The sequence below is a fragment of the Chiloscyllium punctatum genome, chromosome 21 (genome assembly GCF_047496795.1).
Source record: "Chiloscyllium punctatum isolate Juve2018m chromosome 21, sChiPun1.3, whole genome shotgun sequence".
Lineage (NCBI taxonomy): Eukaryota > Metazoa > Chordata > Chondrichthyes > Orectolobiformes > Hemiscylliidae > Chiloscyllium > Chiloscyllium punctatum.
Window position 1 is genome coordinate 16,678,109 of NC_092759.1, and position 144,179 is coordinate 16,822,287.

A 144,179-nucleotide genomic window follows, 5' to 3' on the forward strand; every position below is an offset into this window, starting at 1 on the left:
GGAGGGGGATTATAACCAGGGTGGGGGGGGGATTATAACCAGAGTGGTAGGGGGATTATAACCGGGGTGGGAGTGGACTATAACCGGGGTGGGAGGGGACTATAACCGGGGTGGGAGCGGACTATAACTGGGGTGGGAGGGGATTATAACTGGGGTGGGAGGGGACTATAACCGGGGTGGGAGAGGACTATAACCGGGGTGGGAGAGGACTATAACCGGGGTGGGAGAGGGATTATAACTGGGGTGGGAGGGGACTATAACCGGGGTGGGAGGGGATTATAACCGGGGTGGGAGAGGGATTATAACCGGGGTGGGAGAGGGATTATAACCGGGGTGGGAGGGGTCTTTGATGATGTTGGTTGGGACAGTGGGAAGTGTAGACAGAGTCAGTGGATGGGAGCCTGGGGATGGACTGGGCTGTGTTCACTACTCTCTTGCAGTCCAGGGCAGAGTCTGATGCTGGGTGACTTGGACTGATCGGTCCATTTTGGAAGGTTGAACCTCATTTTATTCCATGGGTAACTGAAGAGGAGGAGACAATGGTCGATCTGTGAAAAGGAACAGAGCCCGTTGCTGGAGATCCTCTCCGTAGCATCAAGGGAACTGAAGATTACCGATCTCTACAGAATGCCTCATGAGGGACCTTTCCCCTTTAACATTTTGAAAAATGAGACGAGATTTGTTGAAACTTACTGGATCCTGAGGGACTAGACACAGGACAGATGCTGAAATGACGTGCCTTCCTAGAACAAGGAGGCAATATTTCAAAATAAAGACTTTGAGACGGAGATGAGGAGGAATTTCAGCCAACAGCTCCCACGTACTTTTAACAAATGAGGGAGTATTGACCCAGCAACACTGAATAATTGGCTGATATATTTCCAAGTCAGGATGGTGAGGGGATTGGGGGTGGCGTTCCCATGTATCTGCTGCCCCTTGTCCTTCTAGATTGAAATGGTTGTGGGTTTGGAAGGTGCTGTCTCAGGATTTCTGGTGAATCTCTGTTGATGGTACACACCGCTGCTACTGAGCGTCAGTGGTGGGGGGAGTAGGTGTTTGTGGGTGTGGTGCCAATCAAGTGGGGAGCTGCTTGGTCCCAGGATGGTGTCGAGCTTCTTGAGTGTTGTTGGGGCTGCCCCCATCCAGGGGCAAGTGGGGAGTATTCCCTCACCCTGCTGACTTGTGGATAGTGGGTCAGGCTTTGGGGGGAGTCAGGAGGGGAGTCACTTGCCACAGTTTCTGACCTGTGACACAATATTCACCAGCTTCCACCCTGAAAATACTCAATACAGAGTTCGCTGGAAAATCTCAGCAGGTCTGGCAACATCTGTGCAGAGAAACAGAGTTAACGTTTCGAGTCCAAAAGTCTTTCTTCAGAATCATTTAAATAGGCTGCAGGAGCAGGTCAGAGGCTGTGAATCCTGCAGCGAGTGACTTCCCTCCTGTCACCCCAAAGCCTGTCCCACCAGCAACAAGGCACAAGTCAGGAGGGTGAGGGAATACTCCCCAATTGCCCCTGGATGGGGAGGGGGGCAGCTCCAACAACACTCGAGAAGCTCAACACTATCCAGGGACAAAGCAGCCCCCCCGCTTGATTGGCACCACATCCACTCCCTCCACCACTGACATACAGAATCCCCAGACCCAACTACAACAACTGAGTTATGTACAGGGATGTTTGGGGACAAATGGGATAGGAGAAATTTCCGCCTGTACTCTGAACCCAGAATTGAAAGTTAGAGATTGGAGACAGTCCAGACAAAGGAATACTTTGCTAGCAACCCTGGAAATTCCCCTCAATCTCAAACTGCCTGGAAATCTTGATTGGATTAGATTTGGATTTGATTTAAATTGGATTTAATTTTGATTTGATTGGATTGGATTATCATTTATTTTGATTCATTTGACTGGATTTGATTTCATTTTGACTTGATTTTGATTTATTTGATGGGATTTGATTTTGATTTATTTGATTTTGATTTTGATTTGATTTGATTTATTACACATTTGTCACACATACAGAGATACAGTGAAAAGTATTGTTCTGCATGCTATCCAGACCCCAGACACACTCCCACACTCACACATGCACCCCCTCATAGACTTAAGACACTCTACACTCACTTGGACACACATATACACTCTCTCACACTCACAACCCCCCAACCCAGACACACACACACATATGCACTCTCTCTCACACTCACAACCCCCCAACCCAGACACACACACACACACACACATATGCACTCTCTCTCACACTCACAACCCCCCAACCCAGACACACACACACATACATACACACATACACATATGCACTCTCTCTCACACTCACAATCCCCAACCCAGACACACACACACATACACACATATACACTCTCTCTCACACTCACAACCCCCAACACACACACACACAAACACACACACACACACAGACAAAGACCCACATGCACACATATATTTTGTGGGGTGAATTTGTACTTTCAGGGTTACATTGTACTTTGCTCAAAAACTGCATGCATTTATGTAAAACTCCGTTATCTCACTTTTTAGATTAGAATTAACCCACACGATTCCATTCTCGTCCATCTGCCTATCCAATGACGACTTAAATGCCCTTAAAGTTGGCGAATCCACTACTGATGCAGGCTGTGCGTTCCAAGTCCCTACAAGTCTCTGAGTAAATCTGTGATCCTCACTTTCTCCTGCTCCCACATTCCTGAAACCACGCCGATCTACCACACTATCGTTGAAATTTTCACTGATGTCCCTTTGACTCACAATTGACAACTGCACATGACATGAAATTAGCACAGACACATTTGATAATCACGGTCACACTTACATATGTCCATAGACCGAGAGATATCCTCAGACGAGCAATAAACCCGATAGCACCGAATGTATTCATGGCCACAAGGTTGAACTGTTTTGATCAACTGCAGCTTTAATGTGACATAAATACATATACAACCCGCATCCAAAAATCACAGCTAAAATCAAACTATTGAGGCTGACAATAGCTGGTAGTTTGTTGACTCAGAACACCAGGAGAAAGTGAGGAGTGCAGATGTTGGAGATCAGAGCTGAAAAATGTGTTGCTGGAAAAGCGCAGCAGGTCAGGCAGCATCCAAGGAGCAGGAGAATCGACGTTTCGGGCATCAGCCCTTCTTCTTCTGAAGAAACGTCGATTCTCCTGCTCCTTGGATGCTGCCTGACCTGCTGCGCTTTTCCAGCAACACATTTTTGACTCAGAACACCAGGCAGATACAAAAGATAACACAAATTGTGCACAAATTTCTCAGAATTGAGGGAGTTCCTAATTTCTATTTTTCTGATTCCTGCTCAGGTACACAGAGGCATAGAGAAACCGACCCTTCAAGCCAACTCCTCCATGCTGACCATAGAGGTGTTGGGGTGTACAGCCAGCTCATTCCATACATAGATATCCTAAATTCATCTAGTCCCATTTGCCAGCTCTTGGCCCATATCCTTCCAAATCCTTCCTATTCAGACACCCATCCAGATGCCTTCTCAGTGTTAAAAATCACACAACACCAGGTTATAGTCCAACAGGTTTAATTGGAAGCACTAGCTTTCGGAGCGACGCTCCTTCATCAGGTGGTAGCGTCGCTCCGAAAGCTAGTGTGCTTCCAATTAAACCTGTTGGACTATAACCTGGTGTTGTGTGATTTTTAACTTTGTACACCCCAGTCCAACACCGGCATCTCCAAACCTTTTCAATGCTGTTATTGTACCAGCCTCCACCACTTCCTCTGGCAGCTCATTCCATACACACACCACCCTCTGCGTGAAAAAAGTTGCCTCTTAGGTCCCTTTTATATCTTTCCCCTCTCACCCTAAAGCTATGCCCTCTAGCTCTGGGCTCCCCCAACAATGGGGGGAAAGACCTTGGCTATTCACCTTATCTATGCTCCTCATGACTTGATAAGCCGATTGAACCCCCAACTTTAAGCCTCGTGAGAACTACTCACCGATCAACAGCTAAGATTGTACGTGTATTTGGGATAACATTATGGCAGAAGTTAGAGTCATAGAACTGTACAGCACGGAAACAGACCCTTCGATCCAACTCATCCATGCTGACCCTTGCTGTTTGACACTGTCTCTACACCATACTGGACTGCACTCCCCCAGGAAGGCAGCTCACCCCCACCTTCTCTGGGGCAATCAGGGACAGGGCGATAAATGCTAGACCCCACCAGCGACGTCCAAGCCCTACAAGTGAATTAAAAAAGAAACAGCGGAAGGAGTTGGCCATTCGGCCCCTCAAGCCAGCTCCGCCATTCAATGGATAATGGCTGATTCCACACTCCTCACGTCTACCTTTCTGCCCCTTCCTGGTTTGATCAAGAATCTGTCTCAGCCTTCAAAACCCACAAGGACCCCACAGTTCTCTGTGGCAAGGAGTTCCAAAGACTCACGACCCTCCGAGCGGGACTGGGTTAGAAGATTTCTTGTGAGCAAATCTCCTTTTGCACCCAGCCCGCCACACCTCCCCCAACCCCTCCCGCCCCCCCCCCACCCCCGCTCCCCACCTCCGAAGTTCAAATGTCATTCCCGGCACATTTTTCAAAGTTGTTCGACCTTGTAAAAGCTGTTGTGGAATGTCAGGGATCAAGTATACATCTAACTGAGAAGAGAATATAGAACATCGAACATTCCAGCACAATACAGGCCCTTCGGCCCCCGATGTTGCGCTGACCTGTGGAACCGATCTGAAGCCCATCTAACCCACACTATTCCATTCTCGTCCATATGTCTATCCAATGACCATTTCAATGCCCTTGAAGTTGACGAGTCTGCTACTGTTGCAGGCAGGGCGTTCCACGCCCCCTACTACTCTCAGAGTAAAGAAACTACCTCTGACGTCTGTCCTGTATCTATCACCCCTCAATTTAAAGCTATGTCCCCTTGTGCTAGCCATCACTATCCAAGGTAAAAGGCTCTCCCTGTCCACCCTATCTAACCCTCTGATTATCTTGTATGTCTCAATTAAGTCACTTCTCAACCTTCTTCTCTTTAATGAAAACAGCCTCAAGTCCTTCCCTCCATACCAGGCAACATCTTGGTAAATCTCCTCTGCACCCTTTCCAAAGCTTCCACATCCTTCCTATAATGCGGCGACCAGAACTGTACACAATACTCCAAGTGCGGCCACACCAGAGTTTTGTACAGCTGCAGCATGACCTCATGGCTCCGAAACTCAATCCCTCTACCAATAAAACCTAACACACATATATCTTTTTAACAACCCTGTCAACCTGGGTGGCAACCGTAAGGTCTGCACACTGGGGCCAGGGTAAGGCTTGGATGTGCTTCAGAGGTGACAGGGGAGTGAGGGACACTCTCGATAACTCCAGGACAGACCAGCAATGATCCCATCCACTCAACGGACGTTTGTGTCTGTATTGACACAGAAGCTGGAAAGGGGGGGACAATGGGGGCTTGAGAGGGGAGTGATGGGCCAAACCCAAGCAAGATTAGAGTGGTGCTGGAAAAGCACAGCAGGTCAGGCAGCTTCCGAGGAGCAGAAAAATCAACTTTTTGAACAAAAGCCCATCATCAGGAATGGAGGCAAGTCGGGTCCAATGAAACAATGCTTTCCTGCGATATTCATTGGCTTTGCACAGGAGCCAGGTCCTCAGATCCATCTTCTATGCTGTTTATTTTTAAAAATTAATTAACAGGACGTGGGTGTAAACTGGTACATGCCAGCCTGTCCCTAATTCCCCAAAGAGCAATTAAGAATCAATGAGATTGCTGTGGGCCTGGAGGGAATTGGAAAGTGGAAAGACTTGTGGTTCGTTTGTATGTTCCATAGTGTCCCAAAGGATTTCACAGTTAATTAGCTACGTGTGAAGTGGAATCATTAACACATCAGCCAATTTGCACAGTTAAGTACGCTGTGATTAATGACCCGATAATTCATTGTCAGTGAAAATAAATATTTTGATATGAATTCCCGGAAATATCGATGCATAGGGGATTTTAAAAAAAAGCCATTTTGGTTCTGATCCACTTGGCTTCATTCCATTTTGACCTATCAGGATGTAGGAGCAGAATTAAGTGTCATGGACTAGATCAGACCCCCCCATAAATATTCTGTATTCATAAGACAGCCAAGAGCTCACCTCCTTGGGCAGCACGGTGGCACAGTGGTTAGCACTGCTGCCTCACAGCGCCAGAGACCCGGGTTCAATTCCCGCCTCAGGCGACTGGCTGTGTGGAGTTTGCACGTTCTCCCCGTGTCTGCGTGGGTTTCCTCCGGGTGCTCCGGTTTCCTCCCACAGTCCAAAGATGTGCAAGCCAGGTGAATTGGCCATGCTAAATTGCCCGTAGTGTTAGGTAAGGGGTAGATGTAGGGGTGTGGGTGGGTTGCGCTTCGGCGGGGTGGTGTGGACTTGTTGGGCCGAAGGGCCTGTTTCCACACTGTAAGTAATCTAATCTAATCCTTCTTATACTGGAGTCAAGCACCAGGTGCTAAGTTCCAGATGCAATTCATTTGGTCAAACTACCAGGCTTGAAGCAAAAACTCATTTTAATCTGATGCTTCAGGTAAAATACAACAAAAGAAAGAAAAAATTGGAATAATTTTACTCTATTGGCAAATTCAATAGAATAATAGACAACTAAACTTCAACTGTTCTAATACAGTAACATGCCATAAACACACCCTTGGCAAAGGCAAGTTCAGTAAAATAGTTTAGATTAGATTCTCTACAGTGTGGAAATAGGCCCTTCAGCCCAACAAGCCCACACCAACCCTCCAAAGAGCAACCCATCTCCCTCTGACTAATGCACCTAACACTACGGGCAATTTAACATGGCCACTTCACCTGACCTGCACACCTTTGGATTGTGGGAGGAAACTGGAGCAAACCCACACAGACACGGGGAGAATGTGCAAACTCCACACAGACAGTCACCCAAGGCTGGAATCAAACCTGGAACCCTGGCGTTGTGAGGCAGCAGTGCTAACCACTGAGCCGCTGTGCCGCCCCAGATTGCCACACATCCAATTCTCTAGGCAAGGAGGGAAAAAAAATTCAGAGAAACTTCTGAGAGAAAGGGGAGCAGGGAGAGGTGTCCTGCAGCTTTCAAACTCAGGTTTAAGACCCCAGAAACAGCTACTGAAAAACACTAAAACTAAACATCTAGGTTCTGGGAGAACTTGACCCCACCCGTTCAGGCTGCGTCTATTGTTCCAGCTTCTAAAAACAAAATCCCAAGACCTCACAAGCCGTTTGCTTTATTGGCTCCTCTGTCTCAATCTTGTTCCCAAAAGAAATGACAAAATACAATTCTTAAGGCCATAATATTGTCACAAAGGCTATTCGACCTATTGGGTCTGTTCCACCGTTCGATTACCCCATGCTCCTGCCTTCTCCCTGTAACCTTTGACCCCCTTTCTCAACAACCCTGTAGCATGTGGCATTAGAGATGCAGCTCCAGAAATGAATCGCAGGTTTCTAATTCCCTGTCAGACAGTGGGATGCAAAACCCCACTGCCCTCAAGTGAAAAGATATTTCCTTATCACCACTGATCATTTTAAATCCATGCCCCTCATGGTCTCATAAACCTCCATAAGTCACCCCTCAGCCTCTGACATTCTTGGACAATAGCCCAGCCTCTCCCTATGGCTCAAATCCTCTAACCCAGGCAACATCCTTGTAAATCTTTTCTGAACCCTTTCAGATTTCACAACATCCTATAGCAGAGAGACTAGAATTGCATGCAATATTCCAAAAATGGCTTATCCAATGTCGTGTAGAGTCAAAAAATGACCTCCCAACTCCTGTACTCAATACTTTGACCAATAAAAGAAAGCATACCAAGCACCTTCTTTACTATCCTGTCTACCCATGACTTCAGTTTCAAGGAGCAATGAACCTGCACTCCAAAGTCTCTTTGTTCAGCAACACTCCCTAGGACCTCATCATTAAGTGTATACGTCCTGCTAAGATTTGCTTTTCCAAAATGCAGCACCTCACATTTATCTGAATTAAACTCCATCTGCCCCTTCTCAGCCCATTGGCTCATCTGACCAAGATCTGGTGCACTCTGAGGTAACCCTCTTCGCTGTCCACTACACCTCCAATTTTGGTGTAGTGCAAACTTACTAACTATACCTCCTATGTTCACATCTAAATCATTTACATAAATGATGAAAAGTAGAGGACCCAGCACTTGTGGCACTCCACTGGTCACAGGCCTCCAGTCTGAAAAACAACCCTCCACCACCACCCCCTGTCTTCTACCTTTGAGCCAGTTCTGTCTCCAAATGGCTAATTCTCCCTGTATTCCATGAGATCTAACCTTGCTAATCAGTCTCCCATGGGGAACCTTGTCGAACGCCTGACTGAAGTTCATATAGATCACATCTACTGCCCTGCCCTCATCAATCCTCTTTGTTACTTCTTCAAAAAACTCAATCAAGTTTGTGAGACATGATTTCCCATGCACAAAGCCATGTTGACTATCCCGAATCAGTCCTGCCTTTCCAAATGTGTGTAAATCCTGTCCCTCAGGATTCCCTCCAACAACTTGCCCACCACCGACATCAGGCTCACTGGTCTATAGTTCCCTGGCTTGTCCTTACCACCCTTCTTGAACAGTGACACCACGTTAGCCAACCTCCAGTACCTCACCTGTGACTATCAATAATACAAATATCTCAGCAAGAGGCCCAGCAATCACTTCCCTAGCTTCCCACAGAGTTCTCGGGTACACCTGATCAGGTCCTGGACATCTATTCACTTTTTAAGACATCCAGCACCTCCTCCTCTTTAATAGGGACATTTTTTGAAATGTTGTTATTTATTCCTCTACATTCTTTATCTTCCATGACCTTTTCCACAGTAAATAATGATGCAGATTTGTCGTTTAGTATCTCCCTCATTTTCCACACAAAGGCCACTTTGAGGGGCCCTATTCACTTCACAATTACCTTTTTGTCAGCAATGCATTCAAGAAAACCCTTGAGATTCACCTTCACCCTATTTGCCAAAGTTATCTCATGTCCCCTGTTGTGGACTAGGCCAGACCACTCAAAACATTCTTAAGCAGGCAATCCAGACCATGCCTTTGCAATTTCTTTTGGTAAGTGTGCAGTGAAAATTACCGGGAGCAAGTTAGCTAGGTTGGCTACCAGGTTTTAAAACAGACAAAAATTTATTCCCAAAATTACACAATGAAACACAAACAGAATAAAGAACCTCTACAGAACTCAGTCTATCCAAAATATACTTAATTATGGGGTTCCAAATACACACAACACTCCCAATAAGCAAACCCTCTTAAAGACCAGTAAAAAATGGAACAAATGCTTACAGGTTGAAGTTAGAAGGACAGAAGGAGAGAGATAGAGAGAGAGAGCATGTTTCAATACAGCTGAACTCCTAACTAGTTCTGGACTGAACTGCTCAGCTGGAGAGCTGACCACTCCCCTTTCATTATACAGGTCACTTCTAAAACGTGACCACTTTGGCCTGAAGTTTCATCTGTTAACATATCAACAAAAGGCCTCTCAGTACCATTTCATCTCTGCACCAAACCAGGCTGATTGGAGCCCGGCCTGGTTTATGACCCCTCTGAAAAAAAATCAAGGACATGCTATCTTTGAGAAAAGGAACAGCTTTGAGGAAAAAGGAACCCTTTTTTGAGTCTGTGTCAATTCTGCAGCTCTTTCTTTCCCAAATATTGGCACCACATCCCCTTGAATTAAAACAGAATTCACCAACACTACTGCCTCGACTCTCTCATCGAATTTTCCCTCCTGCATGGCTGAAGGAGTGGCCCAGAGTTCATTATCTTCGAGACTCTGCCCAACCAGTCCATGCCGTCCGTGTTCCCAAACTAAACTAGTCCCATCTGCCTGCTCCTGGCCCATATCGCTCCAAACCTTTCCTATTCATGGACTTGCCCAAATGCCTTTTAAACATTGTAACTCGACCTGCATCCACCACTTCCTCAGGAAGTTCATTCCACATGCAAACCATCCTCTGTGTAAAAGAGTTGTTCCTCATGTCTTTTTTAAAATCTTTCTCCTCTCACCTTAAAAACGTGCCCCTAGTCTTCAAATCCCCCATCCCAGGGAAAAGACACTTATCATTCACTTTATTTATACCCCTTATGGTTCTATAAACCCCAATGAGGTCACCCCTCAACCTCCTACACTCCAGGGAAAAAAAGTCCCAGCCTCTCCTTATAACCCAAACCCTCCATTCCCAGCAACATCCTGATAAATTTCTTCTGAACCCTCTCCAGCTTAATAATATCCAGAACTGGACACAGTTCTCCAGAAGAGGCCTCACCAATGTCCTGTACAACCTCAACATGACGCCCCAACTCCTGTACTCAAAGGGCTGAGCAATGAAGACAAGCGTGACAAGTGTCCTCTTAACCACCCCGTTTATATGTGACACAAATGTCAAAGAATTATGTACCTGAACGCCTCGGTCTTTCCCTGTGCTACAACTGGGCCGTCCCATTAACTGCGTAAGTCATTCGTTTTCAGACTTTTTCTGTTGATCCTGTGCTTTTCCCTTCTGCCACCACCTCACTTTTCTTTTCAACTTCAGCTTCTTTTTCGTGGGAGCTGACATCCTACGAACCTTTCAATAGTAATTCGCTGTCAGACAACACAGGGTTTCAGAGCTCACCGCGTTCCCCGCTCTGCGCGTGTCAAAGATATTTTTGGTTTCTGACACCGTTTTCCCTCTGGTGTTTGACAAACTTCCGGATATGTGGCACGACTGTTCCTAATCTCGATACCTCATTCCACGTGGTTTTCAAGGCTGTGTAATAGCATCCTGTGTTCTTGAAATGAATTGAATTGAATTTATTGTCCCATGTACCGAGGCACAGCGAAAAGCTCTGCCTTGAGAGCAATACAGGCAGATCATAGAGTTAAGTCGCATAGATAATAAATAATAGGTAAACAGCGGGAAAAACAAAACACAGGTACAGGGGAATGTTAAGAGGTTGCGAATCCATTCAGTATTCTAACAGTAGGGTAGAAACTGTTTCGAAACCGGCTTGTGTGTGTGTGTGTGTGTATGTATGTATATTGAGGCTTCTGTACCTTCTCCCCGATGGTAGAGGTTGTAGAAAAACGTTGCCAGGGTGGGATGGATCTTTGAGAATACTGGAGGCCTTTCCTTGACTGCGGGCCTGGTAGATGGATTCTATAGATGGGAGGTTGGTCTTTGTAATTGTCCAGGCCGAGTTCACCACTCTCTGTAACCGTCTCCGATCTTGAATGGTACAGTTGCCGTACCAAGTAGTGATACATCCAGACAGAATGCTCTCATTGGGGCACCTATAAAAGTTGGCAAGGGTATTTGTCGTCATGCCAAATTTCCCCAGCTGCCTGAGGAAGAAGAGACGTTGTTGGGCCTTTGTAATCAGTGCGTCCACATGAAGAGTCCAAGAAAGCTTGTTGTGGATGACCACTCCCAGGAGCTTGACACTCTCCACTCATTCCACCTCTGTGCTGTTAATGTGTAGGGGTGGGCATGAGGAACATCCCACCGAAAGTCAATAACAAATTCTTTGGCATTTTCTCCTTAGACGACAACAATCGCAGCTCTACGCAGAATAACAATAAGGTCTCTGCAGACCAGAGGGACCCCCCCCCCCCCTCTCGTTAGAGAGCCAACTGGTGGTCATTTAACTTGAGCATTGCCACGCCCACAGCTGTGGGGAAAGGTTGAGAAGGGGAGCCCTCCATGCTCAGCTGAGCTGGGAATCGAACCCATGCTGTTGGGGTCACTCTGCATCGCAGTCCAGCCTTCCAAGTCCCGACTTGATGTGAATATCTTGCAGCAGAAACGGATAGGCTCAGCATGTCTGAGAACATCAGTGCGAAGGGGAGTCAGAGTCAATGCCTCGGGTGCAGTCACCCCTTCCACAGAACTGGCTTCCGCATTCCTCAGAGAGAGAGCATGTTTCAATACAGCTGAACTCCTAACTAGTTCTGGACTGAACTGCTCAGCTGGAGAGCTGACCATTCCCCTTTCATTATACAGGTCACTTCTAAAACGTGACCACTTTGGCCTGAAGTCTCATCTGTTAACATATCAACAAAAGGCCTCTCAGTACCATTTAATCTCTGCATCAAACCAGTCTAATCGGAGCCAGCCCGTTTACGACCCCTCTGAGAAAAACCAAGGACACGGTATCCTTAAGAAAAGGAACAGCTTTTAGGAGAAATGAGACCAGCTTTGTGACAGCCTACCCATTGGCGGCCTTGTCTTCAGCTGCCTGGTTTGCCCTCCCTAGAAGTCTCTCCACCTTCTCTCATCTTTGGTGGCATTCCTTCAAACCCATTCTTTCGGGGCCAATCACCTCTTGTAAATTTCCTCAAAGCCCTTCACAGGATCCATCTAGGTCAGGCAGGGGTCAAAGAGCAGTGATGATTGTGAGCCAACATGAGCTGGGCTGGGGAGACAGCAAATACTCCCTCCTACCCCTCAAAAAAAAAGATGCATTTCTATAGCACCTGTAATGTAGCAAAACAGGCTGAGGCGAGGGAGTCAGTTCACTCAGTTGGCCAGATGGCCGGTTTGTGATGTGATGCCAACAGCATGGGTTCAATCCTCACCATCAGCTGAGGTTACCATTAAGATCCCACCTTCCTGATCTCTCCCTCCACCTGAGGTAGGGTGACCCTCAGGTTAAACCATCACCAGTCACCTCTCTCTCTCTTTTCCCTAGTGGGGTGGGGGAACTTCAAGACCAGGTGACAAATTTTTAAGGTGAGAGAAGAGAGATTTACATAGACACACGGGACAACCTCTTTACACAGAGGCTGATTCATATGTGGGATGAAGGAAGTGGTGGATGTGGGTACAGTTGCAACATTTAAAAGGATAAATTCATGAATAGGAAAGGTTTGGAGAGATATGGGGCCAGGAGCAGGCAGGTGGGGGCTAGTTCAGTTTGGGATTATGGTCGGCATGGACTGTTTCGTGCTGTAGGACTCTATGAAATGAAGCAGGCAAGTCATGAACCCAGAGCTTCTAGTCCAGTGATACGGACAGTACCATTGTGATGCAAGACTCCTTGATAGCTTTTCGTGTGGTGACTCAGTGTTGCTCAGCAATAAACGTGGTTCCCCAAATATGGTGGCGATTGCAAATTGTGATGTTGAATTTCTGATTATTCACAACAGTCCAAATCTGGCACCTGGTACCTGTGCCCTCCTGTCTCCCCACGGTTAGACAGTTAGTCTGAACCATTCACCAGTTTCAGTGGGGCTGGCTGCTTTACCAGCCCCTCTCATGGCAACGGGGTCTTTGGGCGACCAATGCTGTACCCTCTGTTATGCCTCCGTCCAAACCCCATCAAAACACATCAAGCAGACAGCCGACCTTTCACCTCAATTAAAGGCAATTATAAGTGCTGCATTCCAGATGCGATTCGATTGGTCACACTTTAAGACAACTTTTCGCTTTAAGCAAAACACACTTTTATTCTTACAGCGCAGTTAAAACACAAACAAACATAAGAGAATTGGAATAACTTTAACTCAACTGAAATACTTAACAAAATGATTTAACTATACCTCATCAACTGTTCCAATATGGCAGCATCCCATAAACACATCCTTGGCAAAGGCAAATTCAGCAAAACAGTTTCACTCACGCGCTGTCTCCAGTCCAGGAGAAGGTAAAAGCGAACGAATGAGTCTAGCAGCAGAGACAGAACGAGAGAGGGAAAAGGAGAGAGAAAAAGAGAGAAAGAGAGAGAGAGACAAAGAGAGACAGAGAGGGAGAGAGAGAGACCGAGAGAAAGACAGACAGAGAGACAGAGAGAGAGAGAGAGAGAGACCGAGAGGGCGACAGACAGAGAGACTGAGGGAGAGAGAGAGAGAGACAGACAGAGAGAGAGACAGAGACAGAGAGACTGAGAGAGTCAGAGAGACAGCGAGAGAGATGTATCTAGCGGCTCCAACTCCAAAGAAACTGCAATGAAAACGAAAACCAAAAGCCTGGCTCTGTGAGAGCCTGACCCCACCTCCTTTTGTCTTCATTTTTTTTTAAAGAAAAGGACCCAAAGCTTGTTGCTTTCCCTGGAGCTGACGCCTCAGCACAAGGTTCACAACACCTGCTCTCAGGAGAAACGGGCCAGACTCTGGTTGGGGGGGGGGGGGGGAGGGAATGAGTCCACCCACAGTGTCTTAGATAGTTCTGCTAAACACTGCCATGTCATATAGCCTGCTCACAACAGTGTGGACTGGAGCACATTTTCCACACACAGGTCACAAACTTTGCTAAAAACAATGGCTTTATTAACGGTGAGAGTACCGAAAGGTAAATATTTTACGCGGCACTCGGAGCTACGGCACAAGTGCCAGTTCAATCAGCAAGTGCGCCAGCCCTCGGTGGAGATTGCCCACCTTTTTGTTTTCCTGGATAAGAGCCTCAGAATTGTTTCTCCTTTATGCCGTGTCGGCGGCGCAATGGGAATGCAGGTTATTGTTGCACCTTTGACCGCTGCTCTTGGCCACAGAATGAGGGCACACGCAGCTTCACAACTGACGCAAATGTAGAAACTGCTTTTATTTATGAAGCATGTCAGCCCCTGACCATTGGGTAGCGAGCGCTTCCTCGCGCGCTCTCTCTCATTGGGGCCTGGAAGTTGTGGGGTCAAGGCCTCCAATCCAGAGACCAGAATAACAGCATTCAGGCTGACATCCATCCCCGGTGTGTGACTGAGGGGGTGCAGCACAGCTGAGAGTGCCCTCTTTCAAGCAAGGGGGCAGAGAGAGAAACCCTCGTCATCCTGGGGCCAATATTTATTCTCCAGGCGACATTGTGAGCTTGGAATATTTGATGGCGCTCACGGAGCTGTTTTGTGGGAGCTTGCTGTGCATGTATTTCTTGGCCCTGTTTCCGGCAATACCACAATCGAAAAGTACTTGAAAATGCTTTGAGGTGGACAAGCCAGTAACGAGTGGGCAAGCCAGTAACGAGGAAGCATCCACTTGAAGTGGCATCACAATTCCCAAGCCAGCTGTCATCATGACGGCCTCTCCCCTGAGAGGCACAGTTCCTGGGTCCAATCCTTGCTCCAGATGTTTGAGTGCAGAGGGAATGCTGCGTTGCCCAGGGATGCCACCTTCCAGACGAACTACCCTCCCTAGGTAGTGGGGAGCAGAAGAGGGTCATAGACCGACGCACGGCCTGACTTCAAAGTCATTTGGGAGGGCAGGGATATGTGCTCCCTGGTGCCCTGGGGACCTGGATTTATCACTCCATTCACATTATGTTTTTGTCCAAAATAAACAGACAACCTGGTCGCCCTAATCGCATTGTCGCTTCCTGTGTGCCAACTAACCACCACATCTCCAACCACACAAGAGCAACTCCACTTCCACTCAAAAAAAGCGCGTCGTCATTGGCTGCGAAGCGTCTGTGGCATCCTTGGGCCGTGAAAGGCGCTACAGAAATGCAAGGCCGCCTTTTGGTGCCTGGGAGCAGGTGCATCGTTCTTGGCCCCCCTGGTCTGCGTTTGTGACAAGCTGGAGAAAAATAAAAGGGAAACAGGAAAAAAAAACAAGGCGCACATCTCAATCGAGGATCTGGTTTTACCGCTACCCTCAACTCCATCAGTTTAACTCCATCGGCCCGAACCATCCTCACATTTACCTGAGGGAAGAGACACTGAACTGCGTGCACTCTGGTATCATGGCAACAAGCCCATGCCTCATCTGAGAGCCGAGCTGATGATGATTGCCAGCAGGACATATGGGGGAGCTGGGGTTGAGTGGGATTCGTAGCTAAATGCAAACTGTCACATGGTAGTACAGAAATTGAAAATAGCTGTAAAATAGAGTACGCTGCTAAACATTTTGCTTCGCATTAATCAGGACCAGTGCAAGAGTGTCAAATTTCAAACAATCACAACAATGCCATCTACTGCATCTGTTGCACCCAGTGTGGTCCCTTCTACATCGGTGAGACAGGACGCTTGCGGATCGTTTCAGAGAACATCTCTGGGACATCCACACGCACCAACCCCACTGCCCTGTGTCTGAACACTTCAACTCCCTCTCCAATTCTGTCAAGAACATGCAGGTCCTGGGCCTCCTCCACCGCCAAACCGTTACCACCCGACGCCTGGAGGAGGAACGCCTCATATTCCACCTTGGGACCCCACAACAACACGGGATCCATGTGGATTTCAGCAGCTTCCTCATTTCCCCTCTCCCCCACAGTATCCCAGTCCCAAGCCTCCAACTCAGCACCGCCCTCCAGACCCATCCATCACTGACCTATCACCCTCTCCCTCACCTTCATCCACCTATCACTTTCCCAGCTACCTCCCTCCAACCAGGACCCCCCCTCCCATTTATCTCTCAGGCTTGACCCACAAGCCTCATTCCTGATGAAGGGCTTATGCCTGAAACGTCAATTTTCCTGCTCCTCAGATGCTGCCTGACCTGCTGAGATTTTCCAGCAACACACTCTCCACTCTGATCTCCAGCATCTGCAGAACTCACCTTCTCCTACAACAATTTTTACTACAGGAAAACGGGGTGCTGAATGGAAGCTGGAGTTGGCCTGCAAACTGGTGTACGCCAATGCCCCAAGTTATACATTCGAATCTTGTTCAATTCCCTCCCAGCTCCTTAACCCTCGTTAGCTCGACAACCTTCAGATCTCTGTTTTTCCTCCATTACAAACCTCTTGCATGTCTTTGATTTTAATCATCGCAGCCATTTGGAGCCTGTGTCTCCAGCTGCCTGGACCCTGAGCTCTGTAACTCCCTTCTTGATACCTCTCCAGTTCTCTCTTTCTCTCCCCTCCCCCACCCCGCACCGCCCCCACCCCGGTTAAGATACTCCTTAAAACTGATCACTTTAACCAAGCATTTGGTCACTGGACCCTAGCATCTCCTCATGCGGGAGAAAGTAAAGACTGCAGAGGCTGGAGATAAGAGTCGAGAGTGCGGTGCTGGAAAAGCACAGCTGTCAGGCAGTGTCCGAGGAGCAGGAGAGTCAATGTGTCAGACATCAGCCCCCAATCCCGATGAAGGGCTTTCGCCTGAAACATCGAATCTCCTGCTCCTCAGATGCTTTTCCATCTCCTCATGCAGCTCAGTGTCAGATTTGAGTCTCGGTTAATTTTGCCCTGGGGATGTTTTACTGCAATGGAGGTGCTTCATAAATGCAGGTTGTTGTTTTCAACGTCATCACTCTCGACTCCTGAGAACTAATGGCGAGAAAGGGCTGGGCAAGTGGGGTTGAAGGGCGGGGGTGGGGGAGGGGAATGATTACCTCTTTCAAAAGGGCTGGCACGGGCATGCTGGGCTGAAAGGCCTCATCTGTATCCCACCATTCTAAGGTGGCACCGAAATAGAGAAGAGGGCAACAAACGTTGGGCATTCTTGGCAGTTTGAGAAACGGCAGATGACAAACAAGGATCAGAAATGAAAACAGAAATTATCAGAGAAACTCAGCACATCTGGCAGCACATGTACGGAGGGGTTGCAGAGTCAACATTTCTTCAACATTCAAAAAGAGACTCATTCAAAAAGAGACCAAAATATCGGCTCTGTTCCCTCTTTCCCCAATAAAACAAGAGAAAGATAAATAAGGTTCATTATTCCGTACCTATTTCATATTGCGTGCTTTCATCAGCTTCTGCCTTCTGTCTAGGGGTACCTCCTCCAAATTAAGGCCATGGTTACTGGCTCTGACAATGAGACAGAGAGAGAGAGAGCAAGTTATTTTGCTTAAATGAGGGGCCAACATATTATATAAGGAACGTAGAGGCTTGGGAAAGAAAAAAGATTTATGAAGGTAGATGATGGTGAAATTGGTAATATCACTGGACCAGGAATCCAGAAGCTAATGGGTTCAAATCCCACTGTGGCAACTGGGGGAATGTGAATCCAACGAACAAATCTCATCTCAGACAATGTCAGCCACAAAGAAATCCAATGAGGATCCGGGAGACATTTCCCTGCGCAAAGCGTGGTGAGAATATGGAATCTGTGAGCAGAGGGGAGTGACTGCTGTAGATTTATTGAAGGGGAAGCTGGATGGGCACGAGTGAGAAAGGAAGGTTGCAGAGTTATGCAGCACGGAAACAGACCCTTCGGTCCAACTCGTCCGTGCTGATCAGATATCCTCATTTAATCTAGTCCCATTTGCCAGCACATGGCCCATATCCCGTGAAACCTTTTCTATTCATATACCTGTCTAGATGCTTGTTAAATGCTGAAATCTTATCAGCCTCCACCACTTCCTCAGGCAGCTCATTCCATACACTCACCACCCTCTGTGTGAAAAAATTTCCCCTTCGGTCCTGTTTAGATCTTACCTCTCTCACCTTAAACCTATGCCCTCTAGTTTTGGACTCCCCCATGCTGAGCTATTCATCCTATCTCCATAACATCTGTACAGTGTGGAAACAGCCACTTGGCCCAACAAATCCTTTCCCTGTAACCCTGCATTTCCCATGGCTAATCCACCAAACCTGCACATCCCTGGATACAATGGGCAATCTCCCATGGCCAATCCACTCTGGCTAATCCACCAAACCTGCACATCCCTGGATACAATGGGCAATGGCCAATCCACCCTAACCTGCACATCTTTGGACTGTGGGAGGAAACCGGAGCACCCAGAGGAAACCCACGCAGACACTGGGAGAATGTGCAAACTCCACACAGACTGTCGCCCGAGGCCGGAACTGAACCAAGATCACTGGCGTTATGAGGCAGCAGTGTTAACCACTGAGCCACCGTGCCGCCCCTCATAAGTTATACGCCTCTATAAGGTCACCCCTCAGCCTTACTCTTGCCCCTATTTCTTGTGTTCAGGTACATGGTGAATTAATGGAGGAACAGGAGAAGACCATTCAGCCCATCAAGCCTTTAGACCAACCAATTTGATCATGGCTGATCTTCTATCTCAACTCCCCCCCACCTCCCCCCCACCCCACCATTCTTATAAACTCATACAGTAATATAGCATGGAAACAGGCCCTTCAGCCCAAACTGATCCGTGTTGACTATGGTGCCCACTCAGCAAGTTTCAATTGTCTCTACTTGGTCCGTATGTCTCTAAACCCTTCCCACCGACGTACCTATCCAAATTTTTTTAAAATGTTGATATTGTACTTGCCTCAACCACTTTCTCTGGCAGCCCATTCCATAGATGCACCACTGTCTGTGTGAAGAAGTTGCATCTCAGGTCCTTCTTCAATCCTTCCCCTCTCACCTCAAACCTACGCCCTTGAGTTTTCAAATCCCCGCCCCGGGGAAAAATCTACATAAGATCATAAGACATTGGAGTGGAAATAAGGCCATTCAGCCCATCGAGTCCACTCCGCCATTTAATCATGGCTGATGGGCATTTCAACTCCATTTACCCGCACTCTCCCCATACCCTTTAATTGCTTGCAAGATCAACAATTTATCAATCTCTGCCTTGAAGACATTTAATGTCCTGGCCTCCACTGTTCTCCGTGGCAATGAATTTCACAGGCCCACCACTCTCTGGCTGAAGAAATATCTCCCTCATTTCTGTTCTAAATTGTAAGTTTCTATTAGATCTTCCCTCAACCTTCTAAACTTTAATGAATACAATCCCAGGATCCTCAGCTGTTCATTGTATGTTAGACCTCCCATTCCAGGGATCATCCATGTGAATCTGCGCTGGACACGCTCCTGGGCCAGTATGTCCTTCCTGAGGTAGATGCATGCATTTATCCTATCTATCTCCCTCAGGGTTTTATACACCTCAATAAGGTCACTCCTCATTCTCCAATAACCCAAGGAATTAGGTCCTATCCTGGCCAACCTCTCCCTATTACTCAGGCCTTTCTTTACTCAGAGTGTAGTAGGGGCATGGAATGCACTGTCTGCAACAGTAGTAGAAGACTTGCCAACTTTAAGGGTATTTAAATGGTCATTGGATAGGCATATGGAATAGTGTAAGAGAGATGGGCTTCAGCCTGGTTTCACAGATGACATAACATCGAAGGCTGAAGGGCCTGTACAGCATTGTAATGTTCTATGTACCAATCCTGGCAACATCCTCATAAATCTTTTTTGTACTCTTTCCAGCTTAACTATGTCTTTCCTATAACAAGGTGACCAAAACTATACACAATACTCCAAGTGTGGCCTCACCAAAGTCTTAGACAACTGTAACAAAACGTCTGTGTGATCTCCATGTATGTGACATCATTAGTGTTGTGAAATTTGAGTGCCAAAGAATCATCAGCTACTGAGTGAAAGGTTTATCAACATCGTGAGTGGCCTACCCCTTATTCTGAGACTGTATCCCCTTATTCAGACTGTATCCAGTCAGCGTGAAGGGAAATAAAAACAGACATTGTGTCTATATCCACCCTGTAATACCCTGTAGAATTTTGTAAGTATCCATGCACTCGTCTCTCAGATGTTGAATACAGGCCCCTGTTTCCTCAGTCTTTCTTTCTGAGGGGAAATGGCCATCTCACCCATACTCTCACTATTACTCAAGGAAAAAAACAAAGAATAATGAACAAAGAAAATTTACAGCCCAGGAACAGCCCTCCAAGCCTGAACCGATCCAAATCCACTGTCTAAACCTATCGCCCAATTCCTAAGCATCTGTATCCCTCTGCTCTCCACCTACCCATGCATCTGTCCAGACACACCTTAAATGAATCTACCGTGTCTGCCTCTACCACCTCTGCTGGCAGTGCCTTCCAGGCACCTACCACCCTCTGTGTAAAATACTTTCTGCGTGTATCCCCCCTTGAACTTCTATCCTCTCACCTTGAACACGTGACCTCTCGTTATTGAATCCTTCACCCAGGGATGAGGGGTTCTTGCTCTATACATTCTGGACTAGTGGTGCTGGAAGAGCACAGCAGTTCAGGCAGCATCCAAGTAGCTTCAGTTGTACCTCAATTCCAACTGTCGCCCTCAACTCCAAATCCTTTCATTCCCTTTCTCAACAAAAGTCTAGCAACGGCAGTCTTCAAAGCTTCAGCCCCACCCCTCCCCGGAGAGTTTTTGTGTTAAATTTGGGGGTGGTTTGTGTGAATGCACCTGTTCTGACATCTTCCGCCACCCCCCACCCTGAGAAGCCAGCTCCACATTTTAAGGTTCCTCACCAATCTTTGCACCTCACTGTTCACCCCATTCCCTACCAGGGAATACAGTTCCTATCTATCCACCCGATCGATCATCTCAAACACCTCAGTGAGAGGAAACCTTGAGTGTAACGCAATAGCCATCAAAAGTTGACACCTACCCTGGTAAGAGATCTGGTGGCGTTGGCAATGGTTTATTAAAGCCCTCTCTTCCAACCAGCCAAAAGGTATCCTCAAAGCCTTTGCCCTTAAGGATGCAAGCACAATGAATGTTAAACACTTCACGAACTTATTCAAGCACTTTCTTCATGACAGTCACTTAGAACTCCTCTCTGCCCCCCCTCAAACAGCAGGCCGAAGGAAGACGTCGAGTGTGTGGTGCTGGAAAAGCACAGCAGGTCAGGCAGCATCCAAGGAGCAGGAGGATCGATGGATGAGGTGCACCTTCCTCCTTGAGACCCTCCAACCACATGGGATCAATGTGGATTTCACCAGTTTCCTCATTCCCCTCCCTCCCCCCCAACTTTATCCCAGATCCAACCCTCCAACCCGGCACCGCCCTCATGACCTGTCCCACCTGTCCATCTTCCTTCCCACCTATCCGCTCCATCCTCCTCTCCAACCTATCACCAATCCCCTCACCTCCATCCACCTATTACACTCTCATCTAGCTAACAGTGGGGAAGAAGCTGTTCTTGATCCTACTGCAGCTAAAAGGTGGGGCTGAGCTGCCTCCTAGAACCATCCACTGACCCACAGTGACATTAGCGAGGGAGGGAGTTCGAGAAGTTTGAAAGAATGGAGATATATTTCCAATTCTGGATGGACAGTGGCTCAGAGGGGAACTTATAGGGGCTGACGTTCCCACGGAGATGCTGTCTTTGTCTTTCTAGACGGTAACGATCGTGGGCTTGGCAGAGTCTGTCCAAGGAGCCTTGGTGAATTTCTGCAATGCATCTTTTGATGGTAAAGACTACTGCTACTGAGTGTCGGTGAGGGAGGGAGTGGATGTGATGTCAATCAAACGGGAGGCTCCTTTGCCCCTGGATGGAGTCGAGCTTCTTAAGCGTTGTTGGATTTGCCCCCACCCAGGGCAAGCGGGGAGTATTTCCTCACACTCCTGGCTTGGGCCTTGTCGATGGTGGGACAGGCTTTGGGGAGTCAGGAAGGGAGTTACTCACTGGAGTATTCCTAGCCTCTGATGTACTCTTCTATATGATGAGTCCAGTTGAGCTTTTGCTCATCGGTAAGCCCCCAGGAGAGGAAGATTCAGTGACGGTGACACCACTGGGAGTCAAGAAGCTATGTGCAGTTTCTCCCTTGTCGGAGATGGTCATTTCTGTCTTCCAGAGTGCCATCCAGTCTGTCTCTCACAAACTGCTATTGCACCACATTCCCGGAGGACTTTTCTCCTTTAGACTTTTTAAATCTAATTCCCTTTCGAAGGCCACGATTGAATCTGCCGCCACCACACGCACTCAGGCAGTACGCTCCAAGTTGCTCACACCTGCCTCACTAAAAAACACACTTGTCCTCCTGCCGCCTCTAGCTCCTTCGCCAATCACTGACAGACCGTGCCCCCAGTTGTGGAAGCAGTAAGAACTTGGCATAATGCTGTGTGATGGGATATTTGATCAAGGTAAAAGGTAGGGTTTTTGCCTGAAACGTCGATTTTTCTGCTCCTCGGATGCTGCCTGTCCTGCTGTGCTTTTCCAGTACTAATCTAATCTTGACTCTAATCTCCGGCATCTGCAGTACTTGCTTTCACCAAGGTAAAAGATGTATGGCTCTCACCTTTTGTGGAAAAATATTGCTGGAGACAAAGACTGAGGTTGTGTAATTATAATTTGACGAAATATAGGGAGCGTATCCTGAGCTTCTAATTTTCTCTGATTGAGCAACATCAAACAACAAAGGCATTAGGCACTGTGTTTATCTTAATCTTGAAATACTACATTCAAAATTAAAAATCACTCAACACCAGATTGTAGTCCAACAGATTTGTCTGGAAGCACTAGTTTTCTGGGAGCAGCTCCTTCATCAGGTGGTTGTCTGTCAGTCATTGACAACCACCTGATGAAGGTTAAAAATCACACAACACCAGGTTATAGTCCAACCAGGTTTAATTGGAAGCACCAACTTTCGGAGCGACGTTCCTTCATCAGGTGGTAGTGGCCACTACCACCTGATGAAGGAGCATCGCTCCGAAAGCTAGTGCTTCCATTTAAACCTGTTGGACTATAACCTGGTGTTGTGTGAATTTTAACTTTGTACACCCCAGTCCAACACCAGCACCACCAAATCCTGGCTACTGTATTCAAGATTACTCGAGTGCAGAATGTAAGCAAGGTTGTTCGTGATCATTGTATAAATTTCAGCCAACTATTCGGCTCAAGAGACAGTGCTGTTAGACTGTGGCAGCCTCTTCATGAATTCACAAAAAATAAAAGGTCCTTGAAACAAGACTCAAACTCTCAGACTCAGTAATTTCCTCAACGCCAGGTTATACTGCCGTCGGTCCTTGCAAGTCGCCTCCCCAACATTAACCTTCTGTGTGACCTTGACCACTTCAATCAGATCTCATCTTCACCTTTCCTGATCTAAAGAAACAATTCCGGCCCTTCCACATTAAAGTAGTCTTGGAACCATTCTGCTATATCTCTGCCAAACCCTCTCTAATGCGTTCACATCATTCTTAAAGTGTCACACCCAGAATTAAACACAGTAATTTAATAAGGGGCAAGACACTCTGGCTTCTGGACCCTGCCCCAATATTTATATGGCCCACAATTCTATATATTTCAGTAACCTGTCTTGCCACCTTCAATCGTCCGTCTAGAAAAGCTCTTGAACTTGGATTCCGCCAGTTCCAGTACCAGTACCGCCAGTTCCAGTACCAGTACCACCAGTTCCAGTACCAGTACCAGTACCACCAGTGATTCCGCCAGTGCCAGTACCAGTACCAGTACCGCCAGTTCCAGTACCAGTGCCGCCAGTGATTCCGCCAGTTCCAGTACCAGTACCGCCAGTTCCAGTACCAGTACCGCCAGTGATTCCGCCAGTTCCAGTACCAGTACCGCCAGTGATTCCGCCAGTTCCAGTACCAGTACCGCCAGTTCCAGTACCAGTACCGCCAGTGATTCCGCCAGTTCCAGTACCAGTACCGCCAGTGATTCCGCCAGTTCCAGTACCAGTACCACCAGTTCCAGTACCAGTACCGCCAGTGATTCCGCCAGTTCCAGTACCAGTACCACCAGTTCCAGTACCAGTACCTTCAATTCTGTCTTCCCTCGCAGTTCGACTTTGTAGCCCAGGTTGAGGTTCATTAAAATGGTGACTGTGCTTTCATTCAAGTGGATTCGATAGGCTGAAAACAGAGATATTTCGATTATACCTAAACAGATGCATAATTATTCCAAGCGTAGAAAACACCAGAGACTGAGTTACATCCTGGAATCTACTGAAAGTGCTTGGACAGATTATACAGAGAATAACAGATACCCCGGGAGTGACTTACAGAATGGAATCTAATTGAGGGGTTCAGGGTGGTTTATATACAGAATAACAGATACCCCGGGAGGGAGTTACAGACTGGAATCTAATCGAGGGGTTCAGGGTGGTTTATATACTGAATAACAGATACCCTGGGAGGGAGTTACAGACTGGAATCTAATTGAGGGGTTCAGGATGGTTTATATAAAGAATAGCAGATACCATGGAGTGAGTTACAGACTGGAATCTAATCAAAAGGTTTGAACAGTTTGCAAGTTATTACAGTAATTCTGTGAAATGATTAAATGATCATGGTGCTACTGGGGAGGCAGTTCCGGGATACTGACCCAGTGATGCTTAAGGAACAGCCTCATAAGATGAACTAAACGCCTCATAGGGAGTTTATGGCCATGACCATTTGATTCAGGGCATGAGATGGAGCTCTGCGGATGTGCTCTACAGGGCTCGCTCCTCCACCTTTCGGAAGTGTCTGTAAGGGATTAGTCCTATCTCAGTGAGATTCTCAGTGGTCGCTTTAGTGATTGGCAGTGGGTAGGTATTGTTTTGGACAGGTGTAGCACTCCTCCTGTAACCATAGCCACTCAACAACCCAACACAGAAAGCAACTAAAATTAAATAGTGAGTTCATTTTCAGAACCAGCCTAGGTAACAGGGTAACCATGGCAACCGATTCATTCATAACAAGATCTTATTATACTGCTCGTGGGAATGGCCACATCAATTGTTTATCTTCTGTGATGCTGGTCGAGTCAAGATGCCTGGGTGAGAACCCACCCCACCTCTTCGCCACCACCTTCCACTCCCCACTCAACACTCTCCTTCAAAATGGCGGTCATAGAGTCATAGAGATGTACAGCACGGAAACAGAATCTTCTATGCCCATGAGAAACCTCGCCTTCATCGAGCCCAATACTCACGCAAGCCGGTGGACTCCATCCGTGAAGCAGTGTTGACTGTGTCTCCGAAGAGGCAGTACCTTGGCATGGTCAGTCCTACCACCCCTGCTACACACGGACCTTGGGAAAAGAAACAGAGCTTAAAGATGTGCCCTTAATGCTCACCACTCCTTCCCTCTTTTAACCGAGAGCCGCCACCAGAAAGTCCTTTTCTTTCGTTTGTCCGTCGTTCAGCGAGAGAAGCAGGATGCTCACCCTCCGGCAACCAAACGCAAGAGCTGCTCCAACAACACCTTGCATTTGCGTAGTGCTTTTCACATGGCGAAGCATCACCGGAGCAAGATTCAACATCGACTACGTGTGGACTTGTAAGGGTAGGTTGCCAAAAACCTTATCAAACAGGGTAACTTTTTAAAACTAAAGATTTCCATTTCTATAGTGCCTTTCTTTGACCACCGGATATCCCAAAGAATTCTGGTCACTGCCGCACTGCTATTCATGGGAGTTTTGCTGTCTGCTAGCTAGAGGCCATACTTCCCATGTTCCAACAATGACTCCCCTAGATGTAGGTTTGCTCGCTGAGCTGGAAGGTTAATTTCCAGGCGTTTCGTCACCCTGCTAGGTAACATCTTCAGTCAGCCTCAGGCGAAGCACTGTACATGATTCCTGCTTTCTACTTATATGTTTGGGTTGGTGATGTCATTTCCTGTGGTAATGTCATTTCCTGTTCTTTTTCTCAGGGGATGGTAGATGGGGTCTAACTCGACATGTTAGACATCTACCACCCTCCTGAGAAAAAGAACAGGAAATGACATCACCAACCCAAAGAAACCCAAACATGCAGAAAGTAGGAATCATGTACAGTGCTTCGCCTGGAGGCCCACTGAAGATGTTACCTAGCAGGGTGACGAAACGTCTGGAAACGAACCTTCCAGCTCAGTGAGCAAACCTACATCCAGAACCTCAACCTGAGCTACAAATCTTCTCAAAACTTGCTAAGTGACTGCCCCTCGGAAAATGTATTTCACTAGCGGTAATGCATTTTGGGACATTCCAAAGATGTTAAAGGAACTCACTAAAATAAAACAAGGAACTGCCGATGCTGGAAATCTTAAACAGAAATAGAAATTGTTGGAGAAACTCAGCATGTCTGGCGGCATCAGTGGAGAGAGAAACAGAGTTAACATTGACTTAGAGGTGCCGGTGTTGGACTGGGGTGGACAAAGTTAGAAATCACACAACCCCAGGTTATAGTCCAACAGGTGTATTTGGAAGCACTAGCTTTCAGAGCGCTGCTTCTTCTACCTGATGAAGGAGCGACGCTCCGGAAGCTGGTGCTTCTAAATACACCTGTTGGACTATAACCTACTGTTGTGTAAGAGTTAACACTAACTGTGTTCTCAGTTAGTTCACAGACACTACCAATCCTGCTGAGTTTCTCCAGCAACTTCTGCTTTTGTCATTTTAGAAATGCAAGCTGTTTCTTGTTTTTAATTCACTCTTTTCGACTCGCTCCAGAATGTTAGTTTTTTTTTCCCCTCTGGAGTCACATGCAGGCCAGACCAGGTAAAGACATCTGATTTCCTTCCCTGCAGGAATCTGATGGGATTTCAACCCCTGACCTTTCTCTTTATTATTCACTTGTAGAACATAGAAGGCGACAGTGCAGTACAGGCCCTTCAGTCCTCGATGTTTGCGCCAACCTGTGGAACTAATCTGAAGCCCATCGAACCTACACTATTTAATCATTCATATGTTTATCCAATGACCATTTAAATGCCCTTAAAGTTGGCGAGTCTACTACTGTTGCAGATAAGGCGTTCCACACCCCCTATTACTCTCCGAGTAAAGAAACTACCTCTGACACCTGTCCAATATCTATCACCCCTCAATTTAAAACTCTGTCCCCTCGTGCTAGCCATCACTTGTATCACTGGTTGGGCCAGCATTCATTAGTTGTCCTTGAGAAGATGGGATGAGCTCCCTTCTTGAACCGCTGCAATCCACATGCTGTAGGTAGACCCACACAGTGCCGTTAACTGAAATTAAATCCCACCCAATGCTGTGGGGGGGATCCGAACCCGTGTCCCTACTGTATTAGCCTGGGCCTCTACATTACCAACGACATAAACAATGTACTGCCACCTCCTTTGAAGAAAAGACTTATTTGGAAGGCTAAACGTTGACAGCCAGGACGTACCTGAGTGCAATCCGATCCGGATCCGCACTGGAACGTCGGGCATGTGCCTCATCTTGAAGGTGCCGATGCTGCTGAGGATGTCCAGGGACATGTTAGCAATTTCTGCCGCATGCCGGTTGCCATTGCGAGCTGGAAGTCCGGATGCTACCATGTACGCGTCTCCAATCGTTTCAACCTGAAAACACAGACTGCAAGACTGACCCGGCACAGAAGGAGGCCGCTCACTCGGCCAGTCATGGCTCTTTCAGAAACATTGCTGACGGACCCCTGCTGTACCAAGGATGTTGTGGAACTTGGAAGGGTTCGGAAAAGATTTACAAGGATGTTGCCGGGTTTGGAGGGTTTGAGCTACAGGGAGAGGCTGAACAGGCTGGGGCTGTTTTCCCTGGAACGTCAGAGGCTGAGGGGTGACCTTATAGAGGTTTATAAAATCACGAGGGGCATGGATAGGGTAAATAGGCAAAGTCTTTTCCCTGGGATGGGGGGAGTCCAGAACTAGAGGGAATAGATTTCAGCTGAGAGGGGAAAGGCACCTGAGAGGGCAACGTTTTCACACAGCGGATGATGCGTGTATGGAATGAGCGTTTATAAAATCATGAGGAGCCTGGAAAGGATAAATAGACAAGGTCTTTTTCCCTGGGATGGGGGAGTCCAAAAATAGAGGACATAGGTTTAGGGTGAGAGGGGAAAGATATAAAAGAGATCTAAGGGGCAACTTTTTCACTCAGAGGGTGGTGCATGTATGGAATGAGCTGCCAGAGGGAGTGGTGGAGGCTGGTACAATTACAGCATTTAAAAGACATCTGGATGGGTATATGAATAGGAAGGGTTTGGAGGGATATGGGCCAAGTGCTGGCAAATGGGACTAGATTAATTTCAGATATCTGGTTGGCATGGACGAGCTGGACCGAAGGGTCTGTTTCCATGCTGTACAGCTCTATGACTCTCGATAGTAATGCTGGAAAGGAATAGTGAGTTTAACAATTTGCCATATGCTTGTCAGGACTCAACACAAGAAAACCACATTTCGAGAGGACAGTGTATACAACATGAGAAGAAGGTGCTGCTGGGTGGGACTATGGTTGGCACGGAGACACACCAGGAACAGTGAACAAATCCTGTTCTGAAGGGTTGCTGGACCCAAAAAGCCAACTCTGCTTTCCCCCTCCACAGATGCTGCCAGACCTGCTGAGTTTTTCTGGCAAGTTCGGCTTTTGTTTCTGTACAAATCTCCATTGCAACTGATGTGCGTGGAGCTTCCCAGCGCAACGTAGTGGGAACATTGACGATGGTAGTCATCGACGGAAACTGAAATCAATCATGGCTTAATCTGGAAAGTGGCCAGACTTTTCGCTGACAGAATTGAATAAAATGTTCCCGGTGTGTTTATTGTTCATCTCTAATTGCCCTCTTAAGATTTATAAGCATTCAGATGTGCACTTGCGATGTCAAGGATATGGGCCAAGGACTGGGAAATGGGATTAGAACAGTTAGGTACTGGAGGAGGGTCACTGGACCCGAAACATTCACTGATTACTCTCTCACAGATGCTGCCAGACCTGCTGAGCTTTTCCAGCAACTTCTGTTTTACAGCATCAGCAGTTCTTTCAGTTTTTATTCAGAGTAGTCAGGTGGTTGTTTATAACCAACACAGATTTGATGGGCCAAAGGGCCCTTTCTCAGTGTTTGGAGACCTCTATGACTCAAACTCAGTGGCTTGCTAGAGTTATAAGTGAGAGCAGGTAGGAATCAGCCATATCATTGTGGGTTTGGATAAGTGAATTAGTCCGATGACAATGCAAAGCTTCATGGTCATTATTTCAGTGTTTTCTTCCAAATACATTAATTAAATGAATTTCAAATTTAAGTATTGGGATTTGAACTTATGACTGCAGATGATCAGTCCAGGCCTCTGGGTTATTAATCCAGTGGCTTTACCACTGGGCTACTGTCCCAGTAAGAGTCTCAATGGACATAGAAAGGAGAAGGGGGTTTTAAGAGTCAGTGATACACAAACCACTTCTTTCCCCAGACAGCAGTGAGGGAATGGAATTGGCTCCTAAGGCTTTGTTATCAAGGTGAACATTGTCCATATATTTCAGGGCATGTTTGGTATGCTTTCCTTTATTGGTCAGAGTATTGAGTACAGGAGTTGGGAGGTCATGCTGCGGCTGTACAGGACATTGGTTAGGCCACTGTTGGAATGTTGCGTGCAATTCTGGTCTCCTTCCTATTGGAAAGATGTTGTCAAACTTGAAAAGGTTCAGAAAAGATTTACAAGGATATTGTCAGGGTTGGAGGGTTTGATCTACAGGGAGAAGCTGAACAGGCTGGGGCTGTTTTCCCTGGAGCATTGGAGGCTGAGGGGTGACCTTATAGAGGTTTACAAAATTATGAGGGGCATGGATAAGATAAATAGACAAAGCCTTTTCCCTGGGGTTGGGGAGTCCAGAACTAGAGGGCATAGGTTTAGGGTGAGAGGGGAAAGATATAAAAGAGACCTAAGGGGCAACTTTTTCACACAGAGGGTGGTACGCGTATGGAATGAGCTGCCAGAGGAAGTGGTGGAGGCTGATACAATTGCAACATTTAAAACGCATCTGGATGGGTATATGAATAGGAAGGGTTTGGAGGGATATTGGCCGGGTGCTGGCAGGTGAGACTAGATTGGGTTGGGATATCTGGTCGGCATGGATGGGTTGGGCCAAAGGGTCTGCTTCCATGCTGTACATCTCTATGACTCTAAACATGCAAGACAGAAAAGAACAGAAAGATGGGGGCGGGGGTTGGTGAAATGCTGAAGAGATGGAGAAGTTTCACATGAAGGGCCTAGAGTGAGTTTTTTAAAAAAGATTTATGCATTTTGTGGGGTGTGGGTATCTTTGGCTGGGCCCAGCATTTATTTCCCGTCCCTAGTTGCCCCTTGAGAAGGTGGTAGGCTGAGCTGCCTTCTTGAACCGCTGCAGTCCATCTGCTGAAGGTTGACCCACCCAGTGCCATCAAGGAGGGAATTCCTGGATTTTGAGTCAGTGACAGTGTTTTATTTGACGTCAAGGAACGACTTTCCAAGTCAGGATGACAAGTGGCTCAGAGGAGAACTTGAAGGTGGTGGTGTTCCCGTGTATCTGATTAGATTAGATTCCCCTTCAGTGTGGAAACAGACTCTTTGGCCCAACAAGCCCACACTGACCCTCTGAAGAGTAACCCATCCAGATCCATTTCCCTCTGACTAGTGCACCTAACACAGTGGGCAATTTGGCATGACCAATTTACATGACCTGCACTTCTTTGGACTGTGAGAGGGAACCAGAACACCCAGAGGAAACCCACGCAGACACGGGGAGAATGTGCAAACTCCACACAGACAGTTGCTTGAGGCTGGAATCGAACTGGGACCCTGGAGCTGTGAGGCAGCAGTGCTAACCACTGAGCCACCGTGCTGCCCCTGTTCTTGTAGATGGAAGTGGTTGTGGGTTTGGAAAGTGCTGTCTGAGGATCTTTGGTGAATTACATCCTGTAGATGGTACACACTGCTGCTACGGTGGAGGAGTGTGTGTGTGGTGTCAATCAAGCAGGTGCTGCTTTGTCCTGGATGGTGTCAAGTTTCTTGAGTGTTACTAGGGCTGCCCCCATCCAGGGGCAAGTGGGGAGTATTCCCTCACACTCCTGACTTGTGCCTTGTTGATGGTGGGACAGGCTTTGGGGAGTCAGGAGGGAAATTACTCACCTCAATATTCCTAGCCTCTGACCTGCTGTATGCTTTATACTTGCGTACAAAAGTTTGTATATAATTAGGACTGAGTAAGCCTCTGACACACAGCGAGATCGCCTCTGAGTGACCGTCTGAATTTGTCAAATACAGCCTGACCAAGCTTAGCTGTTCACTCCGAGCTAACTACCTTGTAGACATCGTGGGATCCGATGATGGCGTCGAACAAAGTGTAAAGGTCGTTGAGAAGGTCAACCACCTCGATGGGATCGCTCATGGCTGAGATGGTGGTGAAGCCAACAATGTCACTGAAGTAGATGGTCACCTGCTCGAAATGTTCAGGCTCCACCGGGTCCCCCGTCTTCAGTGCCTGGGCGACAGAGCTGGGCAAGTAAGGAAGGAACGGTGAGTCAGCAATCTCTGACTGGTAATCATACTGACACTATCAGGGAGAACAGCGCTTGACGCAGGGGCGTGGGTAGCACTGGGATGGCCATTATTTGATGCCCCTCCCTAACTGACCCTTGAGAAGGTGCTGGTAAGCCACTATCCTGAGGGCAGTTAAGAATCAACCAGATTGGCTATGGGTTTGGAGTCACATGTAGGTCAAACCCGACTAAGGGAGGCAGATTGCTGTCCCTAAGGAGCGTTAGTGAACCAGATGGATTTTTTTTTAAAAAGCAATTGGTGGCCAGGCATGTTGAAAGATGTGTTAGAGGATCATTGGGTTTGTAAATCGACGCAGAGAGTGTAAAAGCAAGGAAATGATGCCACACCTGTATAAATCATAGGTCGTTCCTCATTTGGAGTATTGTGTTCAATTCATACAATCCCTACCGTGTGGAAACTGTCCATTCGGCCCATCGAGTACACACTGACCCTCCGATGAGCATCCCACCCAGGCCCAATCTATCCCTGTATTTCCCATGGCTAACCCAATTAGCCTGCACATCCCTGGGCACTATGGGACAATTTAGCACGGCCAATCCACCCTAACCTGCACATCCCTGGGCACTATGGGACAATTTAGCATGGCCAATCCACCCTAACCTGCACATCCCTGGGCACTATGGGACAATTTAGCATGGCCAATCCAGCCTAACCTGCACATCTTTGGCCTGTGGGAGGAAACCAGAGCACGCGGAGGAAACTCACACAGACAAGGGAAAAATGTGCAAACTTCACACAGACAGTCATCCGAGTGTGGGATTGAACCCGGGGCCCTGGTGCTGTGAGGCAGCCGTGCTAACCACTAAGCCACTGTGCCACCCTAGTTCTGGGCACTTTTTTAAGGAAGGATGTTAAAGCCCTAGAGAGCGAGAGAATGATACCAGAAATGAGGGGTTTTAGATACAAGGAAGGATTAGAGAAATTGGGCTTATTGTCTTTGGTGTCATGGTAACCTTACTAAGGTGTCCAAAGTAATGAACAATTTTGACAGGGGAAACAAGGATGTTCTATCTCCAGTAGCAACTAGGGGGTCACAACTTCAAGATCGTCAGCAAGAGAGCTAGGAGTGAGACAAGGAGAACCATCTTTACTCAGAATTGTTCGGATTTGGAATGTGTTCCTGTGGGAGACTGATGGAGGCAGATTCCATTGGAGGTTTCAAAAGTGAGCCACATACACAGAGGGACCTTGATTATCTGAAGGACACAGGCGGGGAGTATTTCGTTCGGTTAATCAAATCCCAGATAATCGAATGCCGGATAGTTTAGCCAAGCAATGTTGCCAGATAACCCAATATTTGTATAATTGAGTGCAGGAATATCAAGGTTCCTCTGTATATTTGACAGTGATGAATTTAGAAGGCTAGAGAGGGGAACTAGCTGGGTATTGGAGGGAGAAATGTGAAGGAACATAGGGAAGCTGGGAGAGAGAGAATGAGAGAGCCTCAAGATCCTCCAGAACAGCCAATGAAGTAATTGAAGTGCAGTCACTATTGCCATTTAGGCACCATGGCAGCCAATTTGCACGTGTTCTCACATGCAATAATGCCCACATAATCGATTTTTAGTGATGTTGGATATCGGGAGGATGTCCCTGTGATTCTTTGCAAAGAGGGGCCGTGGGATTATTTTTATAATCGCCTGACAAGCTAGACTTTGGTTTGATGTGCTGTCTGAAAGTTGGGGTCTCAGACAGTGCAGTACTCCCTTAATACTGCACTGGGAGAACGGTAGATGGGATATCCACCCAGCTATGTCACCCACAGCCTCCTCTCCCTCAGCCCAATGCCTCTGTTCACAGGAAGACTAAAGGGGTAGGTGGGGTTTGTGGGTACGTTTGGCACTCACTATGGCAACATCTGCGTTAGGAGTTGATCGGTTTTCTGCTTCTCGATCTCCAGCTCCTCCGTCCTCTCCTTGATCAGGTCCTCCAGATTGCTGGAGTATTGCTCCAGCATCCGCAGCATCGAGTCAATAATGTTGGTCTTCTTGCCCTTGTTAATATTTTTAAACTACCAGCACAGGGAACAAACAACATGGAAGATCAGCTCTCCTGAATCTTGCCGAAAAGGCAAACGTGTGCATTTTTAATTAATTAGATGTTGGGATCACTGTCTCGACCAACGTTTATTGCTAACCACATAAAGAGTCAACCACATTGCTGTGGATCTGAAGTTACATGTAGGCCAGACCAGGTAAAGATGGCTGGTTCCTTGCCTAAAGGATATTAGTGAACCTTTTTCTGTCAATCAACATGGTCATCATTAGATTCTTATTTCTAGATTTTCATTTTACTGAAGTCAAATTCCATAATTTGGTACATTTGCCTTTATTGGTCAGAGTATTGAGTACAGGAGTTGGGAGATCATGTTGCAGCTTTACAGGACATTGGTTAGGCCACTTTTTGAATGCTGTGCATGCAATTCTGGTCTCCCTATTCCAGGAATGGTGTTGTGAAACTTGAAATGGCTCAGAAAAGATTTACAAGGATGTTGCCAGGGCTGGAGGGTTTGAGCTACAGGGAGAGGCTGAATCGGCTGGGGCTGTTTTTCCTGGAACATCGGAGACTGAGGGGGGGTAATCTTATAGAGGTTTATAAAATCATGAGGGGTATGGATAGACAAAGTTTTTTTTTCCTGGAGTCAGGGAATCCAGAACTAGAGGGGCATAGGTTTAGGATGAGAGGGGAAAGATATAAAATGGACCTAAGGGGCAACTTTTTCACCCAGAGGGTGGAACGTGTGTGGAATGAGCTGCCAGAGGATGTGGTGGAGGCTGGTACAATTGCAACATTTAAGAGGCATCTGGATGGGTATATGAATAGGAAGGGTTTGGAGGGAAATGGGCCAAATGGGACTAGATTAATTTAGGATATCTGGTCAGCAAGAACCAGGGTTCTTGGATTAACAGGGTTTATGCCAGAAACGTCAATGCTCCAGCTCCTCAGATGCTGCCTGACCTGCTGTGCTTTTCCAGCACCACACTCTTGACTTCCTGGTTTAACAGCCCAGAGACAATACCACGAGGCCATTGCCACGTCTTTTCACTTCAAAATCATCAAGACACAATGCAAGAATGCCATAATTTCAAACAATGCATACTGCAGGAGACAAGCGTGCAAAAAAATTTGTATACTTTTACACAGTCAATTTCGGAGCCTCTAACAGGTCCGAGAGTGTGCCTGGGTGGGAGAGGTGGTGCTGACCTGGTCAAAGATCTGGTCGAAGTTGGGTCGTCTCTCAGGCTGCTCACTCCAACATTGCTTCATGATCTGGATACACTCCATGGGAGCAAGATCTGGTGAGACGGAGGGCCGGCACAGGGGCGGAGGCTTCTGTACTTTCTTAACAATATCTGAAAAGGAACAGAAGCAGCTTTGTAGGCAACAGCACGTGAGCAGCCACCTCTGCACCGACCTTCACAGCCATCGGCAAGGTTGGTGTAAAAAGGAAGAAAAACAGAACAAAGCTCAGCCGGTGCCTCAGCATCTGTCGAGAGAAGTTGGAGTTAATGTTTCAGCTCCAGTCACCCTTCCTCTGAAGAAGGGTCACTCAATCCAAAACATCACTCTCCGATTTCTCTCCACAGATGCTGCCTGACCTGGTGAGCTTTTCCAGCAACTTCTGTTTCAGTTGAGCAAGGTTGATGTCACCAGTCCATAGCATCCCGGACAATCGATGACCATAAGTCATTTCTGACGAAGGGCTTATATGCCCGAAACTTCGATTCTCCTGCTCCTCGGATGCTGCCTGACCTGCTGTGCTTTTCCAGCACCACACTCTCGACTCTGATCTGCAGTTGCACTTTCTCCCAACCAATGACCTGCCTGGATGCCATTTCCTGATGAAGGGCTTTTGCCCAAAACGTCGATTCTCCTGCTCCTCGGATGCTGCCTGAACTGCTGTGCTTTTCCAGCAGCACTAATCCAGAATCTGGATAGCATTTCAGACAATTGACAATCGGCCTAGTTCCAATCTCTATCCCTTCTCTTTGAACTTGGCACAAGTGCCAAAATATGAAGGGAACTTGAATATCGTTGAAAAAGAGACGCGTGGCTGAAGCTTTGCAACTTGCTCTGGATCAGGAGTTTTAAGATGGCCAAGTTGTCACGTGAACATAATCCGCTCTCCTCATGGGAAGGTTCACAGAGTGGGCCGAGTGGACCGCAAACCTTTTAAGGTGGGAGGTAGAGATCTAACTTTCCAACATATAAACCATTCTCAGTTGGTGGCACTTCCAGTCTGGGGCAGAAGAATAATACCCACTCCAGGAGTCCTGAATGCAAAATCCAGGCGCATGCTCCCATTGCTGTGCTGCCAGAGATGCTATCTTTGGGATCAGATGCTAAACTGGGGGGGGTGTGTGTTGGGCAGGGGAGCCTTTCAAGTTGGCAGGAAAGAACCCTTAGCCACCAATTTGAAAACGAACACTGCAGTTCGCCCAAGCGTCCTGGAGCCAATATTTATCCCTCAACCAACAAAGCCAAAGAGAAAACAAACACTCCAGCTGTCGTCATGTTGCTATTTGTGGGATCATGCTGTGCAAATCGGGGAGGTGGGGAGGTGCAGATGCAACCTGGAAAGAAGCAAGTATAGAACTGATATGAGGGGAAACCTTCACTCAGGAACTGAGCAACTTTAAGTACATTTAAGTTGTCATTGGACATGCATATGGACGTACATGGAATAGTGTAGGTTAGATGGGCTTCAGTTTGGTATAACAGGTCAGTGCAACATCAAGGGCCGAAGGGCCTGTATTGTGCTGGAATGTTCTATGTTCTACGTTCTAACCCATGGATGGACAGATATTGGAGACTGCACAATTACAGTCAATGAAGGGGTGTTTGAACGGCTTGATGGGATCCTGCGGATGTTGAGTTTTTCTTTATTCGTTCATGGGATGAGGGCATTGCTGGCCAGGCCAGCATTTATTACCCATCCCTAATTGCCCAGAGGGCAGTTAAGAGCCAACCACTTTGCTGTTGGTCTGGAGTCACTAGGTGGGTTTTCCCAACAATCGATTCACGGTCATCATTGGATTCTTAATTCCAGATATTATCAAATTCCACCATCTTCCATGGAGGGATTTGAACCCAGGTCCCCAGAACATCCTCTGGATTAACAGTCCAGCGATAAGGCCACTAGGTCATCGCCTTCCCAGGCATGAGAATGATGTTGTTGTTGCTGTCCGAGAGACATTACCACATCAGAGGGTGGCCCATTGGAGTCCATGCTGTCTCTCTGGAGAGCAATCAGAGCAGACTCAATCTCCTCCCCGCATCCTGCTCTATCCAGGAGACCCCTGCAATTTTATTTCCCTCGAGTGTCCCTCCAGCTACATTTTGAAGACTTGCTCTCTCTCTCAACTACTTCCCCACCACTCCTCCTCTCCACCCCTCCTGCACCTTCCCCGCTGTGCCCTCCACCCCTTCCACACTCCTCCTCTTCTCCCCACACTCTCAAATCGGCACTGCTTTCCCACTCATTAATCTGTGCGCCGCCTCATTGCGCACACCATCAGCTAATGAGCTTTCTCCAGGTTAAGGGCACACGTCTAAGCAGCCAACACCATGACAGTGGGGGTACCATTGGGACTCAGGTCCAGCATGGAGAATGGAGGTCCTCGCACGATCACTTCCTGCATGATGATGGAGAAGCTGTAGACATCTCCGCAGAAAGTCCCCGCCTTCTCGAGGCTCGGATCTCGGAGAAGCTCCGGGGCCGTCCAAAACCGGTCTGGTGACGAGAGAGAAAAAAAACATGAATCGAGTGGGAAACTCCTTTCCGTGAAATTAAGACGCAACATAGAACTCTCCTGGTGCTCGTTTCTATACGGGTCTGTTAGGTTTGAATGCGTCGCCTCTTTGTATAAGTAGACCAGGATGAACAGCAACAACCAAATGCCAAACATGTCATCGAGTCGTAGAGCATGGAAACAGACCTTTCAGTCCAGCTTGTCCATGCTGACCAGATATCCCAGCCCAATCTAGTCCCATTTGCCAATGTTTGCCCCATATCCCTCCAAACCCTTCCTATTCATATACCCATCCAGATGCCTTTTAAATGTTATCATTGTACCAGCCTCCACCACTTCCTCTGGCGGCTCATTCCATACACGCACCACCCTCTGTGTGAAAAAGTTGCCCCTTAGGTCCCTTTTAAATCTTTCCCCTCTCACCTTAAGCCTATGCCCAAGGCAAAAGTGAGGACTGCAGATGCTGGAAACCAGAGTTTAGATTCGAGTGGTGCTGGAAAAGCACAGCAGGTCAGGTAGCATCCGAGGAGCAGGAAAATCGAAGTTTCGGGCAAAAGCCTTTCATCAGGAATGGCTGAAGAGCTTTTGTCCGAAACGTCGATTTTCCTGCTCCTCGGATGCTACCTGACCTGCTGTGCTTTTCCAGCCCCACTCGAATCTAAACCCTTAAACCTATGCCACTTTAGTTCTGGACTCCCCCATCCCAGGGAAAAGACCTTGTCTATTCATCCTATCCATGCCCCTCATGATTTTATAAACCTCTATAAAGTCACCCCTCAGCCTCCAACACTCCAGGGAAAACAGCCCCAGCCTATCCAGCCTCTCCCTGTAGATCAAACCCTCCAACCCTGGCAACATTCTTGTAAATCTTTTATGAACCTTTTCAAGTTTCACAACATCCTTCCTATAGCATGGAGACCAGAATTGCATGCAGTGTTCCAAAAGTGGCCTAACCAATGTCCTGTACAGCTGCAACACAACCTCCCAACTCCTGTACTCAATGCACTGACCAAGGAAAGTGTACCAAACACCTTCTTCACTAATGGGACTTACAGGCCGAGTCACTGAATAAAGCTGCAAATAACTTTACACAAACTTTAACAAACAATGGAGTCAAGAGTTGGAAGGTGGAATGGGGTAAGAAAATGGAGTAACAGACATAAACAGATTTTATTGGATAGTGGAGGTTGAGGGTAGTGAGGTCAGTGATAGGTTTACAAAGTCAGGAGAGGACACCAGCAATTAGGACATTGGTTTGAAATGTGCGTACTTCAATGCGAGCAGCATCCAGAATAAGGTGGGTGAAGAGTGAAGGCTCAGTTAGGGGGCTTGAGAGTTAGAAGATAGCCAGGAAGGACCTAAAGAGAGAGCTAAGAAGAGCCAGGAGGGGACGTGAGAAGTTGTTGGTGGATCGGATCAAGGAAAACCTTAAGGCCTTCTATCGGTATATCAGGAATAAAAGAATGACTAGAGTCAGATTAGGGCAAATCAAAGACAGTAGTGGAGAGTTGTGTGTGGAATCTGAGGACATAGGGGAAGCGCTTAATGAATACTTTTCCTCAGTATTCACATTGGAAAAGGGCAATGTTAGTGAGAATACAGAGACACAGGCTACAAGGCTAGATGAGATTGAGGTTTTAGCAATTTTGGAAGATCTGTAAATAGATAAGTCCCCTGGGCCACAAGGGATTTATCCTCAGATTCTCTGGGAAGGCAGGGAGGAGATTGCAGGGTCTTTGGCTTTGATCTTCATGTTGTCATTGTCAACAGGAGTAGTGCCAGAAGACTGGAAGATAGCAAATGTTGTTTCCTTGTTCAAGGAGGGGAGTTGGGACAACTCTGGTAATTATAGGCCAGTGAGCCTTACTTCAGTTGTGGGTAAGGTGTTGGGAAAGGTTATGAGAGACAGGATTTATAATCATCTGGAAAGGAATAATTTGATTACGGATAGTCAACACAGTTTTGTGAAGGATAGGTCGTGCCTCACTAACCTTATTGAGTTCTTCAAGATGGTGACCAAACAGGTGGATGAGGGTAAAGCAGTTGATGTGGTGTATATGGATTTCAGTAAGGCGTTTGATAAGGTTCACACAGTAGGCTATTGCACAAAATTGCACAGTAGGTTATTGGGCGGCACGGTGGTACAGTGGTTAGCACTGCTGCCTCACAGCGCCAGAGACCCGGGTTCAATTCCCAACTCAGGCGACTGACTGTGTGGAGTTTGCACATTCTCCCTGTGTCTGTGTGGGTTTCCTCCGGGTGCTCCGGTTTCCTCCCACAGTCCAAAGATGTGCAGGTCAGGTGAATTGGCCATGCTAAATTGCCCGTAGTGTTAGGTAAAAGGGGTAAATGTAGGGGAATGGGTGGGTTGCAGGTCGGTGTGGACTTGTTGGGCCGAAGGGCCTGTTTCCACACTGTAAGTAATCTTAAAAAAAATACAGAGTTTCAGGATTGAAGGTAATTTAATGGTTTGGATCAGAAACTGGCTAGTTGAAAAGACGACAGAGGGTGGTGGTTGATGGGAAATGTTCATCCTGGAGCTCAGTTACCAGTGCTGTGCCTCAAGGATCTGTTTTGGGGTCACTGCTGTTTGTCATTTTTATAAATTACCTGGATGTGGGCGTAAAAGGATGGTTGAGTAAATTTGCGGATGACACTATGGTAGTCACAGTTGGGGATAGTGACGAAGGATTACAGAGGGACATAGCTAAGATACAGAGTTGGGCTGAGAAGTGGCAAATGGAGTTTAATATGGAAAAGTGTGAGGTAGTTCACTTCGGAAGAAGTAACAGGGATGCAGAGTATTGGGCTAATGGTAAAATTCTTGGCAGTGTAGATGAACAGAGAGATCTTGGTCTCCTGGTGCATAAATCCCTGAAAGTTGCCACCAAGGTTGATAGGGTTGTTAAGAAGGCATATGATGTGTTGGCATTTATTGGTAGAGGGATTGAGCTTCATGCTTCAAGGTCATGCTTCAGCTGTACAAAACACTGGTAAGGCCGCACCTGGGGTATTGCGTACAGTTCTGGTCAATGCATTATAGGGAGGATGTAGAAACTTTGGAAAGGTTTCAGAAGAGATTTACTGGGATATTGCCTGATATGGAAGGAAGGTCTTATGAGGAAAGGCTGAGGGAACTGAGGCTGTTTTCATTGGAGAGAGGTTTGAGAGGTGACTTAATCGAGACATATAAGATAATCAGAAGGTTAGATAGGGTGGACAGTGACAGCCTTTTTCCTCGGATGGTGAAGGCTAACATGAGGGGACATAGCTTTAAATTGAGGGGTGATAGACTTAGAACAGATATCAGGGGTAGTTTCTTCACTCAGAGAGTAGTAGGGGCAAGGAATGGCCTGCCTGCAACAGTAGTAGAATCGCTGACGTTAAGGGCATTTAAATGGGCATTGGACATATATATGGATAAAAATGTAACAGTGTAGGTTGGATGGGCATCAGATTAATTTCACAGGTTGGTGCAACATTGAGGGTCCAAGGACCTGTACTCCGCTGTAACATTCTATAGAGCAGGATGGAGAGACCGATGGCCTAGTCTCACTCCCATACGTCAGGTTGTTATTTCCTTAAACCCCACCCTGGTAAACTTGGTAAGTTTAACTGCCTTTTTGAGGAAAATCCCAAGTGTGGCTCTTGGCTAACACTAAGCTAGCCATTGCAGAGCATCATTACCTTCTGGCTTCGGATCCATCCATGTAACACTTTGAACTTCCAGTAACTCATTATAACCATAGTCCGTCACCTTTAAGACGAATCTTCCATCTACCACACAGTTCCTGGATTTCAAGCGCCCATGGACCAGTTGTCGGTGGTGAAGAAACTTCATACCCTGTGAAATGCAGATGACAAAGGTGAACCCCACAGGATTTTGACTGTTGTTGCAAATCTGCTCCTGACCTCATTCCAGCCTTGGTCCAAACATGGACAAAAGAGCTGACTTCCAGAGGGGAGGGGAGAGTGACAGCCCTTGACATCAAGGCTGCATTCAACTGAATATGGCATCAAGATGCCCTGGCAAAACTGGAATCAATGGGTATCAGGTGGCAAACCTTCCAGTGGTTAGAGTCATATCTGGCACACGGGAAGGTGGGACTCAAAAAGTGTAGTGCTGGAAAAGCACAGCCGGTCAGGCTTCCTCTACATAGGAGGGTGGTCATGGTTGTTGGAGGTCAGTCATCTCTACAGGAGTTCCTCAGGGTAATGTCTGAGGCCCAACCATCTTCAGCTGTTTCGTCAATAACCTTCCCTCTGTCATAAGGTCAGAAGTGGAGATGTGCGCCAATGATTGCAGAACATTCAGCACCATTCGACACTCCTCAGATACTGAAGCAGTCCGTGTCCAAATGCAACAAGATCGGGACAATATCCAGACGTGGGCTGACAAACGGCAAGTTACAGTCCCACCACACAAAATGCCAGGCAATGACCACCTCTAACAAGAAGCAATCTAACCACTGCACCTTGACGTTCAATAATGCTGCCATCACTGAATTCTCCACTATCCACATCCTGGAAGTTACCACTGACCAGAAAGTCAACTGGACTCATCACATAAACACAATGGCTATAAAAACATGTCAGAGACTAAGAATCCTGTAGTGTGTAACACGCCTCGTGACTCTCCAAAGCCTGTCTAACATAGACAAGGCACAAGTCAGGAGTGTGAGGGAATACTCCCCACTTGCCCTGGATTGGGGCAGCTCCAACAACACTCAAGAAGCTTAACACCATCCAGGACAAAGCAGCCCCCGCTTGATTGGTACCACATCCTCAACCTTGCTAAATTGCCTGTAGTATTAGGTAAGGGGTAAATGTAGGGGTATGGGTGGGTTGCGCTTCGGCGAGTCGGTGCGGACTTGTTGGGCTGAAGGGCCTGTTTCCACACTGTAAGTAATCTAATCTAATCTAAAAAAAATGTCCACTCCATCCAGCACCGACGCTTAGGAGCAGCAGTTGTGCACCATCTACAAGATGCACTGCAGAAACTCACCAAAGATCCTCAGACAGCAACTTCCAAATCCATGACCACATCCATCTAGAAGGACAAGGGCAGTAGATACATGGGAACACCACCCCTTGCAAGTTGCCCTCCGAGCCCCTCACCATCCTGACTTGGAAATATATTGGCCGTTCCTTCAGTGTGGCTGGGTCAAAATCCTGAATTCCTTCCCTAAGGGACATTGTGGATCTACCTACAGCACACGGACTGCTGCAGTTCAAAAAGGCAGCTCACCACCACCTTCTCAAGGGGCAGCTAGGGACGGGCAATAAAATTTTGCCAGCCAACCATCTCACATGAAGAAGAAAAGCTCATCTCCGTTTCATGGAAAGAGATGACAAGAATTTACAACCTTCAGGGTTGAATGAGGTAAGTTTACATCCTGCCAGATCATTCAATCCTTATTTGGAACAATTCGGTCTTATCAACAGAGGTAGCTCTGTTATATTTATAACTGTGAGACCCTTTAGAATTTTATTCCTCACTTACATCCTCTATCCCTTAAGCCATGCAAAGCTTTCCCCCTTCAAGAAATTTTCCAATCTTGAAAACCTTGAAAAGCTTTCCAATCTGCCTCTACCACACTTGTGGACAGCACACTCCTAACCCCCTCCTGTACAAAATCACAGAACTATAGAAAATAGGAGTAGTCTGGGGGACTTGGATAAAATGCAGAATTGGGCTGAGAGGTGGCAAATGGCGTTCAATGCAACTAAATGTGAGGTGATTCGCTTTGGGAAGAATAACAGGATGGCAGAGTACTGGGTCAATGAAAAGATTCTTGGTAGTGTGGATGTACAGAGGGATCTTGGAGTCCATGTACATAGATCCCTGAAAATTGCCACCCAGGTTGATCGTGCTGTTAAGAAGGCATACGGTGTGTTAGGTTTTATTGGTAGAGGGATTGAGTTCCGGGGCCGTAATGTCATGCTGCAACAATACAAAATGCTAGTGCAGCTACACTTGGAATACTGTGTACAATTCTGGTCGCCCCATTACAGGAAGGATGTGGAAGCATTGGAAAAGATGCAGAGGAGATTTACCAGGATATTGCCTGGTCTGGAGGGAAGGTCTTATGAGGAAAGGCTGAGAGACTTGGGTCTGTTCTCATTGGAAAGAAGAAGGCTAACGGGGGATTTGATAGAGACGTACAAGATGATCAGAGGATTAGACAGGGTAGACAGTGAAAGTCTTTTTCCTAGGGTGATGATGTTAGTTTGTATGAGGAGGCATAACTACAAATTGAGGGGTGACAGATTTAAGACAGCCATTTGAGCCTGCTCCACCATTCAACATGATCACGACTAATTAGTGAACTCTGCCCTCTGTTCCTGCTTTCTCCCTGTACCCTTTGACCTCTTTAGCACTAAGAACTATACCCAAGTCCTTCCCGAAAATATTCAGTATTTTGGTCACAACCGCTTTCTATGGCAGGCTCACCGCTCCCTCAACTTCTGTTCACCTCAATCTTAAACAGCCTATATTGTATCCTTAAACGGTGACCTTTGGATCTGAACTCCTCTTATCCTCCAATTGCCTTCGATTCTTCGGTCATCCATCTTAAGTCGTATCTCCTGGTCCCCAACCCTTTGGAACTATTTTTCTCTCTCTTTCTATTCTGTCCAGAGCCGTCATGAATTTGAACACAACGCTAACTTTATAGGCCATCCAAAAGAGAGACTTTGCGGGTCTTCTAAAGTCTATTTACCATAATCAGGTCGAGAAGGAGGGAGGATTTGAACATCCAGTCGAGTTTCATGTCTTTATTCGCGATGAGGTCCTCCAGACTCCCCCTGGAGCAATGCTCAGTGACGATTGCGAGGATATCACAGTCATGAAAGAGCCCCAAGAATGGATTCACATTCTCATGTCTCAATTCCTGGATCTGGAAAGATCGCTTTGTTACAAAAGGATTTACTGAAATCGGCCATTCAGTCCTTGGCAGCCAGTTGCTCAGCATCATTGAAAAATCAAGTGCCAAATTGTGATGATAAAACAAATTAAACACGTTGCCATAATTCATAAAATACTGCAACCACTAAAGTAATAAAATAATTACACAATTTTGAAAATTTCAGCATATAAATGCAGAATTAAAATGGAACATTTACTGTATTTCACAGCAATTTCAGTTCACTAAATTCTCAATTATTGTTTGACTGTCACACCTCAGTATAGGAGGTCATGTTGAGGCTGTACATTGGTTAGGCCACTTCTGGAACACTGCGTGCAATTCTGGCCTCCCTGCTATAGGGAGGATGTTGTGAAACATCAAAGGGTTCAGAAAAGATTTACAAGGATGTTGCCAGGGTTGGAGGGTTTGAGCTACAGGGAGAGGCTGAACAGGCTGGGGCTGTTTTCCCTGGAACGTCGGAGGCTGAGGGGTGACCTTATAGAGGTTTGTAAAATCATGAAGGGCATGGAAAGGGTGATTAGCCAAGGTCTTTTTCCCCCAGGGTAGGGGAGTCCAAAACTAGAGGTCATAGGTTTAAGGTGAGAGGGGCAAGATTTAAAAGGGAACTGAGGGGACATCTTTTTCACAGAGAGGGTGGTGCGTGTATGGAATGAGTTGCCAGAGGAAGTGGTAGAGGCTGGTACAATGACAACATTTAAAAGGATGAGTATACAAATAGGAAGGGTTTAGAGGGATATTAGCCAAGTACTGGCAAATGGGACTAGATTAATTTGGGATATCTGGTCGGCATGGACAAGTTGGACTGAAGGGTCTGTTTCTGTGCTGCATGACTCTATATCCAATTGATGAGAATGGCAAAGGTAGTGACACATGAATACCATTAGAAACCAGGATGAAGCAACAGTTAAAAAGGCAGACAAATGAAACATCTTTACTGATAAACATTGAATTAAGGATTCTTTTAAGGTTGAAAAATAAGGGAGCTATGAAAGGAACACGAAATGTCGCAAACAAATCAACTAGATACAATTTTGTAAAGGAGGCTTTACTGAATAATGACAATTAAATGATACAATAACACATGAAATTAGGAGGAACACGTGCAATGCGGGGGGGGGAAATCCAAATATATATTTTAAAAACAGAAGATCCTTCCACTGAAAATTCAGAAATATTAGAAACCCTCAGATAGTACCCCTCACATGGTTAAAAAAAACCAATCCGACATCACCCTGCCCTGCACAGGCTACCAAGGCTCTGGGCTCAATCCGTCATCCCTACTTAGTGAAAGTGGAGGGACTCACACACTGCAGGGTTAAAGATGAAGGAATCAATGGGATGATGATGGAAAGGACCAATCAATCACTGACTTGTGACAGTGCAGAATGAGGCCATGTAGCCCATCGTGTCTACATCAGCTCTCTGAATGAGCGACTCATTTTGTGTCATCGTCCACCTTCTCCCAGTATTCCGATACATTCTTCCTTCTTGGGTAACTGTCTGGTTCCATCCTCAATACCTCCACTGAACCTGCCTACACCACAATCTCAGGCAGTACATTCCAGACCCTAACCATTCACTGGGTGAAAAGGCTTTGTCTCATTTTGCTATGGATTCTTTTGCTTAAAAACGTCAAATTAGCACCCTTTTTGATTCTTTCATGGTTGGGAAGGATTTCTCCCTGCATTCCCTCTGTAGAAGACAGCAGCAACTAAAAATATCGAAGATGGAGGTGGAGGGACTGATGCAATAAAGGGACAAGCAGACTAACTGAAGATGGAGTGAGTGCAAATGAGGGATTGAAGATGGAATGAAGGGCTAAAGATGGAGGGAGAGAGACTGAGGGATTGAAGGTGGAAGGGAAGAGGCTACTGGGAGATTGTAGATGGAGGGACAGAATCACTGAGGCATTGGAGATGGAAGAAGAGGCGGAGGAATTGAAAATAGAAGTACCAACACATCGCTGGTCTTGCAGACAAAGGATACAGTTGACAGACTTGGCAGTACTACATTATCTCACTTTGGACAAGTCAGAAATGGGGATTTTTCCCCTTCTGGTTCTGAAGCACATTTACTTTAGTTTAGGAATTAAAGAAGAATAGCTCACCTTAGAGAACAGAGTTTTGGTCAAAGGTTTGACCTCGGTAAATTTTCCATTCCTGATCTTCTTCAGCCATACCCAGTCTCCCTGTTCCATTAAGATTGCAGAATATATCAAGCATTAGGATAAAAAAAAGGACTGTCCCGTTGTGCATGTACCAAATCTTTGAAAGCCCTCTTACAATTTATGAAATAACTAACTCATAAATTAGTCTCACTCACTACAGCTTTGCAAATATTTTCTCTGCAAATATCTATCCAATTCCGTTTTGCTGATGTCATTCTATCCATGATCAGCCCTCCAAATGTATCTATCCCCCAAAAAGTGCGCGGTAGTCACCCAGTAAGACAGAAACGTATTGCAATGAACCAGTTCAGTGTCCTTCCCTCCCTACTACTTGACCCCACTCAAGAGTCCCTTCATTTGCAATTTGAATACATAAATACATTATTCCTACAAATTTAAATTAGATTAGGTTTCCTACAGTATGGAAACAGGCCATTTGGCCCAACAAGTCCATACCAACCCTCCACAGAGTTTCACACCCAGACCCATTCCCCTACCCTATATTTACCCCTGACTAATGCACCTAATGCTACTGGCAATTTAGCATGACCAATTCACTCTAACCTGCACATCTTTGGACTGTGGGAGGAAACCGGAGGAAACCCACACAGACACGGGGAGAATGTGCAACCTCCACACAGTCGCTTGAGAGGGGAATCGAACTCGGGTCCCTGGCGCTATGAGGCAGCAGTGCTAACCACTGAGCCCCTGTGCCACCCCAGTTATAACTTAGTGTGTTTTTGGAAATGACTAGGATAGTTCCATTTTGCAACAGATTTGGTACTGGATGGCATGCAGGATTCAAAATGTGCCAGACTTCACGCAAAACGCTTACTTATATAACGTGGAAGGTTTGAGTTATAAAGAAAGGCTGGATAGGCTGGGACTTCTTTTATCGGAGCATAGGAGGTTGGGAGGCGACCTGATAGAAGTTTATAAAACAATGAGGGGTACGGGTGGAGTTAATTTCTCTAGGTTGGGGGATTTCAACAGTAGGGGGCACATTTTTAAGTTGGTGAGAGGAGAGAGATTTAAAAAGGAGCTGAGAGTCAAATTATTTTTTAACATAGGCGGTGGTTTGCACGTGGAACGACCTTCTTGAGTAGTAAATGTAGGTACAACTGCAACGTTTCAAAGATATTTGGATAAGTCCGTGAATAGGAAACGTTTGGAGGGAGGAGCAGGCAGGTGGGACCAGTTTAGTTTGGGATTATGTTCGGCATGGGCTGGTTGGGCCGAAGGGTCTGTTTATGTGCTGTTTGACTCTTTGATTACAAAAGGGTGTTAAAGACAGTTCAGAATGTGATCAAGCAGAAAATAAATAAATCAATGATTTATTTAAGATGTATATATTGCATACAGTTCTGGCCACCATGTTATTAGAAGGATGTGGAGAGGCTACGGAAAAGGTTTACCTGGATGATGCCTGGTATGGGGGATTCTAGCTGTGAAGTAAAGTTGGATAGACTGGGTTTGTTTTCACTGGAACGCAGGAGGTGGAGGGGCGACCAGATAGAAGTTTATCAGCTTGTGAATGGTGTGGATAAAATATGAGACTTTTTCCCAGGGTGGAGGGGTCAGTTACTAGGGGACACAGGTTCAAGGTGTGTGAGGGGAGGTGGGGGTGCGCATGGGGAGTTCAACAGGGATGTGCGAGGCATGTTTTTCACACAAAGGGTGGGGAGTGCCTGGGAATGTGCTGCCAGAGGAGGTGGTAGAAGCAGACACGGTAGCAGCATTTCAGTAGCACCTGGTCAAATACAGGAGTAGGAAGGGAGTAGAGGGGTATGGATCCTGTAAGTGAAGACAGTTTTGGTGTGGAAGGGCAAAATGTGTTGGCACTGGCTCGGAGAGCTTGTTCCTATGTTGTATTGTTCTTTGTTCTAATGTCTCTTTGCATTCTGTTGGAACCAAGGAACAGGATCACTTATTTCCCAGGAGCAGAAGTTGCAGACTCTGGCAAAATGTGAAAGCACTAGTAACTCTGATGCCACAGCTGAGACAGAGTCAGTTATTGTTCTAAGGCACTGAGATATAGCACAGCATTTATTACTAAAGATCAGAGGTGCCATTACCTTTCACACAATGAGTAAAACCGAAGGTTAAAAAAAACCTGCTTTTATTCCAGCCGTACAAGAAATGTAAGAACATAAGAGATAGTAGGCCATTCAGCCCCTCAAATTTGATCCACCATTTAATGTGATCATGGATGATTTTCCATCTCAAATCCACCTATTGTTCCATGTTTCTTATAGTCTGGAGTACACTCAATAGTTGATTGTGATTAGCTTTCAAAAGACTGAGAATACCAATCATCTGTGTGAAGTAATTTCTCCTGTGCCCAGTCCTCAATGACTGACCCTTTATTCTAATACCTTAGCCCCTTAATTCCAGATGGGGGAAAACATACCCTCAGTATCTAAAGAGAGCTTGAAGAATTTGCAATGTTTCAGTGAGATAATTCCTCATTCTTCTTAGTTCCAGAGATTGTAGGCTCATTCGCCTCAATCTTTCCCTCTACGCCAACCATTTCAACTCAGGGATCAATCCAGTGAATGCTCCTTGCGTCTCCTCTCCAGCAAATAGACCTTTCTTACTTAAGTCCTTCCCAGCTCAGCCAGACTATAAAGACTGGCACAGGAATTATAGGATTTGCATTTCCGTAGCACCTTTTGTGGCATCTTCACACCTTGCAAAAACACTTCGCAATCAACAAAATCTGTTTCTTGAGAGGTAGTCACTACTATAACACAGGGGAGTTCAAAGATCCATCCCACCCTGGCAATGTTTTTCTACAACCTCTACCTTTGGGGAGAAGGTACAGAAGCCTGAACACATGCACCAGCCAGTTTCGAAACAGTTTCTACCCTACTGTTGTTAGAATACTGAATGGATTCACAAACTCTTAACATTCGCCTGTACCTGTGTTTTTGTTTTTGCCACTGTTTACCTACTATTTACTTATCTATGCGACTTAACTCTGTAACCTGCCTACACTGCTCGCATGACAAAGTTTTTCACTGTGCTTCGGTACAATAAATTCAATTCAATTCAGCTAAACATTTTGTTTTTCATTTCATCCACTTGTGAGATGGGAGTATTTCTTGCCCAGTAACTAACCCACTTCAGAACTGTGATGACTGGCAACCTGCTTATAGACCGCATAGTACAGGCACATACCGAGTTTGGTGTGCTTTGGTACAACTCAGTGGCATGCCACAACATTTCAAAGGCACTTAAGGATCGGTGCCTTTGAATCACACACAGATCAGACCAGGAGGAACAGCAGAAGTCCTCCCTGGTCACATCTTTCTTTCAGCGTTGCTGGCTCAAAATCCTGGAACTCCCTCCCCAACGGTGCTGTCTGGGACCCCTACACTACGCGGGTAATTAAGGATGGACAATAGACGCTGGTGCCCACCAGCAAAATGAATAAATAGAAATCTAATCGTTTTTCCCAGAGTTGAAGTGCTTAACAATAGGGGACGAGCATTTAAGGTGCCAGGGCAAGTTTTTTTTTTAACAGAGAGAGAGTGTGGTAGAAGTGTAGAACTTGCTGCTGGGATGGTGATGGAGGCAGATACAATAAGGCAGTTCAAAAGGCTTTTAGATAAGTGCATGACCACGCAAGAATGGAGGGATGTGGACCGAGGCCAGGGAGAAGGGATTAGTTTAATTTGGTGTCACGTTCAGCACAACATGGCGGGCCGAAGGGCCTGTTCCTGTGCTGTACTGTTCTATGTTCAGAAGCCTGAACACATGCACCAGACAGTTTCAAAACAGTTTCTACCCTATTGTTGTTAGAATACTGAATGGACTCTCAAACTCTTAACATTCTCCTGTACCTGTGTTTTGTTTTTGCCACTGTTTACCTATTATTTACTATCTATGCTACTTAACTCTGTGATCTGCCTGTAATTGCTCGCAAGTCAAAGCTTTTCACTGTGCCTCAGTACATGTAACAATCAATTCAATTCAATATGTCCTATCTCTTAGGATCATTATTAATTAGACTCGCGTTAATTCAGATTTATCGACCAATTTAATCTAAAGTCCACCAAGCCATGGTGGGGTTTTAACCCCAGTTCCCTGGTCGCAGGTCCAAACCTCTGGATTAACCTGGTAAAATAACCCCTAACTGCTGTCAGGTGACTGCAAATTATCATATACATCTTGTCATCACGGCCTGCTGCACATCTGAAAGAGAATGGGCACGTTACCTCATATATGGCAATGTTGCTGGTTTCGGGAGTGGCTGCCGCAAAACTTTTCCCCGATGTTGAATGTTTGGGTGTTTTCAAGTCCAAGACACTTCTCCCTAAAACAGATGTTTCATTCTCGCCGTTCAATCTCTGAAAGCAGACATCAGCAGAAAGACGTAAGGATCTCTCAGAGTAGCTCTGGGCTTGCACTTCATTGCCGCAATCTGCAAGTCGCCACGGTCCGACCAGACCAAAGGGTTTCTCTCTCATTCAAGAGGGTAGTGGTTAAACCTTAGGGTCACTGCAGCGATTGGAATGAGGTCAGCCAGGGGGACCTCACAGAACATGGAGATCCCTGATTGGGCCAGGTTAGCAGTCCCAACTAGGGAGCCCTGGCTGACAGATACAAACAGGAGTGGCTGGCTAAACTGGCCATAGACAAGTCCAGGCAGCAGGCCATGGAGGGGAGCGTTGGGGCCAATTGCTTGCCCCACGTCCGTGGTTACGTTAGGGCCCGGGTGTCTCTGGAGAAGGAGCACGCGGTGTCCACCAACACCCTTCAGCTGTTCAGAGAGAGGTGGGCACCACAGGGAGTGAAGTGATTTATTCCCCCCTCCAATTCTATTTTGATTAACACAGTTAATGATTTTAGTTAACGCAGCTATATTCGGGAAATTTAAACAATCCTTGGCTGAGCATATGGATGATGATGGGATAGTGTAGGGGGATGGGCTTAGATTAATTCACAGGTTGGCACAACATCAAGGGCCGAAGGGCCTGGTCTATGCTGTATTGTTCTATGTTCTATTTAATCCCTGCCTTCCTCTTCACTATTTGATCAGGCAGCATTGCCTTTTGTCAAGGAGGGCGCTGCTTGTCACTGGTCACTCGGGTGTGTCCTTTCTTCCTGGTGGTAGAACATAATTGAAGATATACACGCTTGTTCCTCACTGAGTCCTACACCTGCGCACACATAACTTGGGGGGGCGAGGGAAAAAATAAGCACCACCGCTGATAGGCGGTAGTGTGGGGGGGGGGGGGGGGGAGGAGAGGAAAAGAACAGAAAGAAACAAAAGGAATTTAAAAAAAATAAAAATAAATAAACAGAAGTGCCAGACCTCCTGTTCACTCTGAGAGCTAGCTCTGAGGGAGCTGGATAAGAGTCCCGGACTCTCCATTTTGTGTCAGGGAGGGGACTGACTCTGAACTGGCTGCCCACATCCAGTGTTGTACTGCTACTGATGGATTCTGTTTGTTTTTGGAAGAAACATGAATCCTGACCTGGCTGAATTATGGAAAAAAAAGAAAAAAGAGGAAACAAACAGGAACGTTGGAGGTTCTGTTCACTCAGTACTGGCTCCGAGAAAGCCAGACCATTGTCAAGTACTCCGCACGTGCAAATAAAGGATGACTTGGTGACAGAATACGAGCCTCTTTGGAGTTACTTCAGTCACCACACACCAGGCGAGGGGAGAAGTTTAAAAGGAGGGGACAGGTTCAGTGTTAGCACTGGCACCTCATAGCACTAGGGACCCAGGTTCGATTCCACCCCCGGGCGACTGACTGTGTGGAGTTTGCTCGTCCTCCCCGTGTCTGCGTGGGTTTCCTCCGGGTGCTCCGGTTTCCTCCCACAGTCCAAAGATGTGCAGGGTCAGGTGAATTGGCCGTGCTAAATTACCCGTAGTGTTAGGTAAGGGGCAAATGTAGGGGTATGGGTGGGTTGCGCTTCGGCGGGTCAGTGTGGACTTGTTGGGCCAAAGGGCCTGTTTCCACACTGTAATGTAATCTAATCTAATTCTCCCCGTGTCTGCGTGGGTTTTCTCTGGGTGCTCAGGTTTCCCCTCACAGTCTAAAGATGTGCAGGTTAGGGTGGATTGGCCGTGCTAAATTGCCCCATAGTGCCCAGGGATGTGCAGGTTGGGGTGGATTGGCCGTGCTAAATTGTCCCATAGTGCCCAGGGATGTGCAGGTTGGGGTGGATTGGCCGTGCTAAATTGCCCCATAGTGCCCAGGGGTGTGCAGGTTGGGGTGGATTGGCCGTGCTAAATTGCCCCATAGTGCCCAGGGATGTACAGGTTAGGGTGGATTGGCCGTGCTAAATTGCCCCATAGTGCCCAGGGATGTGCAGGTTAGGGTGGATTGGCCGTGCTAAATTGCCCCATAGTGCCCAGGGGTGTGCAGGTTGGGGTGGATTGGCCGTGCTAAATTGCCCCATAGTGCCCAGGGGTGTGCAGGTTGGGGTGGATTGGCCGTGCTAAATTGCCCCATAGTGCCCAGGGATGTACAGGTTAGGGTGGATTGGCCGTGCTAAATTGCCCCATAGTGCCCAGGGGTGTGCAGGTTGGGGTGGATTGGCCGTGCTAAATTGCCCCATAGTGCCCAGGGGTGTGCAGGTTGGGGTGGATTGGCCGTGCTAAATTGTCCCATGGTGTCCAGGGATGTGCACACTAGGTAGATTAGTCACGGTAAACACTTGGTTACAGGGATGGGGTAGGTCTGGGTAGGATGATCTTCAGTGGGTCGGTGTGGATTCGATGGGCCGAATGGTCTGCCCCCACACTGTGGGGCATCAAAGCAGAGCTCTTCATTGTAACCTCAGCCAGTGTGGGAATCAAACTCGTGCTGATGGCCTCGGAAACCAGTTTCTTACTGAGCTAACCCTACTGACATAAAACAAGGCAGCAGTGTTGTGACTGAAAGAAAAACAGACGATGATGTTGGAGAAACCCAGCAAGTCTGCTAGCGCCTGCGGAGGGAGAAAACAGAGTTAATGCTGAGTTTCTTCAACAGGTTCTGTTTGTGTTTCAGATCTTCAGCATTGCCTATTCTTTGCCTTTCGCATCTTGCTGGAGCTTGACAACAAGACAAAGTCAACAAGACCTACGTACCTTACGGCTGAGCTGTGCATTAATGAACACCAAATCATCCAGCCTGAGAATGATCTTGTTGGGTCCTGTTGACAGGTGCGGTTTCAGGAAGCGCTTCCTACAATACGTCAGCAAAACAGGTTACAGAGCTCTCCTGCCCACCACATTTCTTTCATCTCATTCCTGACCCCAGGGTTAACCCTAGCCCAGCTCTGCTGTCCCTCAAGCAATGCCTGGCTGCGTGGGGCTGACTTCCAAAGTGAAACACACCGGCCTGTTGCCTTACCCTCCCTTCCAACGTGGCAAAAAGTAACAATTCCTACACTGCATGGATTTTTCTTTTTTTAAAATTCATTCACAGGATGAGGGCGCCGCTGGCTAGGTCAGCATTAATTGCCCAGAGGGCAGTTAAGAGTCAACCACATTGCTGTAGGTGGGGAGTCACGTGTAGGCCTGACCAGGTAAGAATGGCAGTTTCCTTCCCTGAAGGACATTAGTCAACTAGTTGGGTTTCCCTGACAATCGATTCACGGTCACCCTTTGACTCTCAATGCCAGATATTTACGGAATGCCGTGGTGGGATCCGAACCCAGGCCCCCAGAATTACCCAGGAGTTATCAGTCCGGTGATAATACCACTAGGCCATCACTTCCCCTCAATGCCCAAAGCTTTGGGTCCACAAGCAATGACACACGATCTTTGAGACCCAGGAAAGGTTCTAGTTCAGGGTTAACATGGCATTCAAGAGGAGCATAGCAGAATCCTGTAAATAGCATTGAGACAGTGACCAAATAACCACACCTTGTGATGCTACTTGAAGAATGCCTGGGGACAAAAGGAATGGGAAAATGCCGCCTGCACTTACTTGGGAGATCATAGCAACTATTGGGGAAGGCAGATGTAGAAGACCTTAGTTAAACGTCACATTTGAACAACAACACCTCTGACATTGTGGCGCTAACCCACTAACTGTGCAGTGCTCCCTCAACACTGATCCTCTGAAAATTCCACGCTCCTTAAGCGCTGACCTTCTGACACTGCAGTGCTCCCTCAGTGTTGACCCTCCGACAGTGCAGCACTCCCTCAGCATTGGCCCTCCGACAGTGTGGCGCTCCCTCAGCCCTGACCCTCCGACAGTGCGGCACTCCCTCAGCGTTGACCTGCCGACAGTGCGGCGCTCCCTCAGCACTAACCCTCTGACTGCCCTGCACTCCCTTAGCGCTGATGCTCCAACAGTGCAGCACTCCCTCAATACTGACCTTCCGACAGTGCGGCACTCCCTCAGTACTGACCCTCCGACAGTGCGGCACACCCTCAGTACTGACCCTCCGACAGTGCAGCGCTTCCTTAGCACAGACCCTCCGACAGTGCGGCGCTCCCTCAGTACTGACCCTACGACAGTGCGGCACTCCCTCAGTACTGACCCTACAACTGTGCGGCACTCCCTCAGTACTGACCCTCCGACAGTGCGGCACTCCCTCAGTACTGACCCTACGACAGTGTGGCACTCCCTCAGTACTGACCCTCCGACAGTGCAGCACTCCCTCAGTACTGACCCTCCGACAGTGCAGCACTCCCTCAGTACTGACCCTCCGACAGTGCGGCACCCCGTCAGTACTGACCCTCCGACAGTGCGGCGCTCCCTCAGTACTGACCCGACAGTGCAGCACTCCCTCAGTACTGACCCTCCGACAGTGCAGCACTCCCTCAGTACTGACCCTCCGACAGTGCAGCACTCCCTCAGTACTGACCCTCCGACAGTGCAGCGCTCCCTCAGTACTGACCCTCCGACAGTGCAGCGCTCCCTCAGTACTGACCCTCCGACAGTGCAGCGCTCCTTCAGTACTGACCCTCCGACAGTGCAGCGCTCCCTCAGTACTGACCCTCCGACAGTGCAGCGCTCCTTCAGTACTGACCCTCCGACAGTGCGTCACCCCCTCAGTAATGACCCTCCGACAGTGCGGCGCTCCCTCAGTACTGACCCGACAATGCGGCACTCCCTCAGTACTGACCCTACGACAGTGCAGCACTCCCTCAGTACTGACCCTCCGACAGTGCAGCACTCCCTCAGTACTGACCCTCCGACAGTGCAGCGCTCCCTCAGTACTGACCCTCCGACAGTGCAGCGCTCCTTCAGTACTGACCCTCCGACAGTGCAGCGCTCCCTCAGTACTGACCCTCCGACAGTGCAGCGCTCCCTCAGTACTGACCCTCCGACAGTGCAGCGCTCCTTCAGTACTGACCCTCCGACAGTGCGGCACCCCCTCAGTACTGACCCTCCGACAGTGCGGTGCTCCCTCAGTACTGACCCTCCGACAGTGCAGCACTCCCTCAGTACTGACCCTCCGACAGTGCGGCACCCCGTCAGTACTGACCCTCCGACAGTGCGGCGCTCCCTCAGTACTGACCCGACAATGCGGCACTCCCTCAGTACTGACCCTCCGACAGTGCAGCACTCCCTCAGTACTGACCCTCCGACAGTGCAGTGCTCCCTCAGTACTGACCCTCCGACAGTGCAGCGCTCCCTCAGTACTGACCCTCCGACAGTGCAGCGCTCCCTCAGTACTGACCCTCCGACAGTGCAGCGCTCCCTCAGTACTGACCCTCCGACAGTGCAGCGCTCCCTCAGTACTGACCCTCCGACAGTGCAGCGCTCCCTCAGTACTGACCCTCCGACAGTGCAGCACTCCTTCAGTACTGACCCTCCGACAGTGTGGCACTCCCTCAGTACTGACCCTGTGACAGTGCGGCACTCCCTCAGTACTGACCCTGTGACAGTGCGGCACTCCCTCAGTACTGACCCTGTGACAGTGCGGCACTCTCTCAGTTCTGACCCTCCGACAGTGCGGTGCTCCCTCAGTACTGACCCTGTGACAGTGTGGCGCTCCCTCAGCGCTGACCCTGTGACTATGGCACACTGTCCTTAATACTGAAATAGGAATACTAGCCTAGATTTTCTGCTCAGGTCATAGAGTCATAGAGATGTACAGCATGGAAACAGCCCCTTCGGTCCAATTCATCCATGCCGACCAGATATCCCAAACCAATCTGGTCCCACCTGCCAACACCCGGCCCCTATCCCTCCAAACCCTTCCTATTCATATCCCCATCCAGATGCCTTTTAAATGTTGTAATTGTACCAGCCTCCACTACATCGTCTGGCAGTTCATTCCATACACGTACCACCCTCGGCGTGAAAAAGTTGCCCCTTAGGTCTCTTTTATATCTTTCCCCTCTCACCCTAAACTTATGCCCTCTAGTTCTGGACTCCCCGATCCCAAGGAAAAGACTTTGTCTATTTATCCTATTCATGCCCCTCATGATTTTATAAACCTCTATGAGGTCACCCCTCAGCCTCCAACGCTCCAGGGAAAACACCCCCAGCCTGTTCAGCCTCTCCCTACAACTCAAACCCTCCAACCCTGGCAACATCCTTGTAAATCTTTTCTGAACCCTTTCAAGTTTCACAACATCCTTCCGATAAGAAGGAGACCAGATTTGCACGCAACATTCCAAAAGTGGCCTAATCATTGTCTTGCACAGCCGCAACATGACCTTCCAACTCCTGTAAGGTGTGGGGAATTCTGCATAAGACTTTGTGGCTCAGAGTACAGAAAGAGAAAGATGATCTTAGCTCACTGTTAAGGCCATAGTTCATCACTGATGGAAGGAGAGTTAGGACAATGCAACCCATGTCCTCGTAATTGAATCAACATTGATATATATTATTAAGGGAAAGGAAAGTAATTAATTAATTAATTATGGGCAAAAGGACAAAAAGAAGAGCTAGACTGTAAAATTAGGCATGGGGAGTCAATACACAGCCAAATGGCCTCCTTCTGCCTGGGAGATTCTGTGCTTCCATTGAGAAAGAAATGAAAAATTGGTGGGATAATGCAAATGAAAATATCATAAAATGGGAGATGGCCAAACCTGAAGGAATAGATTGTGGCTCCACAGATCAGAATCATACAACAGACCATGGTAAACACCAACAGCACAAACATTGGGTCCAATCCTAGGCAAGAGAGAGACAATTCATTATCCCATGGGCTTCAAAGACATTTTCTCATCCAGTTTCAATCATTTACCAATAAATCCAGAGTCACATGTGGTAAACACGTGTGGGGGGTCTATCACAGCCTGCTGGTTCTCACTCCTTCAAGACAGGTGAATATCATTAGCGAGGCCAACACTAGTTGCCCCTTGAACCGAGTGGGCTGATCAGGCATTTCAGACTCCATTTCTTAACCCCATTACAGTTCAACGCCAACCACATTGGCTGTGGGTTTGGAGTCACATGTAGGCCAGAATGGGTAAGGGCAGCAGATTTCCCTCCCTAAGGGGCATGAAAGACGGGGTTTGGCACGCTTGCCTTCATTGCTCTGTCCTTTTGAGTATAGGAACTGTGGCGTCATGTTGAGGGTGTACAGGACATTAGTGAGGCCTCTCCTGGAATACTGTGTCCAGTTCTGGTCACCCTGTTATAGGAAGGATATTATTAATCCGGAGATGGTTCAGAAGAGATTTACCAGGATGTTGCCGGGTATGGAAGGTTTGAGTTATGGGGAGAGGCAGGATAGGCTGAGACTTTTTTTGCTGGAGCGTCAGAAGTTGACAGGTGACCTGAAAGAAGTTTATAAAATAATGAGGTAGGATTAAAGGTGGGAGTGTTTTCCCTCGGACAGGGGGATTTCAAGACTAGGGCGCATGTTTTTAAGGTGATAGGAGAGAGATTTAAAAAAGACATGAGGGAAAATTGTTCTCACAGAGGGTGATTTGCGTGTGGAATGAACTTCCTGAGGAAGTGGTGGATGTGGGTACAGTTACAATGTTTAAAAGATGATAGGATAGGTACATGAAGAGGAAAGGTTTGGAGGGATTTGGGCCAGGAGCAGGCAGGTGGGAACTAGTTTAGTTTGGGATTATGGATTGGATGGGCCAAAGAGTCTGTTTCCATGTTGTCGGACTCAGTGAGTGAACCAGATAGGCTTTTACAACAATCAATAATAGTTTCATGATCACCATCTCTGTAATGACCTATTAATTTTAGATTTATTTTAATGGATGGAATCCAAACTCCAACAGCTAATCCTCTGGATTATTAGTTCAGGGACATTACTATAACACCAACCTCTCTTCGCAACTGATTATCATTACATTATGGTCTGGAAAATACTGCCAAGAAACTATCTGACATTTCCTTCAGGTGAAGCAATTTGCAGATAGGTTGGAGGACGAGGAGAGGCATTGAGACCACCTGGGTTGGAGGCAGTCCTGAAGGAGGTTCACTGAGTTGATCCTGGAGGGTTGAAGAACTTAGGAGATCGAACAAACTTCTTAAAGGTGGAGATACGTTTAGGGAGGGAATTCCAGGGGGCTTAGAGCCCTGGCACGGCCGTCAATGTAGGACTGATTAAAAATGGGAGTGCTAAGAGGGAGGGGGTTGCAGGCCAGAGAGGGTCTCGAAGGGATGGGATACCAAGGGTGAGAATTTTTAACTAACAACTGATCTCACCTCCTGTACAGATTTCCTTGGAATCAAACCAGCAGTCAGCATCTGATCCAGGGACTGAGCCCTGTGGGAAATGGATGGTAGTGCCAAGGTATTTCAAGGTTCCTGTAGCCATGTTGACTAAGTGAGTTGCCTCCAGTCGGCTCCCTCTCCCGTCAGTGTCCAAAACCACGTAGTCAGCAATGACTGCTCCATCTTTGTCCATCTGCAAGACTTGGTTAAATCCTTCAAACTCCATCCCACTGGTGTGTTGGGCGTTGCTCGTCTCAGCCACCCCCCTGCTTCCCCGGTAGGCACTGTCCACTGCTTTGGCCAAGTAGTATATTGCATTGTAGATGGTGCCAAATAATGGGGAGACCTGTTGGAAGGAGCACAGGCTAACAGTGGGTAATTACCAAGAGAAATAGGGTACAGGACAGGCCATTCAGCCCAACTTGTCTGTTCTGCTTTTCTGAAAGAGCTGCCAGGCTTAGACATAGAATTATCATGCATAGCAGCAATCAGTCCACCATGTCTGTGTTGTCTCTCTCTAAGGGCAATTGAGCTACATCAGATCTTATCACCCCTTTCTCAATCGCTCTGCAAACTCTCCATCCCTTCAGGGGCATTAATCTCCAAAACTATTTCAAAGCCACGTTTGAATCTGCTTCCAACATTCCCTCAGACAATACATTGCTGACAACCCCGTGATAGGCTCATCCTCAACATGGACAATGTATCAATGTGAGGGGAGAGTACTGGGAGTAAGTCACAGTCTGAAACCCAGTGAAAGCATTCAGATGGGTTGCACAGAGTACAGTCTAGGCGCTGGGAAGGTGCCATACCCCCCACACAGTTGCAGTATGGAGTAACTGTCGTACAGTTCAACATGGTTAACGTCCTTCCTATCTCTCAGCTTTCCAACTTTATCAAAGAACAGGGAGCATTCACCTCAGTGTCCCAACCAACGTTCACTCCTTCCACTGCCGACGCAGTGTTGCAGCAATGTGTACCATCTATAAGACACTCTGCAGCAACTCACCTCCTTTGACAGCAAACCCCTGACCGCTACCACCTTGAATAGGGTAGATAGTGGATGATGATGTCAACTTGTACGAGGGGCCATAGCTATAAATTGAGGGGTAATAGATTTAAGACAGATGTCAGAGGCAGGTTCTTTACTCAGAGAGTGGTAAGGGTGTGGAATGCGCTGCCTGCTAATGTAGTTAACACAGCCACGTTAGAGGCATTTAAACAGTCCTTGGGTAAGCACATGGACAATGATGGGATAGTGTAGGGGGATGGGCTTAGATTAGTTCACAGGTCGGTGCAACATCGAGGGCTGAAGGGCCTGTTCTGCGCTGTATTGTTCTATGTTCTCCTCTGAGCCACTCACCACCCAGACTTAGAAATATATCGCCTCTCCTTCAGTGTCGCTGGGACAAGACCCTGGAACCCCCTCCCCAAGGGCATTGAGGTTCAACCCACAGTAGGTGGACTGTAACAGTTCAAGAAGGCAGCTCAGCCCCACCTTCTTGAGGATAGAGAGAGATGGGAATTAAAAGGTGGAACAGCCAGTGACTCAAAATACCCCATGAAGGAATAAATTAAATACTTACCCCTCAGCATAAATCATTAAAAACAAATGTTTGCATTATTATCACTACACATTCAGTGGGAGGTTGCTGTGCACAAATTGACTGCCCATTACAACAGTGATTATAATTTGAAAGTACTTAATTAGCTGTGAAGCACTTTGGGCCAAGCTTAGGTGGTTAAAGGCGCTACAAAAATTCCAAATTCCTTTCCCCCCAGGCAATAATATGTATTTTATTAGGCATACCCCATCACGAACAATAAACTTATAAAATCTTTAAATCCCATGATGCAGGAGGAGGCTATTCAGCCCATCCTGTTCATATCAGGCCTTTGAACAAGATATCCAATTCACCCAATCACTTTTCCAACACAGTCACAGAGTCATACAGAACTGAAACAGTCCAACCAGTCCATGCCGACCATAATCCCAAACTGAACTAGTCCCACCTGCCTGCTCCTGGCCCATATGCCTCCAAACCTTTCCTATTCATGTACTTATCTTTTAAACATTGTAACTGTACCCACATCCACCATTTCCCAGGAAGTTCATTCCACACGCGAACCACACTGTGTACAAAATTTGCCTCTTTTTAAAAAAATCTCTATCCTCTCACCTTAAAAGTGTGCCCACGAGTCTAGAAATCCCCATCCGAGGAAAAAGGCACCTACTATTAACTCTATCTGTACCCCTCAGTATTTTACAGACTTCTATCAGTCCACCCCAGACCTCCTATGCTCCTGCAAACTTCTCCCCTTCCAGTGTTTCTTAAACACCCTTTTTGCAAGTTCCTGGTGAATCGGCTTCCACTGCCTTTGCAAATCACAAAAAATCACTGTTTTAAGGGCAAACGTGCTAAAAATTATAGGTAGGTTATTTACCTTCCAGTCTGCCTAAGTAAAGCTGCATTAGTTAAAGAAGATTAAGCAGTGACCATCCTCAATGTAATCTGATTGTTTTGTATAAATGCCTTGGTTTAATTCAGCACAGAGCCTTTTAGACTTAATTCCACTGACTGAGCACTGCCTGATAATACTGAAACCAGAGAGGCAGGGAGTTGCCCAGATGGAAGATTCATCCAGAGGAGAGGCAGATTTTATTTTCACAAAGCCAGGCACGAGAATCCAGCCCAACGCTCCTGATGCAGCACCGAAGGAGTGCCGTATTATCATCTTTCAGGTGCAACTCAGCAGTGGCCCTCCTACATTCCACAGGTACAATGGGAGGACTGCCAAAACAAGTGTCCTTCTTGAAAAGAGTACCACAAGAATCTGAGCTAAATTAATGTAGGTGACATGGTGGCTCAGTGGTTAGCACTGCTGCTTCACAGCACCAGGGTACCAGGTGTGATCCCACCCTCGGGTGACTGTCTGTGTGGAGTTAGCACATTCTCCCTGTGTCTGTGAGGGCTTTCCCCGGGTGCTCAGGTTTCCTCCCAGAGTCCAGGAACGGGCAGGTTAGGCTGGATTGGCCGTGCTAAATTGTCCCATAGTGACCAGCGATGTGCAAGTTAGGGTGGATTGGCCATGCTAAATTGTCCCATAGTGCCCAGGGATGTGTAGGTTAGGGTGGATTGGCTGTGCTAAATTGTCCCATAGTGCCCAGGGATGTGTAGGTTAGGGTGGATTGGCCGTGCTAAATTGTCCCATAGTGCCCAGGGATGTGCAGGTTAGGCTGGATTGGCAAAGCTAAATTGTCCCATAGTGCCCAGGGATGTGCAAGTTAGGGTGGATTGGCTGTGCTAAATTGTTCCATTGTGTCCAGGGACATTCAGGCTAACTGGGTTACCCAGGGTTACAGGGATAGGTTATGGACGTAGGTCTCAGTGGGATACTGTTCGGAGGGATCGGTGTAGATTCGATGGGCTGAATGGCTGCTTCTCCACTGTGGGGATTCTATGAAAATCAGCTATGATGGATCAGACACAGTGTAAGAATGGGTGCAGAGCGTTTCTGTTTCCACAATCTTTTTCCTTGACTCTTTGGTATCGCCATGAAGAAAGAAAACTGCCTGATAATACTGAAACCAGAGAGGCAGGGAGTTGCCCAGATGGAAGATTCATCCAGAGGAGAGGCAGATGTTTTTTCACAAAGCCAGGCACGAGAATCTAGCCCAACGTTCCTGATGCAGCACCGAGGGAGTGCCGCATTATCAGAAGGCCATCTGTCAGATGCAACTCAGCAATGGCCTCTCCCACATTCCATGGATACAATGGGAGGACTGACAAAAACAAGTGTCCTTCTTAAAAACAGTACCACAAGAATCTGAGCTAAATTAATGTAGGCAACGTGGTGGCTCAGTGGTTAGCGCTGCTGCTTCACAACACCAGGGACCCGGGTTCAATCCCACACTCGGGCGACTGTCTTTGTGGATTTGCATATTCGCCCTGTGTCTGCGTGAGTTTCCTCCGGGTGCTTCAGTTTCTGCCCACAGTCCAAGTTTGCGCAGGTTACGATGGATTGGCCGTGCTAAATTGTCCCATAGTGCCCAGGGATGTGTAGGTTAGGGTGGATTGGCCGTGCTAAATTGTCCCATAGTGCCCAGGGGATGTGCAGGTTAGGGTGGATTGGCCGTGCTAAATTGTCGCATAGTGCCCAGGGATGTGTAGGTTAGGGTGGATTGGCCGTGCTAAATTGTCCCATAGTGCCCAGGGATGTACAGGTTAGTGTGGATTGGCCGTGCTAAATTGTCCCATAGTGCCCAGGGATGTGCAGATTAGAGTGAATTGGCAGTGCTAATTTATCCTATAGTGCCCAGGGATGTGCAGATTAGGGTGGAATTGGCCATGCTAAATTGTCCCATAGTGCCCAGGGATGTGCAGATTAGAGTGAATTGGCGGTGCTAATTTATCCTATAGTGCCCAGGGATGTGCAGATTAGGGTGGAATTGGCCATGCTAAATTGTCCCATAGTGCCCAGGGATGTGCAGGTTAGGGTGGATTGGCCATGCTAAATTGTCCCATAGTGCCCAAGGATGTGCAGGTTAAAGTGGATTGGCCGTGCTAAATTGTCCCATAGTGCCCAGGGATGTGCAGGTTAGGGTGGATTGGCCATGCTAAATTGTCCCATAGTGCCCAAGGATGTGCAGGTTAAAGTGGATTGGCCGTGCTAAATTGTCCCATAGTGCCCAGGGATGTGCAGGTTAGGGTGGATTGGCCGTGCTAAATTGTCCCATAGTGCCCAGGGATGTGCAGGTTAGGGTGGATTGGCCGTGCTAAATTGTCCCATAGTGCCCAGGGATGTGCAGGTTAGGGTGGATTGGCCGTGCTAAATTGTCCCATAGTGCCCAGGGATGTGCAGGTTAGGGTGGATTGGCCGTGCTAAATTGTCCCATAGTGCCCAGGGATGTGCAGGTTAGGGTGGATTGGCCGTGCTAAATTGTCCCATAGTGCCCAGGGATGTGCAGGTTAGGATGGATTGGCCGCGCTACATTGTCTCATAGTGTCTAGAGATGTGCAGGTCAGGGTGGATTGGCCGTGCTAAATCGTTTCATTGTGTCCAGGGACGTTCAGGCTAACTGGGTTACCCAGGGTTACAGGGATATGGACGCTGGTCTCAGTGGGATACTGTTCGGAGGGATCAGTGTGGATTCAATGGGCCGAATGGCTGCTTCCCCACTGTGGGGATTCTATGAAAATCAGCTATGATGGATCAGACACAGTGTAAGAATGGGTGCAAAGCGTTTCTGTTTCCGCAATCTTTTTCCTTGACTCTTTGGTATCGCCATGAAGAAAGAAAACTGCCTGATAATACTGAAGCTGGAGAGGCAGGGAGTTGCCCAGATGGAAGATTCATCCAGAGGAGAGGCAGATGTTTTTTCGCAAAGCCAGGCACGAGAATCTAGCCCAACGTTCCTGATGCAGCACCGAGGGAGTGCCACATCCTCAGAAGGCCATCTGTCAGATGCAACTCAGCAATGGCCTCTCCCACATTCTACACGTTCGATGGGAGGATAGCCAAAAAATAGTGTCCTTCTTGAAAACGATACCACAATAATCAGAGCCACATCAGAAATTAATGTAGGAGACGTGGTGGCTCAGTGGTTAGTGCCTCACAGCACCAGGGACCCAGGTTCAATCCCACACTCGGATGACTGTGTGGAGTTTGCACGTTCTCCCTGTGTGTGCATGGGTTTCCTCCGGTCCTCCGGTTCTCCAGTTTCCTCACACAGTCGAAGAATGTGCAGGTTAGGGTAGATTGGCCGTGGTAAATTGTCCCATAGGGCTGGGATGTGCTGGTTAGGGTGGACTGGCCATGCTAAATTTAGATTTTAGATTACTTACAGTGTGGAAATCGGCCCTTCGGCCCAACAAGTCCACACTGACCCTCCGCAGAGCAACCCACCCAGACCCATTCCCTTACATTTACCCCTTCACCTAACACCACGGGCAATTTAGCATGGCCGATTCACCTAACCTGCACATTTTTGGACTGTGGGAGGAAACCAGAGCACCCAGAGGAAACCCACGCAGACACGGGGAGAATGTGCAAACTCCACACAGAGTTGTCCCATGGTGTCCAGGGATGGGCAGGTTAGGGTGGATTGGCCGTGCTAAATTGCATCCATGCTGCAGAAGCATGAGCAGGAGATCCAGGGCCTTGGGGAGAGGCTGGAGGTGGTGGAGGGTCCAACTAAGGCCTCGGAAGCTGTGATGGGAGTCCTCATCCAGTCGAATCCAGGTGCTGGAGCGAGAGGTGCGGGCCTTGCGAGACCATATCGACGACCTCGAAGAGAGAGGTCAGAGGATAAATCTCCAAATTGTCGGGCCCCCTGAAGGTGAGGAAGGTGAGCAGCCGGTGAGCTTCTTTGAAAAGTGGCTGCCGAAGGTTTTGGGCCTTCACATCGAGTCCAGCAGGCTGCAGATTGAAAGGGGGTATCGGTTTACAGTGCACAGGTCAGGGCCGGTGCAGCACTCCCGCTCGGTCCTAGTGCACCTCCACTCATATAAGGACAAGCAAAAAGTCATAGAAGCTTCCAGCTCCCTGGGAAATGATCCGCAGGCTCTGCTGTACAAGGGATCAAAAATCATCTTTTTCCAGGATATCTCTGCAGCTGTAATTCGAAAGAGGAAGTTCTTCGATGAAGTTAAGAAGAGGCTGAGGAACCTGGGCATCCAGTACGCCATGAGATACCCCACAGTGCTTCGTTTCAGCCACGAGGACTCAGTTTATACACTTGACTCGGCGGATAAGGCTAAAAACTTTGTGGACACTTTAAAATAGATGGATTGGCCTGAAGAATACGGTTAATGTTTGTTCTCTTTTCTATCTTTCCCCATGTTTTCTCTTCCTTTTTTTTTATTCCTTTCTTTCTCCCTAATAATTTCCTTTTTGGAAAGGGGGGAGTAAGTTGGAATAAGTTGTTCCTTTTTTTGAATAACTTGATTTTCTGATGGGAGATTTTGTGAATGTTCTTTGTTTGTCTCTCCCCCATTTCTTTTTTTGTTTGTTCTGTTTCTCTTTCAGTCACATGTAGGGGTGACATGAATCCAGGGATGAGTGGAGTGTTCATCCTGACTTCGTCTTTTTTTCTGTTGATTTAAGGATCATCTCGGCTTTTTTTTTCTGGCCTAAGGCTGGGGCACAGTCTGGGTTTGAAGGAGCTGTGAAGGAGGGGATGGGGTGGGTGAGTGCCCCCTATGGGCAGGGGGAAGAGTCTTCCATTCAAGGTTTTATAGTTGGGTTTCTTTGTAGTTTTTTGGAGTAAGTTGTTTATAATTAGGATAGAGTAGTTTTTGTATATATAGCTTTTCGATTCTATGAGTCTTTATTTACTTATGCTCGGCAATTTGTAAGCAAGGTTCTCCCACCGAGGGGGTTCAAGGGTCTCTGAAAGGAGATATGGCTAAGTGTCTTATTAAATGGTGCACCTGGAACATTAAGGGAAGTAATTCACCTGTTAAAAGGAAAAAAAGTGCTTTCTGGCCTTAGGAGGGAAAGGGTTGATATCGCTTTGTTGCAGGAAACCTATCTTGATGATGGGGAACACCTGAAATTACAACAGGGGGTATTCTTTTCATCCTTTACTACTAAAAGTAGGGGAGTGGCGGTACTTATCCAGAAAAATCTGCCGTTCACATTATTAGTGCAGCTGAAAGATGAACAGGGATGGTTTGTGATACTTAAAGCCCTGATACATGGGGAGGAATATGGCATTTTAAATGTCTACTGTCCTCCAGCACATCTCCTCAAATTTTTGATTAGTGCTTTCTCGAAGTTGAGTGCTTTTGGAACACAGCACATTATTATAGGGAGGAGATTTTAATTATCTTTTGGATCTGACAGTGGACAGGATGCCTTGTGGGTCCCCAAATATTTCTTCGCAGGCCAAGCAGGTGGTTGACGTATGTGAGGAGTTGGGGCTGGTGGATATTTGGAGATGTCTTCACCCTACCGGCAGGGACCTCACCTTTTTTTCAAACCCACATGAATGTCACACACAAGGATTGACCTCTTTCTGGCTCCCTTGGCCCTTCTGGATTTGATTATGGGTTGTAAAATTGGGAATATAGCTATCTCTGATCACATGGCAGTATATTTGGAGGTTAAGGCCAAGAGTGAGGGGCTAGGTTGGAGGCACTGGCATTTGGACACTTTTCTCCTCAAGGATTCCAAATTTGTGGAATACTTTTTGAAGGAATTTCAGGAATTCTTGACTATCAATTCAGGCACGGCTAGTAGTCCATCAATGCTATGGGAGACTGCTAAGGTCTTTGCTAGGGGATTAGGTATTTCTTATTTGGCTAGCTGGAAACGACAGAAGGAGGAACAGCAGCGTCTACTGGAGACGCGGTTGAAAGCCGCCGAGGCGGCACATGTTGCGCAGCCTTCGGTGACTAAGTTACAGCGAATCACTGCCCTCTGGGCTGCCTTGAATTCAATACTGTCACAAAACGCAAAGAAAGAACTTGCTTTTGCTCGACAGAGGCTGTTCGAATATGGGGATAGGCCAGGGAAGTATTTAGCGTACCTGACTAGGAAAAAAAGCGTGCTCCCCAATCCATTACTGAAATCAGAGACAGCGCCGGGGTCCTTACATACGATGCTAAAAAGATTAATGAGGCTTTTTGGAGCTTTTACTCTGAATTGTATCGGTCTGAAGGTTGCGAAGACAGGGATGGCTAAAATGGACACCTTTTTTAAGACTCTGGACCTCCCAGGGGTAACCTTGGAACAGGCCTCTCTCCTTAATGCCCCCTTGACAGTTCAGGAAATACAGGAGAGGCAGCTAGGGAACTTCAGAGTGGGAAAGCGCATAGCCCTGATGGTCTCCCAGGTGAGTTTTATAAGGAGTTAATAGGGATTCTGTCAGGGCCAACTTTGAAGATGTACAATCACTGCTATGTGCATGAATGCCTACCACTAACTTTGAGAGAAGCTAATATTTCCTTTATTCTTAAGAAGGGGAAGGTTCCTGAGGATTGTGCCTCATACAGGCCCATCTCTCTATTAAATTCAGATTTCAAGACCTTGTCCAAGATCCTGGTGCTGAGATTGGACAGGGTGTTGCCCCATATTATTAAAGAGGACCAGACAGGCTTTATAAGGGGCTGTAGGTCCTCTAATAATATTTGAAGGTTGCTGAACGTGGTCCAAGTTTGTTAGCAACAATCGATTCAGGGGTTGGTGATTTCCTTAAATACAGAGAAAGCATTTGACCAGGTGGAATGGTCGTATCTTTTTTATGTCTTAGAACAGTTTAGGTTGGGTGGAGTCTTTGCTTGGTGGGTGGAGGTTTTATATCGCCACCCTCTGGCCGCGGTCATCACCAATGGGGTGAAGTCTGGGAATTTTAGGATTGGTAGGGAGTAGTCGGCAAGGCTGCCCCCTCTCACCGTTGTTTACGTTGGTGACAGAGCCGCTGGCAGAGGCCATTCGTCAGAACGTCCACATAACCGCTCCGGAAGTGGGATCGAGGGCACACAAGATTACACTGTACGCAGATGATGTCCTTCTGTTTTTATCAAACTTGATGACCTCTGTACCCCATTTGATACGATGTATTAATTCATTTGGGGCTATTTTAGGATATAAGATTAACTTTGCAAAATCGGAGGCTATGCCTTTGGGGAACTTTAAGGATGTGCCAGAAGTTGAAGGTGGCCCTAAGTTCCCTTTTAAGTGGTCACGGGCAGGGTTCCGGTACCTAGGCATTTTGATCTGTTATTTCAGACTAACTTTGCTCACTTACTTGACAAAGCCTGAAAGATTGGAGCGACTGGGCTTGTATATCCTTGAGTTTAGAAGACTGAGAGGGGATCTGATCGAGACATATAAGATTATTAAAGGATTGGACACTCTGGAGGCAGGAAACATGTTTCCGCTGATGGGTGAGTGCCGAACCAGAGGACACAGCTTAAAAATACGGGGTAGACCATTTAGGACAGAGATGAGGAGAAACTTCTTCACCCAGAGAGTGGTGGCTGTGTGGAATGCTCTGCCCCAGAGGGCAGTAGAGGCCCAGTCTCTGGATTCATTTAAGAAAGAGTTGGGTAGAGCTCTTAAGGATAGTGGAATCAAGGGTTATGGAGATAAGGCAGGAACAGGATACTGATTAAGGATGATCAGCCATGATCATAATGAATGGTGGTGCAGGCTTGAAGGGCAGAATGGCCTACTCCTGCACCTATTGTCTATTGACAATATTAGGCGTGATCTCCAGAGATGGGAGGCTCTTCCAATTTCATGTCTGGGAAAGATATCTCTCATTAAGATTAATATTTGCTTTATCCCATGTGTATGCTCCATGTAATGTTTGCCTATAATGTTCCGAAAAGACCACTCCCTCCGTGACTCCCTCATCAGGTCCACACCCCCCACCAACCCAACCTCCACTCCCGGCACCTTCCCCTGCAACTGCAAGAAATGCAAAACTTGCGCCCACACCTCCCCCCTTACCTCCCTCCAAGGGACACTTCCATATCCGCCACAAATTCACCTGCACCTCCACACACATTATCTATTGCATCTGCTCCACCCGATGTGGCCTCCTCAATATTGGGGAGACAGGCCGTCTACTTGTGAAACGTTTCAGAGAACACCTCTGGGACACCCGGCCCAACCAACCCAACCACCCCATAGCCCAACACTTCCAACTCCCCCTCCCACTCCACCAAGGACATGCAAGTCCTTGGACTCCTCCATCGCCAGACCATGGCAACACGATGTTTGGAGGAAGAGCGCTTCATCTTCCGCCTGGGAACCCTCCAACCACAAGGGATGAACTCAGATTTCTCCAGTTTCCTCATTTCCCCTCCCCCCCCTTGTCTCAGTCAAATCTCTCGAACTCAGCACCGCCTTCCTAACCTGCAATCTTCTTCCTGACCTCTCCGCCCCCACCCCACTCCAGCCTATCACCCTCACCTTGACCTCCCTCCACCTATTGCATTCCCAACGCCCCTCCCCCAAGTCCCTCCTCCCTACCTTTTATCTTATCCTGCTGGACACACTTTCTCATTCCTGAAGAAGGGCTGATGCCCGAAACTTCAATTCTCCTGTTCCTTGGATGCTGCCTGACCTGCTGCGCTTTTCCAGCAACACATTTTCAGCTCTGATCTCCAGCATCTGCAGTCCTCACTTTCTCCTTCCCTATAATGTTTCCCAGGTCAATGCTGCAGAAGCTTATGGGGTGGTTTGGTTCCTTTGTCTGGCATTATGGGCGGCCTCTCATCAAACTTACTAAATTGCAGTTGCCTCAACAAGGGGAGGAGTTCATTTCCCAGACATCAAGAGGTATCAATTGAGTTCCTTGCTATCCTTTGTCTGTGATTGGGTAGGTAACGATCCAAACTCAATATGGCTGGATATTGAGGCCTCCCAGGCAAAGTGCCCTCTTATTAACCTGCTGTTCATGGATAAGATGAGAACAGTAATGGACCACTGTCGGAACCCCATCGTCATTAGTACAGTCAAGGCTTGGAGGGTGATGCGTCAGAGTGAGGGTTGTTTATCCAAGACTTTGCCACTTACACCTATAGTCGGCATGTCAGGGTTCTGACCAGGGATGGACGGACTCAGGGTTCAAACTATGGGCAGCGGGAGGAATTTCTAGTTTGGGAGACTTGTTTGAGGGGGAGGTTATGATGTCGTTTGAGCAACTGAGCCGCAAATACGAGTTACCCAGCAGAGACCTTTTCCGTTTTTTTCAGGTTAGGGATTTCACCCAGAAGACGACTACGCTTCTCACTAAGCCCTATAAGCCCGATACAGAGAGGATGTTGCTACGTTCCACAAGCACCCTTTCGGTTAGTACCCTCTCTCGCCTGCTGGGTGGCAGGGCCTGGCAGGATATTAATCGGTTATGTGAGGTCTGGGAGCAAAAGCTGGGAGTGGAGATCTCTTCTGAAACATGGGAGAACGCTCGAAAGATCTCAATCTGTAATAGGACATGCGCTACGCAGTTAAAAGTTCTGCACAGGGCTCATCTGGCACCAGGCTATCTGGTGAAGTTTAAAAAAGGGACATCTTCAGTGTGCCCCAAATCTAAAATAAGTGTAGGTACTCTTACCCATTGCTTCTGGACATGCCACAGGCTCAGTGTTTATTGGAGCACTGTTAAGGGAGAGATAGGGAGCGTATTGAGGACTGAAGTCAAAGTAGACCCGATATCTCTCTTCTTAGGTCTACCGAATTTACCATCTTTAGATGGGCATGGGAAGAAACTATTTAATATTCTTGCACACGGTGCACGGAAGAATATTCTGATGAATTGTGTGTCTGAGAACCCGCTGGGCTTGCTGGGATGGCAGAAATTAGTTATGGAGCACATTCCCTTGGACCTTTTTACAAACACCACACAACAGACCATTTTTATAAGACACAGCAGCCCGACTTGAGTTATTTGGATATAGATTTGTCAGTTATCTTAACTAGGGCGTTTGTCTAACCAGGTGGTTAGATTTGTCTGGCCCTGGCCCCTGGAGGGGATCTCCTGAGTTAATACAGGTAAAAATACAATGCTCCCATTCCTTTGTTTGGGAGCTTTGTGCGGAGCATAGCTGTTCTGTATTTTGTGTTTTTAAAATTTTTTTTTTGCTTTGCTTTTTTTTGGTGTTGCTTTGCAGAGTGTTCAGGTTTGTTTTGTATTATAGGGTAGGTTAGTAGTTGGTAGACAGTATTTGTATTGTAATTTGTGGGTTTTTTTGTTTATATTATACTGATATTTGTTATTGATTGTACTTTATAATAATTTTACATATTTGTGAAGTTAAAAAAATTTGCAAATAAATATATTTACAAAAAAAACACTGGTCATTACACCCATTGTTTGCAGGAGCCAGCTGTGTGTAAATTGGCTGCTGCGCCTACATTACAACACTGGCAGCACTTATTTCACTTGCCAGGGAATGAGTTGGGATGGCCTGTGATACAAAAGGCGCATTTGCACCATACAAATGTGAAGCACCAGTCTTTAGAATTCACACACTCTCCTGGCGAGTGAAAATGGACAGTGATCAGTAACGGAACTGATTTTCCCCTTCTGTATCCCAGAGGATCTGAGTTTACCTGGCATAGCGCAATTGACTACAAATTGTGGGGAAGGAGTGGAACTAAAGTCTCTCAAAAGCCATTAATCCAAGCAAGACCATTCAGATAGCAGACTAAATTGAACTGACTCTCTTTTGTTAACGTCAGAAGTCACACTACACCAGGTTATAGTCCAACAGGTTTATGTGAAATCACAAGCTTTCAAAGCGCTACTCCTTTATTAGGTGAACCTTCATTAGCTGCGCTCCAAAAGCTTATGATTTCAAATAAACCTGCACATCCCTGGGCACTATGGGACAATTTAGCACGGCCAATCCACCCTAACCTGCATATCCCTGGGCACTATGGGACAATTTCGCACGGCCAATCCACCCTAACCTGCACATCTTTGGACACTACGGAACAACCCCCACTCCGGCCTATCACCCTCACCTTAACCTCCTTCCACCTATCGCATTCCCAACACCCCTCCCCCAAGTCCCTCCTCCCTACCTTTTATCTTAGCCTGCTTGGCATACCCTCCTCATTCCTGAAGAAGTGCTTATGCCCGAAACGTCGATTCTCCTGCTCCTTTGATGCTGCCTGACTTGCCACGCATTTCCAGCAACACATTTTTAAGCTCATGGCCAATCCACCCTAACCTGCACATCCCTGAGCACTATGGGACAGTTTAGCACGGCCAATCCACCCTAACCTGCACATCCCTGGACACTATGGGGCAATTTAGCACGGCCACTCCACCCTAACCTGCACATCCCTGGGCACTATGGGATAATTTAGCACAGCCATTCCACCCTAACCCCCACATTTTGGAGTGTGGGAGGAAACCGGAGCACCAGGCAGAAACACAAACACACACCCACACACTCACACTGATAATGTGCAAGCTCCACACAGACAAGGCTGGAATCAAACCCTGGTCCCCCAGGGTTATGAGGCAGTGGTGCTAAGCACTCAGCCACCACGCCACCCTTACATCAGCCACAATCGCACTGAGTGGAATAGCAGGCTCGAGGGGCTGAGTGGTTCAGATCTGCTCCTGTCTTAGCTGTTCATATCAAGTCCCTGTCTCCAGGCACCAAGTTTGAGACCCATCCCTGAGACTGGGATGTGACAGTCAGGGAAGAAGGTGCATCTACAATGTGGATGAACCAGTTAAGCCACTGTCTGTAAACTCTTCCCAAAACATGTCAATGGCAGGAGCCAGCTGTATCATGGAGCAAAAATTAGAACCTCTCCCATCATTACTTAGACTGCAACTGTGCACGTATAATGTGTGATCCAATAGCACTAGAGCTGTGATGAAATAGGGATGAGAAAAGGGAGCGAGGGTATGAATCAAATCATCCTTGATTTCACTGAATGGGACAGCAGGCTTGAGGGGCTGAACAGCCTCCTGTTCCTGCGTGACTGAGAAATGAGGGCAGCGAAACCAAAAATCAGCAAGGACAGTGCAGGGGAGAGAGAGAGAGAGAGAGAGAAAAAAAACCTGCACAGTTACTGCCTTTGCTGTTTAAATTCATGTATCGCTGGACATCGGAGGGCATCTGGGAAAATTAGCAAACAGTGAATTTCACAACTAATCTTGGAGGAACCGGTTTGGGCGAAGTTCACAGCACAGAATCAGAGAAGTTAATCATTGTTTTAAGTCTGTCCAAGAGAAAGGCTGCAGTAGTGAGTAGAGTGGGTTCTTTCTTGATTATATGTTTTTGGAGATAAGTCTCTTGATTAAACTTAAAATATAAGCCATAGGTATTAATTTAACCTGGGGCAGTGTTTGTAGAGGAATAAGACGGTGTTATTTTCTGGGTCTGCAGATTGCGAAGGAGCAAAAATGGCCTTTGCAGTGACATGTACTTCTTGTCAGTTGTGGGAGTTTAAAGAGAGTTTAAGGGTTGCTGCGGATTATATCTGCTATAAATGCTGTTGGATGCGAATCTTATCAGATCGAGTGGCTCGGTTGGAGAGACAGGTAGAAGCGATGAGGAATTTGCAACAGTATGTGATGGATGGCCGTTATAGGAAGGGGGGAAAGTCTCAGATTAGATTAGATTACTTACAGTGTGGAAACAGGCCCTTCGACCCAACAAGTCCACACCGCCCCACCGAAGCACAACCCACCCATACCCCTACATTTACCCCTTACCTAACACGTCAGGCAATTTAGCATGGCCAATTCACCTGACCTGCACATCTTTGGACTGTGGGAGGAAACCGGAGCACCCGGAGGAAACCCACGCAGACACGGGGAGAACGTGCAAACTCCACACAGTCAGTCGCCTGAGGCGGGAATTGAACCCGGGTCTCTGGCGCTGTGAGACAGCAGTGCTAACCACTGTGCCTCCGTGCCGCCCTCAGATACAGTCACATAGGTGGGTCAACTCCAGGAAGGGTAAGAGAGGTAGGCAGCTAATGCAGGAGTCTTTTGTGGATATACCCATTTCAAACAGGTATGCTGTTTTGGAAAATGTAGGGGGTGATGGATTCTCAGGGGAACGTAGCACGAACAGCCAAGTTTCTGGTATGGAGACTGGCTCTAATGCAACGAGGGGTACGTCGGGTTTCAAGAGATCAATTGTGTTAGGGGATTCTCTAGTCCGAGGTACAGACAGACGTTTCTGTGGCCAGCAGAGCAAAAACAGAATGGTGTGTTGCTTCCCTGGTGCCAGGATCAAGGATGTCTCAGAGATGGTGCAGAATGTTCTCACGGGGGAGAGGGGTCATTGTCCACATTGGAACCAACGACATTGGAAGGGAAAAGGTTGAGATTCTGAAGGGAGATTAGAGAGAGTTAGGCAGAAATTTAAAAAGGAGGTCTTCAAGGGTATTAATATCTGGATTACTCCCAGTGCTACGAGCTAGTGAGGGCAGGAATAGGAGGATAGAGCAGATGAATGCATGGCTGAGGAGCTGGTGTATGGGAGGAGGATTCACACTTTTGGATCATTGGAATCTCTTTTGGGGTAGAAGTGACCTGAACAAGAAGGACAGATTGCACCTAAATTGGAAGGGGACTAATATACTGGCAGGGAAATTTGCTAGAACTGCTTGGGAGGATTTAAACTAGTAAGGTGGGTGGATGGGACCCAGGGAGATAGTGAGGAAAGAGATCAATCTGAGATGGGCACAGCTGAGAACAGAAGTGAGTCAACCAGTCCGGGCAGGCAGGGACAAGGCAGGACTAATAAATTAAACTGCATTTATTTCAATGCAAGGGACCGAACAGGGAAGGCAGATGAACTCAGGGCATGGTTAGGAACATGGGACTGGGACGGGCAGGACTGGCAGCTTAATGCTTCAGGATACAAATGCTATAGGAAGGATAGAAAGGGAGGCAAGAGAGGAGGGGGAGTGGCATTTTTGATAAGGGATAGCATTATAGCTGTACTGAGGGAGGATATTCCCGGAAATACATCCAGGGAAGTTATTTGGGTGGAACTGAGAAATAAGAAAGGGATGATCACCTTATTGGGATTGTATTATAGACCCCCCCAATAGTCAGAGGGAAATTGAGAAACAAATTTGTAAGAGATCTCAGCTATCTGTAAGAATAATAGGGTAGTTATGGTAGGGGATTTTAACTTTCCAAACATCGACTGCCATAGTGTTGAAGGTTTAGATGGAGAGGAATTTCTTAAGTGTGTACAAGACAACTTTCTGATTCCGTATGTGGATGTACCTACTAGAGAAGGTGCAAAACTTGACCTACTCTTGGGAAATAAGGCAGGGTAGGTGACTGAGGTGTCAGTGGGGGAGCACTTTGGGGCCAGTGACCATAATTCTATTAGATTTGAAATAGTGATGGAAAAGGATAGACCAGATCTAAAAGCTGAAGTTCTAAACTGGAGAAAGGCCAATTTTGACGGTATTAGGCAAGAACTTTCGAAAGCTGATTGGAGGCAGATGTTTGAAGGTAAAGGGACAGCTGAAAAATGAGAAGGCTTCAGAAATAAGATAACAAGAATCCAGAGAAAGTATATTCCTGTCAGGGTGAAAGGGAAGGCTGGTAGGTATAGGGAATGCTGGATGACTAAAGAAATTGAGGGCTTGGTTAAGAAAAAGAAGGAAGCATATGTCAGGTACAGACAGGATAGATCGAGTGAATCCTTAGAAGAGTATAAAGGAAGTAGGAGTATACTAAAGAGGGAAATCAGGAGGGCAAAGCGGGGACATGAGATAGCTTTGGCAAATAGAATTAAGGAGAATTCAAAGGGTTTTTACAAATATATTAAGGACAAAAGGGTAACTAGGGAGAGAATAGGGCCCCTCAAAGATCAGCAAGGCGGCCACAGAAAATGGGGGAGATACTAAATTAATATTTTGCATCAGTATTTACTGTGGACAAGTCGGTGGTGGGCAAGTCGTTGGAGGGAATCCTGAGGGACAGGATGTACATGTATTTGGAAAGGCAAGGACTGATTAGGGATAGTCAACATGGCTTTGTGCGTGGGAAATCATGTCTCACAAACTTGATTGAGTTTTTTGAAGAAGTAATAAAGAAGATTGATGAGGGCAGAGCAGTAGATGTGATCTATGTGGACTTCAGTAAGGCGTTCGACAAGGTTCCCCATGGGAGACTGATTAGCAAGGTTAGATCTCATGGAATACAGGGAGAATTAGTCATTTGGATACAGAACTGGCTCAAAGGTAGAAGACAGAGGGTGGTGGTGGAGAGTTGTTTTTCAGACTGGAGGCCTGTGACCAGTGGAGTGGTACAAGGATCGGTGCTGGGCCCTCTACTTTTTGTCATTTACATAAACGATTTGGATACAAGCATAAGAGGTACAGTTAGTAAGTTTGCAGATGACACCAAAATTGGAGGTGTAGTGGACAGCGAAGTGGGTTATCTCAGATTACAACAGGATCTGGACCAGATGGGCCAATGGGCTGAGAAGTGGCAGATGGAGTTTAATTCAGATAAATGTGAGGTGCTGCATTTTGGGAAAGCAAATCTTAGCAGGACTTATACACTTAATGGTAAGGTCCTAGGGAGTGTTGCTGAACAAAGAGACCTTGGAGTGCAGGTTCATAGCTCCTTGGAAGTGGTGTCGCAGGTAGATAGGATAATGAAGAAGGCGTTTGGTATGCTTTCCTTTATCGGTCAGAGTATTGAGTACAGGAGTTGGGAGGTCATGTTGCGGCTTTACAGGATATTGGTTAGGCCACTGTTGGAATATTGCGTGCAATTCTGGTCTCCTTCCTATCGGAAAGATGTTGTGAAACTTGAAAGGGTTCAAAAAAGATTTACAAGGATGTTGCCAGGGTTGGAGGATCTGAGCTACAGGGAGAGGCTGAACAGGCTGGGGCTGTTTTCCCTGGAACGTCGGAGGCTGAGGGCATAATTTTAAAGTGAGAGGAGGAAGATTTAAAAACGACCAGAGGAGTAATTATTTCCACACAGAGGTTGGATTATGCAATGAGGAAGTGGAAGAGGTGCATACAATTACAATATTTAAAAGATATTTGTACATGGATAGCAAAGGTTTAAAGGGATATGGTCAAATGCAGTCACATGGAACTAGATCAGCTTAGAAAATCTGGTCAGCGTGGACAGGTTGGACCGAAGTCTGACTCTATCCAAGGAGGCCCTTAAGGATGAGCAAGTTGCAGGGTCATGGACAACAGAGGGCAATTTAAGCATTTCATAGAATCCCCACCGTGTGGAAACAGGCCATTTGGTCCAACAAGTCCACACCGACCCTGCAAAGCCTGTCCCACCCAGACCCATTCCCCTAACCTATCACTTTACAGTTCCTCTGCCTAATGCAACTAGCCTACACATCCCTGAACACTATGGGCAATTTAGCACGGCCAATTCACCGAACCTGCACGCTGTGGGAGGAAACTGGAGCACCCAGAGGAAACCCACACAGACATGGGGAGAATGTGCAAACTCCACACAGACAGTCGACTGAGGCTGGAATCAAACCCAGATCCCTGGCACCGTGAGCCAGCTGTGCTAACCTCTGAGCCACCAGTCTGAGAGTGTGGTGGAAGCAGATATAAATGAGGCTTTAAAATAAAATTGGTTATTGTTTTTGACAAGAAAGGATTTGCAGAATGACTGAGAAAGGGGTGAGGGTATCTGAAGTAGGGGATGCAGGGAGTGGTGGTGTTCTCATGTAGCTGTTGCCCTTGTTCTTCTAGTGGAGGACTGCAAGGGTGCTATTGAATTTCTGTATAATCCAGTGATGCACAGACAAGGACATTCAAACCTGGTGTAGGAAAGGCACAGTGAGACAAAACAAAAAACTTTGACAGTACGAACTCCAGTAACCCTTCAAAGCGCCAAAGCTACTAACCTGGTTTGGCTTCAGAGACATCCGGATGTTATTCTTTTTCAGAACCTCTCCCAGGACCTGATGGAAGTCTTTATCCTTGGAATCCATGGTGACGGTGAGTACGGCGTCATAGGAGCGTCGCAATCTGGCATTCCCAGCCAGCACTGGGTAGCTGGCATTCCGGTACGGAAGGCTGTAATGGATGGTGTCGAACGGAATGAACACGTATCTCCCATCAGCCATCTGCATCTTGTCCACTTGCTGGAGGAACAACTGCTGGTCTTTGCCTCCCACCAAGACCGAGTGCATGCACATGACCACGACTGAAATGTCCAAGAAACAGCGCAGTGAACGAGAGACAACAATAGCGTGCACTGCTGTAGCACCTTTCACTACCTCATGCTATCTCATGGACCCCTCAGAGTCAAGGCGGCACTTTAAATTTGGTCACTGCGGAGACGCCCCTGACCCACCACCACCTTCATTTTTACACTGCTCGTCCTGGCTTTCAAATCCTCCCGCAGTCTCTCCCTGACCTCAGCTTCGGAATCAGCTCTAGCCCCATCTTTTGCCAAGACCTTTATACACCTCCAGTTCTGACCTCTTGAGCTTTCCCGATTTGAATCTGTGATGCTGCTGTCACTTTAAAGAGGTTATTTTGACCTGGGGTTTTTTTTTGAAGAGTGGTTGTGAAGGCAGGGGTGCCGGAACTGGCTACTGGAGATGGCCGAAGTCAACAATTTAGGAAGCCTTTAGGTTTCTGTTTTGTGGGCGGCACGGTGGCACAGTGGTTAGCACTGCTGCCTCACAGCGCTGGAGACCCGGGTTCAATTCCCGCCTCAGGCGACTGACTGTGTGGAGTTTGCACGTTCTCCCCGTGTCTGCGTGGGTTTTCTCCGGGTGCTCCGGTTTCCTCCCACAGTCCAAAGATGTGCAGGTCAGGTGGATTGGCTATTCTAAATTGCCCGTAGTGTTAGGTAAGGGGTAGATGTAGGGGTATGGGTGGGTTACGCTTCGGCGGGGCGGTGTGGACTTGTTGGGCCGAAGGGCCTGTTTCCACACTGTAAGTAATCTAATCTAAAAACAGTTGTAAGAAAAGGAAGGGCAGTGGCCAATTCTCAAAGATCAGGCTTTCTCACTTTTCTTTGGCTGTAGCAGTCAGAAGGTTACAGCTCCAGTAAATTGGTTCCCAATTGCATGCAAGAATCTGCATCTGAATGTTCCTTTTTGCTAAGGGGTGTGTTTATGGGATTTCTCTTTATTAGAACGGCTACTATTTGGTTAACTTTTCTAATAGTTAAGTTATTCTAAATTCCTCTTTCTTTTGTTTGTATTTTAACTGTAACATTTAAATAAATTGCTTTGCTTAACATAGAGTAGTTTGACCAGTAGCATTGCATCTGGAACACTGTACTGTACATCTACCTTCAAAATATAAAAAATGTTAGGGTCTAAGCTGCCTTCTTAAAATATCGAGGGGGTCTTGTCTGGTCCATAATAAATCACTCCATTATTTTCGATTGCAGCCTTCAGCTGCCCAGGTGCCCTCAGGTTTTGGAATTCCCTGCTTGGATCCTTTTTAAAAAAAGCAAGTCATGGGATATGAGCATCATTGGCCTGGCCAGCATTTATTATTGCTCATAACTTCGAATCGAGAAGGTTTGGGGGGGGGTGAGCTGTCTTCATGAATCTCTGCAGTCCCGTGTGGTGTAGGGACACCCAAACAGCACCGTGAGGGAGGGAGTTCCAGGATTCTGACCCAGAGACACTGAACAAACAGCCGATATATTTCCAAGTCCGGATGGTGAGGGGCTCAGAGGGTAACGTGTGGGGGTGGTGTTCCCACGTATCTGCTGCCTTTGTCCTTCTACATGGTGAAGTTTGTAAATTGGGAAGGTGCCGTTGGTGTATCGGTGTATTGCCGCAGCGCGCCTGGCAGGTGAGACACACTGCTGCGACTGAGCATCAGTGATGGAGGGAGTGGAAGATTGTAGGTGTGAATGATCGTAGGTGTGACGGCAGTCAAACTGATTGCTTTGTTCTGGAGCGTGTCAAGCTTCAAGTCTGGTTGGAGCAGCACCCATTCAGGTAAGTCACACATATTCCCTCACATATGTGCCTTGCAGATGGTGGACAATCTTTGGGGAGTCAAGTGGTGAGAAAACGCTCCCCTCCTTTAAGGCAAGCTCCCTATAGCCAACCTCCCTGATCATCAGTCCTGTCACTCTCCTAACAGTACAATTTTTATAATGTATTTTTTCATGGGATCTGGACATGGTTGGAAAAGCCCTGAGCTGAACAGCTCATTTGGTCAGGAGGTAGTTCAGAATTAATCACATTGGTTGCGGGTCTGGAGTCACAGGTAAGCCAGACTGGGTAAGGATGGCAGATTTCTTTCCCAAAAAGGACCCCTGCAAACCAGATGGGTTTTTGCAACAACGCAAGGACAGCTTCATGGCCACCATTGCTGACACTAGCTTACAGTTGCAGATTAGATTACTTTACAGTGTGGAAACAGGCCCTTCGGCCCAACAATTCCACACCGACCCACCAAAGCGCAACCCATCCAGACCCATTCCCCTACATTTACCCCTTCACCTAACACTATGGGCAATTTAGCATGGCCAATTTACCTAACCTGCACATTTTTGGACTGTGGGAGGAATCCAGAGCACCCGGAGGAAACCCACGCAGACACAGGGAGAATGTGCAAACTCCACACAGTCAGTCGCCTGAGGCAGGAATCGAACCCGGGTCTCTGGCGCTGTGAGGCAGCAGTGCTAACCACTCTGCCACTGTGCCACCCACTCTTTTAGCTTTTTTAAAATTTAAATTCCTCCAGCTGCCTTGGTGGGATTTGAACTCATGTCGGCAAAGTCAGGGCATCAGGGTTGGGTGCAGACTAGGCACTATTAACACTGACATTCCACAAAAATTACACTCCTCTCTATCTGTCACGTCCTCCAGCCCCTACACCCCTCCCTATCTCTATCACCTCCTCCAGCCTCTACACCCCTCCCTGTCATCTCCTCCAGCCCCTACATCCCTCCCTGTCACCTCCTCCAGCCCCTACATCCCTCCCTATCTCTGTCACCTCCTCCAGCCTCTACACCCCTCCCTGTCACCTCCTCCAGCCCCTACATCCCTCCCTATCTCTGTCACCTCCTCCAGCCCCTACATCCCTCCCTGTCACCTCCTCCAGCCCCTACATCCCTCCCTATCTCTGTCACCTCCTCCAGCCTCTACACCCCTCCCTGTCACCTCCTCCAGCCCCTACATCCCTCCCTATCTCTGTCACCTCCTCCAGCCCCTACACCCCTCCCTATCTCTATCACCTCCTCCAGCCTCTACACCCCTCCCTGTCATCTCCTCCAGCCCCTACACCCCTCCCTGTCACCTCCTCCAGCCCCTACATCCCTCCCTATCTCTGTCACCTCCTCCAGCCTCTACACCCCTCCCTGTCACCTCCTCCAGCCCCTACATCCCTCCCTATCTCTGTCACCTCCTCCAGCCCCTACACCCCTCCCTATCTCTATCACCTCCTCCAGCCTCTACACCCCTCCCTGTCATCTCCTCCAGCCCCTACACCCCTCCCTGTCACCTCCTCCAGCCCCTACATCCCTCCCTATTTCTGTCACCTCCTGCAGTTCCTACATCCCTCCCTATCCCAGCCACTTATGATCAGACGGTCCTGCACACCTCCCAGGGCACCCCCACCCCCCGGTTCCTACCTCTCACACCGTCCATTTCTCGGATGCGGTTGAGGATGTGCGTGGCAGCCTCCTCAGGCTGGGCCTGGGGCCTGCTCTCCGCGGTGAGCAGCAGGCTGACAGGGAGGCCTCGGCGCCTCAGGCCGTCGGCCAACGCCCGGGCTGTCTCCACCCAGAGCTCCTGCTCCGAGCTCACCACGGCCACCCGCGCCCAGCCAAAGTGCTCGAGCACCCGGAGCAAGACGGCGGCGGCCGAGGGCATGGGCCTGATGAAGGCCAGGTGGCTCGACTCCCGACGACGAGGAGGGCTACGGCCCGGGTCGGGATCCGGGCAGGCCCAGGAAACCAGCGGTTTGCCCCAGCTCTTGGCCAGGAGGCCAGCCGCCGAGCAGTAGCCGGGGTTGAGAGGCCCAACGAAGCCAGAGGCATGCTGCTCCAGCCTGGCGAAGCCGGCCAGGCCCTGCGCCGTCCGACACTCCTCGTCGAGCACTGTGTAGTCGTAGTGGTAAGCCGGGCTGACGGACGGGTCCCAGTTGATGGTTTGGATGGCCAAACCGGCGGCCAGCTCAGGCAGGGCCCTGGAAAGCACCGGGTCGCACCTCCAGGGCCCCACCAGGCCAATGGTGAAGGTTGGTGAACGGGCGGCCATCAGCATGTGAACTCCAAGCAGCAGCAGAGCGAGCCTGGTGCCCTGGCACCGCGGGGCAGACGACCCATGCAGAACCTTCTGGAACATTCTCATCATCACCGCGCCATTCACCATCGGCTTGACCAGAGCTCCTTCCCTCTCTGCCGCGGGGTCTCCGTTCAGTCACTGCCGTGGAAAGCTTCAGTGAGGAAAAAAAAAGGATTGAGAGGTGGAAGAGCAGATCAAAAATGATCATTAACACAACCACCCTGTCCTGCGAACTCAACTGGGTGACCCCCCCTCTGCCCCCAGCCACCACCACTGTCTCCTCCCAAAGTCCAAAGAATTGCAGGTTAGGGTGGATTGGCCTTGCTAAATTGCCCCATAGTGCCCAGGGATGTGCAGGTTAGGGTGAATTGGCCGTGCTAAATTGCCCCATAGTGCCCAGGGATGTGCAGGTTAGGGTGGATTTGCCGTGCTAAATTGTCCCATAGTGCCCAGGGATGTGCAGGTTAGGGTGGATTGGCCGTGCTAAATTGTCCCATAGTGCCCAGGGATGTGCAGGTCAGGGTGGATTGGCTGTGCTAAACTGTCCCATAGTGCCCAGGGATGTGCAGGTTAGGGTGTAATGGCCATCGGAAATGCAGGCTAACAGGGATAGGGTAGGGAAGGTGGGTCTGGCTGGGATGCTCTTCGTTGGGTCAGTGTGGACCCGATGGGCCAAATTGCTATTTCTACACTGTACAGGTCTTTTATGATTCCAAGTCCCACTCCAGAGAGACCTGAGCACACGATGCTGTTCCAAGGAAGCGTGGCACAGTTGGAGGTGCCACCTTTCGGGTGGGAGACTAAACCAAGCTCTGTAGGTCAATGTTAAAGATCCCACAGCCACTGTTGCAAAGAAGGAAGCAGCATCTGTGGAGAGAAAATGGTTAAGATTTTGATTGCCGTGTCGTCTTCACACCCTGTTCTGAAGAAGGGTCACCAAATCTTAAACATTAACTCTGCTTTCCCTCTCTCCACAGACGCTGCCAGACGTGCTGAGTTTTCCCAGCAATTTCTACCTTTCTTTCTGACAGTTCTTTGGTTTCTTTAATTGCAAAGAGGGGGAGGTTGGCCTGGCATCCTGGGCCAATACTTCGAGCAACATTAGTTTATTTCTAAAAAAAACAGATTAACTGGTCATTATCGTGCTCCTGTTTGTTGGAATTTGCTTGGCTTTTTTGATTGGCTTTTTTCAAAAATTCACCTCATGGATTGTGGGTGATGCTGGCTGGGCCAGCATTTATTGCCTGGTAGCCCCAGAGAAGAAGGTGGTGACTCTAATGTTTTCTACATCAATTACAGTGAGACACTTCAGAAGGTACGGCATTGGAATCCCACATGCTGGGATGTCCTGTAGTTCTGAGACACGCGAACAGATTCAGTCCAGGTAGCACGGTGGTCAACACTGCTGCCTCACGGCACCAGGGACCCAGGCTCAATTCCAGCCTCGAGCAACTGTCCGTTTGGAGTTTTCATGTTCTCCCAGAGTCTGCTTGGGCTTCCGCCAGGTGCTGTGGTTTCCTCTGTCAGTCCAAAGACGTGTAAGCTTGGTGGATTGGCCACACTAAATTGCCCCTAGTGTTCCGAGATGTGGAACCTCGGTACGTTAGCCACGGGAAATGCAGGGTTACAGGGATAGGGGAGGGGGAGGAGTCTAGGTTGGCTGCTCTTCGGAGGATTGGTTGGGCTGAATGGCCTGTTTCCACACTGTGGGGATTCTCTGATAAATTTCCCCTATTGCGTTCAGGGATGCGTACGTTAAGTGCAGCTCTGATGAAGTGCCATCTCGACTCTAAACATTAGCTTGCTCTTTTTCCATGGATGTTGCCTGACTACTATGATCTCCAGCATCTGTATTAATTTGCTCATACATTGGACATTAAGTGCTTTAACCATGGGAAATGCAGGTTTACAGGGTTAGGGTAAGGAGATGGGTCTGGGTGGGGTGCTCTTCAGAGGGCCAGTGTGGACTTGTTAAGCTGAATGGCCTGCTTCCACACTGCGGGGATTCTATGGATCCTTTTTTAGGAACATAACCTCTTTTTGCTTGGCATATATTACAAGTGAAACCTCAGAGTTTGTTCTCAACACAACAGTTATAAAGTGTGGCCACTTAACTTGATTGAAATTCTCACATTAAATCCACTCTCCCAGCTTTAAGGCTGCTACGGTATTAGAAATATCAGAGTCTGGTCTTTGATTTAACTAATCCAACTGCAGCTTAACAATATTGATAGGATTAGCAGGTGGTCTGTTCTTCCTGGAGTGAGGCAGAGAGGAAGACTCAAATTATGTTTTGTATTCGTTCATAGGATTAGGCATCACGCGGAGGTCGGTGCGTGTATTGAACGAGCTGCTCGAGGAAGCGGTGGAGGTTGGTACAATTACAACATTTAAAAAGCATCTGGCTGGCTATATGAATAGGAAGGGTTTAAGGGGGATATGAGCATTGTTTAGGAAGGAGCTACAGGATGCTGACCCAGCAGGAGTGAAGGAACTGTGATTTAGTTCAAAATCAGGATCGTGTCTGACCTGGAGGCAGTGGTATTCCCACGTATCTGCTGTCCTCGTTATTCTCAGTAGTAAGGGTCATGAGTTGTTAAACGACTCTTGGTCAGTTACTGCAGTGCATCTTGTAGATGGCACATATTGCTGCCACTATGCATCGGTGCAGGAGGGAGTGAGTGTTTAACATGAGATGCCGATCAAGTGGACTGCTTTGCCCTGGATGGTATTGTATCTTGAATGTTGTTGGAACTGCACTCATTCAGGCAGTATTCCATTCCACCCGACTTGTGCTTTGTTAGGCAATCATCTAGCAGCACGCCGAAAGCTTGTGATTTCAAATAAACCTGTCAGACTATAACCTGGTGTCGTGTGACTTCTGAATTTGTCTACCCCAGTCCAACGCCAGAGCCTCCACATCTTGTGCTCTGTTGGTGGTGGATAGGCATTGGGAAGACAGGAGGCAGTAACTCGCTGCAGAATTTCTAGCCTCTGACCAGAAGATGTCAGAGCAGATGTCAGTCATTCAGCCCATCGAGGCTGCTCCCCTATTCAACGAGATCATGACTGATCTGATCATCCTCAACTCCATTTTCACTGTAACCCTTGATCCTTTACTGATGAAGATTCTCTCTCTCTCAGCCTTTAATATACTTCACAATCCAGTCTCAGCAGCCCGCTGTGGTGAAGATTTCCTCAGATTCACTTCTCTCTGTCTTTGGGCTGCTGTGGTTTCTAGTGAGGCTCAGTACAAACTGGAAGAACAGCATCTTATTTTGCACTAGGGGACCCTGCAGCCTTCAGAACTCAATATAGAGCTCAATGAGCACCTTCTTCCATGTCCTTTACCGACTCCCATACCCCAGGCCCTGTCATCTCATGAGCTGCTTTCACTACAGCCAACCCATTTTCACCTACATACGGTCCCCCATTAGTATTGTTTCTTCCCACTTTCTCTCCAGTAACTTCTGCTTTTTACGGCAGTTCTTTGATTTTACCCTGGTGAATCTCCTATGCACCCCTTCCAGTACAATCTCATCCTTCCTAAAGTGCCGCGATCAGAACAGCAAGGAGGGGACAAAAAGGTCCTTAGCTGGTAGGATTAGGGAAAACCCTAAGGCTTTCTATAGGTATGTTAGGAATAAAAGAATGTCTAGGGTAGGAATAGGTCCAATCAAGGATAGTAATGGGAAGTTGCGTGTGGAGGCTGAAGAGATTGGGGAGGCACTGAATGAATACTTTTCGTCAGTATTCACTCAGGAACAGGACATTGTTGTCGATATGAATACTGAGGCACGAATAAGTAGAATGGATGGCTTTGAGATATGTAGAGAAGAGGTGTTGGAAATTCTGGCAAGGGTGAAAATAGATAAGTCCCCTGGGCCTGATGGCATTTATCCTAGGATTCTCTAGGAAGCAAGGGAGGAGATTGCAGAGCCATTGGCCTTGATTTTTGTGTCCTCTTTGTCTACAGGAGTAGTGCCAGAGGACTGGAGGCTAGCAAACGTGGTTCCCCTTGTTCAAGAAGGGGACTAGGGATAATCCTAGTAACTATAGGCCAGTGAGTCTCACTTCTGTTGTGGGCAAAGTCTTAGAGAGAATTGTAAGGGATAGGATTTATGCACATCTGGATAAGAATAATGTGATCAGGGATAGTCAGCATGGTTTTGTGAAGGGCAGGTCGTGCCTCACAAACCTTATTGAATTCTTTGAGAAGGTGACTAAGGAGGTAGATGAGGGGAAAGCGGTAGATGTGGTATATATGGATTTTAGTAAGGCGTTTGATAAGGTCCCCCATGGTAGGCTACTGCAGAAAATACAGAGATATGGCATTGAGGGTGAGTTGGAGGTTTGGATTAGGAATTGGCTGGCTGGAAGAAGACAGAGGGTAGTAGTTGATGGCAAAGGTTCATCTTGGAGTGCCGTCACTAGCGGTGTTCCGCAAGGATCTGTTTTGGGACCATTGCTGTTTGTCATTTTTATAAATGACCTGGAGGAAGGGTTAGAAGGTTGGGTGAGCAAGTTTGCGGATGATACGAAAGTCGGAGGAGTTGTAGACAGTGAGGAAGGATGTGGCAGGTTACAGCGGGATATAGAGAAGCTGCAGAGCTGGGCAGAAAGGTGGCAAATGGAGTTCAATGTAGCTAAGTGTGAGGTGATTCACTTTGGTAAGAGTAATAAAAAGATGGAGTACTGGGCTAATGGTCGGATACTTGGTAGTGTGGAAGAGCAGAGGGATCTTGGTGTCCATGTACACAGATCTCTGAAAGTTGCCACCCAGGTAAATAGTGCAGTGAAGAAGGCATATGGCGTATTGGCTTTTATTGGTAGAGGAATTGAGTTCCGGAGTCCTGAGGTCATGCTGCAGCCGCATCTGGAATATTGTGTGCAGTTTTGGTCGCCATACTATAGGAAGGATGTGAAGGCACTGGAACGGGTGCAGAGGAAGTTTACCAGGATGTTGCCTGGTATGGTAGGAAGATCCTATGAGGAAAGGCTGAGGCACTTGGGGTTGTTTTCATTGGAGAAAAGAAGGTTTAGGGGTGACTTGATAGAGGTGTACAAGATGATTAGAGGGTTAGATAGGGTTGACAGTGAGAACCTTTTTCCACGTATGGAGTCAGCTATTACAAGGGGGCATAGCTTTAAATTAAGGGGGGGGGTAGATATAGGACTGATGTTAGGGGTAGGTTCTTCACTCAGCGAGTCGTAAGTTCATGGAATGCCCTGCCAGTAGCAGTAGTGGACTCTCCCTCTTTATGGGTATTTAAGCGGGCATTGGATAGGTATATGGAGGATAGTGGGTTAGTGTAGGTTAGGTGGGCTTTGATCGGCGCAACATCGAGGGCCGAAGGGCCTGTACTGCACTGTATTCTTCTATGTTCTATGTTCTATATCAGACTCCAGCTCCAACCTAACCGGAGTGTTGTAGAGTTCCAGCATAACGCCCCTGTTCTGGATTCAGTCAGTTGTTTCAGATTCGCTCCATCCCCATCCAACACAACTTCAGTGTCATTCCAGCCAGCACATCTGCATCGTCCCAAATCTTTTTGCCAGTGTGACAACTGGATTGTTCTCAATATATTCGCCAATACACAAATACGATGGTTCTCGATTAATTTTAGCGATACAATGCTTGCTGTAGATTCACCATACAAATGCACTTAGACTGTTCTGCATTCAGTGACTGCGCAACATCTGGACTGACTCTAGATTCATTACTAATACTCCTTACACATCTGGATTGTTCTGAACTCAACTTTTAAATGTGGCAATTAGATTATTCTAGACTCATTTTACCAGAATATCCAGATTGGGATCAATGCTGTGTCAACAAAACATTCTTAATTTCACCAACACAGCACTGGGACCTTTCTCAACTAATTTCGCCAAGACAGCATTGGAATTGTTCTAGACTAACATCAACAGGCATCGGGAGTGTTCTACATTAATCTCACCAACAAAATTTTGGGAATATTCCAGATTACTATTGACACTGCATAGGAGTCTGTTCTGGATTAATTTCACCAACACAGCACTGGGATCATTCCCAATTAATTTCACCAACAGAATTTTGCGAATGTTCTAGATTAATATTGACACTGTATAGGAGTGTGTTCCAGATTAATTTTACAATCACAACAGTTTGACGATTCTAGCCCCATTTTCCCAATACAACTGGGTAATTGCATATTAATTTCATAAACCTATTCTCATTTCTCTAGATCATTTTACCAGAGGTCCGACAGAATGTGTAAGTACTATTACGCTGGCAGAAATCACAACCCCCCTTTTATGCTGGGGCTGGGGCACTGAGATTCCAAAAAGGAAACGACTCATTCGTTAATTTCAAAGATTGAAAAAAAAATCTTTAGCTACATTTAAACTTGTGTTAACGTTAACGTTTCACAACATTTTCTTGTTCCTGAAATTGCACTCTCTGTACATTCACAAAACCTTTGCCAAGCAAATAATCCACTTGACCAAAGAAAATTCAATGAAAGCTCTACATGCTATTCCAAAGAAACTCACCCGTGCAGAACATTAAGCAGATAAACTCCACGTGGATGTAGACTTGGCAAGGTCAGTGATCAGAGATTCCGGCGATTTTAAGAAGGTGCAGGCAAGGAGGAAGAGAAGAGATTCGCACCAGAGGGGAGGTTTGGAAACAGACCTCCAGTAGCTGCCTCTTTGACCCCCTTTGCCTTATCGCAGATGCAAGACAGAATGGAAAAATACAACAGGAGAGACAGTCTCAGCAAGGCGAGGAGCAGGATCACCACTCCTTTGGAGCTCCTGCGTTGATTTAATCTCCGCTCTCTACCACTATTTTAACTTTAAGCAGATTAAAGGAGATATTGCGAATGTCTCAGGGCAGTAGTCAAGGGGGAGGGACAGTTGTTGACAAACATCAGGTCAACATCAATCTTTGAGAGTGTGAGAAAGCATTTGTTCATCTCAAAGTGCTCTCAAGTCAACCAAATAATTTTTGTAGTACAACCACTGCTGTAATGAGGAAATATAACCATCAGTTTGCACAGAGCTACCTCCCGCAAACAGCAATGCGATAATAATCAGGTAGGACACAAAGGATAACACCCCTGCTGCTTGTCAAAACAGTGGGTGTGGGACAATTTTGTTTTCACATCTCCTGGAATGCCAGACTTGGTTAGGATTCTAGTCCATAAGGCAACACCCAAGTGCAGCACTCTCCCAGTACTGCACTGGGAGTGTCAGCCATTGGGAACTGGTGCCACAGAAAGGACTGGAATCTGTTCCTGCTTCTTAGTTGTATGCATGCACAGCAGGTTCGTGCAGTGTGGGTCTCCAAAATTAACTCTGAGGAAACATAGGTGTAAACCATTCAGTGCCTGCAGACTCCACCATAAAGTGCTACACCATTTCAAGTCATGACTGATTTGGGATACGGATCCGGGAGGTCATATTGCGGCTGTACAGGACATTGGTTAGGCCACTTTTGGAATACTGCATTCAATTCTGGTCTCCCTGCTATAGGAGAGATGTTGTGAAACTCTAAAGAGTTCAGAAAAGATTGACAAGGGTGTTGCCAGAGTCGGAGGTTTTAAGCTACAGGGAGAAGCTGAATAGGCTGGAGCGTCAGATGCTGAGGGGTGACCTTGTAGAGGTTTATAAAATCATGAGGGCATGGATAAGGTAAATAGACAAGGTCATTTTCCTAGTGTAGGGGAGTCCAACACGAGAGGGACACAGGTTTAAGGTGAGAGGGGAAAGGTATAAAAGGGACTTAAGGGGCAACTTTTTCATGCAGAGGGCGGTACGTGTATGGAATGAGCTGCCAGAGGAAGTGGTAGATGCTCATACAGTTACACTATCTAAACGGCATTTGGATATAGGAAGCGTTTAGAGGGATATTGGCCAAGTGCTGGCAAATGGGACTGGAATTATTGAAACTATCTGGTTGGCATGAATGAGTTGGACCGAAGGGTCTGTTTCCATGCTATTAAGACACTATCTACCTCCATGTTAATTTCCCATGCTATCCTGGTCATGAGTATCAAAAGATCAAAAGTCACATGATACCAGGTTATAGTCCAACAGGTTTATTCAAAATCACAAGCTTTCAAAGTACCATCCTTTTGTCAGGCCCGCAGCCAGGGGGAACATCCCATCGAACCCTTTCAGAATTCTTCAACTTCCAATGAAATAATCTCATTATTCTAAACTCGAGATTACAGGTCTGGTATCCTCATCAGACAGTCCCAATATCACAGGATCTCTCATTTCATTTCGGAGGGTTAATTTAAGAACTCTGTGTTCTTTCTACAGGAAGGGCATCACTGGGAGGGCAAGTATTGATGATGAAACTCAACATTGCCTCCAGGCCACCAGTGTTATCTTCAGCCAGCAGTAAGCCCATAGTCTAAATGACCATGCTATTACCTGCACTCCTGTATGCAAAGATAGGGACAATGTACAGCAGGCACCTCAGATCCTTGGAAAAATATCGCCATAGAACATATACAGAACATAGAATGTTACAGCACAGCACAGGCCCTTCAGTCCTCGATGTTGCACCGACCTGTGATAATTATCTGATGCCCACCTAATCTACACCATTCCATTTTTCTCCATATGTACGTCCAATGCCCATTTAAATGCCCTTAACGTCGGCGATTCTACTACTGTCACAGGCAGGCCATTCCAAGCCCCTACTACTCTGAGTAAAGAAACTATCTCCTCAATTTAAAGCTATGTCCCCTCGTGTTAGCTATCACCATCCAAGGAAAAAGACTCTCACTGTCCACCCTATCTAACCCGCTGATTATCGTATACGTCTTGATTAAGTCACTGCTCGGCCTTCTTCTCTCTAACGAAAACAGCCTCAGTTCCCTCAGCCTTTCCGCATAAGACCTTCCCTTCATAACAGGCAACATCTCAGTAAATCTCCTCTGAACCCTTTTAAAAGCTTCCACATCCTTCCCATAATGCGGTGACCAGAACTGTACGCAATACTCCAGGTGCAGCCTTACCAGTGTCCTGTACAGTTGAAGCATGATCTCATGGCTCCGAAACCTAATCCCCCTACCAATAAACGCCAACACACCATATGCCTTCTTAACAACTCTATCAACCTGGGTGGCAACTTTCAGGGATTTATGCACCTGGACACCGAGATCTCTCTGTACATAGCCCTAAGTCCCTAAGCGCTTTCCCTATGCCCTCAGATTCCACACACAACATTTGAGAAGATTTGTAGCTCAGGTTGAGGTTCTGGATGTAGGTTTGATTGCTGAGCTGTAAGGTTCATTTCCAGACGTTTCATTACCCTACTAGGTAACATCTTCAGTGAGCCTCAGGCAAGGCAGTGCACATAATTCCTGCTTTCCATTTATATGTTTGGGTTTCTTTGGGTTAGTGATGTCATTTCCTGCTCTTTTTCTCAGGGGGTGGTAAATGGGGTCTAACTCAATGCATTTGTTGATAGAGTTCCGGTTGGAATGCCATGCTTCTAGGAATTCTTGTGCGTGTCTCTGTTTGGCTTGTCCTAAGATGGATGCGTTGCCCCAGTCGAACTGGTGTCCTTCCTTATCTGTATGTAAGGATACAAGTGAGAGAGGGTCATGTCGTTATGTGACTAGTTGGTGTTCATGTATTCTGGTGGCTAGATTTCTGTCTGATTGTCCAATATAGTGTTTGTTACAGATCTTGCGCGGTATTTTGTAAATGACATTAGTTTTGCTTGTTGTCTATATAGGGTCTTTCAAGTTCATTAGCTGCTTTTTAGTGTGTTGGTGGGTTTGTGGGCTACCATGATACCAAGGGGTCTGAGTAGTCTGGCACTCATTTCCTAGAAGCATGGCATTCCAACTGGAATTCTATCAACAAACACAGAGTTAGACCCCATCTACCACCCCCTGAGAAAAAGAACAGGAAATGGCATCACCAACCCAAAGAAACCCAAACATACAAATAGAAAGTAGGAATCATGTACTGCTTCGCCTGAGGTCCACTGAAGATGTTACCTAGTAGGGTGACAAAACGTCTAGAAATGAACCACCCAGCTCAGCGAGCAAATCTACATCCAGATCTTTCTGTCCATCAACACTGCCAAGAATTTTACCATTAGCCCAGTACTCTGCATTCTGGTTACTTCTTCCAAAGTGAACTACCTCACCATTTTCCACATTAAACTCCATTTGCTGCTTCTCAGCCCAGCTCTGCACCTTACCTATGTCCCTCTGTAACCAACAACATCCTTCGGCACTATCCACAACTCTGCCTACCTTATTGTCACCTGCAAATTTACTAAACCATCCTTCTATGCCCACATCCAGATAATTTATAAAAATGACAAATAGCATTGGCCCCTAAACAGGTCCTTGCAGCACACCACTGGTAACTGAGCTCCAGGATGAACATTTCCCATCAACCAGCACCCTCTGTCTTCTTTCAGCTAGCCAATTTCTGATCCAAACTGCTAAGTCATCTTCAATCCCGAAACTCCGTATTTTGTGCAGCAGCCTACCGTGTGGAACCTTATCAAACACCTTACTGAAATCCATATGCACATCAACCGCTTTACCTTCTTCCACCTGTTTGGTCACCTTCTTAAGGAACTCAATAAGGTTAGTTAGGCACTATCGACCCTTCACAAAACCATGTTGACTATCCCTAATCAAATTACTTCTTTCCACATGATTATAAATCCTATCTCGTATAACATTTTCCAACATCTTACCCACAACTGAAGTAAGGATCACTGGCCTATAATTACCAGAGTTGTCTCTACTCCCCTTCTTGAACAAGGGAACATTTGCTACCCTCCAGTCTTCTGGCACTACTCCTGCCGACAAAGATGACATACAGATCAAAGCCAAAGGCTCTGCAATCTCCTTCCTGACTTCCCAGAGAATCAGAGCATAAATCTCATCCGTCCCAGGGGACTTATCTATTTACAGATATTCCAAAATTGCTAAAACCTCCTCTTTGTCAACCTCAATCTCATCTAGCCTTGTAGCCTGTATCTCTGTATTCTCACGAATGTTGCCCTTTTCCAATGTCTGGATTAGTGGTGCTGGAAGTGCACAGCAGTTCAGGCAGCATCCAACGAGCAGCGAAATCGACGTTTCGGGCAAAAGCCCTTCATCAGGAATAAAGGCAGTGAGCCTGAAGCGTGGAGAGATAAGCTAGAGGAGGGTGGGGGTGGGGAGAAAGTAGCATAGAGTACAATGGGTGAGTGGGGGAGGGGATGAAGGTGATAGGTCAGGGAGGAGAGGGTGGAGTGGATAGGTGGAAAAGGAGATAGGCAGGTAGGACAAGTCCGGACAAGTCATGGGAACAGTGCTGAGCTGGAAGTTTAGAACTAGGGTGAGATGGGGGAAGGGGAAATGAGGAAACTGTTGAAGTCCACATTGATGCCCTGGGGTTGAAGTGTTCCGAGGCGGAAGATGAGGCGTTCTTCCGCCAGGCATCTGGTGGTGAGGGAGCGGCGGTGAAGGAGGCCCAGGACCTCCATGTCCTCGGCAGAGTGGGAGGGGGAGTTGAAATGTTGGGCAACGGGGCGGTGTGGTTGATTGGTGCGGGTGTCCCGGAGGTGTTCCCTAAAGCGCTCTGCTAAGAGGCGCCCAGTCTCCCCAATGTAGAGGAGACCGCATCGGGAGCAACGGATACAATAAATGATGTTAGTGGATGTGCAAGTAAAACTTTGATGGATGTGGAAGGCTCCTTTAGGGCCTTGGATAGAGGTGAGGGAGGAGGTGTGGGCGCAGGTTTTACAGGGGAAAGTGCCAGGATTGGAGGGTGGGTTGTAGGGGGGGCGTGGACCTGACCATGTAGTCACGGAGGGAACGGTCTTTGCGGAAGGCAGAAAGGGGTGGGGAGGGAAATATATCCCTGATGGTGGGGTCTGTTTGGAGGTGGTGGAAATGTCGGCGGATGATTTGGTTTATGCGAAGGTTGGTAGGGTGGAAGGTGAGCACCAGGAGCGTTCTGTCCTTGTTACGGTTGGAGGTGCGGGATATAGACGAGATGCGTTGGAGGGCATCTTTAACCACGTGGGAAGAGAAATTTTCCAATGTGAATACTGAAGAAAAGTATTCATTAAGCGCTTCCCCTATGTCCTCAGATTCCACACACAACTCTCCACTACTGTCTTTGATTGGCCCTAATCTCACTCGAGTTATTCTTTTATTCCTGATATACCGATAGAAGGCCTTAAGGTTTTCCTTGATCCGATCCGCCAACAACTTCTCACGTCCCCTCTTAGCTCTCTCTTTAGGTCCTTCCTGGCTATCTTATAACTCTCAAGCCCCCTAACGGAGCCTTCACTCTTCATCCTCATATAAGCCTTCTTTATCTTGACAAGAGCTTCAACATCTTTAGTAAACCTTGGCTCTCTCTCGACAACTACCTCCCTGCTTGATAGGCATATACTTATCAAGGACACGCTGTAGCTGTTCCTTTTTCAAGTGTGTCCATCCCTGCAGTTTCCTTCCCCATCCTATGCATCCTAAATTTTGCATAATAGCCTTTTCTCCAGTTATACCTCTTTCCCTGCGGTATGTACCTAGCCCTGACCATTGTTATTGTAAACATAACCGAATAATGGTCACTATCACCAAAGTGCTCACCTACCTCCAAATCTAACACCGAGTCAGGTTCATTCCCCAGTACCAAATCCAATATGGCATTGCCCTTTGTTGGCCTGTCTACATACCATGTCAGAAAACTCTCCTGCGCACATTGAACAAAAACTGACCCATCTAAACTACTTGAACAATAGTATTCCCAGTCAATATTGGGGAAGTTAAAGTCCCCCATTACACCTACCCGGTTACTCTCGCTCCTATGGAGATCCATCTTTGCTATCCTTTCCTCTACATCCCTGGAACAGTTTGGAGGCCGATAGAAAACTCTCAACAGGGTGATCTCTTCCTTCCTGTTTCTAACCTCAGCCCAAACTACCTCAGTGGATGAGTCCTCAAAACTTATCTTAGCTGCTGAAATACTACCCTTGATTAACAATGCCACACCTATCTGTCTTTTACCATCTTCTCTGTCCTTACTGAAACGTCTAAATCCCGGAATCTGCAACAACCATTCCTGACCCCCCTCTAGTCATGCCTCTGAAATGGCCACAACATCGAGATCTCAAGTACCAACCAATGCTGCAAGTTCACCCACCTTATTCTGGATGCTGCTCGCATTGAAGTACGCACATTTCAAACCAATGTCCTAATTGCTGGTGTCCTCTCCTGACTTTGTAAACCTATCACTGACCTCACTACCCTCAATCTCCACTACACAATAAAATCTGTTTATGTCTGTTACTCCATTTCCTTACCCCATTCCACCTTCCAACTCTTGACTCCATTGTTTGTTAAAGTTTGTGTAAAGTTATTTGCAGCTTTATTCAGTGACTCGGCCTGTAAGTCCCATTAGTGAAGAAGGTGTTTGGTACACTTTCCTTGGTCAGTGCATTGAGTACAGGAGTTGGGAGGTTGTGTTGCAGCTGTACAGGACATTGGTTAGGCCACTGTTGGAACACTGCATGCAATTCTGGTCTCCATGCTATAGGAAGGATGTTGTGAAACTTGAAAAGGTTCAGAAAAGATTTACAAGGATGTTGCCAGGGTTGGAGGGTTTGAGCTATAGGGAGAGGCTGAATAGGCTGGGGCTGTTTTCCCTGGAGCATCAGAGGCTGAGGGGAGACTTTATAGAAGTCTATAAAATCGTAAGCGGCATGGATAGGATGAATAGACAAGGTCTTTTCCCTGGGGTGGGGGAGTCCGAAACTAGAGAGCAGAGGCTTAAGGTGAGAGAGGAAAGATTTAAAAGGGATCTAAGGGGCAACGTTTTCACAAAGAAGGTGGTACAGAGTCCTCAAACGCTATCTCAGCTCCTGTAACACTACCTTCAATTAACAATGCCAACCCCCCACTTCCCCAAATCCCGAAATCTGCAACATCCACTCCTGACTCTCCTCCAGCCATGTCTCTGAAATGGCCACAACATCGAAATCCCATGCTGCAAGTTCACCCACCTTATTCCAGATGCTCCTGGCATTGAAAGTACACACATTTCAAACCAATATCCTGATTCTGGTGCCCTCTCACAACCTTGTAAACCTATCCCTGACCCCACTACCCTCAACCTCCTGTACACTGGAACTACAATTCAGGTTCCCATCACCCTGCTGCTTTTATCTGTCAAGATGCCTCTTAAACGTTGCTATTATATCTGCTTCAACTACCTCCTCTGGCAGCGCATTTGCTACTCTGTGTAAAAATAAACTTGTTTCTCCACTTCCTTCGAGCTTTCCCCCTCTTACTTTAAATCATAGAATCCTTGCAGTGCAGAACAGGCCATTCGGCCCATCGCGTCTACACTGATCACCCTCCAGCATTCCATCCTAGCCTGGATTTGTCATGGTTAATCCATCTAGACTGCCCATTCCTGGACACTGTGCAGCAATTTAGCATCGGCAGTCCACCCTAACCTGCACATCTTTGGACTGTGGAAGGAAACCAGAACACTTGGAGGAAACCCTCAAAGACACTTGGAGAGAACGTGCAAACCCCATAGAAAGTCACCAGAGGCTAGAATTGAACTAGGGCCCTTATCGCTGTGAGGAGCAGTGCTCAACGCTGTCACTGTGTTACCCAAAACCTACATCCCCTAGTAACTGACATTTTTACCCTAGGGAAAGGAAAAAAAAAAGAATCCAATGGGTGTCACGAGAAAACTGATTAAATTAGATTCCCTACAGTATGGAAACAGGCCCTTCGGCCCAACATATTTACCCTGACCTGGCAACTTAGCATGGCCAATTCACCGAACCAGCACATTTTTGGATTGTGGGAGGAAACCAGGGCACCCGGAGGAAACCCAAGCGGACATGGGAAGAATGTGCAAACTCTACACAGTCGCCCAAGGCAGGAATCAAACCTGCATCCCTGGCGCTGAGAGGCCGCAGTGCTAACCACTCAACCACCTCATAACTTTGTAAACCTCTATCAGGTTGCCCCTCGACGTCCAATTGAAAACAAACCAAGTTTGGCCAATCACTCCTCATAGCTCTCCATCAGACTGGGCAACATCCTGGTAAAACTGTACTCTCTCCAAAGCCTCTACATTTTGTTCCTAGTATAGCACCATCCTTACCAGCCCATGCCCAGGATCACCCAAACTAGAGAAACAGCATCCAGGTGGGTGCAAACCAGATGGATACCAAGCCCAAACAGTGGAAGCAGTGAGTGGAAACTGGAGCCTATCACCCATTGGATTCTTCAAACATAGCATGGCCCCGTCTGGTCTGTGGCAGGGTTTGTTGGTTATGATCCCAGCTGATGTTAGTACTGGGCAAGTCAGATCCCAGACTGTGCATGGCTGGAAAGATCATGTTTCAGTTTTAATAAGCTCATCGTATCATAATCACATAATCAGGGCGACATGGTGGCTCAGTGGTTAGCACTGCTGCCTCACAGCTCCAGGGACTCAGGTTCGATTCGCACCTCAGGCGACTGGTCTGTGTGGAGTTTGCACGTTCTGCTCGTGTCTGCGTGGGGTTCCTCCAGGTGCTCCGGTTTCTTCCCACAGTCCAAAGATGTGCAGGTCAGGTGAATTGGCTATTCTAAATTGCACAGTGTTAGGTGCATTAGTTAGAGAGAAGTGGGTCTGGGCGAGTTACTCTTCGGAGGGTCGGTGTGGACTGGTTGGGCCGAAGGGCCTGTTTCCACACTGTATGGAACCTAATCTAATCTAATGTTTCTGATTTTGCTTTAAAAATCAAACAGAAGTTTACTCACCAAAAGAAATGAAGACAAAATAGAATAAACCAGACTATTTACTTACAACGCAAATTCAAAAATGTTTAATTGCATCAAAAATGTTATAATTCCATTGATCCCAAAGCATTCCTTTACAAGTTCAAAACAAAATCCCTCATACAGAATCAAACAGCGATCCTTGCTCAGTACTGATACTTAGAGTCAGAGAGATGTACAGCACGAACAGAGACCTTCTAGTCCAACTCATACATGCTAACCAGATATCCTAACCTAATCTGGTCCCATTTGCCAGCACTTGGCCTATATCCTCCTAAACCCTTCCTATTCATATACCCATCCAGATGTCTTTTAAATGATGTAATTGTACCAGCCTCCACCACTTTCTCAGGGAGCTCATTCCATACACATACCACCCTCTGTGTGAAAAAGGTACACCCCCCCCTCCCCCAACCTTAGGTCCCTTTTATATCTTTCCCCTCCTCTTAAACCTATGCCCTCCAGTTTTGTAGGAACCCTGAGAGAAATCTTGGCCTAGGAACACAGAAGTGCGGTGAAGCGAAAATAATTTTCTGCCTACAAAACTGACTTTCAGCTTGCTGTTTCAAGCAATTTCAATACACCCCTGCATTCCCTGGCCAACATTTCTGTCTCAGGTTTGCTGCAGTGCTCCAACAAAGCTCAGCGCAAGCTGGGAGAACAACATCTCGTCTTCCACTTGGGGGACCCTGCAGCCTTCAGCACTCAATATTAACTTCAATTATTTTAGGGCCTGAGCACCTTCTCCCATGTCTTTACACCAACCCCGACACACCAGGCCTTGTCATCACACGGGGCTGCTACCACAAAACAACCCATTATCAGGCACTATGGTCCCCATTGGCGACTACCGATTCTCCCAGGTTGACCATTACCCATTCCTTTGCCCAACTGTTGTTCTCTCTCTCTCTCTCTCTCTCTGGCCTCCATCTCCATCCACCATTTACTCCTCTTCCTCCTCCTCCACCACCCATAACCCACCTTCAGCATGTATACTAACCTTTTCCTAGCTACAATCAGTTCTGAAGAAGGGTCACTGGGCCTGAAACTTTAAATCTGCTTTTTCTCCACAAATTCCAGCATCTGCAGTTCTTGGGAAAAAAAATCTTTGGACCTGAGGGACTGTCTAAGAAGAAGATCCTCAACCAACATCGCTGGTGATCACCTTGTTGCTGTTTTAGAGTATTTGCAATAATTTAATTCATTGTCACGTTCCTCCATTGGCTACATTTCTAGAAGAGGCTTTCACTACTGACTTGGAACTGACTTCTGAAGAAGGGTCAATGCACCCCATCTGCTTTCGCTCCACAGATGCTACTAGTCCTGCTGAGTTTTTCCAGCAATTTCTGCCTTTGTTGAAGATTTGCAGCATCCACAGTTTGTTTTTTTTGACGTGGAACTCTAATGCACATTCCTTCGTTGTCACGGGTCAAAGTCCTGCAACACTCTCCTCAGTAACTCTGTAGGTTTTCCTACATAGACTGCAGGTCAAGGTGGCACCTCAGCACCACATGAAGGCAATTAAAGTGAGGTAATTAATGCCAGAGTGCCAGCAAGATGTACATGCCGTCAACTAGTTTTGAAAGAAGCCTCCCATTCGTGTCTCTTGCCCCAAAAGGGTCACAGCAGTGCTTGGGCCAAGCATGCTTGAGGGAGTTGCAGCATCAGCGGTTACGCTTTCAGATGTTCTGTCCCTTTGTTAAATCAGTCAGTGCCTCTTTGGTGGAACCATTAACTCAGTCTTGAAAATTGTGGGTTTAAAGCCCATATTAGAGACTGAACGACAAAATAAAACACAATGATGCTCACAACAAAAATTAAGAGAGTGCTGCAACTTTGGAGACACCATAGTTTGCACATGATTTCCAGCCAAAAGTCCATCTGTCCTCTTGGGGAGAGACAAAAGGTTTGAAACAATCCAATCTATAATTTAACCTTCATCTAAAAGCTGTTCAATTGCCAATAGCAGGATCTTTTTGGGCACAAATACGGCCCCCCCCAAGTTTTCTACACTGTTATAGGACCGACCATTCATTGGTGCTCTGGAGTATGTTTACAAGCACACCATATGTCTGAGCCTTTCCTACGCATCAAAATAAGGACTGACATGGTTCAAGATTGCCTACTACCATATCCATAGAGCACCTAGAGATGGCTAATCAATGTCAGACTTGGCAGTGTCACAAGAAAGCAAAAAAAACCAAACAAACCAAGTGTCAGCATTGACAAGGGCGTTCAAATAGTAATCGATATCGCAATCATTAAACATTTATTTGTTAAAACAGCATTGTGAAAGGATTTCATCACTCTTTAAATTCTTTTTGAGTCGGGGATGTGAACCAACTACCAAGACATCACACCCTAACCCTATTGCTCATCCCTTGTATCCCTTACAACCTGCAACCTTTAAAACTCAAAAACGGGCATTAGATGAAATCAGTCATTATGTAGCACCCGTGTCCACACACAGCCCTCAGGTTCTGAAGCAGGTCAGCTATTGCAAATACAGATACCATCACCAAGCAAATGACAACAAACAACCTTTGTATTCAGAACAGACACTTAACAGATTTTTAAATTAAAATATTCCATAAAAATTTATTGTATAAAAATTCATATTAAAATAAGGTATTTAAGTTTGTAAAAATCAATGCAGACAGACAGACATAAATATAAATAGTTAACTAAATAGAATCAATACACAGCAAAAGACGATAATGAAAAAACTGAGATGGGGTATGTCAAATAAGGCTGTACATAGGCTTGCATACAGTATTAAGTAGTGCAGGACTTGCAATTTGGTACCCTGGAGGTAACTGCAGAGGGCACCACATTGGGAAGGCCACAGGCTTCTTTAGATTGCTAGCACATTTGGGATGTCCAGTGAAACCCTTTCCAAACTAATTGGGTTGAAGTATTTGGAGACAGAAGTCCTCAGGACAGGAGTGAAACCTGGGTCATTGATCACATGCCTGTGTTTGCTTGGGGGGGTTGGTGGGGTTAACCAGGAAGTGCCATGTGCCAAACATGACTGTTTATTGACCTTCGAAAGGAAACAGAGGGAGGGAAAGAGATGGGCTGACAATTACAGATGTGCCTGCAGCTATTTGCTCAGTCACTCTTCTCGAGAGGAAGATTGCTCGAGCTGGATGGCTTCTTTAACAAGGTTTCCCCACCTCCCCACCAAAAACAGAGGCATTCTACTCTTTGCAGGGGTGCTCAGGTTCCATCCATGTTGGTGGACTGTCCGCAACACACAGCATCCCTTAAACAGCAGCTAGTTATAGGCTTCATCATTCCAACTTATACAGCCTTCAGCTGCCAGTCGTTCTTGTCCTTGCCACGTTGGCGCTCTCATCTATCAGCACGTGGGGAGAACGAAGAGCGGAGTCTCAATGTGGGCTCATTACACCTTAAAACGTAGCCTGAACCAAAGTGTTAAGAAATGACGGGGGTCAAGCGCTTCCTTGAAAACTCAAAAGAAAATATTATATAACTTAGCATTCAATCTGAACGATACTTCTTGTGCTTCCCACAGGTACACTCAATCCCAACTCAAATTGTGTCGTAACTTCCAAAGGCGGGGGAAAGGCAGGTTAGGCACATGGAAGTTATAAGCTAACAGTGGAGCCAATACAGACTTTACAATGCAGAGGAGGACAGCTGCAGATGTTAAAATACTGCAGTCATTAATAGATACTTGGTGCAATCTTTTTCCTGGACATATTCAGATGTCTCAGTCCAGATTTAGGTGCAATAGAATTACTACTTGCACCCAAATATCCAGACTCCTTTGGGGGGAGATTCTTCCCCACAGAAATTTGCAGACTTGATGGGAGTAGAACCCAAAACAAGACAAAGCGCTCCTGACAGCTGCACTTAATACGCCTTGTAGTTAATACCACCAGCCACCCCACATCCCCAGCCATCATGCTGGGTCAGGGTTAAGTAAGTGGGAATATCGAACAAGGCCCCTTGACCTTTCTGCGAGTTCCACAATTACTCCTAAATGTTCTTAGGCCATTTTAAATTTAATAGATAAAATGTTTTGGAGATAGCGGAGGATGTGGAAATGTTGAGAAACTTCCAGCAGATCCTGGAACTTCAATGAGCCTAATTTTAACACCGATATAAAAGTTACCAGAATGTAAAACATGCCCTTAAACCAGGTGGGAAACAGCCCTGTACAATACTCCGCTATAAGCTGTTGGCAACTGGTTAATATATAAAAATAAACACCAAATACATACACAGACATGATCAGCCTCAAGGCATTAACTTGCATTTCACACACAAACAGAAGTGAGGTTACCTTCACTGAAGTAACTGCTACAGTATTTCTACACCAGAACTTGTAAAAGACCAGAAATGTGCACTAGATACCTAACTGCAAAATCTTAAAAAGAACACAACCCAAGAATAAATTTTAGCTGTAAAAACCAATAAATGAGTGAAAATTGCACACCTTGATGTAATTATCAAAAGCTGCTCATACAAATATGAAGCCACAGAAAAATATTCTTTCTAAAAAAGATCACAGCTTTTTGTGATAATGCTTTTTTTTAAAAAAAAGTAGATTAAAATGCAGAGTTCTGACCAAACTAAATTACTTTTAGAATGAGAAATCATTGTCACAAGAATTAACAGGTCAGATTTGTCAGCAAGGGTTGACACAAATGGAGAAAGCGATCTGGAATGTTTTGCAATATCAGTATGGAGGTGGTCTTATCTCACCAGGAAACACCTGTGGATGTCACAGCACAGCGTTTGATCAAATGCAAGCTGGATAGCGCAGCAAAGGTTGCTCTGTAAAATGGGAGACAGTGAGACAGAAAAATAGGGAGGTTTAAAGGGCCAGAAAGGGAGATGATGAGGGACTGAAGAGAGAGAGAGAGAAAGAGAGAGAGAGAGAGAGAGAGAGAGAGAGAGAGAGAGAGAGAGAGAGAGAAAGGGAGGAAGGATGAAATCAACGAAAATGGAAGAGATGCAGGAAGACCTTTTCTCATAGATAGTTAACAAGGTGATTATTACTTAACACAGATGCAAAGCCAGATTCTTATCTAAAAATAAACCAGGAAAACAAGATTAATAAAACAAACCAAAATAGGAGAACAGCAAGCTTGAAAGCGGGAAAACAGGGAAAAAGGTTTTTAAAAAGATTTGGAGGTTAATCTAAACATAATTCATAGCATTCACAGCCCAATCACATAATACACTGCAACATAGAATAATTGCCAGAGACTAATTGTAACAATGAATTCCTGGAGTAAGTTATGAACTGAAAAACCCAACCCTTTCTATCTCAATGGACTATAATTCCATTCTGATGTCCTGGAGACACATACCTCTACTTACATTTGGGACAGGAGGTATAATACTGGTTACTTGCAGCATATAGATCCCTGTAGACATCCATATCAACGTGCTTCAGACTGTAGCATGCCCCACCTTCAGAATCTCCCTTTAACAATTCAGCAGCCACATGCTGTTAGGTTTTGCTGTTGCTATTATATGGTACCTTTACCAGATGACATAGAAAGACATCACAAGCTTGGTACATTGATCACTCAGTGCATGCCAGCATTGAAAATCACATGCCAATCCCTCAAGATTACTGCAAAATTAGGCACAAGGAGAAACTTGATCATAAGGTCCAATTGTCTTGCCAATCAGTTCCCCCACAATCTCCAGCTTGGACAAATGGGCTACAATGACCAGATCAGCGCATTGGGATTCATTGATCACTGGAATTATTCCCTGGTGTCAGAAATTAGCTTTGCCTCAACTCATCTCCAGACTGTTGTTTTCACTCCTTTGCTGCCTGATTGGCTGTTCTGCATAGGTTTCTTCCCCGGTTTGCTTGAATTGGAGCTCTTTTCCGTCGCTGTCTTGTTTGCCAAGAACCGTCTTTGGCTGTTCTGCACAGATGAGCCCTGGAAAGAAAACATGTGTCTTGAGATTATCAAAGAGATACTAATCCCCTAGAAGGCAGAAACAGTGGCAAAAACTCTGGACTAGTAATCCAGAGACATACTGATCATTAAACTATTACTAAATGCCATAAAAACCCAACTGCCTCGCTATTGTCCTTTAAGGAAGGATATTCCCCCATTCTTACCTCGTCTGGCCTACATGTGACTCTAGAACCAACTGTAGTACGTGGTTGACTTTTAACTGTCCTCAGGGTAATTAGGGATGGACAATAAATGCTGTCAATGCCCATCTCCCATGACTGAATAAACAAACTAACCTCTGCATAAAATGCTGTGCACCTCAAAATAAAACAAAGACATAATAAAGTGTCAATGAATGATGTTTTCTCCCCTCTGCGACCTGGGATGTGAATCTAGCCCAAGATTTATAGCATAAAAGTCTCCTCCACTGCAAGCTGGAATGGGATGGGGTCTCAAAATAATTTCGAGTGCAAGCAAGTCCACAATACTAAGCAATAGGATGCTTTTAAAACAGAGTGCTAGTATGTTACATCCTTCCTACAGCAGTGTTGCTGAAGCTTGTCATGTTGCGCTCATTAGAATAAATGCAATCCAAACAATCAAGTGTACAACAGGAGTAAAAGGTGCTGATTGATTGGCAAATTGACTCTGGTTGGCCAAGGTATTGCTATTGAATATAGAAGCCTCTGGATAATTCATAAAAAGATACAACTCTTAAACATAGTCCTTTTGTTGCAGACAGCAGGATCCTTTACATGAATTATGCCTCTTCTAGCCAGTGCAAATGAATCAAGCTTGACTGATTATCTTAGCGTGATTGTTACTCGCACATTCAAGATTGTTCATCAAGAGACGCCCAAATGTGGAGTAGCATCTAACAGTTGATGTTATGTTTTTGATTTTGCAAGGGCAAGCTGGGTAGAATACGGTCTGTACTCTGCCTCCTCCAAACAACTAAGGAATATGCATTTTGATTATTGGCCAGTCAGTGGGATGGTTCTGGACATTGCACTCACAATGAATTCCACACATGACAATACTCTGGATGGTAGGCAGAATGCCTTTTTGGAGTGGCATCCTGGGAATGGAAAATATTATGCCCATCATATTAGCATCATGACACAACTTGCTCAAAGTCTTGCTCAAATTTGAGAAATACTTTGCCACTCTTGGCTAACTAGAGTTGGTGACTGAAGCAGATATCATGCCAAGATGCAAGAATAAATGAAAAACAGTTTCCAAACAGTTGAAGGATCAGTTGTTCATTTTAAATCTTTGATAGGCAAAGTCTTGTTATGCAAAGATATTGAGGAATTGGGCCAAAGGCAAGGTATGTGGACTTAGGTCACAATGATCCCATTGAATGGGGGAATAGACTCAACAGGCTGAATGGCCTACACGTCTCGATATTCCTGATGGATGGAGTGAAGGGATTTGGGAGCAGGAAGGGCACAGAGTTTACATTACAGCTCATTTGGACTGCAGAATCAATTATGAGAGTGCAGTGCTGGAAAAGCATAGCAGGTCAGGCAGCATCCAAGGAGCAGGAGAGTCTATGTTTTGGGCATAAGCCCTTCATTCAATCCTAATGAAGAGCTTATGCTCGAAACGTCAAATCTCCTGCTCCTCGGATGCTGCCTGATCTGCTGTGCTTTTCCAGCAACACACTCACAACTCTGATCTCCAGCATCTGCAGTCCTCCCTTTCTCCCTGCAGAACCAATGATCTCAGGATATAGCACCCAATCATCTGGTTTACCCCAAATCAGTAACAGACAAATGAACTTAAATAGAGGCAGTCCCCAGGTTGAGAATGGGTTCCATTTGTTCGAGGGAAGACAACAAAGGACAACACAAACTAGCCACCTGTAAGTAAAGAAAATGCTTGTGTGTCAGAGGCCTTTTAAATTATATCCCTGTACGGGATCACACACATAACTCAGGGATCCTCTAACTTCAACCCATTTTGGGCATGCAGACTAAACTAGCTGAGCAGGGGCATTGTTAATCCAATCACAATCTTATCCCGGGTTACACATAATGTATACTTCACAGGAAGAGGCAATGGTCTGGCGGTATTATCACTAGGCTATTAATCCAGAGACCCAAGCAATATTCTGGGGACCTGAGTACATAATCCCACTGTCACAGATGGAATCAAATTCAATATGAACCTGGAAGAGTTTAAAGATGATCACAAAACCATTGTTGATGAGAATGAACCTATCTGCTTCATGAATGTCCTTTAGGGAAGAAAATTTCCATCCTTACCCTGTCCAATCTACATGTGACTCCAAACTTGCAGCTAATGTGCTTGACTCTTAACTACCTTCTGGACGATCAGAAAGAGTACTAAAATGCTGGTCTCGCCAGCACATCTACATCCTACATCACAGAAAAGGGCCTTTCAACCCCACTCCTCCAGGCTGGTGTTTCCACACCACATGAGCATCTTCCCACCACTTCTTCATATCACCCCAGTAATATAATCTTTTGTGCCTTTCTCCCTCATGCACTTACTCAGCTTGCCCTAAAATGTATCTTTGCTACTTGCCATCAAGCTACTGAGTGACAGTGAAGGCTGGCTGTCCTAAGTCTTGCTCAGTCCTCTGGCTAGTGAACCTCTGCCTCAGGCACTCACCTCTGTTTTGACCACGAGGTTTAACTTCTGATCCAAGTTTCTTCGAACAGATGCAGCCACCGCCTCTGAACCATCTGGGCTGTGAGGCAAAAGCAGGAGACGTTCAGATGGCACAATGGTCATGCTCAATCAGTGCAGTATATGTAGCATATGTGTGGGGGCATTACGTGGAACAGTACAGCACAGGAACTGACCCTTCAGACAACGAAGAACATGATGCCAAATTAAATTAATCCCTTCTGTCTGCTCTTAGTGCATACGCCTCCACTCCTTGCTTATTCATGTTGATCCAAAACCTCCTTAAGTGCACCAATTGTATATGCCTCCGCTACCACCCCAGTAGTATGGTCCAAACTCCAACTACTCTGCATAAGAAAATTTGCCAGTCACATCTCCATTGAACTTTCCCCCTCATGTGAAATACATGCCTCCAGTATTACGATTAAAACATGTCAGAAGAGTGGCTTGCCTCTCACAATATTTGCAGCAATCATTAATGATCTCTTTTAAAGAGGAAAAAATCTTTAAGGGCACTACATAGTATCCATAGTCTCACCACAGGTCCATGCAAAAATATCAATATTATTTGACTAAAGAGCAAAAACAGACACAGAGAGACAGGGGCAGAGACAGAAAGACAGACTCAGCAACATATATACGCACAAAGAGGCAGACAGGGAGTCAGATGTATACAAACCTGTCATGCTGGATGCCCCTCAGGTAGGTGAAGAGCTCCTCCATAGCTGGAGCTGGTCGGTTGGAGGTGATGTGGTGCATGCTTAGCAGTCGTGATAGCTCTCCAACCTGCTTGGGAGACAGCACTCCACCTGAAGATCCTACACAAAGAGACAAATCTGGAAATAAAAACAGGCCTCTGAAATGGTGACCAATAAACTACGCCCGATTGTATTATAAATCCTATCCAGTTCACTCATGCTCTACCAGGAAGGAAATCTGCCAGAATACCCAGTCTGGGCTACATGTGACTCCAGACCTACAGCAACAAATGTTAACTGCCCTCACAACACACCACAGAGGGTTCAGAGTGCTGCCTAACAAACAGAGAAAATCTTAGTGCCAAAATCAATAAGCCCTAACCCTCTCGTAGCCTGGCCTCTTGCCCTTTTAGATGAACTTCAGCTCATCCAAAATTTTGCATTCATTCAGACTTGTACCAAGTCTCGATCAGAGGTCACCCACTCTCCTCACTGTTTCTCCCATGAATGGGAAAGATTTAGAGGAATACAGGCAAATGCTGGCAAATGGAAGAAGATTAATTTAGGATATCTGATCAGCATGGACAGATTGGACCAAGGGTCTGTTTCCATGCTGGACATCTCTATGACTCTATGACTAAGAGGTGACCTTATACAGGTTTATAAAAACATAAGGGACATAGATAAGATGAATAGTCAAGGTCTTTTTCCCAGGTAGGAGGGTCCCAAATTAGAGAGTGCAGATTTAAGGCGAAAGGGGAAAGATTTAATAATATCCGGAGGGGTAACTTGTAAAGCAGAGGGTGGTGTGTGCATGGAATGAGCTGCCAGAGGAAGTGGTGGAGGTTGGTACAAAAACAACATTTAAAAGGCATCTGGATGGGTGCATGAAGAGAAAGGATTTAACAGGATATGGGCCAAATGCTGGCAGATAGGACCAGATTAATTTAGGATATCCAGTTGGTGTGGATGAGTTAGACCGAAGAATCTGTTTCTGTGCTGTATGACTCTTTGACGCTAAAGATCAGTAGCCATTCCTTTAGCTTGTGTGGGATCTTGCTGTGCACAATTTGGCTGTTCTCTTTCCTACATACACACTGACTACATGTCAAACAAGTGCTCAGAAGGACAAAGCCCTTCGCGGTGACACAAGATCTCATTTAAATGGTTCAGTCTTCTTTCATGTCAGATGTCGCACCTGATTTCTGAGGACTTCGGGATCCGAGCGCCCGCTGTAAAGGGATAGCCTCTGAGGGGTCAACTTTAACTTTCTGCACGGCCTTGCTGGAAGGCTTGCTGTTCTGCCCTGCTGGGAACTGCCACATCGGCTGGGGCTTGGCACTCTCCCAGAGAGTGGGGCAATCGTGCAAGACCTGAGATCCTCCTGAAAGTGGAAAGCACTGCATGATTTAGAGCAGGAACCACCTGTGGGCAAGAGACTCTTTGTATCTTGCTTTTCCTGAGAGATGAAGCACCTTAATTTCAGCAATACCCTCAACTCGTAAATAATGGCGGAGGAACTAGAGAAGCTGGGAGTGTTTCCAGTCAGAGACCATGGGGAGATTGAATAGATGTGTTCCACATTGTAAGCCAATGTGGCAGAGTGAACAAGGGGAAATTTTGACCACTGGTAGGAGAGTTGGTGGCCAAAGGACATTATTTGTAAAAGACTTGGAGGGGAGAGGATAGCTTTTCCTTTATAATAGAGAGAGCTGCTGTGATCTGGAGCATGGTGGTTCAACAGTGACTTCCAAGAAGGAGAATTGGATGTTTGAAAAGAGCTGAAGGGCCACGAGGAAAGAGCAGCACAATTGGATTGCTCATTCAAAGTGACAGCATGGGCTTGCTTGGGCCGAATGGCCTCATATAAATTAGGAACAGAGTTCTGCCCTGCTCCAACATTCAATAAGATCATAGCTGATCCAATTGCAACAACAACTCCACAATCCCACCTAGCCCAATAACCTCTGTTGCTCATCAAGATTCTTTCTTCAGTGCTGGTCAATGTTACAACAGCACCAGACTCTCGATGGCGAAGCTTTATTGGACTACTGCTGTTTAAAGTCCACAGGGAACTGGACCAGATCTCAGAATAATGGCCCACCATGCCTTGAGCCCACATTGGCTCAGGCCAAACAGCATCATGTTCAGTTCCTGGTTAATACACAGTCAGAATGGATACTTATATGAAGTGCCAAAGGGGAGGGGGTGGGGGAATGAGTGCTTGTGGAATCTATTATCACTTTCAGAAGGGGAGAGGGGTACATTGAAGGATAGGAGTCCCATATACCACATAAACTGGGTGCCCCTTCCCCACTTACCTTGCTGGGACACCACATCATCTTGAACTACATTAGGCTTCACGGGTTCTGCACCAGTTTCCACCGGATCCCCGGGCGATCGGTCTAATAGCTGACAGTACGGGAGAGAGGGAGAGACAGAGAAAATATTAGAGTCACAAGACAAAAATAAACAACAGCAAGCTTTCAACTGGGCTGACAAAGATTTTTAGAACATCCCTAAATCTACATCCCCGAATGCATTGATACTAAAAAGAAATGCACAAAGGCTATTTACACCCAGTCTCGAGCAATCACAGCAGGTCCGGGTGCCACTCAGTAATCTAGCTTGTTTCAGAGAAACCGTTTTACTCTTCACCTTTTCCTGGTTGTGAATCTTGACCAATAAATCGCAGAACAACCAGCGGGTGAATTCAATTCCTTCCATCAACATTCTTTCCATCTGTGCATTCTGGGCACAGTTCAGCCTCACCAACTTGATATTGGGGCTGAAAGGGTTGGGTTAAACTATAAGGAATAAGCACAAAAGGTCAAACACGACCCAATGTGCAATGCTACATCTTCCTGCTTGAGGGCTGAGTAATGCTTGTGAGAACCGAGTAATGTTTGTGAGAACCACCCACCTACCATCTGGATGTAATGTTGGAGCTCGCTGCTTTGGGAGTTCTGCTCCTGGGAGGAGGACTGTCCACCTGATGACTCAAAGCTGCTGTTCTTGGTGGTTCCACCCTCGCTGGCCAGCTGATCATGGGTTAGCCTGCTGTCATCAGCGTCCTCGGTGAATGGGTGCTCAGCCAGCTCATCTGGATGGGCCCCAGAGGCTACAGAAAGAACATAAAGACAGTAGAATGATAGGCCTCCCATGTATTCCAAGCACAAACCCTTTGGGTGGTGCAGGCTTTTCCAAAAGGAGGCGGCCAGGAAGACACTTTTCCAGCAGCCAACATCTTGTCCACACCTCCCCTTTCACTCTTGACAACAACCCAAAACTTTCTCCTTCTGAGTGTTAAAAGACTACATAGTGCTGGCAAAGAACAGCAGGGAGTTGTCCCAGTGACTGGATTAACAGTCCTCCATTCAACAAACCATTGCATGGCTCTGGGTCAGGAGGCGACCATTTGACCCACCGTATCTGCGCCAGATCTCTGCAAGAGCAATGCGCCTTGTGTCACACTCCTGGCTTTTCCCTGCAGCCCTACAAACATTTCTCTTTTCAGAGAATGCCTTGACTGAACCTGCTTGCACCCTGTTCTCAGGCAATGCCTTCCAGATCCTAACTACCTGCTGCATTAAAGCCACTTTTGCTCACATTGCTCCAGCTTCTTTTACCAATCATTTTAAATTCAAAGTCCTCTGGCTCTCAGTTTGAAAAAAAAACTGCATTTTGCAGTCAATGTAATTTGTGAAGCACTACTCTAACATAAGAATTAAAATTAAAAAGCAAATTGACTGGTTTTTAACCTCCATCTTGGAGTAGGGAATGGTAGCAGCACAGAACTAGCTGCCACATGATGCTGGTATGACTGTCAGGCAGGCAAAAACAGACCTGTATCTCTCTCCACTCTTCCTCAGGCTAGGGTTGTTCTGAACCCTTTATAGTCAATTAATTACTTTTTGAGGTGGAGTCACTGTTGCATTGTAGGTCATTGAGCAGTCAGCTTGCACAAGGAAGCTGTCATAAACTGTAATGATGGCAATCAGTTCTAGTTACAGGCAGCACCCACAAACGCAAACAGACTCCATTCCACACAAGTCGATTTGTATTTAACACACAGGACAATATAAAGCAGCTGTTTGTCAGCACAGGAAATGATCTTTAAAATTACAGCACTGTATGGGATCACTTTCAGAAGTAGGACATCAGTAAATCAGGGACCCCCTTTATATCGGTTGTGGAGTGAACATTAGTTCCTGGACATAGGAGAGAACTTCCCAGCCTCTTCCTTCATTGGACCCATCATTCATTCAATCTTTTAAATTAGAAGCCCGGGGCAAAACAGGTCTCAGTTTACCTCGTCATCTGAATGACTGCACATTTAACTCAATACCTGCTCACAGAATGTTGATGTAGACAACAGGCTTAGGTTCCAGAACTGGAACTGGATTTGAATCTATGATTTAGAGACTCCGAGGAGTGGAGGAGGATGTGAGAAGGGACAGAGAAAGAGGGGAGCAGCACAGGGGGGAAAATGTAGAAAGGAGGAGAGAGAAAAGAAAGAAATGGGGAAGGGGGCACGGAGAAGGGGAGAATAGGATGGGGGGAGAATGGGATGGGGGGGGGGGGGGGAGAATGGGATGGGGGGGGAGAATGAGAAGGAGAGGAGCAGGGTGTGATGGGGAAGTGGGGGGGGGGGGGAAAGAAGGGAGACGAGGAGGGGAGGGAGGGGTATTCACACATGGAATGTGGGCAGTTAAGAGTCAACTACATTACTGTAGGTCTGGAGTCACATGTAGGCTAGACCAGGTAAGGGTGGCAGTTTCTTTCCCTAAAAGGGCATTAATAAACCAGCTAGGTTTTTCCGACAATCAATAACTGATTCATAAGACCATAAGACATAGGAGCAGAAATTAGGCCATTCAACCCATAGAGTCTGTTCTGCCATTCAATCATGGTTGATAAATTTCTCATCCCCATTTTCCTGGTTTCTCCCCTTGACCCTTGATACTAAAGAACAAATCTATCTCAGTCTTAGATATAGTCAATTACCTGGCTTCCACAGCCTTCTGTGGCAATGAATTCCATAGATCCACCACTCTCTGGCTGAAGTTTCTCCTTATCTCCGTTCAAAAAGATCTTTCCTTTTCTCTAAGGCTGTGCCCTTGGGTCCTAGTCTCTCCTACCAATAACTAATTCATGGTTATCAGTAGATTCTTACTTCCAGATTCTTTGTTGAATTCAAATACCACCATCTACCATGGTGGGATTTGAACCCAGGTCCCCAGAACATTTGCTGGATTTCTGGATTAATATTCTAGTGATAAGACCACCAGGCCATCACCACCCCAAAGAGGGAGGGGTGCAGAGGGAAGTAGGCTACCTCTTATGCCCAGACTCTGCTTTACCTGTTACCATGGTCTCATCCACCTGTGGCTCCAGAGGCTGGAAGCTGCCGTGGCTGAGGAAGCTGTAATTTAACAATTGGCTGAGGTCTTCCATTGATGGATGGTAGGGCAACAAAGGGAGCATCATTGACTGATTCTGGTTCTGCTCAGAGAAACACAAGTTCCCAGACAATGGTGGCTGGTCACCACAGTGCAGGGGACCCTGCTGCGGGTAACCTCCCCCTTTCATCAGGGGCTTCAGAGTTTCGGCAGCAGTTGAAGCCAGCGTACGATGTCTGCTGAGGTTGTTGGGACACGGGTCAGACTCCTGGTCTTTGGCTGCCATCGATGCCAGTTGGTGAGAGGGAGCCTGTACCACAGGCTGCAAGGGAACACCCTGAGGAAAGGAACCATGGAAGCTATGATCATCCAATGTGGAATTATCCACAAATACACAAGTCTCTCGGTTAGTGTAGGAGGGTCGTCCGCCCTCAATCCTGTCTCCCTGAACCTTGCAATCTGGAGCCAGCGTGGAGAAATGGGATTCCTCCCTTTGGCTGACACAGGCAGAGTGCTGCAGTTTGACCAGATTCTTGTGCACTTGGACGCCAGACGCATGAGTGTCCCTGCTTTCGGAGGAATGCTTCAGCCAGTCAGTGTCTGACGTTGGGACAGGGTAAGGCACTGTAGAGGAAGATGAGAGATCAGAGTTGTTGATGGCTTCCGAGGTCGATGTTGTGCGGTTAAGTTCCGTATAAACAGGCACTTGGTCGTGATGAAGGGCAGGTTGCTGCTGGAGACATTAACACAGAGTTGTTAGAACTGTCACCTACCAAAGAATTACTTACAAATAAAAACACATTTGTATTATCTTAACTTAACGTGGGATAGAGGCACAGCAGAGCAGGAATGACTCCTCTGCACTCCAGTAATAGTGCTTCCACAGCAAGGCATAGAATTACAATAACCCCAGGAGTTTGACTGACAACCAGTACAACCAAAGTAAGCACCCAATACTGTAACAAACACAGTACAATCCAGCAATGACATTTGTCATGTTTAACATCAAACTGACAGCATTGAAACAGGCCATTCAGACCATGCTGGTGTTTATGCCCTCCTTTAATCCCTTCCCTTCAAAATTCTTTCTCCCTCTTTTATTTATTCAACATCCCCTTAAAAGTACACAAATGATTCACTGCAACCACTTCCAGTGGCAAAGGGTACCCAGAGAACTGGGAGAGCATGGAAAAGAGGTTCCTCCAGAGTTTGTTAACATCTTATTGATGGCCCTTAGGTCAGGTCCTCTCCACAACAGGAAACATCTTCTCCCTGCCTCCTCCAACAAAGCTTTTCATCATTTTAAATTAAGCATCAGCATGAAGATTATGTTAAATCAGTATAAAACACTGGTGCAGCCTTGGCTGGAGTAACTGTCTCCTTGTGGGCACCACACTTTAGAAAAGATTACACTTGAGGAATTCTTCCTTGTGGTTACCTCTGACTTCCTAATCCAAATGAAGATGAAAGTCACTGATGATTAACATACTGCCTTTTTACAAGGCTTCATTATCTCCTGATTTATTCTCTGTCCTGCCATATACTATTATTTGGGGTCCTTTAACTTCGTCCTGACAGTGTGCTTTCATCCCCTTGTTATTTCTGATCTCCATTAACATGGAATCTATAGCTTCTGGTCAAAGATTTTTTTTGCTGTTGCCTCCATATCTCCCCACCACCCTTTCCCTCCTGCCTGTGCTTTCAAAAAGTCACATACCTCTGAATATTTAGTTACCAGCTTTGTAACCATGTCTCTGTAATGGCTATAAGGTCATATCCGTTAACCTTCATTTGTAGTATCAATTCACTTATTTTATTCCAAGTCCAATGCAATGGAAAACATGCGGGTAGGACAAGCTGGAAGTCCCGACAACTCAAACATCCACAGCCAAGTGGCCTGCAGCAAGTGATTAGGAAGGCAAATGGGAGGTTGGCATTTGCTGCAAGGGGAATAGAGTTAAAAAGTAGCAAAGCATTGCTACAGCTCTACATGGAGCTAGTGCAACCACATCTGGGAGTACAGAGTTCTGGTCTCTTACTGAAGGAAAGATATAACTGCACGAGTAGCTGGTCAGAGAATGTTCACTTGACTGAGTCTTGAGATGAAGGGGTTTACTTTATGACAAAAGATCGAGCAGTTTGGATCTTTACTCAGGAGAAAGTGAGGACTGCAGATGCAGGAGATCAGAGTCAAGAGTGTGGTGCTGGAAAAGAACAGGTCAGGCAACATCCGAGGAGCAGGGCATTTGATGTTTTGGGCACAAGTCCTTTATCAGCAATGGGAATCCTGATGAAAGGCTAATGCCCGAAACGTCGATTCTCCTGCTTCTAGGATACTGCCTGACCTGGATCTTTATTCAGTAGTGTTCAGAAGAATGGGAGGTGACCTTATTGAAGTAGACAAGGTTCTGAGCAGGCTTGATAGGGAAAGCACTGAAAGGATAGCAGGGATGTTAAGGATGGCACAATAGCTCAGTAGTTAGCATTGCTGCCTCACAGCACCAGGGACCCGTGTTCGATTCTAGCCTTGAATGACTGTCTATGTAGAACTTGCATGCTCTCCCTATGTCTGTGTGCGTTTCTGTCGGATGCTTTGGTTTTGTCCCACAGTCCACAGATGTGCAGGTTAAGGTGGATTGGCCATGGGAAATTGTCCCATAGTGTCCAGGGATATGCAGGTTAGGCGAGTTAGCCATGGGAAATGCAGGGTTATGGGGATAGGATATCGGGGTGGGTCCTGGTGGGATACTCTTTGGAAGGTCAGTGTGGACTCGACGGGCCAAATGGCTTGCTTTCACACTAGGGATTCTATGATGTTTCTCCTTGTGGAAGATCATGTGGTCTCCCATATAAGATGAAAAGGAGAAGAAATATTTTCTCCGGGGGTCAGTTTTGTGAACAATGGAAGTGGGGCAATAATAATATTCAGGGCTGAGGTGGAAAGATCTCTGATCAACAAGGGAGTCAAGGGATATTTTCTTCTCCGGACTATTACCCTCTGGTGAGCTTCAGTTGGAAGAACATTTTTTTTCCATCTGGGGACCCTGTAGCCTCAATATTGTGATCCTTCATAGAATCAGATAATCTGTACAGTGTGGAAGCAGGCCATTCAGCCCACTGAGTTCACATTGACTCTCTGAAGAGCATCCCGCCCAGACCCATCCCCTACCCTATCTCTGTAACCCTGCATTTTCCATGGCCAATCCACCTAACCTGCACATCCCTGGGCCATGGGACGAAACTGGAGTGCCCAGAGGAAACCCACGCAAACACAGGGAGAATATGCAAACTCCACACAAATGGTGGTCTGAACTGGAATCGAACATGGGTCCCTGGGGTTGTGAGGCAGCAGTGCTAAACACAGTCACTGTGCCGCACCTTGTTAAACAAGAACATCAAAGGTCAAACAGGGAATGTGGCATTCTACAAATAAACAAATTGGCAGGCCCAAGGGGCCACATGATCTCTCGCTGCTCCTAACTCATGTGTCCTAGTCTACTGGGTGCATGTGAGGCATCTTTCGGCCACGTACCGAGAATCTCTGGAGGCCTGGGGGCGAGCCTTCGGACATCAGCACTTTCAGTGCTTCGTTCCAGTGTGTCTGCATCATGCTCTGCAACTTGATCACCATCTCACCTCGCTGCACCTCCAGCTTCCTCTTAGCGGTGAGGAGTCTGCCCATCTCCTCCTGCACCTTCGCCAGTCTACAACCCGTCATGCAAGAGAGGAAGACTTGCAATTAGACAGCACCTGTCAATGCGATGCCTCCCAAAGTAACTTACAGCCAATGGCGTACTTCATAAAAAGTTGTCACCATTATGAGGCACAAAATGCAACAGATAAACTCAGTCGAGCAAGAACTGGATTGCGATCAAAATTTACTATTGACCGTGATCAAGTGACCGTGATCAGCTGCAGGACGCTGGGGTGACCTTCACAGCTTTCTGTTGTAACAGTAGTCCTATGTCAAACTGAGAGGTCTCTGTCTATTGTCCCGTTTCAAAAGGCAGCACCTCAGAGGGTGCAGCTCTCCTCGGTACTGCCCTGGGAAGCTTGGCCTGCTCGAGTATCTAGGTGGGGAGCTGTGTAGGCAAATAAAATACAAACATAGGATTTCAGAGAGCTAACACAGAAATTGCTGGAAAGGCTTAGCAGGTCTGGCAGCTTCTGTGGAAAGAAATCAGATTTAAGGTTTTGGACCAAAAACATTAACTCTGGTTTCTCTCCACAAATGCTGCCAGACATGCTGAACTGTTCCAGCAATTTGTATTTTTGTTTCTGATTTACAGCATCCGCACTTCTTTTGGTTTTATATCAGAGAGCTAATTGCTTTCAATAAAAACAACACATATTTTCTGGGTTGATTCCTTAACAGTTTTCTTTTTTTTGTGTTAAAAAGGAATTTGCAAGGTTTTGCTTAGTCTGAGATTTTGAGAAGAGGTGGTTTGAGAACGGTTGCAGAGTCAGAGGCAATAGGTCTTGAACCCATGACCCGTTACTCTAGATTGAAAGACTGCATGAATGGGTATTAATATAGGAGTTGGGAGGTCATGCTGCGGCTGTGCAGGACATTGGTTAGGCCACTTTTGGAATGTTGTGTGCAATTCTGGTCTCCCTGTTATAGGAAAGCTGTTGTGAAAAGTGAAAGGGTTCAGAAAAGATTGGCGCAAATGTTGCTGGGATTGGAGGGTTTGAACTAGAGGGAGAGGCTAAACAGGCAGAGGCTTTTTTCTCTGGAGTGTCAGAGGCTAAAGGGTGACCATATGGAGGTTTATTTTTGAGAGGCATGGATAAGGTAAACAGCCAAGGTCTTTTACCCAGGGTAGGGGAGTCCAAAACTAGAGGGCATAGGTTTAAGGTGAAATGGGAAAGATTTAAAAGGGGCCCAAGGGACAACTTTTTCACACAGAAGGTGGTACATATACAGAATGAATTGCTAGAGCAAGTGGTGGAGGCTAGTACAATGGCAACATTTAAAAGGCATCTAAGATGGGTACATGAATAGGAAGGGTTTAAGAGCGATATGGGCTTAATGCTGGCAAACAGGACTAGATTAATTTAGGATACCTGGTCAGCACAGACGAATTGGACAGAACGGTCTGTTTCTGTGCTGGATAAGTCTTTGACTATGACTATGACAGAAACTCTGTCCTCGTCTATTGAGCCAAATAACTGTTGTTTGTAATATGGATGCCGGGATTGGGGGAAACAAGTGCAAGAAAGACCTAGCAGGTCAGACAGCATCCATGGAGAGAGAAACAGAGTTATTGTTTCAGAGTTGACCATCAGCTCTGAAAGGAAGACATGGAGCTGAAACACAAACTTGTTTTCTCTCTGCCCAGATGCCACCTGACCCGGTGAGCATTTTGGAAACCTGGACAGCATGGAAAACTTGGACCGAAGGGTCTGCTTCCACGCTGAACATCTCTATAACACTATGATTGAGATCCAGTGACCTCAGTAGACTACTTACTTTAATTAAACAGAGTCTCTGGATTTTAAGAGGCTTTGCATAATGCTCATCATCATGAAACTGTTCACTCCTACTTTCTGTTGCTGTGCACTCGTACCAAACATTGTCTGTTCTACTGTGGGTAACCAATACTGGGAGCTTCAGACAGATTGTTCCCAAAGTAATATTTGGACAAGGGCGTTGCTGGCAAGGCCAGCACTTCTCATCCATCACTAATTGCCTTTGAACTGAGGGCCTTATTTGGTCATTTCAGAGTCAAATCACTTTGCTATAGATCTGGAGTCACACGTAGCCAGGCCAGGCAAGGACAGCAGATTTCACAATAATAAATCGCAAGCTACAGGACAGTTGGGAACGTACCAGGCTGTGCAAAAAGGCCAAGCACCACAAAGGAGAATAGAAGGAGGGAGCATCAGTGGCAATCAAAGCAAAGTAGAAGCAATTTTGTTTTTAAATCAAACCCCCTACCTGATCTCATACCCCTCAGCCACTCCACGGTGCCTCTCCTCCCGATCCTGCAGTTCAGATTTGAACTCAGCTAGCTGCTTACCCATCTCGACCTCATGCTGTGTAGCCATTTCCATGATCTGTTTCCTAAAGAGCAGGACAAGAAAAATCAGACATCACAATCTGCAACAAGTGCAAGGTGTTTTAGCCACAAAGCCTAAGTTAGCATCCTTGGGGATCTTGTGGTACAATGGTAATATCTGTATCTCTGAGCCAGGAGGTTCACATTCAAGTCACATCTGAACAGATTGATTAGAAAATATCTCAGATCATTCAGAAAACTTGCTCCAGGTTTGCAGAGTCTGGAGTTCTCGGGCTCTTGTGGTGAGGTGATAGTGTCCCCACTCTGATCAGGTGCTCTGAGCTCAAGTCCCACTTCCTCCAGAGGAAGACAATAACATTTCTCAACAGGTTGATTAGAATATAACCAGTAATAAATATCGTCCTACTCACAGGGCGACGCCAAGGCAGACATCCAGCTCACGTGGATTAAAGGGACGGCATGCAATCCATAGCTGAATACACTTCCTCCTTTGCTTGATCAGTAAAGTCCCACACATGCACCCATTTGCTTCCAGCCCTCACCAAAAGGGCTGTTATAGTATAGTGGTAGAATCCCTACCTCTAGCACAGAAGGCTAGGGTTCAAGTCCCACCTTCTCCAGAGGTGTGCAATAGTATTTCTGAACGGGCAGTTTAGAAAACATTGTTCTTTTTTCTAGATTCCGTAATGGCTCATTGTAAACTGTGATGAGGACAATTTTTCAAAGGTTAGCATCGATTGCAAAATTTGAAAATTAGCCCTCTTGCAAAAGTTCTAGATCATTTGGACTGGAGGCTAGCTTCCAGCATGGTTGGAAGGACCATTGTTCTGAACTCTATTTGTCTAATTTCTAATTTATTCTAACAATCTGCAATGCTGGACTTCTTATTTCTTTATTTTCTAATTTTTTTCCCTAAGAACTTGTGGTGAAGAACCTGTACCTTTCTGCCTACAATGGCACCGTACAAGGTGAATTGTAAACTTTCACTGTAGTCATCTGAATATATGTGACAATAAAGCTAATTCATTTATTTATATCTCTCCAGCCCCCTACCTTTCAAAATGCTAACCCTCATGCATGGGCTCTGCTGCTAAGTTTGGGTAAGTATCATGAACAGCAGGGCGAATAAAGGGGTTGCCAGTTGATATATTTGTGTTTCCAAAAGTAGCCACGTAAGAAAACTGCTACTCTCATCTTTACTGTACTAGAGCATCGTTTGTCAAAACTGGGAAAATCAAAAGAGAGGGTCTGGGTGACAGCAGGAGGTAGTTCCCTGAACACAGCCAGCACGAGCAGAGGGAGGGGGACATTTACCTGAGCTGCTCCCGCACAGCGGCCGTCTGCCGGATGCTGTCTTCATGCACAGCTGCCAGGCGCTCAGTCACCTGCTGTTCCAGGGCCATCTTAAACTCTGTCTCGCTCTTGACCCGCTGCGATTCAGAGCGTGCCTGCAGCAGGGACACATGCAGCGTTAACAGTCAACTTGGCTTGTTTGAGCTCAGGGTACTTACCTCTCAAAGCTGAGCCTGCATTTGTTGAGTTCGCCAGTCTAGATCAGGACCAGAAATCCTGTCCCATCCCTCCTGGCTAACTCAGATAGTACTGAACTTCTCAGTCAGCCTCAGACAGTTTAGTACAGTTGTCTGTTTGGAATACAAAGACCAGGAAACAGAGGGACAATCAAATGTAGTTTACAAAGAAAAATCGGTCCCCCTCTCTGCTCTTTCAGTTCCAGGGACAGAGGGGGAGAATGGAAATAAATGGACACAAAGGGCCTATTTACCTCCTTCTGTGCTGCTCATGACTTTATATTTCATCCCTTCAACTGTCTGCTCTCTCCTATTCGGTCTCATGGGTTCAGTGCAAGACTGCTGGATGGCTTTCCCCTGCTTCAGAGGCACTGAGTCCTACCGAGCACCAGCTACTGGCTCAGCAAAAGCAAATTCACCAGACAACCTCCAAAGTGTCAGGGCTGGAGGGTCTGAGCTATAGGGAAAGGCTGAATAGGCTGGGCTGTTCCCCTGGAGCGTTGGAGGCTGAGGAGTGACATTTTGGAGGTTTATAAAATCATGATGGGCATGGAGAGGGTGAATAGACAAGGTCTCTTCCCTGAGATGGGGAGCCCAAAACTAGACGACATAGGTTTAGGGTGAGAGGGGAAAGATTTAAAAGGGACCTAAGGGGGAAACCTTTTCACGCAGAGGGTGGTACCTGTATGGAATGAGCTGCCAGAGGAAGTGATGGAGGCTGGGACAATCACATCATTTAAAAGGCAACTGGATGGGTATATGAATAGGAAGGGTTTGGAGGGATATGGGCCAAGAGCTGGCAAACAGGATTAGATTAGGTTAGGAATACCTGGTCAAGAGCTGGCAAATGGGATTAGATTAGGCTAGGATATCTGGACAGCGTGGGTGAGTTGATCTGAAGAGTCTGTTTCCATGCTGCACATCTCTATGACAGTCTTGTTGCAGAGAGGATGAGGAGACTGGGCCAATACTCTTTAGAGTCGATCTCCTCAAAATAGCCAAGACTCAACGCAGCTGAATACAGTGGATACCTAACGGTTGTTTGCTTCTGGCTGGGAATCTACAACACAGCCCTTGGTCATTTAGTCTTGAAATAAGGAGATCATTTATGCTCAATGAATTCTGAATCTACACAATTTTCTACGCCAGATGGGTTTGGGTGCTTTTACTATTGAGTATATTTAATACTGAGACAGATTTTTGATCTCTCAGGGAATAGAGGGATATTAGGAGTGGTTGGGAAAGTTGAGTTGAAGCTAAAGATCAGCCACAATCCTACGGAATGGCGGAGCATGCTCGAAGAGCTGAATGGTTTCCTCCTTCTCCTATTTATCCGTTCCTGGTTCGATTGTATGCAGGGCAGGGACTCTGGTCAACCGAGACATTAGAGAGTTTCATACCTTGACCAGGCTGAGCTCCATCTCCAGATTTTCCTTGTCACGTTTCGCAGTGTCCAGCTCAATTTCCACTCTCTGCAGCTCTGTTTGGACAGCTCCAAGGACTTGCTGCGCGTCTTGTGCTCGCTGAGTCTCACATTGAGCAGTTGCCTGTGCAACAAAGGCAGAAGCAAAGCCTCAAGCTGCAGTAGGACTTGTACACCTAATAGTAGGGTCCTGGGGACTGTTACTGAAAATAAAAGGACGAGGGGTACATGTTCATAGTTCTTTGAAAGTGGTGTTGAAGGTAGACAGGATAGTGGAGGTTTTTGGCACACTTGCCTTTATTGGTCAGTGCACTGAGTATAGGAATTGGAATGTCATGTTGTGACTATACAGAATATTGGTGAGGCACCTTTTGGAATACTGTGCTCAATTCTGGTCTCCCTGCTGTAGAAAAGATGCTGTGAAACTTGAAAGGGTTCAGAAAAGATTTACAAGGATGCTACCAGGCTTTGAGTTACAGGGAGAGGCTGAATTGGCTCAGGTTATTTTTCCTGGATCATTGGAAACGGAGGGGTGACTAAGGAATCTAACATCTTATCGAGGTTTATAAAATCATGAGGGGCGTGGATAAGGTAAATAGACAAGGTCTCTTCCCCAGGGTGGAGAAGTTCATAACTAGAGGGCATAGGTTTAGGGTGAGGGGAGAAAGATATAAAAGGGACCTAAGTGGTAACTTTCACGCAGAGGGTGGTGCATGTATGGAAGGAGCTATGAGAGGAAGTGGTGGAGACTGGTACAATTACAACATTTAAAAGGTATCTGAATAGTAAGTGTTGAGAGGGATATGAGCCAAATGTTGGCAAACCAGACTAGCTTAGTTTAGGATATCTGGTCGGAATAGACAAGTTGAACTAAAAAGGGTCTGTTTCCATGCTGTATATTTCTAATGACTCTCAATGGGACTAGCTTAATTCAGGATATCTGGTCGGCATGGAGAAGTTGGACTGAAGGGTCTGTTTCCATGCTATACAACACTATGACATGCCAGTAAGGCAATGGAGGAATTGGTAGATGGAATTGAGGGTGACAGAGATAAACTAAAAGGTGGTAGAACCAGATCGAGATTTAGTGGGGGAACAGGGACAGAGAAATGCGAAGAACTTTGCTTTACCTTTTGGCAGCAGCTGCGATCTAGAATGAGCTACCTATAGATGATGGAATCTGATTCATAAGAGGATTTGGATAAATACTTGAAGAACGATGGAAAAAATAATATAATTTCAGGGCTGTGGAGAAAGGACAGAGGGAAAGTGGGATTAACTGACTCTTTCACAGCTCCAGTGCAGGAATGATGGCTGAATGGCCGCCTCTCACAAGTTAAACACTCGCTCATTTTAAGCACATATTTGATACTTATTCTGTAAATGTTGAGCAGATTGGACCAGTTTTCACTGGAGTTAAGAAGAATGAGGGGAGACTTTATTGAAATCAATAACATTCTGAGGGGTTATTTCCTCTCAAGGAGTATACTAGAATAAAGGGTCATAGTTTCAAAATAAGGATTTGCTCAGTCAAGGCAGCAATGAGAAAGGATGTTGTTCGTTAGCTTTTGGAATTCTGTTCCCCTCACTGCAGTTGAGGTTGGGTCATGAAATATATTCAAGGCTGAGTCAGACAGACATTTGGTTGGCAAAGATTCAGGTATGGAATTAGAAACCTTGCACTTTTTAATGATTAGCCACTCTTAATTTGCTCTCTCTCTCTACCCCACCCCCTACTTCACCTTCTCTTTTTCCAGCTGCTTCTGAAGCTCTTCTTCCTGCTGCGTGATCCTCTGCTCCAGTTGCTTCTCGCGTTGGCTGCTCGCCTCTCGTTCCTCTGCAAGTTTGGTGCGCAATGCCTCAGCTTGTTTCCACTCATGCTGCCTGCTGCTCTCTGCTGCCTTGTAGTCACCCTGAAGCCTCAGGCAGAGCTGCTGCTCCACTTCCAGAGCCTTCTGCAGCTTCTGGTTCTGCTCCTCCTGTGGGGGAGGCAGTGGGGGAGGCGGGGGGGGGGGGGGGTGTGGGGGGGGAAGGAGAAGGGGAAGAAACAAGGAGAAAAGGTCAGAGTGGGGCAGGGGCACCAAACATCGGTGGGGAAGACCAGAAAAATCAAGTCATCATTACATTTCTGTTCGTAGTCTATTGTAAATAAGTCATCGCCACTTCACGGAAGACCAAATACACTGAAACATGAAACAAAAATTCGTAGAGGGCTTTATTGCATGGATGTTGATCTGGTTGGAATTTGAGAGGGGAACTCAATCTTAGGATAAGGGGCCTCAGTCTTTTAGAACTATGATGAGGAGAAATTCTCTCAGAGGGTTATGATTCTTAGCAATTCTCTACCTCATACAGCCATGGTTGATCAATCATTTGTTGAGCATATTCAAGATCCAGTTCAGTAGATTTCTAGGGTCTAAGATGGTTAAGGAGATACAGGAATAGGAGAGGATTGTGGCACTGAGATGGAAGATCAGCTATGGCCTGGTTGAATGGGACTAAGTTTGAACAGCTGAACGGTCCCCTCCTGCTCCTATGTTTTATCTTCCGTAATGTCCATTCTTACTGTGTCTCACCCCTTACCCTGCTCTTTTGTATACACTGAGTGAGAAGGTCACAAACTTAAGACCATCTCCAGAAACATGCACACATACTCCAGACAGACATTCTCAGAGCAGACTAGACCTTGGTTCAATAGATCACCTGAGAGACAATACCTCTGGCAGCACAGCACTCTCAGTATTGGAACAGACATGTTAGCCAACACTTTTTTTTATGTCTCTGGTGTGGGGCTCAAAAGAGAGAGGTGTTCATGGGGCCAGCTGAAATCTAAATTATAATTCAACGCTTTTACTTAAGACTGAAAGAACTGCATATGCTGTGTAAAGCAGAGACAAATATAGAAATTGCTGGAAAAGCTCAGCAGGTCTGGCAGCATCTATGTCAGATGATGTCAGACGTGCTGAACTTTTCCAGCAATTTCTATATTTACTCAAGTAATATTTCATCTCTCGTACAAGTTAACCCCTGACCTTTCACCCGAAGAGCGTTTATCAATCATATACCTTGTGCTAGCTTTGGAAGTAGGGATTCTAGTAACAGTCTTCTTCACAATTACTCCCATTTAAACGTTATAAAACCAAGGCAGCTGTTTCGTGAGTGTTCAGGACCATGGATAGCGACCAGCGACAATCGCGTTTCCAGCACTTCCAAAGACCCGGCATGGATTTCAGTCCCTCAACATTGTTACTCGTGTAAAAGCCAATTTCCTATTGTAAAAGGATTTGTTCTCAAAAACCCAATTTTTCATTCAGTACATACAGTTCACAGTAACGGTATTGCTCTCTAAAGTTGGTATCAAGCCGGGAATGTTTATTTTTCCTTACCAACATGCCCCGCTCCTCCTCCAACAGACCCCTTTCTTGTTGCTCCTTCATCATGGTTTGGTTTGCTTGAGATAAACGCTGTTCCAAGTTGAACATGGCCTGGGCAGAAAGCAGAAATGCTGCGTCACTTTATCATCATCTTCTGTTGGATGCAGCAACTCTCTGTGGCCCTTCAACAAGGTTTTGGCTACAGTTTACTGGGGAACTGTGACCCCAAACCCAGTTGATACCCTGAACCAGCAGAACAGTTGAGTCTTGAATACTGCTGGAAACAGTGACAAAATCAATTTAGTTTCTCAAACAGTGCACTTTACCCAAGAGGGGCTTGGTTAGCTCAGTTGGCTGGTTTGTGATGCAGAATGATGCCAACAGCATAGACTCAATTCCTGCACTGGTTAAGGTTACTATGAAGGACTCTACTTCTCAAATTCTCCCATCGCCTGACCCTCAGGTTAAACCACCACCAGTTGTCTCGCTCACTCTCTCTAATGAGTGAGCAGCCCTATGCTCCTATAGGACTATGGCAATGTTAGCTTCACCTGATCCAAGGTCTATGTCTATGTCTATTTCTGACTGGATTGACAATATGGAGAACAAAATTAACTAGAAGCAAGATACATTCACATGCAAGGGCTATTTCTTTGAAACCAAAAGAATACATTCAAACCTTGTGCTTTTTTTGAATTACCCAAGAGCTCAGGAAGTATAAAGTTCCTTGTGGCTTTCTACATGGCAAAACCTTGGTCAAACAAAGTTGAGTTGCCAGTCAATCAGCACACCTTTCTCTTGTAATATGAATTGTTAAGCTGCCAACCCAACAGTAACACAAAGAGGGGGTGAAGAAAATTGGGAAAACCACTAACATTATATCACGAGTCTCCATCTCATCAGCATTCAGGCTTATGAGGATGTTACTACACAGGATACCATTCAGCCCATCGCTTCTGAGAGCTGGTCTTTCCCCTGTAGCCCTGCAAGTTTTCCCTATCAAGCATTTAATTCCCCATTCCGAAGACTATTATTGAATGTGTTTCCACAGCACTTCCCAAACTAGAATAACTCCCTGCTTAAAACACTTTGACGTCACCATTGGTCCAGATATCTAAATGAAAACCTCCCTTAAATTTTCAATGACAAATGTTAATACTATATCATTGGTGGTCCGATGGTTCAGTGGTTAGCACTGCTGCCTCATAGCACTAGGGTTCAATTCCACCCTCAGGTGACAGTCTGCGTGGAGTCTGCGTATTCTGCATGAGTTTTCTCTGTGTGTTCCCATTCCCTCCCAGTGTAAAGATACACAGATTAGGGTGAATTGGCCATGCTAAATTGCCCCATACTGTCCAGGGATGTGCAGGCTAAGTGGGTCAGCCATGGGAAATGCAGAGTAATTGGGATAGGAGATAGGTCTGGATGGGATGCCCTTTGGAGACCATCTTCATTAAAGCAAGGTGTTAGCAGCATGGAAACACAAGGGAGCTAGGATCCTGAGTGGCAGCATTCCTTAAGAAACCAGTTTCTTCAAAAATAAAACACACACTTGTCACCCTGGGGTGAAAGGGTCACAGAGACATCCCTGTTTCCCAATTCATGGCAAGGTCCAGGCTGGAGTTTTTGACAAGACTCAGTAATGATCACCATGGGAGAGTCACCCTCAACATCCTTAAAATGCATCAGAGAACTCTCATTCAAACATAGAAAATTCTTATAGGGCTGAACAAAGTAGGTGCAGGACAGATGGTTCCCCTGGCTGGAGAATCAAGAACCAGGGGACAGAGCCTCAGAATGGCCTTCCTTCACTCGGGGGACGTTGAATTCTCTACCCCAGACGGCTGTGGAAGATCAGCCATGGACTATTCTCAAGGCAGAAATCAAAAGATTTCTAGCAATTAAATGTGGTTGGGGATAGTGCAGGAAATGGTGTTGAGGTACAAGATCAGTTATGAATGTACCTGATCATCACAGAAGGCTCAATGGGCTGAATGGCCTTCCCCTTCCTCTATTCCCGAGGAAATGGAGGGCTAGGAGGATCTGAATGAATTAAAAAGATCCTTAATACCTGCTTATAGAGTTTGGTGCACAAGTTTGATAACATTTCCATGAAGGTCTTGGAGAGGTTTTTTAACCAAGTTAAAGCTCATATATTGATACAAGATGGTTAAAAATAGGACTCGCCAGCTGAAGCTAGTCGGTTTCTTTTCTTTTTTTTTCTCATCTGTGATTTATTTTCTCTTTCTTTCATCTCAGCAATATCCTGAAGTCCTGGTCTCAGCGTGGAACCAGGTTGGCATCCTATTGGCCTGGCGTGACGGTCTTTTCGCAGCTCAGTGTGATGGTCTCTCAGCAGCCTGGTGCTGCAGCTTCTCCGAGGACACAAAGTGGCGGTCTCACCGCAGCTCGGCTCGGCAATTTCCCGGCGGCCCGGTGCGGCCGTCTCCTGGCCTAGCGTGTCAGTCTGTCAGCCTAGCTGGACTTCCTAGAGGTGAAACCCGACGCAGTGTACAGGCTAGGTGCCAACTGGGTTGGAAAGACTGCTATTCTGAATGTTTATTTCTTTTTTTATATAATTTATTGACCAAATTTTAATTTGGTCTATACTGTTGGACTTTTATTTCTTTATTTTTCTTCACTAAGAACTTGTACTTTAGAATCCCTACCTAAGATGGTGCTGTTTAATGGCGACTGTAAACTTTTCAATGTACTTATTTGAGTACGTGAGACAAGAAACCAAATTCTAATTTTAAATTGCTGCTGATAACCTAATGGGGGAAAAGATGGGCATCCAGGAGGCTTTCAAAAAGCTTTCCAGCAGAGTCCCAGTGTGACTCTGCGACTGACTGAATGGAGGTCAGGATGAAAAGGAATTCAAGGATCCTTGGTGTGTGCATGCATCGCGCGTGTGGGTGTGTCGGATGGTGCTGTGGTAGGTGATGGCAGAAGCATGGACACAGAGGCAGGAAGAGAACACTGCACAGACATCTCACCCCCTCTTCATAAACAAAGCTGCTACTACCTGTTGCTGCTTGCTGCGCCCCTTCTCTGCCGCCTCGCGATCCTCCTGCAGTTGCCTCATGGCTTCTGATTTCTCTGAATCATGTTTCTTCCAACCATCCACCACCTTCACCAGTGTCTGTCCATGGAGGGGAAAAGAGACAAATGCAAAAAAAAACCACAGGAGCAAATTCGTTTTCCAGCAAAGAGATAAATAATTTTAAGAATCCATTTTATTTCTCCCACCAGAATATTAAACCAGTTCCACTTGATTCTCCTAAGTGTCAGTCATACAACACAAAAACAGACCCCTCAGTCCGAGCTGACCACGATCCCAAACTAGTCCCACCTGCCTGTTCCTGGCCCATATCCCTCCAAATCTTTCCAATTCATGTACTTCTCCAAATGACTTTTAAACATTGTAACTGTACACACATCCACCACTTCCACAGGAAGTTCATAACATAGAGAGTTGTTTGTATGTGTAAAGAAAAATGCCTCTCGTCATTTTTAAACAAAAATAGAGATCACTGGAAAACCTCAACAGGTCTGGCAGCATCTGTGAATAGAAATCAGAGTTTTCTAAGGTCTGAGGAAGGATCACTTGATCTGAAACATTAACTCTTATTTCTCTCCACAGGTGTTGCTGAGCTTTTCCAGCAATTTTTATTTTTGTTTCTGATTTACAACATCTGGAACTCTTTCAGCTTTTATTCTGTTTTTTTTTAAAAGTCTTTCTGTTCACTCAGTTTCACTCCATTGCCACCCCCCCAAAATCCCACACCTTTTTCGAATAACAACCCAATTCTGTTTTAAATCACTCAGTTGAATCTGCCTCCATCACATTCTCAAACAGTGTACTCCGGATCCTAACCACTCACTGTTTTAAAACACAAGTTTGTGTCTCTCTGATGCTTCTTTTGCCAATAACCTCAAATTTGTGTGTCTTTTCATTCTTGAGCCTTTGTCCAGTGGGGACAGTTTCTCCCCATCCAACCTGTGCAGACCCCTGGTGATTTTGAGTACCTTAATCAAATCTCCTCCCGTCCCTTATCTTCTTCAAGGGAAACTGTCCCAACTTCCCAAATCTGTTCATGTCACTGCAGTCTCTCATCCTTGGAATCATTTTCGTGAATCTTTTCTGCTCCCTCTCTGACGCCTTCATTAGAAGACAGTCTCTTGTGCCCTATTATAATGCCCACTTCAACTATCCCTCGTGGTTACAGAGAGAGGCTGCTGAACTTCAAAACAGTTCACCTTTTACCTTATCCAGCTGCTCGATCATAATGTCTTTCTTCCGATCAGCTGACACCGCCACAGCCAGTTGTTGCTGGAGCTCCAGGATCTTGTTCTGAAGACTCTGAATCTGTTTCTCGCAGTGCTGTAATTGGACAAAGCAAGAAATTAGACATCAATCACAGCTCCACAACTGAACAATTAATGCCTGTATAATTCTGAGTATTAGAAGGGCAGAGTCGAAAGGATAGACTGAACAAATCAGGCCCATAGAAACAGAGGCTTCAGAATGTTATGTTTTTTTTTAAGAAATCAGCATTCATAAAACTAACATGAATTTCTTTCTGTCGCTTTTTTTTTAAACCTGGTAGAGGAATAAGCTTAGGGGAAAGTGAAGACTGCAGATGCTGGAAATTCGAGTCAAGTGTGTGGTGCTGGAAAAACACAGCAGGTCAGGCAGCATCCGAGTTTAGGGGGTCTTGTGCCAGAGTAGGCAGCTTCCTTACCTCAGAGTTAGAAGCCTCTGATACAAGTCCAACCCAATGGCCTAAAGGCTAAGGAAGGTGAGTTCAAAGTGCAGGCAAACAGGTTGATTATCAACTTGCAAATCCTTCCAACACACCCATGAAAGGCACAGAGAGCAGGACAGATTTCTCATTATCCATGCCTGATGTTGAGTGTCCCCTCCTCATGCTGGAGGCTCTGGATTCAGGCTAGCAATATATTCCGGAACAAAATCAACTACACAATGCAGACATAAGCATGAGCCTTGCCTACCTTGTATGTCCCTAAATGCATGAATTTTTCAAGTCTAAAGGAGGATAAGGAAAAGGCACTACATTGGCCAGAATATCAAGGTGTTTTGCCTGTGGAGTCACATGGTCAAATTCACCCAGCTGATTCCTGGGAGGAAAGGGGTTTGTCTTGCAAGGCAAAGCTCAGCAGGTTATGCCGGTAACTCAACGGACTTTAAGATAATCAAAGGTGGTCTTATTCAAGCAAATAGGTTTCTGAAGGGGCTTGTCATGATCATGAAAAGATGATGTTTCTCCTCATCAACTTTGTCAAGAGTGAGGGGAGAGAGGCAGGAAAGTGAGTTTAAGGTCGCATCCAATCAATCGTTGAATGGCAGAGCAAGCATGAGATGAATGGCCTCTTCCTGCTCCTATTTCTTAAAAAAAGAATGTCAGCCTTCAAAAAGGAAACACAAAAGTTGTTAGAGACAAATGTATTAAGATGCCCAATTTGCCTTTTACCTTCACAAGGTGTCTAGATCCTTTCTAGAGATGTACATATTCAAAAAAAATCTGTCACTTCAGCAAGACTGGATGGAATTTATTTACCTGAAAGCACTCTTGTCATAATCAACCTTCCAGATATATCCCAGTGAGAAAGGAGGATTCTAGGAAGGGGACAAGCCAACTGTAATTAACCCAGCAGGTTAAGGATAGCATGAAATTGAAAGAAGAGAAACATACAATATGTCAATATTGTGGTAAGCCAGAGGACTGGGCAGGTTATAAAACCAACAAAAATGACCCAGAAAATGATAAAGAGGGAGAAAATAAATTGAGGGTAAAGTTGCAAGTAACATCAAGATGAACAGAAAAATAAAGCTTTTTTAAATATATAAAAGAGGAAGGCCAAAGCAAACATAGCCCCTTTAGAGAATGAGTCTGGGAAAGTAATAATGGGAAACATGAAATGGCAGAGAACTTGAATAAATATTTTACATTGGCCTTCATAGTAGAAGACACTAATAGTGTTCCAGAAATACTAAATAATAAAGAGGTAAAAAGGAGGGACAAAATAATTAGGATAACCATCATTAGAAAAAAGTACAAGGGAAAGGGCTAAGACCAGTCCGCTGGACCTGATGGAACGCGTACTAGGATCTCAAATGAATTTTAGAATTAGTTTTATTGTCACATGAACTCATGAATACCAGTTAAAAGTTTAGAACTCGCCACTTATAGCACCAGCTTAGGGACAAAGGTATCTAGGTACACATTCTTCAGGAAAAAAAAATTTAAAAATGAAAGATGAAGACGCAGCTATAGAAATAGTAGTAATCTTCCAAGAATCCTTGAATTCTGGAAAAATGCAAGAGGAGTAGAAAACTACAAATGTAACATATTTATTCTAAAAGGGATGGGGACAAAAAAGAAACAGGTAATTATTTATCAGTTAGTGTAGCATCGGTTATTGAGAAAATGTTGCAAAAACCAAACTCCCATGCTTAGTGGGAATGCACAGGAATAAGTTTCTGTCAGACAGTTGGCAGACAGTAATCAATGCAAGGTGTAAAGGATGATGAAGTATTTGCAAGAACTTAATGGATTGCTTCTTCTTAAACCTCCCAAAGTTAAGTCATGAATCCTCTTTAAGCATCGCGAGACAGCAAGAACATGTAACCCATCTGAATGCCTCGATTAGATTCCTTGACTAGTCAAGGTTGCAATTCGTTTCTGGTATCTGTTATTCTATACATACCCCAGCCCGTACCCCTGGATTAGTTTCCAGTCTGTAGCTCACTACCAGGTATTTGTAATTCTACATACAAACCATCCCATACCCCTTGATTAGATTCCAGTTTGTAACTCACTCCCAGGTATCAATTATTCAAATATATAAACCATCCCATATCAATTAGATTCCAGGCTGTGATTCATTCCTCGGTATCTGTTATTTTATGCACAAACCGTTCCGTACTCCTTGAATAGATTCCAATCTGTAAATCATCCTTTTTTTAATTCTATGGATAAATTCATGAACTCTTTGATTAAATTTCAGTCTGCAACATGTTCCCGGGTATGTATTATTTTATAGTAGTGTAAAAGCCCCCATAACTCTGATTAAATTCTAGTCTGTAATTCATTCCTGGGTACCTGTTGGTCTATGTATAAATCCCTGAACCCTCAGTTAGATTACATTCTGCAACTCACACCAGGGGAATTAGCTTTTTTATATTTGACAGGTCAGAAAAAGGTCAGATATCACTGATTTGACGAGGCAGCACAAATCAAACAGAACTGATTTTGTATTAGTTTTTGTGAGGTCACACATTCCCTCACCATGCTATTCTGAGGGAATAAAGTTTAAGATCGGGTCAGCCACATATGCAGCTGGGGAAGTGCTCTCCAGGTTTTATCAGTGATGTAACCTCCCTGTGATACTCAGACTGAGGCCACATGAACTTAGGGCCACCTAGGGTTCACCAGAGGTTTTGTGACAGAAGCTGACCCCAAAAAGCTGCTTTTGGGTTGACAGCAAGTATCAAGGAGATAGGATCAGCACCTGCTAAGGGGATTAGAGGGGTGTTTGGCTTTTTAATACAACCAGCCAGCAAGTGAGGAAGCCAGGGCTCCAAGCTGCTTAATACCAATACAAGCTCCTTCTAGGCAGCTCACAAATATCCAGTGAGGTCAAGAGTAGAGAAACACTGCAACACGTGGAAACAGCCTCAATTCCACACTGACTATGATCTCGTCAGAGTATGAGCACTATACTTGTCGGAGCTTGAACCTGTGGCTGTCAGAGATCAGAGAAAGACACAGGGCCAAAGCCTTTGCAATTTACTTGAAAATGAAATGCAGAGCTTTTTAAATTCCTGTTCCACTCTGATTTTAAATGCTCCCTTGGATGCCTCATATGGCCTGGCTCTTTGTAGCTTTATCACCCAAGTAGTCACAGAAACTCTGATTTAAACATACCACCAAATGCCACATCACATCAGCCCGAGACTGCTCTTGATTGATTCCCAGGGCATTTTGCAGACTTGACAAAAAAAAATCAATCAAGCTCAGCCCCCAAACTATGATCACGCATACAAGAGTCCTCCACACACAGCAGATATCTTAAAGGCACATCGCTAATTTTAAACTCTCCACCCATAGCAACCAAGCCATCAGTTGTCTCATCATTTCCTCACTAAAGACATCCTCTAAACTGACATCTTTCAGTCAAGCTTTTGCTAATATTCCACACAGCTCACGGACAGGCTCTATTTGCTGAGGCTTGGGACATTTCACTCCTCAAAGCAAGACACTATAGAGATGCATCTGGTTGTGGTCAGGAATTAGGAGGGATTCTGTTGGCGAGTTGCAGAGGAGGCTTATGAAAAGTCTGAAGAGAAGTGGAAGAGCTGTTGCTTTCTTTCAAAGACTCATACAGCACAGAAACAGTCCATTCCGCCCAACCAGTCGATGCTGACCATAATTCCAAACTAGTCTCACCTGCCTGCTCCTGGCCCATATCCCTCCAAACCTTTCCTATTCACGTACCCATTCAGATGTTGTAATTGTACCTGCCTCCAGCACCTCCTCTGACAGCTTATTCCAGACACAGACCACCTTCTGTGTGAAAAAGTTGCCCCTTGGGTCCCTTTTAAATGTTTTTCCTCAAACCTTAAACTTAAGCCCTTTAGTTTTAGACCCCACTACCCTAGGAAAAAAGACCATGGCTGTTCACCTTATGATTTTATAAACCTCTAAGTCACTACTCAACTTCCTACACTCTAGTGCAAAAGGTCTCAGCCTATCCAGCTTCTCCTTACAACTCAAACCTTCCTTTCCCAGCAACATTCTGGTAAATCTCTTCTGAACCGTTGCCAGTTTAATAATAATCTTCCTATAACAGGGCGACCAGAACTGGACACAGTGTTCCAGAAGAGGCCTCACCAGCGTCCTGTACGACCTCAACATGACATCACAACTCCTATACTCAAAGGTCTGAGCAATGAAGACAAACGTGGTAAATGTCCTTTTAACCACCCTGTCTACATGAAATGCAAACCTCAAAGAATTATGTACCTGAATCCCTACGTCTCTCCGTACTACAACCAAAGGCTCTTTTATAATATGTGGACACCGCAGCAAGGCTTTCGCCCATCCTGAATTATCCTTCATCCAATTGTTTTGCTGAGATCACTTCAGAGAGTAATTAAGAGCCAACTACTTCGCTGTGGGTCTAGCGTCACACATAGGCCAGTCTGGGTAAGGATGGCAGATTTCATATCCTAAAATGACTTTGCTGCAAAAGGAGTTTTGCAATAGTTACCATGGTCTCCATAACTGAGACCAGCTTTCAATTCCAGGAAGTTGAGTAGTGACCTTAGAGGTTTATAAAATCATAAGGTGAACAGCCATGGTCTTTTTTCCTAGGGTAGTGGGGTCTAAAACTAAGGGCTTAAGTTTAAGGTGAGAGGAAAAACATTTAAAAGGGACCCAAGGGGCAACTTTTTCACACAGAGGGTGGTCTGTGTCTGGAATAAGCTGTCAGAGGAGGTGCTGGAGGCAGGTACAATTACAACATCTGGATGGGTACATGAATAGGAAAGGTTTGGAGGGATATGGGCCAGGAACAGGCAGGTGAGACTAGTTTAGTTTGGAATTATGGTCGGCATCGACTGGTTGGACAGAAGGGTATGTTTCTGTGCTGTATGAATCTTTGAAAGAAAGCAACAGCTCTTCTTGAGTGCTGTCCAACTCTATGACTGTGTGTTTCCAGAGGCTCTGGAATATTAATCCTGTGGTATTACCAATAAACCACAATCCTTACTTTCCTCCTCGTGCGCTCTTTATCGAGGGTGTCCTTCAGAATCTGATTCTCATAGAGGGAGGATTCAGCCACCAGTTCCTCTCCCATACCCAGCCGCATCCGGGAATATCGAGGGAAGAGAGCAGCGTCATCCAATCCCAGGAGGGGTAAGGGCGGGGAGGCAGAAATCTCCTGGTATGGTTTGGCACTGAAACATAGAAAGCAAGTTAGAATCATAGGACACAACAGTACAGGAAGTAGCCGCTCAGCTCCTTGTACCCTTGACATCCCTTTGCACTTCCACTCACCCCATCTGTTTCCTGTGGCCCAGCAAATCCATCTCCCTTTTGAAAGCCAGGGCTGAACCTGCCTCCACCACACGCACAGGCCATATTTCAGATCCTAACCGCTCATTGTATATAAAAAAAGGCTTTTCCTCACACCCTCTGTTGCTAGTTACTTGAACTCTGAGCCATCTCGTTCTCTTCTGTCAATGGGGACAGCTTCTCCCTCTCGACTCTGCCCAGACTCTCATGATTTTGAACACCTCTATCAAAAGTCCTCTCAACTTTCTCTTTTCCAATGATACCAGCCCCAGTTTCTCCAATCTATCCCCATTTCTGAAGACCCCCATCTCAAAATCACCCTCAATTTTCAAATCTTTTCATTCACAATGACTTAAAACACAATGTTAAGAATCACAACACCAGGTTATAGTCCAACAGACTTAATTGGAAGCACTAACTTTCGGAGTGCTGCTCCTTTATCAGGTGGTTGTGGTGCTGTGTGATTTTTAAACTTTGTACACCCCAGTCCAACACTGGCGTCTCCAAATCATTAAAACACATCAGTCAAAAGTTTGGAATTTTTAAAAAGCCTTTTATTTTTATAAAAGATATCCATGATTTCATATTGAATGAATAAATCGCTAAAAAGTAGCAAAGGAATTAGCCTCCAGAAAGTGCCTGGGAAGCAGCAATCTATCGGAATCACTGCTTCCCACGTGGCATTGGTAAGTCCATTGTCAAGTGTTTTTTTTAACTCATTGTTTGACATACTGACCATCTTGTTGGGTCATTTCAGAGGGCAGTTAAGAGTCAACCTCAGAGCTATGGTTCTGGAGTCACGAGAAGGCCTGACGCAGTTACAGCAAATTACCATCTCCCAGGAACAGTAGTGAACTGAACACTTTGTTCTAAATGATCAATGATAGCTTCATGGTCACGATTATTGAGACAAGTATTTTCATTCCAGGCGTACTTAATGAGCTGAATTTGAATTCACAAGATGTACTAATGTATTGGGATTATTAAGCCAGGCCTCCATATTGCTTGTCTGGTAGTGTAACCAGTCTGTAGCATATCCACGGCAGCAATGAGCATACAACACGGGCAGTTGCTCAACTTGATCTGGCCCTTTAAAGTCACTGTATGGTAAACAGTCTCAGGAGGTGCCCAGATCAGTGCGGGCTATTTTAGCCAGACAATTACATTGATTGTCAGCTCCTGATAGCCACCACGCCCACCCTGGCTCACAGGGAATAAACCACTTCCCCCAGACATCTGCCCAGTGGTGATCCTATTCTAACATTTTTAACTTCACATGAACCCAGAGCGTAAGGCGGGGAGGGGATGAGAGCTGCTGAACTCGGGGATGGGTTGGCTTCAGTTGCTGAGAAGGCTAGGAAGTTGGGACTTTAGCCCGTGAACTGGTTTTTGGAAGGTTTGGGGGTGATGGGGGGAATGGGGCGTTGTTAGTGGAAAGGGAGAGTTGAGCATTGGGTGACAAGAGCAAAATTTCAACAAAATAAAGCACATGCCTGGCCTTATATAGCCTGCAGAATCAACTGAACTCAAAGAGCAGTCCATTAGGTCATATCCACCAACAAATCAAAAGTAAGTATTTCAAAAGGGGTCTTGGAGGTGTTAGCACTCAGTCCAAGCTCCATCACAGCCACTGCGGTTTCAGAATGAGCCACCTCAAAATGCTGTTGTGCAACTCTCACCGAGGGTCATGCTGCTCAGTATGTGAAGCCCTGAATTAAACCAGACAATCCAATTTCATTCATGCTTAGCTCAATGCTGCCACAGCGCACTCAGTGATAGCATTCCACCATGATGAAGCTGTACAAATCTTTGTAACAGCCTTAGCACGAGTACTGTGTGCAGTTCCAGTCACTGCACTGTGATTGCACTGGATGGGGTGCAGAGACTTACCCGGACACTGCCCTGGGATGGAGTGTTTGAGTGATGAAGAGAGGCTGGATAAGTTTGCTTTGGAGCAGAGAAGGTTGTCGGGGGTGGGGGGTGGGGGGACGTCATAAAATTCCTACAGTGTGATAGCAAGTCAGTCCCACCCCCAAAGAGCAGTCCTTCCAGACCTAACGCCCTACCCTATTCTGATAACCCTGCATCCTCCATAGCTAACCAAACTACACATCCCTGGATACTAATGGGGTAACTTAGTATGTCCAATCCACCCTAATCTACACATTTTTGGATTGCGGGAGGAAACATGAGCACCCAGAGGAAACTCACGCAGACACGAGGAGAATATGCAGACTCTACACAGGCAGTCACCCGATGATGGAATCAAACCAAGGTCCCTGGTGCCATGAGGCAACTGTGCTAACCACTGAGTCATCATGCCACCCTAATAGAGGTGTGTAAAATTTTGAGAGGCATGGACAGTATGGAAATAAAGTTGCTACTCCCCGGAATTGAAGAGTCAATAACAAGGGCGGACATAATCTTAAAGTGAAAGGTGGGAGGGTTAGAGGGGATGTGAGGAAAAGCTTTTTCACCCAGGTGTTGGGTGTCTGGAATGCACCTCCAGGGGACAAGGTGAGATGGGAAACCTCAATCTTTAAAAAGCACTTAGATGAGCACTTGGTGCATCATAACATTCAAGGCTGTGGGCCTATCGGGGGAAAGTCGGACTAGTGAAATTGATAGTGTATTTTTGGCAGTAGACTCGACTGGCTGAAGGGCCTCTTCCACAATGTATATTTCCCTCGATTGATTCGATAGATCATGGGAATCAACATCCCAGGTCAGAGTACCTCATCCAGGCCGATAATCCCCATTTCAGTCCTGAAGGGGGCTGGGTAGGGGTGGGTGGGTTCAACACTGTCTTGCATTCAGACGTCAAACCAACCAAAGTGCCTGCCTCTGCTGTTCTGGGCAAACGTGAAGAATCCCAGTGCTCTTTGGAGCATCCCACCTCGACATTCTGGTCAATTGCCATCCCACAACCTGTGACAACTGTGTGCTGCCGCTCGTGGAATCTTGCTGTGCACAAATCGATGACAGCAGCGACAGCCCTTTGTAAAGTACAATGTCAGCTGGCAATCCCTTTGCGACATCCTGAGGTTTCAAACGACCCTTGAGAAAAGCAAATGCTCCTTGTCTGCAGCATCCAGTGCCCCTGGCTACTATCTTCGTTCTCTTGTCATTCAGTTCAGCTTCTCTTCTCAAAGACCCACCAGAGGGAATGTGCAATCATGGGCATAAACATTCACTAGCCAAAGAGTCTTGGAGAGTAAATTACATCATTATCCACTCATAATTTGCCCTCTCCTGGTGTTGAAAAGAATTTATTCACAAAGCAAACCCTCCAAGTCTAACTGATTGAACCATTTGCTGATTCAAGTCTGCCCACTCACCTGAGTAAGGCACTGGTGCAGTCACTCTCGAAAGAATCGTCATCTCGCTGGTCGTCAATCCCCTTCGGCATCAGGGAACTGGGGCTTACGCCTGTGTGGGTGGGAACAGAACAAAACCCGTCACCCCAGGCTTCACTTACAAACACAATTTCCCCTTACTCACAGAATCATAGACCGATACAGTATGAATGCAAGCCATTCAGCCCATCGAGTCTACACCGATTCTCCAAAGAACATTCCACCCTATCCCTGTAACCCTTCATTCCCCATGGATAACCCCACTGTGGGAAAAGATCTGCCACCCTGCCAACCCATAATAGGAAAGCAAACTTGGCCAAACTATACCAAAAACATCCAGAATGCCTCAGCAGGGACCAAGCAGGCTGACAAGCGAAACTAGACAGCACTCGCAGACAAGGGAATACACTTCCCAACATCCACTAACAATGCCAGATCAACACAGCTGTCCCGAGGGCAGTCTTATAACCCAGCAATACCACTGTTTTGGCTCCCCATTTGGTCTCCCAGCTGCTGAATTCTGCAGCAACCTAACATTTCACTGCCACCCGGAGAACTGGCTTTGAGGTCGCTTTACTGTCCAAAGCTAACCTGTCCCTACAATGTGCCCCTACCCTGAACCTCACCACCAACATCCTGCAGGCCCCAGTATTCCCTGACCCTATGGAAGCAGTGTGAGCTGCCCGACAGGCTGATCCACCGCAAGAAAAGGACAGTTGGGCCCGCAGTGGGGCCACTCAGTCTCCTTCCCTACAGCTGCTAGTTCATCCCAATGGCTACATCATTTGCCCAAGAGCCCACCTACACACACTGGTCCTAGCAGCCCACGGCATTGGCTACACAGACAAGAGGGGCATGATACACACAGTAACGCAGTCCTGGTATGCACCAGGATTTGCTGCCGCTGCCCAAGCGCTGCTGTCACAGTGCCTCATCTGCCTGCAGAACAATGCAGGGAAGCCTCTTGCCAAATATGACCACTTGCCAATTCCTGAGGGACCTTTCAGCCACTTACAGACTTCACACACATGCTCCAAAGACAGGGTTACAAGTAACACCGAGACAGACAGAGGGACTCACTTCACTGCTAGGCTTATGACTGGCATTAGCGAGGCACTAGGGATACCATAGCAACATCACATCCCCTACCAACTCCAGTTGTTAGGCATGGTTGAACAGATGAATGGCACCCTTAAGACCACACCGACCGAGATCACCAAGGAAACAGGACTGACCTGGCCAGATGCCTTGCCATTTGCCCTCTATACTATAGATGCACAGGCAAACCACACAACTGGGCTCACCCCTTTGGAAGTGCTCATAGGATGGCCTATGCCCACTGCTACCAGACCCCCGAAACTCACTACAGACAAAGGCCTTTTTCTGACACAAGAGGCCCTGCTAGATTATGTACAGGCCCTAGCAGGAGTATTAGTGTTACACATGACCAGGTCAGGGCCACATTGCCTACACCCCAATCAATGCCCATTCATCCGTTCCGAGCCAGGGACTACATCGTGATAAAATCATTAGGAAAGGATTTTCTCTCCCTTAGATGGAAAGGTCCATACCTGATCCTGATGATGACCCGGATAGCTGTGAAACTGAAAGGACAGCCTGAATGGACACATGCCACACACTGCAAGAGGGGTCCACTACCAATGAACAGAGACCAGACAGAGGAAGATGTCACTCTGACCACTGAGGATGGATCCAGCTGCTTGCCGCAGCCATCACCATCATCACCCACAGCCTGACCTGTCTGTCCATCACACCTGCGGCTTGCTGGTAAACAGGGACAGGGGGTGAGACATTTGCATGCCTGTGTGCAATACTACTACCCTCTGTCCCCTTCACCCCTCAGCTAGCACAGCTCCACCGGGAGAATGCCCGAGATAGCTCTCTGTCTGAGTCTGGCTCAGCAGAGGTTATCTGTTCTCCCCCACCATTCCCCCACCCCCCCCAACCCCCAACAATCCCCTTGGCTCCGACTACATTGCCCCCTTCTCATCCCTCCCCTAAGCAAAATAAAATAAAAAGGGGGAATTGTGGGAAAAGATCTGCCACCCTGCCAAACGAAAATAGGCTCACACAGAACATAAGAAAGCAAACTTGGCCAAACTATACCAAAAACATCCAGAATGCCTCAGCAGTGACCAAACAGGCTAACAAGCGAAACTAGACAGCACTCGCAGACAAGGGAATACACTTCCCAAAACCCACTAACAATGCCAGATCAACACAGCTGTCCCAAAGTCCCGAAGGCAGTCTCATAACCCAGCAATACCAAAGCCACACAAAGAACAGGTCAGACCGAGAGGCACCATCAACAGCATTGCTACCAGGACAAGACAATGGAAGCACCTTTCAGAAGAGACATTCGCACCTACCTGCGAAGAGGACTAGAATCTCCTGACCCATTGATACTGTCAGGGTGTTGCATTGTAATGAGAATCAGGACATTCATCTGATAACCGTTTTCCAATTAGCATCATTGAAACTAGATTACTCCATATCTTTCCCCGTTTTTAATTAATCTTATTGCACAAGATTATAATAAAACCTGGCTTCTTCCTCAGCTCGAGGAAGAGAACCCTTGATCTACCTGCACAGACCATCAGTTCTGTGTCAGCCCAGTCAATTTCTCTTTCAGCGATATCACTTGTAATAAACAGCTTGTCAATTTCACCCAATCTGGTTTGTGTGGTCTCTGCTTTATTGGGGTAAGTTCTCCAACACCCACCTAGCCTGCACATCCCTAGAGACTATGGGCAATTTCCCATGACCAATCCACCGAACCAGCAGATCTCTGGACTGTGGGAGAAAACCCACGCAGACTGGGGAGAATGTGCAAACACCACACAAGACAGTGTCCCAGGATTGAGAGTCAGCAGTGCCAACCGCTAAGCCACTGTGCCGTCTGAATCAGGAACCATCACTGGCAAGGCTGAAGTTGGGGAGGATATTCCCCAAAGCCGAGAAGAGGGAATACTCCCAGTGCCAGTCTCAGCTGGTCCTAACACTTCTCATTCAACCTCACCACAGGGCATTGGTAAAATAACAGCCTGGTGGTATTATTGTTAGACAATTGATCAAGAGAACCAGGTAATGTTCCGGGGAGTCGGGTCAGAATCTTGCCATGCCAGATGGTGGAATTTGAATTCAATTTTAAAAATCTTGAATTAAGAGTCTAATGACCATGACCACAAATCTATTGCTGATAGTCAAAAAAAATCACATTTGGGGCTCACTCATGTCCTTCAGGAATGGAAACTGCTGCCCTTACCCAATCTGGGCAACACACAATTCTAACCCCACAGCGGTTGAATCTCAACTGCCCACTTGGTAATTAGGGATGTACAATGAGTCCTGGCCTAGCCTCCAGCACCCAATACCCTGAAAGAAAAAAAGAAATCTGGCTGCTGCACTGAGGAGCTCTCCAACTGGCCACTTCCCCACCCACCCGTGAGACCGATTATGGGATGATATGGGGTAGAAAAGTCAACACTGGCAAGTGCTGTGCTGTGGTATTAACCCTGGCCCCATCTTTCCTTTTAATTTTCAGCCCGAGAGGCATTGACACTGTACTCACTGCAGGTGAGCTCCTGGGAGAGTCTCAACATGTTCTGCAGGTGGGACCGGACTGACTCCATCTCCGAGATGTGCCTGGATCCACCCTGCAGAGGAAAAATGAACAGGGTGAGGATGGGGAAGTTAACTTTGGCTTCACCCCTGGAGAGGTTAAGACATTGGTTCTAGCTATCCTGAAGATGCAAGTACAAGTCCCATCACTGCAGTTTGGCAGCCAGAACAAAACTAAATCAAATTTGACAATAGAAGATGCCGGAGCAGGAACAATGGAAATATCATAAGGCCATTTGGCCCCACAGACTGCCAATCTAGATCATGGCTGACCTTCGACCTCAACATCATTTTCCCACACTATATCCCTTTGCTGTCTTTAATATCTAGCAATCTACCAGTCTCTGGTTTGAACATGGCTAGGCAGAATAATGCCAAAAGCATGGATTTGATTCCCAAACCAGTTGAGGTTACCATGAAGATATCCCCTCCCCAATACTTTTGACCCACTCCAATTTGCCTATCAGACCAACAGATCCACAACAGATGCCATATCACTTGCCCTTCACTTCTCCCGAGAACATCTTGACACCAAGAATAGCTACGTAAGAATCCTACTCACTGACCACAGTTCAGCCTTCAAAGCTATTATTCCCTCGAGACTGATTACTAAACTTTGTGATCGCGGTCTAAGCCCCATCTCTGCAATTGGATTCTCAGTTTCCTGACCCATAGGATACAATCAGTGAAGACTGGGGACAATATTTCATCGTCACTAACACTGGAGCCCCCCCAGGGGTGCCTACTCAGCCCCCTACTGTACTCACTGTATACCCATGACTGCGTCGCCAAATACCAGACTAATGCCATTTACAAGTTTGCTGATGGCATCACTATAGTCGGTCAAATCTCAGATGGAGATGAAACAGACTACAGACAGGAGGTGGAAGACCTGGAAAAATGATGCTCTGAGAACAACCTAACTCTCAATGCCGATAAAACCAAGGAACTCATTATTGACTTTTGGCAGGATGTTACTCACGCCCCCTACACATTAACAGCACAAAGGTTGAACGAGTGGGGAGCTCTGGAAGTGGTCCTCCACAACAAGCTTTCTTGGACTCTTCATGTGGACGCACTGATTACAAAGGCCCAACAATGGCTCTTCTTCCTTAGGCAGCTGAGAAAATTTGGCATGATGCCAAATACCCT

The 144,179-nt window shown here is 46.5% G+C and overlaps 3 protein-coding genes across 7 annotated transcripts in view; all 3 read right to left on the reverse strand.

Annotated features, from left to right (window-relative positions):
• Window positions 1–14,198: 14,198 nt before the first annotated feature.
• Window positions 14,199–78,989, reverse strand: LOC140492598 (retinal guanylyl cyclase 2-like). Its single transcript, XM_072591596.1, has 18 exons — window positions 78,692–78,989; window positions 59,331–59,685; window positions 57,746–57,830; window positions 53,834–53,930; window positions 50,964–51,095; window positions 46,684–46,764; window positions 44,370–44,546; window positions 41,335–41,491; window positions 37,479–37,628; window positions 35,099–35,247; window positions 33,742–33,905; window positions 31,635–31,827; window positions 27,736–27,910; window positions 25,557–25,655; window positions 24,399–24,493; window positions 21,288–21,373; window positions 17,646–17,727; window positions 14,199–15,551 (listed from the first exon to the last, which is right to left on the reverse strand). Exons 1-17 carry the CDS (start codon window positions 78,983–78,985, stop codon window positions 17,646–17,648), a joined length of 2,571 nt encoding a protein of 856 aa, XP_072447697.1. The 5' UTR covers window positions 78,986–78,989; the 3' UTR covers window positions 14,199–15,551.
• Window positions 78,990–82,351: 3,362 nt separating this feature from the next.
• LOC140492464 (retinal guanylyl cyclase 2-like) lies at window positions 82,352–83,032 on the reverse strand. Its single transcript, XM_072591352.1, has one exon. The coding sequence runs from the start codon at window positions 83,027–83,029 to the stop codon at window positions 82,352–82,354; it is 678 nt and encodes a 225-aa protein (XP_072447453.1). The 5' UTR covers window positions 83,030–83,032.
• Window positions 83,033–98,897: 15,865 nt separating this feature from the next.
• cntrob (centrobin, centrosomal BRCA2 interacting protein) overlaps window positions 98,898–144,179 on the reverse strand; it is a 57,241-nt gene continuing 11,959 nt past the window's right edge. Inside the window, exons 3-20 of one of the 5 annotated variants that reach the window (XM_072591591.1) lie at window positions 142,978–143,062; window positions 139,368–139,458; window positions 135,725–135,911; window positions 130,194–130,310; window positions 128,952–129,068; window positions 125,939–126,037; window positions 124,295–124,531; window positions 122,530–122,676; window positions 120,915–121,048; window positions 119,519–119,644; window positions 117,110–117,281; window positions 113,539–114,307; window positions 111,103–111,296; window positions 110,497–110,587; window positions 109,374–109,559; window positions 108,157–108,313; window positions 107,460–107,538; window positions 98,898–104,798 (exon numbers count right to left, since the gene is read on the reverse strand). In XM_072591591.1, coding sequence (XP_072447692.1) covers window positions 104,652–104,798; window positions 107,460–107,538; window positions 108,157–108,313; window positions 109,374–109,559; window positions 110,497–110,587; window positions 111,103–111,296; window positions 113,539–114,307; window positions 117,110–117,281; window positions 119,519–119,644; window positions 120,915–121,048; window positions 122,530–122,676; window positions 124,295–124,531; window positions 125,939–126,037; window positions 128,952–129,068; window positions 130,194–130,310; window positions 135,725–135,911; window positions 139,368–139,458; window positions 142,978–143,062 — 3,135 coding nt within the window. In that variant the 3' untranslated portion in view covers window positions 98,898–104,651. Of the gene's footprint in view, window positions 104,799–107,459; window positions 107,539–108,156; window positions 108,314–109,373; window positions 109,560–110,496; window positions 110,588–111,102; window positions 111,297–113,538; window positions 114,311–117,109; window positions 117,282–119,518; window positions 119,645–120,914; window positions 121,049–122,529; window positions 122,677–124,294; window positions 124,532–125,938; window positions 126,038–128,951; window positions 129,069–130,193; window positions 130,311–135,724; window positions 135,912–139,367; window positions 139,459–142,977; window positions 143,063–144,179 lie in introns of all 5 variants that reach the window. The other 4 variants (XM_072591592.1, XM_072591590.1, XM_072591594.1 and 1 more) reach the window with 4 other exon arrangements.

What these genes read in the sequence shown, in the direction of transcription:
- LOC140492598 (XM_072591596.1), bottom strand. Translation starts at nt 78,985, where the DNA reads ATGTGCATGCACTCGGTCTTGGTGGGAGGCAAAGACCAGCAGTTGTTC. An exon ending in CCAAAACTCTGTTCTCTAAG is followed by an intron (nt 44,547 to 46,683) that starts GTGAGCTATTCT and finishes CGATCTTTCCAG; the next exon opens with ATCCAGGAATTGAGACATGA. An exon ending in CTAACGCAGATGTTGCCATA is followed by an intron (nt 31,828 to 33,741) that starts GTGAGTGCCAAA and finishes TTACTTGCCCAG; the next exon opens with CTCTGTCGCCCAGGCACTGA.
- LOC140492464 (XM_072591352.1), bottom strand. Translation starts at nt 83,029, where the DNA reads ATGGCCGCCCGTTCACCAACCTTCACCATTGGCCTGGTGGGGCCCTGG.